General features: G+C 36.0%; 1 protein-coding gene across 1 annotated transcript; it reads right to left on the reverse strand.

Moving 5' to 3' along the window:
* Window positions 1-25,398: 25,398 nt before the first annotated feature.
* On the reverse strand, window positions 25,399-73,566 carry LOC131048420 (uncharacterized). Its single transcript, XM_057982376.2, has 3 exons — window positions 73,353-73,566; window positions 25,991-26,098; window positions 25,399-25,829 (listed from the first exon to the last, which is right to left on the reverse strand). The coding sequence occupies exons 1-3, from the start codon at window positions 73,416-73,418 to the stop codon at window positions 25,611-25,613; spliced, it is 393 nt and encodes a 130-aa protein (XP_057838359.2). The 5' UTR covers window positions 73,419-73,566; the 3' UTR covers window positions 25,399-25,610.
* Between the last annotated feature and the right edge of the window lie 47,667 nt (window positions 73,567-121,233).

Raw genomic sequence — 121,233 nt, forward strand, 5'->3', positions numbered from 1 at the left:
ATATTGAGGACAAAAACCCTAATCCATAATCAATTAGGATTGATGATGTCTGATTGACATGAAAAGATTGATCACGACCAAAGCTTGCAAGTCGTAGATGATGTTGACAAGACCTAATTGAAAATGCCAGAAATGCAATCGAAGAGGGAAGAAATGTTGGAGAATGACAAGATGTCGACAAATTATAAAGATCAAGTGCAAGACATAGAAGAAATATTAATAAGATGCGAAAACCCTAAAATAAGGTCACGTGGACATGTGAAAGTACGACGCTACAAGCATTAACCATTTTTAGATTCCTACAGAAATATTTATACCTTTTCTTCTCCTTCATTTTGAACCTTTGATGAACCAAGGAATGAGCCCCTTCCTCACTTGATTGGATTGGCTCTAGGATTAGGATGTGCATTTCTCTCCACTACAACAACAACAATGGTCTTGATGGATTGGAGGGATGATGGGTGAAATTGGCTAAGTGTGGGATGATTTTGGTAGAATAAGGGTGTTATGGATGATTCTAAAACCTATTTGGACAACATGAACTTGCACAAAGATGAGATGAATTGTGAAGGGAGGAGACTCCAATTTATAGATTAGAGGAGGTCCAAATGAAGGGCCAAGATTGATTTGGAATGGAGGGCTAGGATTGAAAGAAGGTGGGATAGGATTGAGAGGACAAGGTGTGAGGTTCAAGAGATTTTTTATAAAGGCATTTCTTGTCTCCACATCCCACAAGGTACAAGGGGAAGAGATCCCCAAGTACATTGGGAAGGAGAAAAGGAATATGAAATTCCTTGGGGAATGAGGAGAGGAATTAAAAATTCCAAGAATAAGAGATGTGGGGAGAATAAAGGAAGAATAAAGGAAACAAGGAATTAAAAATTCCTTGGGAAGAGAGGGCATAGGAATGTGCAAAGGATTTGAAATCCTTTGACATGACCAAAGTGGGTGCATTTAAGGTTTGGAAGGTGAGAGGGGAAAGCCATTTATGGAAAAAAATTGACTTGCTCCTAATCTTGGGGATTAGGAATGTGCAAAACGATTAAGAGGAGTCATTAGGTGTGCTAATGAGAGATTAGAATGCAAGTGGTAAAGTTAGGAGGATGTGACATGAGGAGAGAGAATGAGTGGAGGAATATAAAATTGAGGGATAATGATAAGCATGGTCATAGAGAAATTAATTAGGCTAAATGGAGATTAGAAAAAGTGATTTGTATGAATCACTTTAGTTAGGTTAATTAACTAAGTGAGATTAGAAGATATAATGATTATAAATGACTTTAGAAGAATGAGAAAATAATTAATTTATTGATAAATTAACTATTGGGCTATAGTGATCAAATTAATTTAATTTAATTCAATTAATTTTTAGAAAAACAAGGGAACAAGGATAGACATAATTAAATGAATTAATTATGTAGAAAGGCTCAAATTAATTAAATATTTAATTTAATTAATTTTAGACATCTACAATAGTGACAACTACCAAGTTAGGTTCTCTCATCTAAATTAGGGGCTTCCTTGGTGAAAATTGAAGTGTTAAGTGTGTGTGTGTGTGTGTTTTGCATTATTTTTAGTTATATGCAAGTATCTAAACTATCAAAAGAGTTAAACATGTATAAAATAGAGCATAGCAATAAAATTGGAGATTTGCAATCCACAAATCAATGTTTTGTAGGTAATTATGGATCATTTTGGTACCAAAGCTAGGTTAAATTCATGGGGAAACAAGTGGAAATAATTTGTATGATAGTGACAAGGTCTTTAGGTGAAGGAGATTTAGTCCCAAAGAACTTAGAGATTGTAGTTCATATCCTTTGAACTAAGAAAAAATAATGGATGACATTAATGAAAGAGTTGAAATCTCAGAAAGTCAAGTGGAACAAATAATGGAACACCAATAATGGATCACTCAATAATAAGAGTATAAGACCATAAAAAATTGTAAAATGAACCAAAAGGAGTCATCTTCCAATGCTCTAAGGGATCTCTAGCTAATAAATTTGACATTAGAGACTATGATGAAGAATGAGAAGAAAAACCATGAGTGCAAATGGGAAGAAAGAGAACCTAGAGTAAAATCTAAGTCAAATCCATATAAGGTTGAAAGAAAGGTTAAACGCTAAAATATTTGAAGCACAAATTATTGGAATACTCCATCATTATCTTCTCGTGGCCGATTTTTTATTGTTTTAAGGATATTTATTAGGAATTCGTTTTCAATCTATTTTAATTTTTTTTGCCCTAGTAATAGTTGATATATGGGATTAATATATTCATATATGTATAAATACTTGATATTTTCAACAAGGGAAGCAATGTGTCAAGTTCTTCCTAATAGAGTTGATAGAAGAGGAGAGAGAGATGAGTATATAGATAGGGAAAGATACTCAGAAGGGAGGAGTAAGAGGTATGTGGAGAAATACATAAAAGCTTCTATCATTTTTTAAAATTAGTTTAAAGTGAAATAAACTAAATTTGTGTCATTAGGTCTAGAGGCATTCTACAATGACAAGTGGTGAAGTGTAAAATGAGAGTATGTTAGTAAAAACATTGACATTTTATTTAAAATTTGAAAACTTTCACTAAAAAGATTTGTTTGAAATGGGACAAAATATTCTCCAATGTATTATCCACCCCAAGGTAGGAACAAACTATAATGTTTTTAAAATTGACTAAAGGCTAAAAGAAGTTGCAATCAAATTGAAAAAGTGAAATTATAAGAATTGAATAGCAAGGTTTAGATGTAAAAAATAATTCAAAATAAAATTGTTAACATTGGAAATATAATAAATTTTAATATTGTAGATATTTTCAATTTATTAAAAATTTAAATTATTTAGAAAATTGAATTTTAAAATTGAAAATAATAATATTTATTAAAAAATATTAAATAAGATGTTTTTTATAATTTATTATTAGAAGTTTAGAGTGTTTATATAAAATGTTGTGTAAATTTTTATCATGGAATTGTATATCACAGCTTATGATGTATCGTCAAGTTAAGAAAAACTTAAAATAAGATGCGAGTCATGCTCTTTTTAAAAAGAAATTTGAAGTTGCAAACAAAAATATATTAATATTATTAAAAAAAGGTTTAAAGAAAAAATTAATATTGTTATTTTTTCTTGTATTATTAGAATGCTAAAGAAATGAAATACAATACACATAAAATGTCATTACCCATACAATTTATTTGTTTACACATACTAGCAGAAGAGATTAAATATCACAAACATAATGAAAATTTGTTTTCATGAATACATGTGGCAATGCATGGTACTATATAACATTGCACCGTAATATCACTATTTCTAATTTGTATTTAATATATTTTATAGTTTTTTATATTAAAAGTAGAAAAACAAGGGTGCTGACCCAAAATACAATAGCCCAGGGCATGTATAGACAACTAGAAGACTAGTAGTAGCACATTAACAACACATTAATCACAAACTACGAAGAACAAGGGTGCAAACCCTTAACAACAACCCATAAGCAGTAGAGGATAACAAACCAAGATAACAACCTAGACCCAACTCAAGGAGGGGAAGAGACACTCAGGGCTTGGCAAGGAGGGGTTTAGGGGATGGGGGAGGACTTCCCCTTCCGCCTACAACAAAGCATTGTCTAGGCGATACTGTCATTAGGACCATCAAGAGATAGATCAATTGGGAGGGACCTCGCAGGGTTACAATCATTAACATCAACATAGTGTTGTTGCAGAGTAACAAGAGGCCACTACAAAACAACAACATGCTATTATAGAGGAACAACATTAGGAGACAAATTCATACGAGTAGAGAGGGGCTAGACAAGGGCAACCAAAGATGCATCTCCAAGGACAGAGGAAGTCGTCACAATGGTAGCATCAACAACTTTAGCAGTAGAAAGAGGCACCTCATCCTCATGAGAGGATTCAATAGAATCTGAATCAAAAGCATGGATAGTCAAATGATCATCTGTAGTGTCTTTCCATCAAGTAGCAACACCTCTATGTCACAAAATAGAGCAATATGAAGCTAAGTGACCCATAGAGAAGCATTTTCAAAAATGGAAGGGGAGGCCCTCATAATCCAACGGTTGTGTCCAAGGCCTATCCCCAACCATGAGAACCACATCCGCTAGGAGAGGCAAAGAGATGTCAATGTCAACTAAGATGCGAACAAAGGTGGACTGGCCAATAGAATATTTAGTATCATCCACCTTCAAGAAACAATCAATAGAGTTACCAATGGCCTCATAGCAAGAATGCTCCCAAAAATGGAGTAGAAGATTTAGAAGGTGAACCCAAATCAAACGCACATTAAGAGGTTTAGTAAGAGGGTTAAAGGAAGTTGTCCAAGGCTTAATAGAAAGGAAGTGAACTCCCCAAGTCCACAACTTTCCCAAAACCAAATCCCTATCAGCCAAAGAAGTAAATGAAGCAATGAAAAATCCTTAGCACAAGGAAAGAGCTCAATATTATGAGCAACCAAAGGCTTCCGAGAGTAACTCACCCGATGATGGAGTTCTGGTAATGAAGGCCAAAGCCCAGAGAATCTACACACCAGAGCAAGGCGTTGGAAAAACTCAATGTTATCCATAACGACATGTCCACAAACCACCATAGGGGAGGACTTGACACAAGGAAGAGGACGAACCCCCTTAGGGGGATGGGTAGTTGATCTAGCCACACGAGAAAATTTGTGCTTACCAACAAAGGAAGATCTAAGTGGGATGTTAGCACCCACATTAGGGCTACCATTATTAACATAATCCACAACAACTACACCCTTTGGAAGGGCATAGGGGGCAAGAGTAGCATCACCACTCTGAGTATCCGCAGGAGGATTTCCAACAAGTTAAGCACCCACAGAGGAGGCACCCGAACCAACCACAACCACAGACCAGGCATCCAAATCAACTACTACAATAGCAACAACACTAGCAGCACCACCCACAATGGCATGGGAAAGGGGAAGTGAGGTGCCAAGTGCAAACAAAGCATTTCAGCAGGGAGCAGCAAGTCGGTTCAAACCACGCCAAGCGGGAGAGACGTTAGTGGGGGACATCTTCTAGATTTTAACACAAAATCACTAATATGTTATAGTTATTATGTCATAGGTATTTACAATACATTATTTTGTGATTGTATTATTTAAAAATTAAAGCACAACTCTTAAGTAAATTAATATAGATATCTTAAATACATCTATCTAAAACAATGAGAAATATCAATTTATTTATTTAGCTAAAAAATTTATTGTAAAGATTTTAAGGTTTTCTAGTTAAAAAATTGTTTTATTATTTAATAATTTACTTGAATCGTTTTATTTTCCTTAATAAAATAACACAATTCTTAAATAATTCTCTAGTAAAATAAAATAATTCTATAATGATAACCTTGCATTTTTAAAATAAATGTGTTTAAGATTTTTATATAAGCTAAGATAGAACCTCTATTAAATGGTGACAACAAATTTGGTAGATTTATGTAACTAATATGATTAGATTTTTAAGAAATTACCTATAATATAAAAAACAAAAAAATGAGAATTAAATTCTATAACTACTAAATTCATTTTATTTAATTATTATCAACTAATACTAAAATAATTAAAACCATAACTAACAGTATTATTATCAATTTCACGGTGGATCTTGCCTGTCAATAAATTTTTAGGTGATGGGTATCCATAAAAAATACCATTCAAGTGTTGAAAAATTATTCAAAATATAACTAAATAAGAATTGAAAATATTTGTTTATAGTTTTTCTTCCACACAAATAGTAATTTTTTATGATAATTTTAATTCCATGCAAATTACACATTAATATTAATGTTAAATTGATGTAATTTCCTTAAACCTAATGTTACATGCTTTATATATTTTATTTGTTTTCAAAATCCCACACCTATTTACAAGCATTCGTTAATTGCATCCATTGTTTATGAATCTCTTCTAGATTTTTTCTGTATTTTTTTATGCTTTGTTTCCAACAACATTGCCTATATAAAAAAACCTTAATAACAAAAAATGGCATCTTCATGTTTACCTTCATCACTACAATACAAAAAAAATAAAAAATGTTTATCTTCAATGGAGTAGGCAAAATTTGACGATCGCAAGATAATACGACGAGATACCCACATACAGCTAAAACACACCAATAACATCAAACTTAAAATAATATAATCTAAATAGTCTGTATTAATAGTTAAAAGATTATTTTACTCTTCCCTCAATTTCGATTCTATTTCGTGACTGACATTCATATGGACATCATCTACTATGAAATCTTATTTTATGAATGGTGTTGATTAAAAACAAGATAAGATTATGATGTCATTGTTAATTTCTATAACCCAACAACAGATTAATTGCTCAATAAATTCACAGAAAGAACAATTTAAGTCAATCTGATTTATAACAACTAATACACTGGGTTTAACAAAATGATATGGGGAAAAACCTGCAAATGTTGAATCTTCTATTCAGCTTCTAGAGCAAACTTTCCTTTCGAATACAATCCTAGTTGCTACAATAATTTTACATATATACCCTTCTTGATGAAAACATCAATTATGCAAGAGAAGTGAAACTTTCATCACATGATACATCCTAAGAGAAACATTCCTTACACAACTCAGGATAGGAACTTTCCTTACATAATGCAAATTGGAACTTTCTTTACATGATGCAAGAGAAAAGAAACTTGTATCACATAACTCAGACTATCTGACACATAAAACTGCTCTTGGTGTTAACCTCACAACTCTAGGAAATATTATATTTACAAATTAGAAAACATTCTCTTATTGAACATTCAACACGAGCTATACTCAAGCAACTTCCACAACCACATCTTCTAAACTATAGAAACTTAACACTCCCTCTTAGTGACGAAGGCGATCTGCAAAACACATAGCTTATCCCTGAAGAATAGAAACTTGCTCTTCATCAAGGCCTTCATCAGAATGTCTTCTATCTGCTCATCTGTAGGAATGTACTGTAAGTTCACTATCCCCTTTTCCACACAATCTCTGATGAAGTGATACTTGATCTCAATATGCTTTGACTTATCATGAAACACTGGATTCTCAGATAGTTTGATACAACTTTGATTATCATAGTAAATGACTGTCAGATCTAGCTCCTAATCAAAGAGCCCAGCTAGAAGTTTCTGAAGCCAAATAGCCTCACATGTAGCCATATTGTTTGCCATATACTTGGACTCTGCAAAACTCAGTGCAACTAACTTCTATTTCCTATTGTACCAAGAAACTACTCTTGATCCCAAACTAATAAGACACCTTTAAGTGCTCTTCCTGTCAGTTGCACTGCTTGCCCAATTTGCGTCGATGAACCCCTTGAGCTCCACTCCATCCTATTGAATATACCTCAGCCCAAAATCAATTGTGCCTTGAAGATACCTCAAAACATGCTTTGCAGCTACCCAATGCACACGTTTAGGCTCCACCATAAACTGACTAAGTGAATTTACTACAAAACAAATGTCTGGCCTAGTGTTCACCAGACATATTAGAGAGCCTATCAACTGTCTGTACAAAGTTGGGTCCACTACCTTTGATTTAGAAGCATCAACCTTCTTCTAGTTGGCCACAAGTGGCGTGGACATGGGCTTACAATTTTCCATCCTAATATACTTCAAGATATCAATTGTATACTTCCCCTGTCCAAGGAATATTTCTCCCTCTTTCTACCACAACTCCAATCTTAAAAAGTAGTGCATCAAACCCCCAAGTCCTTAATCTCGAACTCTCCTACAAGATCTTGCTTGCAATGTGCTATGACCTCTTCTCACCCTGTAAGAAATAAGTCATCAACATATAACACCAATATGAGAAGCTTGCCCTTCACCTGAACATAGTACAGGTTTGTATCAGCATCACTCTTGGTGAAGCCCACACTCTCCAAGTAACCATCAATACAAGCATACCACACCCTGGGAGCCTTCTTGAGCCCATACGGTGCTCTCTTACACCTGCACACATGAGAATCCCTCCCATGCACTTCAAAACCCTCTGGTTGTTCTATGTAAATCTCTTCCTCAATCACTCCATTGAGAAAGGTTGTCTTCACATCCATCTGGTGAATCCTCCAACCCATTTGTGCTACTACAGAAATGATAGCCCTTATGGAGGAGTACCTAGCTATCAGACAAAAGTCTCGTCATAGTTGATCCCTTCCTTCTGAGAAAACCCCTTAGCCACAAATCTTGCTTTGAAATTTTCCACGCTACCATCTGTAGTATGCTTGATATTATACAACCATCTCGACCCTATCACTGACTTATTTTTTGGTCATGGCACTACCTCCCATACATTGTTCTTCATGATTGAAGAATACTCTTCCACCATGGCATCCCTCCAAACCTGATGCTAGAATGTCTCTTGAAAGCTGGAAGGCTCCACCTCAATCAATTCACTCATGAGCGTTTGGGAGCCTTTCTCTATCTAACCGGATCTTTAGGATCACCAACATACTCCTGGACCTCTCTCAATGTCTGCTCAGCTACCCTGTTTCACTTGCTCCCTATGATAGGAGTCCGAGGTTGAGAAATCCTCTGTTCTTATTCTTGATCAACTTGCTCGGCCTGCTTGTTCTATTCTCCAACTTGCATGACTGGAGTTTGAGGAGTTTGTGCAACCCCAACCTTCGGTTCCCGCTCCTCCTCATGAACCTCCATCAAGCTTCTAGACTTCTGAAGAGCCCTTTCCTCTTCAAACTTCACATCTCTACGAATAACTGTTTTCCTGAGGGAAGGAATGTAAACACGATAGACCTTAGAAGTTTCACTTTACCCAACTAGGATACCCTTTTCTATAGTTGGTTCTAACTTGGTTCTCTTCTCCATAGGAATATGACAATACACAAGGCATCCAAAGATGTGAATGTGTGCCAAATCTGGTTTCTTCCTAGTGAATGCCTCTTCTGGAGTCAATTTGCCCAACAATTTATGTGGGATCCTATTCTGCAGATACACGATTGTATTGCAAGCTTTTGTCCATAAAAACCAAGACAGATCCTCATCATGAAGCGTGGCCTTGGCTTATCCAACTATAGCCCTTATTTTTTGTTCAGCAACCCCATTCTACTAAGGGTTGTACGGAACTATCAACTCTTTCTTGATACCTTCCTGAGAACAAAAATATTTGAAGGCATTTGAGGTATACTCGCTTCCATTTTCAGATCTCAGTATCTTGATCTTCCTCCTTGTTTGGTTCTCTACAAGAGCCTTAAACTCTTTGAACCTACTGAAGACTTCATCTTTTTTCTTCATAAAATACATCCATGTATTCCTGGATAAATCATTAATGAAGGTAACATAATACTCGTACCCTTTCAAGGATGTTGTTGACATGGGCCCACATACATCTGTGTATGAGATCCAAAATCCCTTTGGATCTAGTGTAGTTGCTTGGAGAATTGGTCTTGGCGTATTTCCCAAGAGTGCAACCCTTGCACACCTCATGCTTTTCAAGCTTCATCTCAAGCAACCTCATCGTTATTTCCTTGAGCACATTAAGTGCTCCATAGTGAAGATGAGTCATCCCCCTATGCCACAATTATCCAAGCCCTCTACAGCTGCTCATCAATGCATGTGTTGGCTCAAACTATAACCGAAACAAGTTGTCATTTCTGACTCCAATCACTTTTTCTACCTTGGAGTTCTTTGGATGGATATAGACTTTGCCCTCTTCAAAGGTCACGATGTAACCCTTGTCTTATAAAGTGGAAACACAAATTGAATTATTTGTCATTCCAGGGGCATACAACACGTCCTCCATCAATAGAGGTTTTCCAGACTCCCTCTGAAACATGGTCGTGCCTACACCGGTTTCATGGTACTTGGCATTGTCTCCAAGCTCAATACAGAAATCCAACTTCTTCTCTTCCAATTTGGTGAAATATTCTCTGACTCGTCATGTATTAAGAAGCCCCACTATCAATATACCATACACTTTTGGCAATTGAACTTGAGATACAGGCAATGAGCAAAAAATCATTCAATCTACATTACAAATTTGTCCACCTTTGTTGTAGCAAAAACTTGTTTCTTTTGCTTGCCCTTGCTTTTTTTATTTGGGCATTGACTGGCGTAGTGACCCATTTGATGGCAACAAAAACATTTTATCTTACTCAGATCTTTCTTCTTCCCATCCTTGGAAGAAGACCCTTCAGTTTGCTCTTTATTGAATTTTTTCTTGCCCTTGCTTACAAGAGCAATATTTTCTTCATCTTCAACCTTCTTTTTCTGGTCTCCCCAATGAGAACTTTCACGGATCTCCTCCTAGACAAAATCATCCCAAAGCCTCGCCCAATTGGGTAGGCGATCTCTACCAACAACACACTTGACAAACACTTCCCACTACTTCGAGAATTCATTCAAGGCTATCCGCGTGAGCTCATCATTAACAATTGTCTCTCTAATAGTAGCTAATTCATCCTTGACTTGAGTCAATTTGGACAAGTAAGAGGTCACACTCTCACCCTTGGACATCTTGGTGTTATGCAACTTGTCCTTGAGCATCATCTTATGACTTTGATAGTCGCTCTGATAAAGTTTTGTGAGTGTATCCCACATTTCCGTGGTGATGTCTTTCCCAAATAGATGAGGAATCAAATGATCTTTTACCCCATCAAGGAAAATCCTCTAAGCTTTGGCCTCCTTGATTTCATGCGAATCTAGGCCAATAGGATCATTTAGTGGTGGAGTCACTTTTGTACTAGCAAAGGTTTGTGCAACCTATTCTCCTTGAGAACAGATGTAATCCAAACCTTCCAATGTAAAAAGTTAGACACACCCTCAAGCTTGTCCTCATATCGAACACTGGTTGCCATCGCAAGATTAAATCCATCAAAGAAATTGAAGACTGAAATCTGAAGAAATTTGTGTTACAAAAACTTGGCTTCGTATTCAAAGTTTAGTGCTCTGATACCATGTTAATTTCTATAGTGTAGCAACAGATTAATTGCTCAATAAATTCACAGAAAGAACAATTTAAGTCAATCTAATTTATAACAACTAATACAATAGGTTAATTAACAAAATGAATAGTAGAAGCAAATTCAAATGAAACCAAACACATGAACACAGATAACACCGCTATACCTAGGAAACCCCAATATGGGGAAAAACCTTTAAATGTTGAATCTTATATTCAGCTTCTAGAGAAAACTTTCCTTTCGAATACAATCCTAGTTGCTACAACAATTTTGCATATATAGCCTTGATGAAAACATCAATTATGCAAGAGAAGTGAAACTTTCCTCACATGACACATCCTAAGAGAAACATTTCGTACACAACTCGGGAAATGAACTTTCCTTACATAATGCAAACTGGAACTTTCCTTACATGATGCAAGAGAAAAGAGACTTGTCTCACATAACTCAAACTATCTCACACATAAAATTGCTCTTGGTGTTAACCTCGCAACTCTAGGAAATATTCTATTTACAAAACATAAAACATTCTCTTGTTGAACATTCAACATGAGCTGCACTTAAGCAACTTCCACAACCACACCTTCCGAACTATAGAACTTAACAATCATTGTACAGTGTTGAATTAAATGCATATTGCTTATGATGTTACTGTAAAGTTTTGAATTAAATGTATCAATTTGTGAATTTTGTTTGTAAAAATTGAATTTTTTACCCATTATTTTTTATATGAGCCAATGAAAACAAAGAAAAACGTTATTTTTATGATTATGTAAAATATAAAATAAATATGGACTATAGATTTTTTGCTAAGATTTTTAATACTTTGAAATGGTCGGTTGAATTAATGGAGAAAAAAAGATTCAATGAATGCAATAATTTTACCTTGGTAGGAATTAATAAATATGGCATTCTTATTGCACTGCATTCTTTTTTATATGGTATCCACTTCAAATCTTGGGCTTTGTGAGTTCTTTGATGTTATAAATTTGACCAATACATGTGTAGTGGAACATTGGCATTTCCATCACCTATGGTAGCATGAGATCTCCTGCATCACAAAGACCAAGGTGGTAATTTCATTGTTGGTATTCTGATAAAGATTGCTTATAAACGATATCCTAGTATTATGATATTGCATTGGTTATAATTATTTTTTTTGTATGTTGCTAATGTTGCTATTAATGTTACTGTCTTTGTTAATGGAAAAGGATTTGTAAGATGTAAATGGAGATTCAAAATAGAAACATTGTTGTTCCTTGATATGGTCATTTATAAATGTATTTATGTTTTTCATATTATTGTTTCTATAAGAACGTGACAAAGCATCAGGTTTTAGTATAGAAATATGTACCATGATCCAAACCTCAATACAAAATATCTTGATGAGGACGCCTTGACTCAATAATAATATACATATCTATAATTACTTAAGTGCATCAAGTTTTCATCTTTGATTATGTAATTATACCTCATTGGATCTTTGTGTGTTTATTTGGCTATTATGTAATGAGCATGTACACTTGATGTGTGCATTAAGTGTGTGAGTAAATGGTTAATTCTTCACCTGAATATCTAAGTTATTTTGTCAATAGTGGTTAAGCAGATATATCACTTTGCGCTAATGAGTCAATAGCCATTATCACACTCAATTGAGTATGAGATGAGCCCTATGTTTTCCACGAACTAGTTTCAAATCCAAATTGGTGGAGGTTGCAAATTTCATGTGTTGTAAGAACCTAGCAAATGCATGATTTTTAATGTGATTGTTTACTTTTTCACATGCATGTGTTTTCTCTTTTCAAAGATTAAATCTTAAGTGTGAATAGTGTGCATGATGCATTGGGAACCAAGAAGTTAAGAAAGAAAAGTTCAAGAGAAAACCGTTATTTATTATGTATTAGAAATGCTAATTGGACTACTGCAATTAGTTAATTATAATCAAAAATATATTTCTTTACTTGAAAAAGTTAAATTAATTAAATTTTAGAAAAGTAATTAAATAGTATTATTTTATTTATTGTTAGAAAAAAAATTTAACTTAGACATTTTAACTTATTTGCCTATGTTTTTGTGTGAAAATGAAATAAAGAAAAGAGCTAGGGCATTTTTATTTAAAGAAAAGGGCTCTCCTAAAATCCTTTACTAGAAAAATGGGAAATGGTGTGCATTGAGCTTGCCTAGGGTATTTGAGTAGGGTGTTTTCATTAGAAAGAGAATATTGAAAATTTCTTAGGTTGTGTGTATTGAACTTTATTAATTGTGAGAAATTGAAATAAATCATTATATGTGTAATTGTAATTGAGGTATTTCTCTCCCCCTCTTTAGTTTCTTGAGTCCATTTGAATTTTGATTTCCTTACTTATCCTTAAGGTAGCAATGGTTCCATTCTCAATTCAAAACATAGGTAGAAAGCTTCAAATTTAATTGTTTCCATAATGTTTTCTCATTATGAATTTAAAAAAACAAACCTTCAAAATATGAATTTTAATTTAAAGATTAGTTGCTCATAGTATTTGAATCTAAAGGATATCTTTTATTTATTTATATATCTAGCAAAAAAGAAAGCAAAAAATTAAGCTCTCATTAATAGAGGTTGAAGGTAAATTTATTTTAAGTAAAAAAAATTAGAAAATTTGGATTATGGAAATTATTTTGAATGAATTTAAATGTGAGACAAGAAGTCTCCTTAATGGATTTGATTTGGAAAAATTGGAAACCTTATTTTATGTTTACCCCAAAAAAATTATTTAAATTTGTGTCTTTTCCCAATAGTGTTTGATATGACACACCTAGGATTTGAGGCATGTAGCTAAAAAAGAGTGGCCCTAGATGTCATCCCAAGTCAAAAAAATTCTTAAAAGATACACCAAGTGTAAAATTTATTTAAAAAGTATAAATCAAAGAAAACATGGGGTGATAACATAAACCAAGATAGCTAGTGACAACATACTTAGAGCACTTGTCTATGATTAGTATGATTGGTAAGGAAACTTCATACCTAAGTAGGGTAGTGCATGTCATAGGAATACTCCTTTTGCATGATAATAGGTATACATCCTCAAGCCTACAAAGCCATCACTTCATGTTCTCAAGATGACACTCTTATACTTTTCTAGAATCTTAATCCTTAATGTCAATGAACTTGGTGTTCAACATGAGAACGATCTCTCTTCCATGCTTGTGATTGGATGAGACCATGTCAACACATGTTCATGTTTTTACAATATGTTTTATCGTTGGTCTGCATGTAATTGATGTTTATCATACTTGAAGATGCTTGAATTTTAATCATGAGCATGCTATGTGTTTTCTATAATTATGAATGCATCACTTGTTTTGATGTGAATGATAAAATTGATATTCTCGTTCATAGTTTTCTTGTGATCTATACTCCCTTGTTTTTTGTGAGTGTTGTGTTTGTGCCCAAGTGACTATCGTCTAGCATGGTGGGGTGGACCTAAGTGGACCATGTTAGGTGGCATGAAACCACCATTGGGAGAATAGAGATCTTGGAGGCCTTTTCTTTAGGAACTTTGATTGGTGTGTAAATTAGAGTTCTTTACTCCTTGTCATAGCCTTCTCAATTATGTTAATTCATAAAAAGTGTACATATATGAGGATAATTGACTCTTGCCATATAATTGTGGGAATTATTATTATATTATATATTTAATGGAATTTGTACATTTCATGGTAGTAAGTAGCCTCCAACTTGTTATTATGATATGAACCTAGTAATGACGTATTGTAACCTTGGTAAGTAATCTCTATAAACTTTGTAATTATGGCATGGTTGTGCTTTCATCTAATTGCTCATGTGTATTATGTCCTGCCTATGTTAGAATGAAACCTTAAAAGGGAATGGTTAATTACTATTGTCTAGTATTTTTCTCATCTCTCTTGTGAGGGTGTTGGCATGTTTGAAACCCATAATCGTAATAGTTGGGTATGTATAAATTGAAGAATGTTGTGTTATAGTATCATTTTTCTGGGTGGAAAACTTTATTTTATTGTGCTAATGGATGAAATTACACATTATTTCTTGAGTCTATCACATCCTTGTTGTCGAACAAGCTTGGATTTCCATAATTTAGTTTTCTCATGTTTTACGTATGCTTCCTTACTTGGGTTAAGGAGTTAGCATAGCCTTGTGCTATGTTTCTCGATATTTGAGTCCTTTTGGTGACTCTCATGTGGTCACTATGGTTCCCATAATCCCTACAACATTTTTCTCAAAAGAATTCAATAGCTTATAAATCAAGGAAGGTGTGCCCTGTTGAGTGTTGAACCTAAACCTATCAGTTTTTATTCGATGCCTTAGATTTGTTTTAACCCTTGAGTTATGGTATCATACTTGTGATAAGCATGATACTAGGGTGTTTTTTTGCCTTAGATTTTTTTATTGCACCTATGTTGGGATATCAAACATGGAAGGAGTTTGATACTAAAGAGTATTTCCTGCCTTGGTCTCTTTTGTGCTCTTGTCGAGGTATCAAACTTTGGAGAAGTCTAATACTAAGCCTTTGGATATTGGAATTTGGAGAAATATAATACCAACATTCACAAGTATCAAAGTTAGAAGAAGTTTGATACCATGGTTGCATATGCATTGGACTTTCGGTCTATTGTTGATTGGCGGTGTCGAACTCTCATGAAGTCAAATACTAAGGTATTAACCTTGAGAGAAACCCACTATTGAGGTAACAAACTTGGGGGCATCTTGAAACCTTTCAAGGGTTAGGACCTTTGCGTGACCTCTAATAAAAAATTCCAACCCTTTTTCCATGGTCCTTATGTTTTTCACATTCAAATGTCATTCTGGACATGGTTAGGTAGAGATCTTTAAAAGATGCCTCAAATGGTTTTTGGAGTCTTGAATCTTCCCCATGCCTCATGTTCAATGTCAACCATGGTTTTTTTAGTCTTTTTATTGTGTCACCATACTTGTACGCTAGGGTACATGTCAAGTATATCATCTCATGTTGTTACAACATCTTATGCACATATTAATGTTGATTTGTTTTCTTAAAGTCACTTTGTTTCCCAAAAAATATTATTGTTCCATTTTTTTTAATTAATGTCTTGGATGCATGGCTTGAGATGTTACTGTTGGCAATATGGAGGAATTGATTATGTGTTGCATTGATGTTTTGTCATTGATGTCAACACTAGTTGTTATGGTTGGTTATCGACATACAAGTTTTGGTTACCGGTAGAAGATCTTGTGTTACCGATAAGGGTTTAAGGTTTTACCAGCAAAGCTTTTACTGAGAATCTTTGACAGAATGCACAAGTGTTGTTGGTGCAGCTTCTAGATGGAATTCAGGATGCAGAAGGTGATCCTTGATCATGGCTTGATTCATTGGAGACGTCGCTTTGGCGTGGTGGACCCAGATTAGGTCTGGTGCCTATCTAGGTTACGGACAGGTATCATGTTAACATGTTCTCTACACGTTACCAGGATGATTTATGGATTGGTTAATGTTGTTTTGGTCTAAAGCCGACATGGCATATCATTGTAATAAGGATGTATGTAATGATCTTATTGTAATATCTTTTAGTTGGCCAACCTAATTGGTTTAGGCCTTAGAGTATGTATAAATTGATGTAATATCTCATTGTAGATCATAGGTATGGGAATGAAATATATGTTCGTGGTGGTGGAATGAAATATCATATGCAAAGGAGATTTGGTCGATCATAGGTGATCGAATTGGGTTTAAGTAAGAGGTCAAAGGCCTCTGGTATTGAGCTTAACCAGGACTGTAATCAAGCATGAAAGATGCTATCTCTGGAAGTTCATTCTTCTGGATTGTTGTCCAATTATCTTGAGGTGGTTATAACCTCTCTGTAGTCAGTGAGACTCCTTTGTAATGAGCAGTACGCTCTAGGCAGTGTGTCTTCCTACATGTGCAGGCCCCTCATTGTATCACATACTTTCTGCAGAAGTATCATATGATTGCGGGTAGTCTTCCCACTGTGGTTTTTCCCTTTACCGGGTTTTCCACATACAAATCATGGTGTTATGTGGTATGGTTGCATTGTGTTAATTCTCTGTTTCATTCTTAAGTTTTATTGCTTACCGGTATTTGTTTCTGCTATTCTGGTATTCAATGTTTATGTGCTCCGATTAAAGGTTATAAAGTGGTTTGATTAATATAATGTGTTGACAACTGATTCACCCCCCCTCTCAGTTGTCCATCGGTTATCCTAACAATTGGTATCAGAGCTTTGGTCCTCTTTTGCAGAAGCTTAACTGCTTGACGTAGATCCTATGGCAATTATTTTCAGAAGAGAAATCCCTAAGCTTGATGGAACAAATTATGGGATATAGAAAATCCAAATGGAGACTCATCTTAGATGTCTTGGCAAGGATATTTGGGAGATCACTAAGAAAGGATATACACCTTATGATCTTAGATCTGGCAATCCTGTTGCTGCAGACTTGAGCAAGAATATTGAAAATGATTGCAGAGCTAGAGAAGCCCTCTTGTGTGCACTCACTAATCAGAAAATCATGGGATTGACTGATAAATCATCGACAAAGGTTATGTGGGATAAATTGCAAACTTTGAATGAAGGTGATCCTACTGTCAAAATTGTTAAACTTGATGGTTATCGGGTAAGATATGAGAACTTGAAGATGAAAGATAATGATAGAATTGCTACATTTATGGAAAGAGTGAATGAGATTGTCATGGGAATTCAATGTTGTGGAGGATCTCTGAGTGAAGATGAAATAGTTTCCAAAGTCTTGAGAGCCCTTCCACCGGCTTACAAGATGAAGGCAACTGCAATTAATGAATTGAGAACAATGGCAAATACTTCAGTTAACAGAGACATTTTTTATTGGGAAATTATCTGTTTTTGAGCTTGAAGAATTTGGACCCTCTGGAGCTGCAATGTCTAAACCTGTTTTTCATGCATCATCATCCACTGACAAAAGTGATTGGAAAGCCCTATATGCAAAAGAATTGGAAGATATGAAGAAAGAGGATGAAGAATTTGAGCAACTTGAAACCTTACTTGCTAGAAGAGTACCTAAAGGACCGGCAGGAAGTAAGTATGAAGGAAAAACTAGATGTAAGTAGGAAGTAAGTAAGATTGGTCATTTTGCATCTAGATGTCCTGAAAGGAATGCAAGATTTGAAAAAAGAGTTAAGAAATCATTTAAGCTTAATCAAAACATTTATAGATTCAAGAAAAGAAAACAATGCTACATAGCAAATGAGGAAGGAGTAAGTGATGACTCTGAGGACGAACCGGCAGCAGACTCTGCTAGTGGATCTGGCAATGGAAAGAAATGGGTGTTCTATGTTTTAAAGGAAGATGAACCAGAACCGGCTATCAAGAATGAAGAAAAGGCCCTGGCAGCAAAAGTTGAAGACAAGGATGAATGGGTAATTGATAGTGGATGCTCATATCATATGACTGGAGATAAAAGAAAAATTTTGTCCCTGCAAGAATACAATGGCGGTCAAGTCAGATTTGGAGATGACAAAGCATGTATGTTCAAAGGTAAAGGTATTATTTCTCTGGATGGAAAGCATAATACTGATAATGTCTATTATGTAGAAGGTTGAAAGCATAATCTTTTAAGTGTTGGTCAATTGGTGGACAAGGGATTCCAACTTCAGTTTAAAGATAGAAAATACAAAATCATTAACAAAATTGGTTTGGAGATTGCAACCGGTACTCAGACTGGAGGTAATATCTTTCACTTGAACACTGGTAATAAAACATGTTTGATTGCTCATATTGATGAGAGTTGGTTATGGCATAAGAGGTTGTGTCATGTTAATTTTGATTGTATTGTTAAGATTAGTTCAACAAAGGCAGTTAGAGATATACCTAAGATTATAAAGCCTCATAATCTGATATGTAAGGAATGTCAATTGGGAAAGCAAGTTAGAACTTCTTTTAAGAGCGTACATGATCAATCTAATGATGTGCTTGATTTGATTCACACTTACTTATGTGGTCCAACAAGGACCAGAAGCTTTCAAGGTGATAGATACTTCATGCTGATAATTGATGATTATTCTAGAATGATGTGGGTGACTTTTCTAAGGGAGAAGTTTAAAGCCTTTGAGAAATTCAAGATCTTCAAAGCAAAGGTAGAAACAGAAATTGGATTGAAAATCAAATGTCTGATCAAGGCAATGAGTTCACTTCTCATGAATTTAACAGTTATTGTGAGACAAATGGAATTAGGAGACAATTATCTGCACCCTGGACTAGAACCATTTTGGATGCAGCAAGAACCATTATGATGGAATCCAAATTGCCTCACATCTACTGGAGAGAAGCAATGAGTACAACAGTCTACACATTCAACATAGTTCATATCAAAGGTGAAACCGGTAAGACCCCTTATGAATTATGGTTTGGACATACACCTACTGTTAAATATTTCAAAATTTTTGGAAGTAAATGTTATATCAAAAGGGATGATTCAATTGGGAAGTTTGATCCTAGATGTGATGAAGGGATATTTCTTGGATATTCAATTCAAAGCAAAGCATATAGATGTTATAACAAAAGATTGCAGAAAATTGTGGAGAGCACAAATGTGAAAGTGGATGAGCAACACACAAATCAATCTATATCATATAACAGGGAACCGACAGTGGAAATGATCATAAGTGAACCGACAATGACTCAACCGATACAAGACATTGAGACAATTACACCGACACAATCAGAAAATTCAACTGTGACTGATGATCAGAACAATGAACCTACAGTTTAGAAGACACCAAGGTATGTAAGGTTAAATCATTCTGAAGATCAAATCATTGGAGATAGGAACAAGGGAGTTATGACAAGAAGAAGACTGGCAAATGAAGAGGTATGTCTATTTCTCAAATTGAACCAACATCTGTTATTGAAGCTTGTAAAGATAAACATTGGTTAAAGGCTATGGAAGATGAATTAGATCAGATAGAGAAGAATGAGACTTGGACTTTAGTTCCCCAGCCTAAAAATAAGAATGTTATTGGAACTAAATGGGTTTTTAGAAATAAACTAAATGAGGATGGTCAAGTTGTAAGAAACAAGGCTAAACTGGTTTGTAAAAGATATTCCCAAATGGAAGGAATTGATTATGGTGAGACATTTGCACCTGTAGTTAGAAATGAAGTTGTTAGACTATTTCTTGCCTATGCAGCTTACAAGAACTATAAGGTCTATCAAATGGATGCTAATAGTGCATTTTCGAATGGTGAACTTGAGGAAGAAGTATACATTGAGCAACTTGATGGATTTTCACTGATAGATGACAAAGATATGGTTTGCAGGTTAAGGAAAGCTTTATATGGATTGAAACAAGCTCCTAGAGCTTGGTATGCAAGGTTGGATAAATATCTTTTGAAGCTTGGTTTTACTAAAGGTGGTGCTGACAGTAATTTATATTATAAGATCACTGATGATGATATTCTGATTATTGAAGTATTTGTTGATGATATCATTTTTAGAGGTGAAGATAAATTGTGTATGGAATTCTCTAATAATATGAAGAATGAATTTGAAATGTCCATGATTGGTGAGATGAGATTTTTCTTAAGTTTGCAGATTACTCAAACTGGCAAAGGCATCTTTATTTGTCAAACTAAGTATCTAAGGGAATTGTTGAAGAAGTTTGGTATGGATAATTCCAAACCGGTAAGTACTCCTATGGTGACAAGTGAGAAATTATCTATCAAAGACACATCTGCACCGGTAAATTCAGCAAGGTATAAGTCTATGATTGGTGGCTTGTTGTATCTAACTTAGACTAGACCGGATATTATGAATGCAATAAGTATTGTTTCAAGATATCAAAGTAATCCTAAAGAAAATCATGAATGTGCAGTAAAGAGGATATTTCGGTACTTGCAAGGAACAACAGAATATGGCTTATGGTATTCTAGAGATGATAACTTCACTTTATGTGCATATACAGATTCAGATTGGGTAGGAGATACTGATGACAGAAAGAGCACTTTTGGTGGAGATTTCTTTCTTGGAAATAATTGGTTTCATGGATCAACAAAAAGCAGTCATGCATTTCTTTATCTACTGCAGAAGCTGAATATGTTGCAGCAACAACTAATTGCACTCAAGTCTTGTGGATGAAGCAAATATTGAAGGATATCAAGGTAAATTGGATATCAAAGTAAATTGTAGTGAACTGGTAGTTATCTATTGTGAAACTCTACTGCTATTGACATATCTAAGAATCCGGTATTTCACTCTAAGACTAAGCACATATCAATAAAATATAACTTTCTGAATCACAAGGTGGGACAAAAGGAAGTCAAATTGGTTTATGTGAACACTAAAGAGCAAATTGCAGATATATTCACTAAACTGTTGTCTAAGGAATCATTTGAGTATTTGAGAGATAGGTTAGGGGTATCTACCCCTCCGGCAAAAACTTAATTGATGGAGTAGACCATCAGTCTGGTATGCATCATTAGCTTTATCCTTTGCTTCGGGTTGATGTAGTGGTGCTACTACTCAGGGGGAGTAGTCAGGTTTGAGATTCACAAAAATTTTAATATCTATATCATATCTTTGGCATTGATGTCAAAGGGGGAGAGTTATATGTGAAAAATTCAGATCAGTTTAGATTGGACTGCACTCCTCAGGGAGAGTTGCTAGGATTTTTCAGTTTTTCATTGTTATGTCTTCTATGAGAAATGTTTGGCACTTCTTGGCACTTAGATATTTTCTTTTCACATCTAGTGTTGCCATCAATGTCAAAAGGGGAGATTGTTGGCAATATGGAGGAATTGATTACGTGTTGCATTGATGTTTTGTCATTGATGTCAACACTAACTGTTATGGTTGGTTACCGGCAAACAGGTTTTGGTTACCGGTAGAAGATCTTGTGTTACCGATAAGGGTTTAAGGTTTTCCCGATAGAGCTTTTACTGAGAATCTTTGACAGAATGCATACGTGGTGTTGGAAGGCTTTCTAGATGGACTTCAGGATGCAGAAGGTGATCCTTGATAATGGCTCGACTGATTGGAGACATCGCTTTGGCATGGTGGACCCAGATTAGGTCTGGTGCCTATCTAGACTATGGACCGGTATCATGTTAACATGTTCTCTACACGTTATCGGGATGATTTATGGATTGGTTAATGTTGTTTTGGTCTAAAGCCGACATGGCATATCATTGTAATATTGATGTATGTAATGATCTTATTGTAATATCTTTTAGGTGGCCGACCTAATTGGTTTAGGCCTTAGGGTTTGTATAAATTGATGTAAGATCTCATTGTAGATCATAGGTATGGGAATGAAATATATGCTCGTGGTCGTGGAATGAAATGTCATATGCGAAGGAGATTTGGTCGATCATAGGTGATCGGATTGGGTTTAAGTAAGAGGTCAAAGGCTCCTGGTATTGAGCTTAACCAGGACTGTAATCAAGCATGAAAGATGCTATCTCTGGCAGTTCATTCTTCTGGATTGTTGTCCAATTATCTTGAGGTGGTTATAACCTCTCTGTAGTCAGTGAGACTCCTTTGTAATGAGCAGTACGCTCTAGACAGTGTGTCTTCCTACATGTGCAGGCCCCTCATTGTATCACATACTTTCTGCAGAAGTATCATATGATTGCGGGTAGTCTTCCCACCGTGGTTTTTCCCTTTACCGGGTTTTCCACATACAAATCATGGTGTTATGTGGTATGGTTGTATTGTGTTAATTCTCTGTTTCATTCTTAAGTTTTATTGCTTACCGGTATTTGTTTCTGCTATTCTGGTATTCAATGTTTATGTGCTCCGATTAAAGGTTATAAAGTGGTTTGATTAATATAATCTGTTGACAACTGATTCACCATTTGATCAATATGAGAACCATTTGTTTGAACTTATGCAATATGTGAACTTAGTTATGGATGATTGGATGTTAGTTCATTATTTTGTGAGAGGCTTGAATTCTCAAATTAGTGGTGGCGTTTCAGTATTTGAGCTGAATATCTTGGAGGTTATTATGGAGAAGGATAGGTTGATCAAGGAGAATTTGGCCAAGGGTTTTGGTGGTTCGATTGAAGTTCATATATTAGTTTTAGCTTTGTTAGGTTCAAGTGTATGAGATTCTCAACCTCAAATCACAAGAATTTTGAGGCATCGTCTAATGTGGATCTGAGAGTTCCAACTCTTTCTATTGTTTGTAATTGTTTTAAGTAGCTTGACTGCAATTGTACCTCATTCCTTTGGTGTATAGCTTTTTTGTTGTTTTCAGCTAGTTTGGGTCATGTCTTCCCTTATAGCAGATATTATAAAGGGTCAAGACCCTCATTTTCCCAACTTTTCTAATTAAAAAAATAATACAATAATGTAATAGTTTGTAAAACATATCTTATAATATTATTTTAATAATCCCCCCTTATTATATTATTTTCTTGAGAATTTAAATCAAGAAGGTTTAGAAAGCTTTGAACAAACTTCATGATAGGATGAGATTGGTAAATATGTCAACACATAGCTCTTTAATTGTAATAACATTGGAGTTAAATATTATGTTGTTTGATATGCTCGTAGATGTAGTGACTTTGAACCTACGCTCGTGAAAAATAGATTATGTACAAGCTTTAACACTCCTTGATTGTTACAAAAAAGAATTATAGGTTATGCCTTGGGTACGCCATTCCTATCAAGATGCAACATAATTGTACCGATTCATAGTTAACTCAACCTTTGGCATGATATTCTACATTTGTAGAACATACAAGAGCGGTTTTCTTTTTACAACCCCATGATATGCAATCAGTTCCTAAATAGTAAACAAAGCTTGAAGTAGACTTTATATCATCCAAAGATGCTACATAATTCACATTCGTGTATCCTTGCAAAGAAAAATATTCATTCTATTTATATTCCATGCCATACTCCATTGTTCCATAGATGTATCTCAAATTTTACCTTTTTTTCCAATCTAAAACCTAAGGCTTTTCCACAAACATCTAAAGATAGCAAACAACATAGTTGATATCTATCTTAGTATAAGTAAAGTAAATGAAACACCAAACCGACAATAAAGAGTAGCAATCACTTGAGCAATCCTATCTCCATTGGCATAAACATGTGCTCACACTCTTATCTTGAATTTCTCAACTAATGCCTTGGCATATTTTCTCTAAGATAGAAAACCTAATTCTTCTTTTACCGCACTACATGTCCAAAACAATAATACAAGAGTCTAAGATTTGTCATGTTGAAAGATCATTTGAGATAAGGCTTTTCCACAAACATCAAAAGATAGCAAACAACATAGTTGATATCTAGCTTAGTATAAGTAAAGTAAATGAAACAGCCAACCAACAATAAAGAGTAGCAATCACTTGAGCAATCCTATCTCCATTGGCATAAACATGGGTTCACAATCCTATCTTGAATTTCTCAACTAATGCCTTGGCATCTTTTCTCTAAGATAGAAAATCTAATTCTTCTTTTACCACACAACAAGTCCAAAACAATAATACAAGAGTCTAAGATTTGTCATGTTGAAAGATCATTTGAGATCATTCTTAGTTGGTGTGATCATCTATTGGGAACTCCTAGTGATGACCAAATCATTGACATATAGTATCAAAATCACCCCAAACTTAGATGACCAGATCTTCTATGCCAAATAATAGTCGATGAATTTGTATTGACTGCAAGGATCTTGTCTTCATGGGTGACATTAACCAACCGAAACATTTTATCAACGCCCAAGACATGAGCAACTTCATTATTGTGATATGACAAGATACCATGATAACGATCCAGTATAAATACTGCCACATACAGCCACAACCCACATGTATAGGCAGGGTAATTGCCCAATGTTGAACTTGGAATACCCTAAAGATCTATGTCTGGTAGTCAGTTTACAAGCATTTCTGTGGTCCACAGTTTACCCTAATTATTTAGAAACTTGGTCAAAACTTAAGCCACTAATAAAAGTTAATTAAGGTTTCCAGATATCTTATATCTTTACAAAAGTATTTCCATATAGAAAATTAGTCTTTGAATTGCTTCTAAAATCCTAAAACATGGTAAAATGTTGACAATAGTTGATGCCATGGGACATACAAGTTACATTAGACTAGTGCCAAACTAGAAAACTTTTTTATAGCTTTAGTTAATGTAAAAATAATAATATAATGGAAAAAAGAACAGCATATCAGATGAAAAACAATTATCAAAGATAATGTTTTGCACAATTTCAAGCAATACAATGTTTTGCTTCAAAACCTCGTAATTGATTTATTTATAAGCATCTGGAGCTGAAATCCTGTTATTCCTTCTTCAAATGGCAGTTGATCAAATTATGTTAAAAAATAATCATCACCCATGTTATCAGTAGCACATAAAAGCACAGAATGGGCTGCTATGGTCAGATAAGCTTTTAATCGCACACGTTCTAATGAAGTTAGATTTCACAAGCCAACTAGGCTAGTAAGGAAAAATTGTGAAATTTATTCTATCTACAAAAGAATACAATTTCATTCTATCAAACTAGACGCACCAATTGTTATTCAGTTTCCAAAGGTATAAGGCATAGCCACACTGAGTAGGTAAAACCCATTTAAGTTTTAAATAAAGACAGGTGATACATTATAAAATAAATCTTGTGATTTCCAGATAGAAATTACAGATGTACCTTCGCACTTAAGACTGCTTCTTAATAATGTCATGTTCCTCAGCAACAACAGAAGCTGCTAATGCTCTGCGTTCATCGGCAGTAGCAGTGATGACAGGCATCCATAAATCTGCAGTTCCACTTAAAAGGCTCTGCACCTCACGATCTGCTTCAGATGATGATGATAACAGTTCATCAACAGAATCTAATTTAGCTGATATCTTGTCCAATTCTTTTGCTATTTCAACCTACACAATTCACAATATATATATATATATATGGTTACATAATATATAGAAAAATAATAAAACTTTATTAAAGAGAAAAAGTTGTACTAGAAACTGGCTTCTATGGAAGCTCCAATATAATCTGAAGCACAGAATTAAACTAGGAAAAAAACACAGCTTACCTCATCTGGTTGCTTTGACGGTGTTGAAGGCACTTTGGTAGTTTCCAGAACAAGAGCCTTAATTTTTGACCTCAATTCAGTCTCTGGTTGATTACTTTCAGCCTCTACCTGTGTGCAACAATCAAATGTAATTCAACAGTATACAACACCGTTTTGCAAACACTATCTTTCACCATTTACCATAATTATTAATAACATTACCAGTCATATTCACAAACAAAATCATGCTCACAAAATGGTAACCTGTCCCAAGAAAAACAACATTATGTCTCTAAGATTTCAAAAAAATTATATTGTCTCATTCTTATACAGTTTAAGGACAACCTGGTAATGGCTATTGGAAGCATTTCTCCAAAGCTTATGATTGACGAGATTGTGGTTGCTCTTCTCTCAAAGGAGATGGGGCAGAAAGCTACTAAATCCACCAAGGAAGAATTGATTGTTTGTGGACGGTGAAGAAAAGGACAAGAAGAAGGACAAAATAAGGGGCAAAAGCAGATCTAATTCTTGTAGGAATCTATGCCTACTGGTAAGTCCAAAGTCAAATGTTCTAACTACAACAAGATGAGTCTTTTCGGAAGAGATTGCAAAAAAGACAAAAGGAAAAAAGAAAACGTTGAATCTTATAATGATTCCAATTCTAAATCATCTCAAGAGGATGCAGGAGATGCCTTTGTTGCAACCTTGGCCATGCATGCATGTGAAGATGCATGAACAACTCCCCATTGGAGTGATTTTTCAAACTACAAGAGTTTTGATGGTGGGAAGGTCTACCTCAGTGACAACTCTTACCTCAACATTGTTAGTAATGGAAAAGTTAAGATTCAATTCTCTAATGGAACGATCAAGGGTATTATTTGCGCCCTACACAATCCCTCGTTTGGCACGAAACCTGTCATCTATCAATAAAACAAATTTGCAGGTGTGCAGGTTGTCTTTTTTCTTGATGCTAGTACTTACATATAGTGCAATAATTATTATCTATGTGCAACGACAAGATATGTAGAATCTACACCTATAACACTGGAACCTACAGCAAAGAGATGCCTTGTTTCCACTTCTAATGATCATCATTTCGGGTACTGTTGACGTGTATTTTATACACCATCATACACAGAATAAAATACCAATAGGCATCTTATCCTCTCTTGAGAAAATAGTCTCTAACTGCTGAAGATTCGCGTAAAGGATCAGTTAGGAAGACTCCAAGGTTCTGTTAGTAGGGTCTCTACGTGTGGACAAGCTTCCAACGGTATGATGTGATTTGCTGTTTCCTTCAAGGGGTCTTACGCATTCTGAAAGTTCAAGATTTTACTAAACTAAAGAAACTTTTCAAAAAATAACAAAAGAGTAGGGTTTGAAAGAGGTCTAATCTAGCCTAACCCTAAGGATGACTTCGTATGGCCAAGACTTGGCAAGATTCAACCAACTTCAATTTTGCCATAAGATAACAACTCAATTGAAATCGATGCGATCTTCTAAGGTAACAAAATGATATTCAATACATCAAAGATCAAAGACACTACCACGAAGGTACATATCCAAGATACAATAATGATTGAAGATTAAGGGACTCAAAGTATTCTCCAGTCGACCACGCAAGGCGTTCCTACAATCAGCAAGAAGCTAGTGGTTTGGATTACGAATCCTACCAAAGATCAAGTCTCACACAATGTCCTTCAAATTAACACACTACTTTGATTGAGCATGATTCAAGTAGATTAAACAACCATGAAGATAACCAAGAAAGTTGCAACAAAACACCATAACTTCAATATTTTATTGATTTCCAAGTCATCATGTACAACAATTGCTTGAATTCCTCTCTTCAAAACTCAATCTTGCTACAAAATAAAATTGCTTCTAACTTCTAATCTCTTAGCTATCTCTCTTCTCTATTACATCAACTATTGACTATTAACTATTACCAAATGAAATGAAAAATGGGGGTATAAATAGCATCCCCAATTACAATGAAAGGTCCAGATCGAAAGTAGATCAACGGACAAGATCATGACACCTAAACCCTAATTAGGGTTTGTTACAAAATGGCCTCCTTTTACTGAACAATATTAAATACATAGCCAAATATTAAATTTGGCACAAAAACCTAGGAGACATAAACCAATGACAAATAAGATGCCATGTCATCTATAACAACCTTTCATCTAGAATCTTATTCCCTTTCCAATATTCTTTTTTAGCATATGCAATGAATCTTGTCACGATTCCTTCGATTTCTGCAATTGGAATCTCGGGAAGATTCTTCATACTCTCTTCTAAGTGAATGACCTGATCGAATGCATCTAGAAGAGTTGCGTCCCAAGTAGATTCAAGTTCCTTTATTCTTTCAATCAGGAGCATGGTGGCAAACATTTGATCATATTGCTCATCTGTAACATTTGCGTCCTTGCAAAAGATGACCTTGATTCTATCCTCCAATTCCTGCATATCCACATCTGTCTCGACCTCGATCCTTCTGCCAAGAATGGTACAAAGTACCTCAAATACTCTGTCCTGGATCGGATTGATCACCTCCTCAACTTGGCCACATCTAACACTAATGTCCTCGAAGAAAACACTCTTCATATGGAGCAAGGTTGACCACTGAAACAAACTGTGAGATTCTCCATCCAAGATCTTCTCTTGCGCTAAAACTTTCCTTGATGTGTGTCTAATTACCTTCAAGACAGGAATGATGACATCTTTGGTATGGGCAAATGCAGCTACTGTTATCATCAAATTGTGGATTATCTCAAGAACTTGGATAGCTTGATGAATAGTCTTCATCATCCTTGTTACAAATTCTATGGCCACTGTATGAGATCTATCCATCCAATTACTTGTACGTTGGACCATGTTCCTGAATCTTTCTGCCTCATTGATTGATTGAAGTGGAAGTGCTTGCACTGGTGATCTAGCTGGATCCTGACGTCCCAAAGGTTCATTGATGTGACTGAAATATGTCCTCCATGCACCGACCTCTCTCTCAAGCTTTCTGTTCTTCTCCATTTCTTCTCTAAGCTTGTCTTTCAATGCCTCAAATGAATCGGTGGCATCATCTAAAGTCTGCTCTGCTGTAGATGGTCCTAGCTCAAATGTCTGTACATCATATTCTTCTGCTAGGATCTCACCTTCATATTTGTCTACTGTCGGTGTAGCTATCTGCAATTTCCTGGATCCAGTCTCATCTCGAATCATCTTGGACATCTTGGTAGCCTTCCTCTTTTCTGCTACTTCGTGGGAATGTCCAACAAGGCTCTCTAAATCAATTGCATTGTCCTCGTCCTCAACTACGATCACCTTGGTTAATCTTTCCTTCAACCAATCTGGGATAATCGATCTTGTTTCTTGAACTTGAATCTCTTTATGCACTATTTCTTCTTGTCTGGGAGGAGATGTCATTTCATTGTCCTCTTTATCTTCATCTAAATCATAATCTTGGAGAGATCCATCTGGTGACCCTTGTTGTGCCTGTCCTTCCTCTTGCCTATCGTTCTGCACCATAGACTCCATGGAATCTTCCACTTGAATTGTTCTCTTCTCTGGTCTAGAAGATGTACCGGATGATCTATCTCTGTTAGCCTCTTGTTTCTTCTTGGATGATTCTCTCTTTCCTCTTCGAACCTCTTGAATGGAGATTGCCCTCACTGGCACATCGAAGGTTTCCTTCACCTGAATTTCTAGGATTAGGATTGCCTTCACTCACACTAGCTCCACCTTCGGCTGGTTTCTCTTCCAAAGTGAAAGTGATAGCTATGCCTTGTTCTCTCAACTTCTGATGTTGTATGTCAACCCATCTGCGAGTACAAGACAAGACTGGTGCCATCAAAGTATCTAAATCCACGACCTCGGGCTCATTCCAATCTAACCTTATTGTTTTGCTTTCTCGATCATAGGAAGACTGGATATGTCTGCCACTGTCCTGAGCTTGGTCGGCCACTCTGTAAATCCTGCATTTCCTGATGAAATCCAAAGGCAATCTCGAATGCATTTTCCGTTTCACTTCAAGATCATCTAAGAGATTCATCATAAAATCTTCTATTTGGTACTCATGCCTAAACTTTCTGCCGACTGTCTCCTCTAAATGTCCATGTGGATCAAAGCTTTCTCTCAAAGCAAAAGATGGAAAAGAATACAAGGCTAACTCCTTCTCTGCGTCATCCATGGCTAAAGCATTAGGACATACCTCAACTGAATTACCCAAAATGATAGGTACTGGAACTCCATTCTGATGTCTGTGTCTGAATGCCTTTACATATGCTGCCAACTGTCTCGTTACTTCAAGTAACACAATTCTGTCTGTCAGATATCTCGGCAACATGTATGGAGGTAAAGGACATCCATGCACTCTAATATAAGTGAACTTGGGAAACTGAATGAACCAAGCACCGTACCTCTTTATGAATTCCTGTGCATCCTGAGATAATCTGTTGTGAATTCCACCTTGCAACGTCCTTGTGATGTGCATCGTGAAGGTATCATTAACTAGCTTGTAGTTGCTCCCTGGCGGATGATGCAAGTAGGCATAGGAATCACAAGCTCTGACCTCGCTGGGTCCTCTTCCAATCACTCCTCTGTGAGGTAGTCCTGTGTACTCAACACTCCTGATCAAGGCATAAATGACGTATGAACTCATGTGGAAGGACTTAGTAGCCTTGAGTCTCCTCAACTGTACGTCCAAGCAATGGCTAATCATCCTAGCCCAATGTATCGTACCTTTCCCTTGAACAATCACCTGGATGAAGTAGAACATCCACTTCTCAAAATAGAAGGCATGAGGGGCTCCTGTAACTCGGTTGAGCATGGTAATCAAATCTCTGTACTCCTCCTGGAAATCAATCCTGTGCGGTGTGTTCGGGACCTTGCTCAAATGGGGACGACTCTTGAGTAACCAGTTCTTATTGATTATGCTTAGACAAGCATCTGGATCATCTTCGTACATTGATATGGCTCCTTCTATACTCTTGTATATCATGTCCCTGTGCTCTGGAAGATGGAAAGCTTCACTTATAGCTTCCTCTGAAAGGTACGCCAAAGTGTTTCCCTCATTGGACACAATCGTTCTGGACTGTGGATCATAGTGACGAGCACACTCGATCATCAACTCATAGCACTGAACAGCTGGAGGAAAGCCGGCCGCCTTAAGGATGCCACTCTCGATTATTCTCCGGGCGACAGGTGATGGCTTGCCAATGTAAGGGACCTCTCGAAACTTCTTCGTGCTGAAGTTACCCAAGTTTGTATCTCCAATGTTGCTCCACTTCGACACGATCTTGGTCTCCACTTCTTCGGTCTTTTGATCTTCTTTCATGAGAGTTGAACGACTGGTGGATGCTCCCGCCTTCAGGGTCGCCATACCTACACAACATTTCATTATGAGAAGCTAGATTTTGCAATAAATAACATAGATTAGAGAATAAATTTTAGGAAACTTCATGATAAGTCTTTGAGTTATCATTTCCTAAAATAAAACGATTGAGCTAGGAATTCAAAATTCAAAATTTCAAAATTCAAAAAAATTTAGACTATGACGATTAACGAATAAAACAATAAAACCAAATCGCCATACCTCAAAACGAGAGCTAACTCTAGAATGCAAAATAAAAAGGATTCGCCTAGGCAAAATTGACGTATAAATAGTCTTCAACGCAATCTCTCCTTTTAAAATATCAATTTCGCCACCTTTTGAGTCTTTGACGTGATCTTCAAAGCAACGTTCCTCTTATCAAGTTCGCCACCCTTCAAGTTTTTTGACGTGATCTCCAATGGATTTGACAAGCTCGCACAAATGGAAACCTCAAGTTCGCACCTCCTTGCTTGGAATGAAATTCGCTCCACCTTGGATATCAATTCGCACTTTCCTTTGATCGCATATGAGATGAAAATGATAATGTGAAAATAATGATTTTCACCTCCCCTTTATAGCGCTCACCTCTTACCACCATATAGGCCGACTTTGGTAAAATAAAGCAATTTTTAAACGATTTTTTAATAAGTAATAAAGGCCGACCTCCATATCTTAGCGCTCTTTTGATTTTTTAATTAATAATTAATTAAATGCCTTTGTTTTTAAATTATCAAATTCGATTTTTTAAAGGCAAAATAATTAATAAATGTTAAGCGCAACATTTAAATGCTAATTTATTGAATTTCAAAAATTATCGATTTAGCAATTAAAATAAATTCAAAAAACATTTGTTTTGGGCGCCAAAATTTGAAAATGAAATATACATACCTCATCGCCCTGGTCCCTGACTGAGGGACAGGAGCGATCCATCAATTTGGTCTTAATCTTTGCATTTTTGACGTCCAAAGTCTTCATCTCCACGTTCGAATCGATATTTTAGCTGGGTCCTTCGAGTTTGATTGACTTGTTTGTGCGAAGGAATATCTTTAAATGTGATATCGCCTTGGTCCCTTGGAGAGGGACAGGAGCGATCCTTGTCTTCTAGCTTGAAATTCATCGTTTTTGATTCTAACTCTCCGTTCATTGCCTTCCAAATGGCGTTTTAGACCTTGTGCAATTTTATTTTGCTATGATCTTCGAAGGATAACATGTGTCTTGGCAAATATCGCCCTGGTCCCTTGGAGAGGGACAAGAGCGATCCTCATAATTTCTCCTTGACCTGGCATCTTTAATTTCTAATCTTCATTGTAGGGCGAATAATAACATTGTTTGTTCATTCCATGCTTGTTCCACTTGATTTTTGCAAGGCATTTAGACTTTAGAAAGATTATCGCCCTTGTCCCTTGGAGAGGGACAGGAGCGATCTGGAAGCTCTAGTCCAAATGTGTGATCTTTCAACCTTGATTCTTCGTTCATTGCCTCTTGAAGGACGTCCTTAATCTCACATGCACTTGCCTTGACATGCATTTAAAGGATCATAAGTGTTTTAATGAAATCGCCTTGGTCCTTGTCCAAAGGACAGGAGCGATATGAGTTCCTTGCACAAATTGGTAACACTTTGACGTTCAAAACTCTTGCATATCATCTTCAAAAGACACCTTATACCTTGTGTGATCTCGAAAAACTTTGGCTTGACATGAATTTGAAGGAAAATGAAGAATCCCAAGCAAATCGCCCTGGTCCCTTGGAGAGGGACAGGAGCGATATAGCTTCTGTGTTCAATTTGAGGATCTTTTAACGTTTGAAGTCTTTGTATATCACCTTCTAATCATGCCTTGGACCTCATACGACCTTGCAAAACCTTGACCTTACGTGATTTTTGAGGGATTTGGCTAATATAATAAACATCGCTCTGGTCCCTTGGAGAGGGACAGGAGCGATCCTTGTGTCCTTGGTCAAATTTGCGAACTTTGATCTCGGTTCTTTGTTCATCACGTTCCATATAGCATCTTTGACGTTGCCTATCCTTGCCTGATGGAGATGTCTTAAAATGTCCTCACCACCTTGTTCTTCGCCTTGGAGTGTCCTGAACTTGGAGGAACGGCAATATAACCATTATATCGCCCTGGTCCCTTGGAGAGGGACAGGAGCGATCTTGCTCTTGTAGGCTCCACATCACATTGCTAACCTCTAAAATTATCTTCAACGGATTCGCAACATTCCATTCCATTCATCCATGCCTTGGGTTTGATTGTAACTTAGCAAGAAATTTGTCTTAGACAAAAATCGCTCTGGTCCCTTCCTGAGGGACAGGAGCGAACTTGGCATTTGAGGTCCCTTGTTGACATTTGGTAATCTTCAATTTATCTTCAATGAGTTCATTTCACCCTGTTTCTTGCCTTCAAACTTATAACTTGCTTGATTTTCGTCCAGAACATGCCCTATGAAGAATATCGCTCTGGTCCCTTGGAGAAGGACAGGAGCTATAATGTACTTCGCCCTGGTCCCTGACTGAGGGACAGGAGCGATTTTGGCATTCTGGACCATTTTTCTTCATGTTTGCTCTTCAAGTTATATTCATTTGATAAAACATCTCCCCTTGGACCTCTTCAAATCGTCAAGTTGTCAAAATCCTGCCAGGACAAAGCAATATTTGATTTGTAGCTCCGGTCCTTCACTGAGGGACAGGAGCGATTTTACTCCTGGAGGCATTTCCGTGTTCGTGAAAATCTTCAATTTATATTCAACGGAAAGATCACGCCTTTCTTCATCACTTCCAACTCGAAATTCATCTTGACCCTGCAGGAATAGTAAGATATTTGAAAACGAGCTCCGGTCCTTCACTGAGGGACAGGAGCGATTTTGCTCCTACAGGCCAAAATATCATGATTCTACAAGTTTTATCACTTCACAAGGCGAAAACAAATCATTTCCAATGCCCAGGATCAAAAATCAAAAAAGTCAAAATTTGGTCAAAATTGCTCAATTGGACAAAAATTCACATTTCATCTTCAACACTTAGACAAATTTAAGCTCTGCACTCAAAAATTCCAATTTGAAAATAGACCATTCTGGCGAATTCATTGCATTCAAAATTTGCATCCTAGAAAAGGAAGCTCAAAAGCTCTCAAAACTGACTGGATCTTGGCCTAAAAAGACGGTAATTAAAACCCTAAGGCTTGACCCTAAATCCAGAAAATTGACAATCTAACAAAATCCTAAAACGAAAGCGAAAAACGAGCGAAAAACGAGCAAAAAGAGGGGGTCCCCATTTGCAATGGGGCAATGTGTGAAATGGTCACAACCGGTACCTATGCACACTCTTACCTCAAAAGTAAGTTACCACTGAGAAGACTGTGTTATGGCACTAACACATGAACCATATTAGTGAGAAGGGTATATGGACCTTGAAAGATAAAAATCTTGTAGCAAGGCTTGTTGATTGTTCTCGAGTTTGATTTTTCTGAACATTACATGTATGGACAGAAAAATCATGTTTGGCTTTACTCTAGTTCTCATGTATCCTATGGGATTTTAAAACTTATTCATTATAATGTATTTGGTCCTATAGATGTTCTTCTTTAACAAGATCCCTATATTATGTTTCATTGAGTGATGATTTTTCTAGGAAAACATGGGTTTATTTTTGTAGGAGCAAATCTGAGGTCTTTGGTCAATTTAGTGAGTTTACAGCTCTCGTGGAGAACCAAACTGATAAAAAGATCAAGGCATTGAAAACTGATAATGGAGGAGAATTCTGTTTGAAAAATTTTAACAAATTTTGTAAAGACAACAACATAGAAAGGTATAAGAGAACACCATACACTCCTCACAGAATGGAGTTGCAGAAAGAATGAACAAGACATTAATAGAGAAGACTAAGAGTGTGCTTAAAGGGTCTAGATTGGAGCAAAGGCAGTTAGTACTACATGTTACCTGATTAAGGAGTCTCCTACATTAGTGCTTGTTAAGAAAACCCTCAAGGAGGTTTGAACAAATAAAAAGCTCACTTCAACATCTGAATTTTTAATTGCAAAGCATATACTCATGTGCCTAAGGAAAAGCATCCGAAGTTAGATAATAGGGCTATAAAATGTATCTTCATTGGCTAAGGGTACAAATTTTAAAATCCTATGACCAAGACAATTCTATATAGTTGGAATGTGATCTTTAGATGGATCAGATTTTCCCCTACAATTGAGCAGTCAAAGTAGGTTATTAAGTTAGTTGTGTAGCTAACGCCAAAGACCAAGATGGCTACACCAAATGATGATGGACCTAATGAAGAGGCAAGCTTAAAGAGTTCAAAAGAGGAAGAACTTCCACCTCAACTTGTGATGAGATCCACTAGAAAAAGGATGCAACCAAAGAGGTGTATCCTGCCTGATTTTAGATGCATTTTTGTTTTGATTATGAGCACTGACGAACCTCAAAAAGTGAGAGAGGCCATGGAGATGGATGAGAATGAGTTCTAGAGATTGGCCATGGATGGGGAGATGGATGCATTGAAAAAAGAATGAGACAAGGGACTTGGTTTAGTTGCTATAAGGAAACCTTATTGGGTGTAGTGGTCTTCAAAAAATAGGTTTAGTTTGGATGGTAGCATTGAGAAGTACAAGGTGAGGTTGGTTGCAAAAGAGATTCCTAAGTTGACAAGATAGACTTTCGTGAGATTTTTTCTCCAATTGCTGAGTTGACATCTCTTAAGCTTTTGTTATCTGTTGTAATAGCTTTTGATTTAGAAATAGAACAAATGGATGTGAAAACAAAGTTCCTCCATGATGACTTGAGGAAGAAATTTACATGTTGCAACTAGAGCACTCTGTTGTAAAAGCTTTATGCATGGTTTTACATGAAGGACTTGGGGGAGGCTAAATACATCTTGGATATGGAGATCAAATGAGATAGAGAAAACAAAAAGATTTCGCTGAGCCAAGATAAGCATGTTAAATCTCTATTATAGCATTTCAATATAGCAAATGGCAAACCAACAGATATTCCTATTTCTATGGAGACTAAATTAGCAAATCAGCAATGTCAATCAGAACTCTGTCTACACCAATTGAGATGAAATATATGTCTTCTGTTCCTTATGCGAACATAGTTGGTAGTTTAATGTATGCTATGGTTTTCACCAAATGAGACAATGGCCAAATAGTGGAAGTCTTGAGCCGTTTCATGGCTAATCCTAGTGGAGATCAATAGGTTGCAATAAAGGTCTTCAAATATTTGCGAGGTATTTCCATGTATTCTTTATGTTATCAGGGAGAGGTGTCTCGGAGGACCTGCAACAATCAATGGATATTCAAAGATATGTGGAATCTAATTGGGAAGGAAATGGCAATGGTAGTAAATCTACCGGTAGTTGTGTCTTTAGCCTGTTTGGTGGTGCTATTACTTGGAGAGTGGGTTATGATGAAGTTATAATAGCTTATGATAGGTGTAAGAGAATCTACTAAGAAGATAGTGGACTCCTTTGGAACTTGTCATTGAAATTTGGGCCCATGTTTTGGGCATCATTTCTGAGTCATGGTTTTGGCCCATGGTTTGTGATTTACTGCTCATGTTTTCATGGCCTATTTATGCGATGCTTGAGATTGAGGTTTCATAGTGTACATGCAGGTACCATTATGCTACCAAAACTCTCCTGATTTGCTAATGATTTCTCCTGTGAAGGCTTGAGTCTAGAAGTTGTGGCTATTGTTATTAGGAATACAACTGATTTGAGTTTGGAAACTAAGTTTTTTCCTAAAAAGGTTTGCCCAAGATACATCATTCTGCAACAAATTTATTGTGTCTATATTCTTTCATGTGATTGTTTGATTGTACTTTCTATACATGTCTCCTCATAGATTTGTGTAGAAAGTGTTTTCACAATCTTAGCTTCTTTTCACATAGCATATGATATAATATCTGAAATGATTATTTCCAATCGTACTACATCACATTTGGTATCTTTGCATCACAATCTTGAGGGCACATTTCACAATGACATGGTAGTTCCATGGGGTCATTAATTTCAATGATACATTTTCCAAGCATATTATATGCACCCGATGGGTATGATCATATTAATTAGATATTCTCATTTTTCCTTATAACTGCTTGCAATATTTTGTGTTTTTTCTTTCTTTTATTAGCTTTATGTCTATGTTTCCATTTTCCTAGATAACATATGGATGACACAAAGAAGCTTTTAGTGGAGCATGCTAACACAAGTGACTTTGGCTATGTGTTATGTTGTTCATGCCAGTCCTTCCTTGCATCTCCTTACAATTTGGCATAGTTGCTAGGAGACCCATCTCCTACTTCCTAAGACGTGTCTTGGAGTAGAGACAGACGTCCCCAAAAATGTTCCAACGCACAAGGTTCTTCTCGTAGCCATCTCCGAAGTCTCCCAACCAAAAAATTAACGTCTCCCGCAAGAAAACTTAGGGCATAAGGTGTTGTAAAAAACTTCGATTCTTATCATCTATCATCACTCTTGCAAAATCACCATTACTCATCTATTATTAATGAAAAAGATAGCCATTATAGTCTTTTGATCAATCTACTCAATTGCCTCTCCAGAAAGTCTCATCAATGATGTACAATTCATTTTCTTGTAGTGTCATAATTTACTAACCGTTGTTCTTTTTTAGAGGTCACCAAAATGGTAATAAGAGATCTCTACATAACATCAATTCAACTATTGGATATAATAGAAGCCACTGAGTATCTCCAGCCTTCTCAAATATCTTATATGGACACATCAATGCAAACCTTCTCCATTCTCAAAAGAACAAGACAAAATTTCTCATAACTAGGCATCCACTATCCTTTGGCATGTGTATTAGCATCAAACTATCAATATTTTTGAATTTCAATATGTAATGATAATCTAATATGAAATTTGTTATGTGAGTTTTGAACTCTTTGACACAATGACATTTGTCATTTTTGTATTTAGACTTTGACGTTAATGTTAAATTTTACCATTGTTCTTTTTTTCAAAGTTCTATGTCATGATATTTTCTAGAAATTATTAAATTATTAAAGAAATTGGCATCTCCAAGTACCTCCATCTCCTATTTTTTAAAATTAGTTGTACTAATACTGGTACCAGGCTTTGGAGTCTCCAAGTACCCCCATCTCCTAGTAACCTTGCGATTTGGCCATTTCATTTATGCATTGGTTTGTTGTCAATCTCCTATAATCATTGACCTTTTATATTACGCTTTATGCTTTTTCCCCCACTTGGAGGGCATCCTCGTTGTGATTGTTATGTGCTTCCTTTAGTTCCTATGTTAGATGCTTATCCATGTTCTAATGCTCCTTGTTTAGCTCCTATGCTTTCCTATATTTCTACATTCCTTGCTTGGTTCCTATATGTTTCATTGTTACCATGTTTTCTACAAATGATTCCACATGTTCCTAGTTGTGTTCCTTTGTTTTCCCATATCTATAATATGTACCTTTCTTATATCCTTTGATTTTATGTTTATGATCCCTGCCATGCTTATATGCTACTATTATTTGTCTTATGATTCCACATGTTCCCAATTGTCTTCCTATGTTTTACCATGCTTATGATATTTAATTTGCTCATCTCTTACATTTTCTAGTATGTATATGATTTTTTATCTATCGTTTATGGATACTGTTGTTTGTCTTCATTGGAAACAACAATGGGGGCATCTTGCCTTTTTCCATGCTATATACACTTTCATGATCACATCTTCCTTATGTCCTTTACATTGTTATCTTATGATGATACCTCTTAGTTTTAATTGCTTTTAGCATATTGTTTTCTCCTTTACCCCAATTCCTTGCATTCTTTGTATGCAACCAATTGGGGGTAGGGTCAATATATGTCACTAACATTTCCTTTGTGAGTAATTGTGTAGTGACAAGCTCATTATCATTCCCACCTTGCAGGGAGCTTTTATTAAACTGTTTGTAGGGTTAAAATCTTCCTTTAGAGTCCTCTGGCATCTTATCCACTTGATTGTTGTCCTTTCTACATAGCTAGAGCTTTTATCACTTTCAATTATAAGCAAACTCTCTTGTCATTATCCTTTCACTTTTACTAATTTCATACATACTTGCTTTTAGCAAGTTGCATTTCTATTCATTTTTAAATGCTTGAAAAATGCTACTCAATACATGTGTTTTTCTGTTGTTCAAGTTACTATGGAACACTCATTGTGAAAAGAATTTAAGAATGGTATGTTACTTTACACAAATTTGTATCCTTGATGTAAAAAATGTCCAACTTCAATGTTGATGGCTTGTTTTACTTTGGCATGCATCCACCTAGTAGTTTGCATGCACATCAAAGTGGGTGTAAAACATAATGGTGAAAACTGCATCGCCATGCCCTTTTCCCTTATGTTTTGGGCCTACTCTAATTAGAGTGTCCTTAAATGAATTAAGAAATGTACAAGTGCCCTAGTCTTGCATGAGTTCAACTCATAAGATTCCCATCTCCTGATCCAATTAACATTCATCCCCAAATATTTAATCTTGATCACCTTGGATCAAATCTGCAGGTGCAAACTAAAGAGCACTCACAACAACCTTTTACTTTTCAAAACTTGATTAGTCACAAATGCATTACTTCAAAACTTAATCATCCACAACAGTGACATAAATGTAAGATCAAGCAATTAAGAACACAAGAACACAAGATTTACGTGGAAACCCTTGCAGGAGAAAACCACAGCAAAATATTGCTTATATTGGAAACTTCTTGCAATCTTCGTAGGCACCAACCTATAAGTAACACCAATCCCCTTAAGATGATTCGTAGGTGCCAACCCAGTAGAGACACCAAACACTACAACTGAGCACCAACTCAGCAAGAGACACCAATCTCTTTTGATGAAAGGCGCCAACCTCTACAGGCAAGAATCAGGTCTTCTCAATTCTGCTACAAATCTGCCTTAAATAGCTGCTCCAAATATCTTCAAGATCTGCCTTAACTCACTCAAATATCTGCTTAAAATATATCAACAAACCTGCAATATCTCTGCTCAAGATCTTGCAATAATTCTCCTTCAAAACCTGCTCTCAGGTCTGCATTAATTCACCTTCAAAGTCTGCTCTTAGGTCTGCAATAATTCATCTTCAAGGTCTGCCCTTAAGTCTACAATAATTTATCTTCAAAGTCTGCCCTTAGGTCTGCAATAATTCTTCTACAAATCGCCTCCAAAAATCTGCTATTTTTGCTTGACAAAATCTCCTTAATCACTGCAATTTTATTTCCTCTTCAGGTCTGCTCTTAGCTCTCCTTTATATCTGATCTTTATGTCTCATAAATCTGCTCCAATTCTCCCTCAAAGGTCTTCTCTTAATCTGAAAGATATTCAATGACTTCTTGCATTCTAACCTGCTAAAGATCCTCAATATATACATGCTCAAACGGTTACATCCACCCTCAAACCAAGTCGGCCAAGGTATTTTATTTTATTTTAATTTAAATTACTTCCTAAGAAAATGGGTACCCATATCATGGAGGTTGGCCCACTAAATATAATTTATTTTATTTTCATTTTAACATACGAAATAGGCACTTAAGCATGAGGTCTGCCCCTAGCAGAAATGAATTTATTTAACTTTATGCAAGTTGGCCAGCATAGATTTAATAGTCTTGGGTGCCAATAAGCAGGTTGGCCAGCATATAAACTTAAGCTTTAGACTTGTGTCAGCATATGCTTAAACTTTTGCCTTTGAATCACCTTGAAATTGTTGGAATAAATTAATATTTACTCTATGCTTAAGTTTACTTAGGCATTAATAATTTTGTTGTTCGGAAAACATTATTTAATATTTCCTAAGTGCATTGATATTTGTAGTGGTGTAGTTGGTGTTTACCTACTCTCTACATACTCTCATTTGTGATTGAGACACATGTCATTATCTTGTGTTCTCTCACCCCTAGCCTTTTGCTTTATAAGCAAGGCTCATGTAGATTGTTTAGCACTCCTATACATTCATTTTTCTGGTGAAATATTTTATACTCTCCCCACGAAGGTTATATTGCTGGTTGTGGTCCTGGCAGTGGAGTCTTTTCTCCAATAAAAATAATGCAATTTAATATATTTAAATTGCCTTCTTTGCTAAACAATATCTTGATGATAGTATTTACCAATCAAAAAAAAAAAATCTCGATGATAATGCACGATCTAACTCAGTCCTTTGACATCAATGACAATAATTTCCAACACAGACTCGATCTAAGTCAAGTTAATAGTAACAAATCTAAATCCTGAACTTCTAAAATTCAAATTTAAGGTAATCTTGTTTGCTCCTCCTATTAGCTGTCTTGAGCCAATCTAGTGCATATTTGTGTTGATGTGTGTCCTTGGTTATTAGATTTAAAGGCATTTATTCATTCATTTGAAATCATTTCGGAGATCATCTAGGAGTGTGCTAGGGTTACTCAAAGGAATTGTCATCGAGCAGTTATGAAATCATCACAGCAAACTATTAGAGCATTACATTAGCACGCATCATCTCAGGTCCATGCATGCTTGCTTTTTTTCTTCAATCTTTCACTTAGAGCCATAAAGCCAATCCAAGTAGGGGTCTAACTAAAGAGAACATGCCTATCACAATTCAACAAATTTCCAAAGGTGTTTTCAAACACTATTAGTCCTTCACATAGATTCAGATATCACAAAAAAAAGAAGATGAATCGTGAATTCCAATAATCCACGATTTTGCGAGATCATTTTTTTGGATTAAAAGCTCAAGTCCACACACTACTTTAGTTCTACAAGAGCATGGATCTAAAGCAGATAGATCAGTGCACAATCACTTAATAGCTTTCAGGGAAACCACCTAAGCAAGCCCTCAAAATTCAATGTTGGGGTGATTCAATTCCTATCATCTTTAGCATTACTTTCTCATCTCCAAGATCTAACTATGTATTACAAGTTAATTTATTTAATTTTTTAATTTTAGTATTTGTTGTTTCCCGCCCCAACTCATAATCCTAGGTCAAATTTGTTTATCATTGTGTCCTAATTAAATAAATCCTCAAAAAATCACCAGTTGAAACAATTTTTCCCCCAAAAATTCTTGATAACAATGTTCAACGACTTTTAAAGGTTTAAATTGCCCACGAAATGCATTTACTATCCACAAACCTATTATGATACCCTAACCACACAAATCACTATTTAATTGGGTTTTTTCATTGACTTTTAGCACAAAACTGAGTGCTAGCTGCTGGGACGTGGTTCACCATCAAAGATTTGCCATATTTCATAAACTTGTTGAGGCTAATTGCAAGTAGGCACCTTTCAATAGACATATATTTTTAATAGATGTTAAAGACATTAAAATGGAGACACATTCTTTGGTATGCTTTTACATTTGATGTTAAAGCCATTAACATAGAATGGTTAAGAGATGTACCTTTTTTTTCTCAAAATTCCACACTATTGTCATTTGCCTTAGGCTCATAGTAATGCTTTCCATGTATATAAATCCAACGACACAATTTAGTGGGAAATAGTAGACAACATCATAAACACTAAGGCTTCTATTTGATTTTTTTAACCTATTAGAACCCTATAAAAGTACTTGCCAAAAGTAAATATAGAAAGCCAAACTAAACTAAAATGAAGCTCTATTGGCTTGATATCAACCTAAAGAAGTTTGTATATTCTTGTGATCCTGACTATTCAAAAGAATTTTAACATTTCAATTGTCAACAATAATACCAAGGTGGTTGTTTAGATTATCAAGGTTAGGTTGGGACAAATTTCCTTTTTAGATGCTAACAAAGTGTGATAATTTAGAGCTTCAATTTGACGCTGCCCATCAAGTGTTAATGACAAGCAGGTAGGGTAGTGACAATTTTATAATCAAATGGGAAGCAACAGTATATACATAACAGTACATAGACATTGACAATTGTATAATTAAATGGGAGGTAGAAGTATATACATAACAATATATAGACATTGACAATTGTATAATCAAATGGGAAGCAAAAGTATATACATAATAGTATATAGACATTGTAGAACTGGAAGCAAAATAGTTCCTATCAAAAAGATAAAAATCAGCTTGAAGTGCTGAAGAAAATGAATTGTAGCAATATTTTATATCAAAATGAAGGATCATTTGGTTATATTTAAATTTATCATATATTGTACAAGCAGAATGCTTTGTTAATTGATGAAATGCATTGCTTAAATGCATGCCCTACATTGTTAGGGAACTATATTCCATTTAGGCTCATCATATACATGGAGGTTCAAAAGGCTCAAGGAGTACAATAGCTATACATGAATGCTCTAGACATATAGTATGGAATTCCATTATGTTCAATGGGTATCAGGCAAACTAATGCAAGGCTTGAAAGAAGTCATGCCCTAGGCTTGTGGGCTTATCTTAATCCCTCCCGAAGTAGGCCTCATATTTTTTTTCTCTTTAACGATCTAGATAGATTTCAGCACCAATTGTCCCATTGAAAGGGAATGTTCGTCATGCTTTGATTTTTCAGTGAAACTTGTACCCATTATCTCTCAAATTCTCAACTCAAAGTCCAATGTTTTTAAGTCCATCATCCACTTATATGCAAAATCAAGGAAAAGAATAATAATAGCTAAAACTGTAATGTCCCCTTTCTAGCATTCATAGCATAATATTATCGTTAGCCTATTTCCCCATGGCCTCGTAGGCTAACCAGAGCATTAAAGGGAGTTAGAGGCCATTTGGCCTAGACAGTTTCAAATGCAGGTCTTTCTGAGGGGTTTTAAGGCAGTTTTGGGCATACTTACTATTTATAGTAAGTCATTCTGGACATGGTTGGACATCCAATAGCAATGACATGTTGATGGTAATTAATTAAAATCGACAAGAAGATTTATTTATCTATCATTGATATGATTTATTGTGCATTAATAAAGCTATTTTATAAAGTTAAATTTAAATATTTAACTTTATTAATGCAAAGACTATAATTTGTGGGAAATATTTAAATAAAAGAGTCCCCTTTATTTTATAATACATTGGAGACATAAGTTACATATAGGGAGTTATGTTTTATCCCACATTGACAAAACGAAGGAATGGGCTCTTAAGAGAACATTATAAAAGAGATGGAAGAGCTCCTATTTAGCATGCTTGGATATGATTAATATTATGTTGTTGGATTTCTTGGAAATCTGATTTATTGGGCTTCGAGGACGAAATTCCTCTTCGTCAGCATTCTCTTCGCTATTGGAAAACACAGTCAGGAGGATTATGGGGTGTTTTCATCCTATGAAAATTTGCCAAGATCTAGAGTTCAATTGATAGCACAATAGAGAGACAAAATAGATTGATAAGAATAAACTGTATTCTAATCAAGATGCAAAATACTGATCAACTAGATCATCAAAAGTTATTGTTACATACAATGTAGATGAGCCTACTTATAAAGGCAAGACTAAGAGACAAGAGAGCACACATTGATGACATGTGGCTCAATGAGATGCAAGGGTCGGTAGGGGTAGGTAGAAGAAATAGTAAAATATTCCACATGAGGTGGATCACCAACTGAAGGTGGAATTATCACTCCACAATAAGTGGATATGATAGAGTAATAACAAGATCACACCATAAAAGGTGGAAATTCTCCTACATACACACTCCCAATGTATCACATCTCCCTAGGTGTCTCATATACAAATTACTATGATATGCATGTACCTAAGTAAACTTAAGTCTAATTATATCCAAGATGAATAAATAATTACACTAACACCCCCCCCCCCCCACCCTTAAGTGCAACTTAGGGGAATGCAACTAAGCAATGCAAGATGGGTCCCGGCTACAAGGCCATGTTAGGTACCCATGTACAAATGCAAATGCACACAAACCAATGCAATCTCTCACAAACGGAGAAAGAGAGAAAAACCACATGGGAAAGAACTCCCCCCCAAAAGAGAGATGAAGAAGAGAGACCATGAAGCCCCCCCTCAATGTAAAATCTCCTGCAAAGATGGTCCAATGATGTTGACCATTATACCTTCCCATAAAGAAGAAAGTTAGCCAATGCTGCACCAATAATGTCAGAGTGTGACAAAACCAAGTACCAATGTCGATGACGATGAATCACTCGCTGCAACAAAATGAAGATCAAGCATGGAGACAACCTGCTTTAAGCATCAACTGAATACTCGTAAATAGCAGAAATATTGGTACAATCAAAGTCTCACGGGAGCCATGCACAAATATGTACAATCTAAGTCTCAACTGGAGCCATGCACCAAGTCTCACAAGATATTCCTAATCTACGTGTACAAGAGGATTACATCAAATGTCATGAAAAACAAGATACAAAGAGGCGTGGCACTTTATGATAGTGCGTTACAACATAGCTCATGCAAGAGCATACAACATGATCAAATATGTGCAAAGCTGGAAACATGAAAATGATGCCACCAAAAAGATGTCGTATTGAATACTGCAGATGAAGATGCCTTCGATAGGGATGTCGCCAAGAGATATAAAGGAGCAACTGACCCCCCCTTGACTGCCAGTTGGAAGCGCTGCAAGATAGGTATGAAGGTGTCCAAGAAAAAAATAGTGTTTCCATTTTTGCTTATTAAATAACAGTTTTTGTTTTTAAAAGATTTAAAAAATCTCATTAAAAACAATTATTAAAAACCATGAAAAAAAAAACTTTATTAAAAACCAATAAAGAAAAAATACAAACATGATTTTTTTTAATTTTTCAACTTTTAAAAAAACTATTGAAAAAGGCGTAAGTGATTTTTTTAAAAAAATTTCAAATATTTAAAAAAACTTGTTAAAAGTTTTATTAAAAATTATAATTAAAAAAACATTATTAAAAAAAATTTAAAGCCCCTGCGGGATCCGCAGAGCATCCTGCATCACCCGCAGGTACCCTACGTAGCAGGGCCTACGGGTGGCCGCAAGGCTTACGGGGAGCCACAGGTACCTGTGAACTACACGGCCTGGGGGCCCCGGAATAAATGCCCCCCCTCCCCAAAAAAAAAAAATTCGATTTTTAAATAAATAACGCCCCCACCCCCCTAAACAAATTTAATAAATTCAATTAAATTTTATATTTATTTTTCTGAAAAATTTAATAAAAATAGAAAATAATAATTTAAAAAAAAAAAAAATCAGACATGTACCTGCAAATCCGTACGGTGGTCAGGGAGGGGAAACTTTTTCAACTCGGGGTAACGGAGGCCGATTTCGACGAATTGACAATCGATCTTGGGGTTTTTGGGCCTTCTGAGCGCAATGGCGATGAGGGATTTGGCCAAAAATGCTCCAAAATTGCAGATCGCTGTCGGGACAAGTCACCACCCTCCACCTTCAAACGGCTCTAGATTTGGTCTCGGATGTTAGATTTGGACGAAACAAAAGGCGATTTTGACTTTCTCGAACCTCCTCAATCCAATGGTGACCTCAGATTTGACCCAACAAGCTCCAATAATAACTTGCAATAGAAAGCTCCAAAACACAAAACCCTAAATTTCTCTCAATTGGCAAACCAATGGCTCTAATTACCATGTGAGAATTTGCCCAGATCTAGAGTCCAATTGATAGCACAATAGAGAGACAAAATAGATTGATAAGAATAAACTGTATTCTAATCAAGATGCAAAATACTGATCAACTGGATCATCAAAAGTTATTGTTACATACAATATAGATGAGTCTGTTTATAAAGGCAAGGCTAAGAGACAAGAGAGCACACAATGATGACATGTGGCTCAATGAGATGCAAGGGTAGGTAGGCATAGGTAGGAGCAATAGTAAAATATTCCACATTAGGTGGATCACCCACTGAACGTGGAATTATCACTCCACAATAAGTGGATATGATAGAGTAATAACAAGATCACACCATAAAAGGTGGAAATTCTCCTACATACACACTCCCAATGTAGCACATCTCCCTAGGTATCTCATATACAAACTACTATGATATGCATGTACCTAAGTAAACTTAAGTAAAGTGTAATTATATCCAAGATTAATAAATAATTGCACCAACACATCCAAGGAACACAGTGGGCTTCATTGGCGAGTTTGTATACAGTTTTTACAAGGGTTTGAAGTGCAGATCAAACGTTGGTACCTTTTGCTACAATACCCGTGAATAGTGTTTTGCTACAGTAGCCATGAATAGTGATTTCTCTACAATAGCCGTGATTAGTGATTTCGATACAATAGCCGTGAATAGTGATTTTGATACAGTACCTGTGAATAGTGAAATTGCTACAGTACCACTAAGATTCAGAGTTATATGAGGTTGGGGATTGAAGGGAATTAAGAGTCGCACTTGTTGTTGTGCGTTGGCTTTGTGGAGTTTGATATGTTCCTGTTATGCCTCAATTCCCAGGTCTGAAATCACTTTAAAAATCTATCATATATGTTTGGAATCTGCTCTTGAAATATCAATAATAAAAAATCTGATTATTGGAGGATTGAATGCTGCTACTTAGTGAGTTATTTGTATGCTTTCTTGCAAATTGTTATATTCCATTTTGCATTATTATATCATGAATGGCATGTGAGAAGTTCAAACAAACAAATCAGAAAAAATACAAACACTGAACCTTCATACAACAGTTGGGTACTTTCAAAAAAAATATTTGGGGCATCCATTACAAAAACTATGGCTCAAAAAGTTGCTCTCTTCTTTTGTACTAGCAGGTTTTTATTATCTAATGGAAAAGTATTTAACACTCCCTTTATTGTTTTACAAACCTACAAAAATAGTTATCAATGAAAACATTCCAATATAATTTATGGTCTTTTGAGATGTAAGATTCTCTTTCAAAAGCATTTTCTATTACTCTATCTTGAGCTATTTAATTCAAAACCTATTAAGTTGAACTTTGCAATTGCTTCCTTTTTCATATAATTTCCCTTTCACACTCTTAATATAGTTCTCTTTCACATTATTCTAGAAATTGCAAGTACTATTAAATCACAATTATGAACCAATTGACACCCATTTTGTAGTTTATGATGTTTGCTCAGCAAAGGAAAACTATCTTTTTAATGACTTTCTTGACCCTGAGGATTTTGAGATCCTGGAGGCCAACTTGGATAGTCATATGGTTGAACGAGTTAGGAAAGGCTCCAAACTAAGAGCTATTAAATCACAAATATGAACCAATTGACACCCGTTTTGTAGTTTATGATGTTTTCTCAGCAAAGGAAAACTATCTTTTTAATGACTTCCTTGAACTTGAGGATTTTGAGATCTTGGAGGCCAACTTGGATAGTCATATGGTTGAACGAGTTAGGAGAGGCTCCGAACTAAGAGCTACATCATCAGGACCTAAAGCCCTCTAGCATAGCTCTATTTGTAGTAGCAAGAGTCATTGGCTACATTTGATTTTTTGAAACTTTGTACTTAGTTTATAGGTTGAGTTTGTACAAACTATATTGTAATTGAAATTTTGTCAATTGTAACGATCTAGTTATTATTTATGCATTACGAAGCATGCTTTGTACAATGTAATGTAATCAATGATATGAATATAAACAACAAAATCCTATTTTCTACAATTCATGGGTTAGAAAGCGATCTGAATGTAATCAACTCTAGTCTCTATTTTATTTGCTCCCAATATCTCTATGCTGTGGAAATGCCCTTAAATTTTTTTTTAAAAAGTAGTTTTGTCTTTTTTCTACTTTTTTTTTAAAAACAGAATTTTTCCCAATTTTTTCAAAAAATCTTATACTTTTGGTTTGCCATTTTTTTCCTCCCAACGTTTTTTGCTGCTCTAGAATAATTTATGTAAATGGTGTTTTTCTCATCACATGAACACAAGTTTTATAAAGAATTACGCATTTGCTATTTTAAAAAAAATAATAATAATTTTAAATATTTTCACATTTTTAGGTGACAAAGCCTTTAGTCAAGGTTATGCTTCTGGTGGATGTAGATGACCTACTAATGGTTTATCTCTATAAGGCCAGGATAGGGACAAATAAGCCATTTTGCATTGCTATGGTGGTAGCAAAAGAAACTATGAAATCATTTGGCACGTCATTGATCATAGATAGAAACTAACTCCACTAGCCAATACAGACTTTGGCTTACTAAACCCATAATTTTAATTTCCTAATACATTTTAGGGTTGATGAGGAGATTGTAGCAAGCCGTATATCATGCATAGAGAGGATGAAAATAGACAAAGACATTAAAGAAAAAACTCTAAATGAGTAAGAGGCCTACATGGGTGCAAAGAGAGGCTTTTCTATCACTTGAAGTCATTTGAAGGAGTGAAAACCAACAGCCACGTAAAAAAACAATTCTTTGATTTTTAGCTTACTAATAGAAAATTGAAGTTTTGAGTTTTAAACATTTACTTAATGATTTATTTTTTGAAATGTTTTATTTACAGATTTGTGGTGAAAGATTTATGGTTAAGAAATTTTCAAAAGCTAGCTATTCATGGTCTGTCCCAACTCTAGAAGAGAGCACTAATAGAGAATATTTGAGAGCATTCACTACAAGAAGAGAAGTAGGCTATCCTAAAAGCAACCCAATGATGTTGTTTTTGTCTAGTACAACCTTTGCCTTTGAACCAAAAAGGTCAAATGTCCTTCTCATGATGTCATCAACTAAGATGGCAGCAATCCATTTGCAAATTGGACTACCAAATAAACAAAAATCATTTAACTGATGAAAATCTTGTTGAATTGGAGAAATAAGTAGTAGTGGCAGAGGCATTGGAGGAAGACATACTTGAGCTTGAGGAATCATTCACTCCTCATGATTATTCTGATTTAACTTCTAGTTTGAGGCTCAAAAGTACTAGTGCTAGGAAGAGGAAGATGATGTAGATTGTATTTCACTATTTTATTGACAAATTTTAAAAGCAAAGTGAATATCATAATAATTTTATAGTAACTTGTTTATACTTTGAATCATTGAAATCTTAAATTTTGTGCATTTGAGGCTCATATGACCTATTTAATCAGAATAATCAGAATAGACTTATGTGTTCTCTCAATTCATTAATTATTTTTTGTGTGTGTGTGCTTACGTCTTTTTTGTCAACTATGCTAAGGCCAATGCACAAAAGAACTTTAAGATTGCAAGGTACATGTGATTTCAGTAATCTACGATTCTGCAGAGACCAAGAAACCAATTCCAATGTTGTTGCATCATTTCATATTCTTATTCTGATGGTGGAGTAGATGTAAGTGAGAATACAAATTAGTTTTTATATGTTCAAGATGTAAAAAGGAGAAGATTAAAATTGACAAGGTAGTGGTTATGTTTTATATTTGAGCCATATTTAAGAACAGAAAAGAGTTGTTCCATTTTGATTGTTAATGAGGTTTCACTTGGATAATAGAATTCATTCCTTTCATAAATATTTGGTGTTGGATTATTAGGCGGTTGAGTAAACTGGAAATGCAGAAGAGATAAGGCCCAAGTGGTTTTTAATCTTTGTTCCGCTTTCTCTCTCTTCTGTGTGGGGTGAGAGGAAAAGAGATATGTGTGAGAAGCAAGGGTGGGGAATTATATTCTTCTCTTCCACTCCCTTTGAAATGATAATTCGATGTTGTAATTAATTGAGAGGAATACTCCTTATATAGAAAATTACAAGACGATCTTTCCATAACGGAAACGATCAAGAACAAAAACGCGAAAGATAGAAAGGAGACTTGCTAAAAGTAACTAGAGACGAAAGACACAAATGGAAGTTTCTAAATACTAACTAAATGACTAAGATGACTATTATATCAATATTGCAATATTATTTTAATACCCTCCCTTAATGTCATTCTACTAACTACCTACAGAAGATGTGACATAATTTGCAGGTCATTTGACCACAAATGCATAGAAGGCTGCCCCTTTTTCCTTAGAATGCTCTACGACATGAGCCTGTTGTTGAGACCCTCCCTCAATGATCCTTATCAACCAACCGCTTTCTGCAAAACTTCTTCGTATGACCAAGTTTACCACAATCCTTCCAACATGATCTTGGGTAACAAAGCCATCCCTCCCTTTATCGAGAGACACCGAAATCAGCTTCTCAAAACTCACGCAAAAAATCCATCATGATTTGTTTTGGAAAAAAATAAAAAAACCAAAAAAACAACACCCTTCACGATTTTTTGTGGAAAAAATCAGAAAACCCTCTAGTAGAGAAAGAACCCACGATTTTTGTGTGAAAAATCATGCAAAAACCAAAGAAACCACAATTTTTGAAGAGAAAATCGTGCAAAACCCTCAATGATTTTTTGTGGAGAAAACTTAGAAAACCCATCCACGATTTTTGAGGCGAAAATCATATAAAACCCCTTAAACTGTTCAAACACTTTGCTCGCAGCCATCACGAGTAGTAAACGGAAATAAAAACTCCTTGATTTTTGTGGAAAAAATCAAACAAAACCCTTCTATGATTTTTTTCACACAAAAAATCAGGAAACCCACGAATATTTTACTAAAAATATTTGCCAAAAAAAACCTAAGCTTTGATACCATGAAATGATAATTTGATGTTGGAATTAATTAAGGAAAGGAATACTCCTTATATAGAAAATTACAAAACGATCCTTCCATAACGAAAACGATCGAGAATAGAAACACATAAGATAGAAAGGAAACTTCCTAAAACTAACTAAAGACGATAGACATAAATGGAAGTTTATAAATACTAACTAAATGACTAAGATGACAATTTTATCAATATTACAATATTATTTTAATATCCCTTTCTGTCTTCTTTCAGCTTCTCTGACTGGAAAGGACTGCTTGGTGAGGAATTACAAGTGAAATTTGTGAAATAATTTTTTTAATGAAGCTAATTGAGGGCTTATTTCATAGTTTGATAACAATGACAGCAGCTGCTTCTATTATTTTGTTCCAGATAGAAACTTCTAAATGAAATAGGAATGACAGATAAGAATGAGTGCGAAGTCTGAGACTATATAAGTTTTGAAAGATACCTTTTTGTTAGGAAAGAGAGTTCTCACGGTCACAGTTGACTGGAAACAGATATGGTATTGGTCCTATTGGTTATGGATATGATATCAAATACAGATACAGCAAATTTTTAAGATCCCTTGACAAGATACAGTTATATACAGCAATTATAAATATGATATCAAATACAGATACAGAAAATTTTTAAGATCCCTTGACAAGATACAGTTATATACAGCAATTATAAAAATATAAATATATTCAATTATTTATACATCTGAGGTACAAAACATACACACACACACAAACATCAATTTTCCTCCCTGCTTTCTCTGGCACAAATGCATCAATGGACCTCTGGCCATATCCTTCTGTGAGATCTCATCAGGAATTGTATGGTTTCTTCTATATCTACAGTACACATCGATTGCTTGGGCTATCAAAATGGCAAACCATCTCTTGGTTTGAATTGTATCTGCTCCTGCATCTCGGAGGATGCTTCCTCCAAGCTCCCAGACTCGTCAATGTGGATTTGACAGAGATGGAGATGGCTATCAAAAACGCTGTTGATGCTACTGCTTTCCTGGGCATCCACATCCACAATGGCTGACTGTAGGAGCCATTTTTGACAAATTGGGTACTGGTTGTGGGCAAGAAGCATCAGGCCAAACTGGCTGCGAATCATTTTATCGACATCCATTTCAGGGGGGCAGCAATACAGGTGATTTCTAATTTCAACAAGTCTGGTTCCATTGGTGGTGCCTTTGACGTTACTACCCATCAGACGAGCAAGGAATCAAGAAAAGCTGTGAATTTATTCCAAGACAGGCTAGTCCAATATAATCTAGAAACACTCAACTTCTTTTTGGACCATCATGATTCCCTCCTTTGTCCACAATAGGTGAGAGGGTCTCTGAATTGGCTTCAGATCTCCATTTCTTGATACATTATAGGCCTAGAGATGGGAATGCACCATCTTCTGTAATGTAATCTTTTGCCCCTCTTCAGAGGCACTGTCATATTCTAGACTATGTTAATTTATAGGAGCTGCCCCGTTGGCAGCATCTTGTGAAAAATATATATACATACATTTCAATTTTTATATTTTCGTTTATAATAGTTATGTTGTTATATATTGTTTTGTCTTAAGTGATTTAAATATAGGTATATGTATAACTGTTTGTATGTGTGTGTGCAAGCAATTTTTTTATGTTTCTTTTTTGGCAAATTTTGAATGTCTTTTCTTAAACTGTAAACTGGATACAGCACCAGACGTATCAGATACAGCACAAATATAAGTTCATATATGGATACAGTATCATGTCCTATTTGGGAGCATCACATCTGTATCCAGTATCTGATACACAAATTTCTTTATCAAGACCTAGGATGGGAAGTATCCAGTAACTCTTTGGCAATAGCTTTCCTGCTTGCTAGTGTGACACTGTTTATGACATTTTTTAAATCCATAAATGCATTTGAAGAGGACAGGGAGATAGTGAATTGATAGGTTGTATGGAGAGATGAATGTTCCTGACATAGGAGAGAGACAAAAAGAGTTTTCCTTTCTGCTATTTCTTATCTGGATGTTTTACTTAAGAGTGTGTGAGATTGTGATGAAAAGAGAGGATTGCTGTTTGTAACTTACGGTAGTTGGCACTCCTGTATTTTTCATTTATGCCATGTCTTGGTCTATATTGTAAGAGAATAGGAATGATGACTATATTACCACTGTTTGGTTCGATAGATGAGAGGAAAGTGTGCTTTTTCAGCCCCTCGTGCTCTCACCTTTTGACAGGATGGTCGGGAGATCATGGAGTCCAACTTTGTAAAGACCCCACATCTGGAACTGCACTTTTCTAAACACAACATAATTATTTATAAATTCAATAAGTATCTTTCACTTCTACTGCTTGTTCTAGGTCTGATGTGCTTGCTAAGTTTAATGCTAAAACACAGAAATTGCAATGATAGAAGAGGAGAAATAAATACAGAGATAGACAGCCTTCTTGTTAGCAACAGTAGTAACACTCCAAAATATTCATGACAGCGAAATCCTGTGACTGGGCAACAGGCAACTTTTTGCACAGGTTGTTGTCTGCATTTCCCCACGGAACTTCAAACGAAAGGATTTGGGGCCATCATACTTGTTCTCGAGGCCAGGGGAGACTCGATCCCCTGATTGCCACCTGATTTGTTTAGATGCCTGACCGACGCCACTGTGAAGGGCGGAGGTCAGCGAGTGTAATCGCTGCATTATCCTCTGTAGTCGCCTTTCGATCTGGAAGAGATCTTAAATCTGCAATTGTTTCTGATTAAAGTTCCCTTGAGAGCACAGGATCTACCTTCAAGTGGTTAGGCTCTATAGAAGGAACCCGCTCTGATACCATGTTGATTTTAAGGTAGTGCTCGTTAACCACAGGCAAACATCAGATCTGTTGCCTTCCCAACCATAGACAATAAGCTCTTATCGTCACCCCCGAGCACGCTACATAAATTTTTCACCATCAATTGATTGCTTGTACATGAATTCGATCTGCTTGATTATGATCGAACTTGTTGTCTGATCTCCGTTCCAAAGAGGGAAGACCACGTCCATACATATCCGTCGAAAGGAGATATCCAAGAGTCCGCTCTCATCAAGGAGGTACGACCTTCATGAAGCATCACATACCTTCAAATGAAGGGTGGCGGACTTTAACCAAAAGTCGGCCCCTTTGAAACAAATCCGATAAGTCAAACTCGATAATGTATGTTTAATCATTAAACCTGATAATGCATATGTGACTTAATAAAGATATTAAAGGATTAATATAAGTTGATAGATTCATCAAATGTGTAAGGCCAATAGGCCATTCACACATTTGACCTTGGTGAGTCGCCCTGTAGGATTTCTACCGACGCTATATCATCAACAATAAAGACCACGAACAGTTGTAGACTCCAATTCAACAATGGTAGGGCAAATACAGCTTAAGCACTTGTTCCTTCCACTGTCTTGTAATGCTTTGTGACTTTTGTCCTTCAATTTGATTATTCAGCCCTGTGTATTCCACACCAGAATTTGTCTTGACCAATGAAGATCTCTTTCTACGCCTGAGAATGGAAACCCGTATGCGAGTATCAGCCACAATAATCCTTCAAGAGGACTCATGGTAGTGTTGGTGTACGTTTTATCATATACCGAACATTAGAATAAGATACCCAAAGGTATTCTATCCTCTCCTGAAAAATCACTGCTGATTCCAAGGTCTATATGTGTGAACAAGTGACTTTAGTGGGATAGCTACTTGGGTAGTGTATGCTGAAAATTTCAAGGGGGACTTACGTTTACGAATGTCTTTCAAGCTTTTGGACTTAGATAGATTTATCAATTTCAAGCTCTCTCTTTTTTTTTGGATTTTCTGGGATTTAAACTTTCAAAAAAGGGAAAAGGGGATAGGGTTAAGAAAGTTGATCTAAACCTATGAATTTTGGAGACGGTATTAACTGGGTGTTCTCGGGAAACCGTACTTTGCTTCACCACACTAAGGGCAACTACACAAAGCGGGTGCAATCTTCAATGGGTTGTGCTTATGATCGAAGTTTTGGCATACACGGGGGATAGGCTCAGACTAACTTTGCACAGTGAAATAGAAATCATCCATTCACCAAAAGTATGAGTGGAGATACACCATTAATTAATACTTATCAAATCCTTCATTCAACTCTAACAACTTTGAAAGCAAATCTAAATTAACTTCTAATTAATGTGTTGGGGAAATTGAAATCATGCTAATCACTCAAATAATAGAGATTACAAAGCCTTAAGAGAAAGCGCACATGCAATGTATCATTTGAAAAAATGACCTTCACGCAACAATATATCAAAAACCTCACTCTCCAAATGAGAGGAGGTAGCCTTATATAGTTTTTCAGAAAACAATGAACGACCGAGATCAAACAGTTATCAAGGGCCCAAATTGAAAGTTATTTGGGTTTCTCAAAACTCTATCAGTTAGAATAGACAAAAGAGTAACATGTGGCATAGTTGCTATTATCACTGAGGTGAGTGTCCAGTTTCTCCTTTTGCAAATTCAATGTATCTGGAAACAATGAGTTGAACCTCTTCCATAGTGACACTTGGCAAATTACTAATCTAGAAGTTGATGATGTCCACATCATCAATACACGTGGCGAGGATGCATTCCCACTCAACTGCCTAGGCAAGAAAGTTTTCGTCAATGAAGAGAAAACTTGCAATTCTTGAGAGATTCCCCTTATCAATCATCCCCGAGACTTCGAAAAAGCTCGACTGAATTCTGGCTCTCAGGTTCTCTGCCTGCAGATGTTTTGCTCGCATACCCTCCCTTTGCCAAATTTCTAATGCCACATGAAACACTTTTCTTAAAATTTCTCCAACATATTTCTCAATTTCAGAACACTTAGTCTCAAATTTCTTCAGGACCTCAATCTTGGTGACCAAGGCACAATACCAAGTGTTAAAATCATACTTATCCCCAACCTAGAGGACACCTGCATCTATCAAGTCTTGCTTTGACAGACCTTGGATAATCCTCAATTGTGGAAGTATTTTGTCTTGGATTTCCTCAATATCTTCCCAATTTGCAGCTAAGTCCTGAATTTTGTTGATCAATGAATAAGCCGACTCATGTGTTGATACCAACTTTTCCACAAGTATGTCAACACGTGCCGAAACATCTGAGGTCCATTCCTTAACTTGCTTGAATGTGACCTTCATGTCCTCATAATCTTTCATCGACTCCTGCGGAAGAGGCTGCGGAGGGGTAACTGGTATATCATGATTAAGTGGCTTAGCTAGATTGAGAACATATTTTCTCCATTGTTGATTCTCTTCCTCAACCTTCCTTCTTTTTTCCTTTTCCATGGCTAGTCTTGCCTTGACAGCGTTGCAAGAATCATCAAAATCTTGGATCTCTTGGGTCTGAGTAGGCTTACTCAAACCCATAGTGATGATTTTATAATCCTCAGGAGTGATGTTATCCCGAGTTTTGCCTTCTTTGGGTACAACTACCTGCATTGGGCTGAATCATGCGCTATCTCTTTGAATTAAAGAGAATCTCTTGGCTAGTTTGGGTTGTTTTACTTCAACCGGTTTACTCACCATAGCCAGGAATGTTGTTGTGTTCTCCTCTGAAAGAGCTTCCTTAGGAGCCTTAGCCTTCATTCTTTCCCTCAGCCAATCTAGAATGGTTGATTGCTCCATAGTATCTTTATCAAATCCACCATCTAATTTTCCAAGTCCAGTAACTATACCATCAAGGAAAACCTCTGGAGGCTCAGATTCTTCAACCTCTGTAGCTCTAGTAAAAACTAGTTCCTTGGTTGGATTTTGGACAGCCTCTCTCATTATCTCTTCATTCGAAGGAGAAGGCACTCTTACTTCATTATCCTCCATATCTGTGTCCATCTCCTGTTCTTCAATTGTATTATGGTCAGGCACAGCAGATGCGGCACTCAAGGTCGAATGACCTTCATTTGATTCACGTCTTTCCCCAATAATTTTCTCTCCCTTGGCCTTTCCAGAATTTTCAGCAGGTTCTTTTCTCTTTCGGGACCCAACACTTTCTAGATTCCAAGCATTGCCTGAAGAAATACCATGGTTGGAAGACATAGAGTCATCCATTCCCATCAAATCATAAGTCAAAGCAACACCTTTGGACTTTAGCTGCTTTGTATTCTCAAAGGTCCACCACTTGAAGTATTCAACCACTGTCTTCATAAGGTCTGCCAAATCTTATCTTTCCCCGTCTGCCCAATCAATCAAGGCAAGTGGCTCATTTTTTATCTTCTCGAAACCCGGTTGTTCAAGTTCAGGACTGTCTTCTACTTGATCAGCGACCCTGAATAATTATGTTGCTCTCACCATGCTTAGGGGAATTCTCGACCAAAATCTTCTTCTGATTTTGAAACTATCGGTTGCATTAGCCCAATAATCCTCCAAATCAGTTCTGTGTTTAAATACAATCCCTTCTACCTTTTTCATCTTACGGAACGGATCAAAATTCCTTCTTGCCCTGTATTGGTAGAAGGGATACCATGCCAACTCTTTTTCAGCAATGGCAGCAGCTTGCGATGATGGACATGTTTCCAATCCATTTCCAATAGTGAGAGAAGATGTTCCTGCCTTCTTCTGCTTCTCTCTTTGAACCGTCATGAAGCTCTCCAGTTGCCTCACACCTTCCAGCAGCACAACTCGGTTGGTGAGATAAATTGGGAGCTTGTAGGGAGATCCAGAAAATCCCTAAATTTTGATATAGGTGAATTTTGGGTATTGGATATACCAATATCAAAATCTGCTTATGAGGTCTTTTGACTCTTGAGAAAGTCTTTGATGTAATCCACCTTGCAGTGTTCACATGATATGCATCAAAAATGCATCATTCACCTTCTTGAAATGTAATTTTTCTTCCATATGCAGTTGGGGGTAACAATCGTAAACAAGAAACTGATTCTCCTTGTTTCCCACCTCTCCTCTGCAGGTGAGGCCTCTGTATTTATAAGTTCTAGCAAGGGAATAGAACAAATATGAACTCATGTAGAAGATTTTATCTCCCTACAAATTTCTCAACTGGCTGTCCAAGTTTTGCTTATTATCTGAGCCCAGTCAATCATCTTGACTCCATTCATTATCTCATTTATGAAGTAATACATCCAAGGCTCAAATGGAGCGCCTTGGGGATTACCCATTATTCGGTTCAAAAGGACAATCATGTCTCCAATATCTTCTTTAAAATATCCCCTCACCAAGTTCTTCTTTGATAGCTTAGAGGCACCCTTTCTTGGTTTGTCCAGCCATGAATGATTGATGGTGGCCTCATACTCCTCCATGTGGTCTTGATACATTTGATTGGCCTCATCCTTGGTCACATATACAGCATTATGATATTCTGGAATTCTAAAGGCTTCCCTTATGGCTACATCACTTATATTGGCCAACACTCTTCCGTTCGGTGCCATAACATCTCTACTGTCAGGGTTATAGTGCCTAGCACACTCAACTACCAACTCCATGCACTGCATGGTAGGGAGAAAGCCGACAGCATGCACGATGCCACTCATCGTCTTACATGTCGTCACAATAGGCACAAGGTTGTCCAAGTTGAACATCCTCTTCTTGAACTCCCTTAGATTGATATGTCCGAGGTTGATATCATTGACATTCTTCCATTTTGAGTTCATCCTTGATTCAGGAGGTGCGTCTTTGTCAACTTGGAATTTCATTTTGACCGTAAAGTCTCCAAAATCTACAAACAGACAATTGAAACTTAAGTTTTATAATCAAGATTTTGATTAAAATTTTGGAGCTTTGGTGACTAAGAAACTTGTAGTTTTCACTTTATTCTCACACTTAGTCATAAATTTGGGTTTTCCACACTCGAATATTCTGAAAAATTTGTGGAAATCTCACACTTAGAAGATTTTGGAATCTGATTTCACCTCTAAAACCCAGATTTTGATTAGAAAACTTCACTCAAACTTGTTTCAAAAGATGGAAGATGTTAGAATTTGCCAACAAAAATGAAATTTCACCTCCAACCAACTGAGAAGAATGAGAAGAACGGATAGAAAGAACTCAGAATCAGATTGAAAAACTCAGAAAACTAGATAAATTTGCTCCCTATCAATCTGATTCCTTCGAAATCTGCATGTGATGCTGAAGGAGAAGGTTGGAAATACATGCCAACACTCAAAACTTTATCAGAATTACGCCCAACCTGCCAAAATGTCTTCAAACCTGCAAGATAACTTCTTCAACCTGCTCTTAATACTCAAAAGTTCAAACTCTCTTGTGTGTTGAAATGAAAACGAGAATGGACTATTTGTATTTAGAGTTGGAATTTGTAATTAGAAACACGCGATTGCCTTCCAAATCTGTTTCCATTCTCATTTCAGTCTTATCTGCTTTTGAAGAAAGTTTCTATTTTCATTTATAGTTGCATAGTCATCATCCTTGAGTTTGAATTCTTCCAAATGCAAGTTTCTATTTTGAATTCTAGTCTCAAAATCGACTCAATCTGCAAGATTCATCTCACAAGAAACTTTCTATTTTCAATTCTAAGTTCGAATTCTCCAAGATCTTGCTGAAATCACTCAGAATATTCTATTTTTTAAACTTGGTCAGCAATCTTTGACTTGTCTTGACCTCCATTATGAGCAGGGCAGACTTTGTTGAGTTTGTCTCGTCATTAACCATCTTGGGTGGACATTTTCATACTTAGGAGTATAAGGCGGACTTTGTAGCATTTACGAATCTCTTTCTTCCTAAGGCGGACTTTACCTGATGTGTGCACCTCATATGTCTACCACCTAGGGTGGATAATAGGGCGGACTTTATCATCTTGTGCACCTCAAAACCTTTCTATCTAAGGCGGACTTTGGAGGGGTTGATTATACTTTGCCTTGGACTCACCCCTAGGGTGGACTTTGAGAAACTTGAAAAAAAAACTTAAACTTTCATTATAAGAAAGACTTTACTTGATCCATGATCTTAGGAGGGCAGACTTTTTGCTTCCTCCAAACACTTAGAAACTTCCTTCAACTCTGTCAAGCTGGAATTTTTCATACTTAGGCACCCTTTCTCATCACCTTGGGCGGACTTTCTTGCCTCCTTGGACCTCCTTCATGGGCGGAGTTGCTTGGGCAGACTTTGAGAAGGTTTTGGAAACCTTGGAGGGCGGACTTTTCATGTTCACACACCACTTTGCTTGGGCAGACTTTTTGGAGCTTGAGGTACCATTGCACTTGCATCTTGGGCAGACTTTGTGAGTCTCCCTCTTGACTATGGCGGACATTTTTGGAATCTCCTTTTCATCATGGGCGGACTTTTGAGGAACATAATACTTTACTTCACCTTGCAGATTGGGCGGACTTCTATGTTAACTTTGCAACGCTTCCTAGGGCGGACTTTGAGAAGGTCATGACCAAGCTTCCCTTCCATGAGAGCAGACTTTTTGAGTTCCTAACATAACATTCACCACCAAACATGATTAGCCAAACTTAGAGAAATACTCAAAATTTAATAACTTCTTCAATTTTAGCCAGATTAACATGATATTTGAAATCCATACTCAAGTAACCCATCTGAAGCGCCATGACCCCTAAAAAGTAGGAACTTAGCTTTTTGGGTTAAAAATCCCTAAAAAATAGGGAAAACTTTCTAAAAATAGCCATCCCGAGGATCGAGCTAAAAATGTCAAAAACTAAACTTCCTAAAAAATAGGAAAAAGCAAAAAAGCAAACTTTCCAAAATAGAAAGTTGTTTGAATTCATTCAAATCAATTGCGTTCTTCGTCCTTTGGCATTTTTGGGCACTTTGATGGTGTCTAGACTCTATGATCACTTGGTTTGCAAAAACTGACTTTCAATCCTTAAGACTCAAACCGTTCAAAACCAGACCAAATTGAGCAAAACAGAAGCAGAAGGCCACGGGATACTAACAAAAACCCTAGAAAACAGGAAAGGAGAGGGTCCCCATTCTCAATGGGGTGATGTGTGAAAAAGGTCACAACAGGTAGCAAGGCTGAAGCAATCTCTATAGCTCACGCGGGAGTAATGATACCTTGACAAATATTATAATTCCTAATCCCTTAGCTCCACCTAAATTACTTCTCTTTCGGCAAAGCCTCTAAATAATCATATTGATGTCGTTGATGGAATTGCCAAACATTAGAACTAATAAAGCCTTCGGTGATTTAATAAAAAAGGAGTCGCCGATTGACCAAAGCCACAAATCTTACTACTAAAACCTTAATATTTTCCCCCTATTTGAATCGACTTCCTTTCAATAGCCATGACAAATATAATTCATCAGAATCAGGCCCCACAACAAGATACAATAGCACCATCAAATATTGAATAAGCCTGACTATAATGAAAACCGCAAATATTAACCACAGCCCCAATATTATTTGCAAATCAGCAAAGATAAAACATTCAACTCTTTATCATATCGGATTCATTTATTTGTGTGGCACCTCAAGTTTGCACATATCTTTATTTTTGCAAGAAACCCTTACAAATTTGTCTCCAATGGAGAGTTCACAAATTTGGTCCAGCTGTGAACTCCGTCACGAATCCACTCCCAAGAAGAGTCATGTTAGAGTAATCTTTTATTAGCTAATAATTATTTATTTAATTATTAGTCTATTATACTCTATGCTTAAGCTAAACTTAGGAATCTTATAATTCTTTAGGGTTTTCACCTTTAGGGTTTTGAGTATCCTCTTATAAGGATTCTCTCTTTGCATTTTTCATAACAACTATAATTATTGAATTGCATTCTTGTTGCACAATCAATATGACTCCTCTTTTCTGGATCTTTGAATTCTGGCCTCCATAGCTTTTTTGCTTCTCTCCTTCTGTGACAGGTTTGCATGCAGGTGATCTTTGGGAGCTGTAGAGTTGATTTTTCCTCAACTCCAATAAGTCATGTTTTCGTCCAACCTATTGTGGCGTTTTCACACATCACCCCATTGCAAATGGGGACCCCCACTTTTTTTGCTTTGCTTAGTGTTTAGCTTGGTAAGTCTAAAGTTGTTAGCCCTTGGTTGTGAGAGGGGATGTGTTTAAGGTTGAGGTTATGTCAAAATTGCAAAGTTGCTAAGATTTGAAATGGTATGAATTAGGGTTTTGGATTGGCATAGGTCAAAATAAGAAAAGAGTCATCAAAATTCCTTTCAAGGATGTGTTAGGAAATGTATTGTTTCTTTAAAGGTCATCTAGTTGTCTAGTTTGCTTAGGTAGTTTCTATTTCTGGGTTTAGTTCACGATTGTTTCTTTTAGAAACATCGTCTTTGTAAATCTATATAAAGAGACTTTGTCTCCATTGTTTAATATAAAATCAAATTATCATTACATTTGGCAATTTTTTTAATTAAAATTCGTAAGCTTTCTCCCTGGAATTTATTCCAGAAATTTTTTAATCTTTTCTTTTATGAAAAAAAACGTTTGTAATTTCGAGGGTTTTTTGAAGTTGAAAAATCGCGGATTTGTTTTTCTTCTTCCCGCGACCTGTCTTTTGCGTCGGCTGTTCGTAGTCTTTGCGCGTGACACCTCTGTGGTTGTTTTTTGGTGCACGAGTTTCTAAAGCCCGCGATTTTATTTTTTCATGTCATACGACTGTTGTTTTCAACGGCGGATTTTCGAGGGCACGTTTTCACATCCATTTTTCTACAAAAATCGCAAGTTTATTTCGTGTTTTCAGGGCGTGATCTGCATCTTTTCTGCTCGATTTTTTGCTTGACGGCAGCATTTTGCGATTACTCTGCATGAGTGCCGGGTGTTTTTTGTTGCAGGATCACGTTTACTTGTGCAACAGATTTGTGATTTTCTGTGTTTCTTTTTTTTATGGCCCGCGTTGGTATTTGGTGCGATTTTCATTGGGTTTTATGTTTGCGATCTGTCTACCAATCATGGCTTTGTCTACACCGCCTAGGGTTTGTGCCAACAGCACCATTTTTTGTTCCGAAATTTTTTTGCAAGCAACAAAGATTTTCTGCAATGTTTGAGGGTTTCAAAGAGTTTATGGGGTTTTTTAATTTTTGTCCCTTAAAAAAATTAATTCATGGGTCTATATTTTCGTCCTTAAAAAATATGTGGGTTTTAATAATTTTTTCCACAAAAATTATTCATGGGTTTTAATAATTTTGGAGGGTTTTATAATTTGTCCATAAAAAAAACAATTGAGGATTTTGTGCAATTTTTTGCCCTAAAAATCATTTTGTAGAAGGGTTTTACCGTTTTTCCTAATAAAAGAAGTTTTGTATTCTGATCCGTGTCTTGGATTTCTATTTTTTTTTGTCTGTGGGTTTTGATTGATTTTTCACCTCAAAAATCGTGTTTGTTTCGTAATTCGCGATGTTCGCGTGGGATTCTAGGTTTTGCATGATTTTGTCCTCAAAAATCATGGGTTTATAGGTGTTCCTGTCTTAGAGTTTTTACCCTTTTTTCCAAAAAAACGATGTTTTGTAAACTTCAATTTCAAGGCTTGACGTTTTTTCCTCAAAAATCGTGGCTTCTTACGGTCTATTTTGGGATGCCGTGCTCATCTACAAAAGTTTGTTGAGGGTTTGCTAATTTTTCCTCAAAATCATGGTTTCAATTTCATCTTCATCTCGGTGTCTCTGGCTATAGGGAGTGATACCTTTGTTACCCAACATCAGGTTGGACGATTTGTGATGATTTGTGGAGATATCCAGAAGTTCTGAAGATTCTGGGAGGAGGGTCAGTGGCAAGCTCATGTCATAGATTGTTCTCAGAAGAAGGGGGCAGCCTTCTCTATTTTTCTCTCAATTGGTAGAATAATGACCATTAAGGGAAGGTGTTAGAATAATGTATTGTTTCTTTAATGGTCATCTAGTTGTCTAGTTTGCTAAGGTAGTTTCTATTTATGGGTTTAGTTCACGATTGTTTCTTTAAGAAACATCGTCTTTGTAAATCTATATAAGGAGACTTCGTCTCCATTGTTTAATATAACATCGAATTATCATTATAGGATGGATAAATTGTGAAGTATCATAGCATAGGTCAAATTAGGGTTTTGAGATGAAAAATAGACTTAGGCATGGGTTTGCTCAGAAGATTGATTTTGATGAGTGTTTGCTTAGCAAGTTCAAGTTTGTGCAAATGAGGGCAAAAATACCGATTTGATTGAGGTACGAATGAACCTTGAAATGCCAATTTGATTGAGGTGCGAATAACCCTTGAAATGCCAATTTGATTGAGGTACGAATGAACCTTAAAATGCCAATTTGATTAAGGTACGAATGAACCTTGAAATTGTGATTTGATTGCGGTACGAATGAACCTTGAAATGATGATTTGATTGAGGTACAAAGGAACCTTGAAATGCCGATTTGATTGAGGTATGTGTAGACACATAAAAATTTCCATTAAATATCCTCTTATTTAATCTCAATTTTCCAATCATTATCAAGTGGATCCATATAATATAAAATTATTATTCACCATCATCTCACAATATTCATTTTTCATTATTCCATTATTCTTCTATATATCATAATATTCATATTATATCATATATTAAATAAATCCATTTTATAACATTATTATTTATTAAATCCATTTCTCAATCCATCCCCTATTTATCGTTTTTCATATCCATCTATTACATCCACCTAATCAATATGGGATAAACATTTACATTTTCACAACCAACCTTTTATCCCACATTCGTCTTACAACCTGGATCCCCCCTGAGGACATTTATAAATACCTTGCTCCCCCTCATTTCTAAGCCTAGAAAGTTAATCCATTGTTTGCATCTTTTGAGATCTTTCATGCATTCTTGCATTTTTCTTTCTTGATCAAATCTCACATATTTTGTTTATCTTACATTTATCTTCCATAGCTTCAAATCATTCTTCAAATCTCCATTCACCATAGCCTCTCATGCACAATACTCTGAGAGAAAAATCTTAAAAACACAAGATCTTAGTTGATAGGAGGGCAATGAAGGCAAATTCATGTTAATGCATGTTGTGTTTTGTTTAATTTGGCTTTGCATAGTTTCTCTTGCAGGTACTTCATTGTTTGATGTTGAATCAACTAGATCTTCTCTCATAAGATCTCAGGCTAGATTTTTGCATCTACAGTACGAATGAACCTTGAAATGCCAATTTGATCGAGGTATGAACGACCTTGCAAAAGCCGCCAACATCAGATTTGAATTTGACAAAGAGAAGAGGTACGAAGGAAAACAAAAATTCCGATCCGCTTTGATAGAGCAAAGTAATTTAATTTTGATCGCACAAATCAATTCAGTACAAATGAACTCCAAATGGCTGACTTAGCAAGGAAGATTTTGTTCAAGCAAAAATGAAAAATTCTTTTCACCAAATCAACTAGGTACAAATGAACCTTGAAATACCGCCACTTCAAGTTTAGATTTGACAATGAAAGTGGCATGGAATAAACCTTGAAATGCTGCCACTTCAAGTTTAGATTTGAAAAAATGAAACTAGTATGAACAAAATGCAAAATGAACTTGGTATGAATGAACCTTGAAATGCTGCCACTTCAAGTTTAGATTTGACAAAATGAAAGTGGTACGAATGAAATACAAAATGACTTTGGTACGAATGAAAGGCAAAATACCGATTTGCTTAGGAGAGATAAAGTGATTAATATTTGATCAAATCAAAATCAAATTGTGCAAATGAAGATGCAAATACCGATTGGATAATGCAAATGCAAAACAAAGGATGAATGCCGACTAGTTTTGTGCAATTGGAAGCACGAATGCCGACCTCCCTTGAACATCAAATTAAAACAGTATTGGTGGAGATGCAAGTCGGCTAATACTAAGGAAGTGCCCAGCAAATAAAACATTTTTGAAATGATGCAAATTGGCCATATAGGGAAAGGACACATCCTTTCATCAAGCGCTTATAAATAAAGATGCTTTCAAATTCATTTAGTCATCATTCCGAGCAATCAAACAATTTCAAATCGGATCTGCACTTCCAGACAGCGAATTTCATTAAGGCAGCGATTTTGCATTTAACATTTGATCATTGCATTTGATAAAAATATATGTAAAGGAGGCATTTTTTATCAGACCAGTGCTTCTTCATCCCAAGGAACAATAATTTCTTGATCAAGGAAGGCGATTTTGGAAGACAAATTGAGAAGAAGACATTTTTATCCATTTTGAAAGAAATCAGGGCAGAATTTCATGAAAATTCACTTAGCATCAGACCTGAAAATAATTTGGAAATCAGAGATGCAAACCTAATTCACAAATCAGACCTGAGATAGTCATTTCCAGGATTAGTAATAACTGAGCAAGGGCTGATATATATATATATATATATATATATACTTTAGAGGTTTTTCAAGTATTGCTCCTCATTCATAATTATTCTTTAAGATGTTTTCCTTGTTCTTGCAGGTCTGGTACAATGTAGAGGAGTCAAGGTTTCAAAAGCATGGAAGAAGATTCAAAACATACAAAGATGAAGGACTTAGGTTTGACAACAAGACAACATCAAGATCAAGGTTCACACTACCAGGAGGTGATGAGAAATCAAGAATACCACAATATGAAGCCAAGAACGACACCAAGGAATGACAAGATTAAGATCATGAATAAGGGAAGATCAACCATCATCATCACATTGAGTAAATTGAATAATGTTGAGTATCAAGAGATATTGTTCAAACACTTTGTGTTGATCTATCAAGTCTATAGGCAAACCAAGGTATCATCCTAGTCACCACTCAACCAACCAAGAGATTCTACATCAGCATGTCCAGATACAATGCACCTGACTCGTCTTATGGAGACACAAACTTTGAGGTACCTACCCTCATATTCTATTGGTTCACATTCAATATTGAACCTAAATGTAATTTTCTCATTGGCCAAAGGGAGTTGTAATCTTGACCATTGATTGTGAATCAATTTGAGCCATTGAATTGTATTGAGAGCACTATAAAAGGCTCAAATATCTCATTTGTAAAAGGTTAATAACAGTAGAACAAGAGTATAGTAATAGATAATAGTTCATAGATAACAATCAATAGTTAGCAATTAGAGTAGAGGGTAGATTAGGAGAAGGCAAAGATTGTTGCCAAGACTTTGTTGTAAAGAGCAGATGATTTCATTGAAGCTATGGTGGATTTAATGTTTTGTTTCAACAAGTTGCATGGTCTCTACTTCTCAATGCATTTTCATATTGTTTAGATGAATGAAAGAACTTTGTGCATGACCAATGGTGAAAATCATATATCCATACCACTAGCAATTTGTTGATTGTAAGTTTGCCTTGTGTGGTCAACTGGAATCTTTAAATGAGCTTAACTTCAATTGCTATTCACACTTTGATATATGCATTGCCTTGATGGTATCCTTGTTGTTGATAGTGATTAGAACATCACGTGCTAACCTTAGGAGATCACACTAAGATTTGTGGAGTTGTTGCTTTGCATGTCAAAGCAACGCTTAGTTGAGTTTCACCAAAGATTGTATCGTTCCTACATTATTAGGATTAGAATTCCAAAACCCTATCTCTTTTGCCATTTTATTTTCAAAGTAGTCAAATGATCTAAGTTCCAACAACATCTAAACGTTCAACATTCAAGTATTCAACGTAAGTCCCCTTGGATTACCAGCAATCACATCACAACCATTGAATTATCCATAAGTCATGACCTGACAGTAGAAACCTTGGAGTCCCCTCGATTGATCATCTAATTCAGCATCCGAGGAGATTTTGATCAAGAAAGGATAGAATACCTTTGGTATTTTATTTTGTGTTCGATTGTACTAAAAAACACATCAACACAACCCTTATGTCAACTCCTAGAGGTTTTCATCTCCAAAAATCATAAACCGTTTCATCAAATCAAAAGCATGCCTTACAACTCCCAGCAAGCCTCCTTATAAAGACCTCTAGGAACTTTCTAGAAGATAAGGCCGACATGAGCATTGGAAATCTTTATTTAATAAAGTGACATTATAATATTTTATTGTTTATTTAATTAAATTAATTAATATTAAGTCATCATTGGATATTTTATTTATTTCTGACAGCTTAATAAAAATCAATTTAATTAATTGTCACTTTAAAAATTGGGAACATGACAAACTTCTGCCTGGTTCAACCTTCTTTTTAGCTTGGTGGATATTGCTTTATTTGATCTTGCTGGTATAAAGTGCTAGATCATTGGCCTCTTGATAACTTACACATTCAACAATCATTGCCCTAGAGTGGTGATGTAAGTATCACCTGGTTCTTGGCACCTTGCCAACTTTTTGAGTTAAGGGTCTCTTAACCTAATGCAGGACCATCCCCGAAAACCATTTATACTACATGTTTTCCTTCACCAAGCTGTTGACTCATCAAGACATTCAGCAGGGGAGAAGTATTGAATATTTATGGAGCCCTATAAATTTATTAAACCTTTGGCTCCATTTGTTTATGAAGCAGCTCAATATTTGTCAAATCCATCTGATCAATAGTCTTCCATGCATTTGAAGTGAAGACATGGCCTTGATCATATAAAGCTTGGAAATGGCACTAGCGCAATTGATACATAGTGAATCAACATTTTTTTTTTGTGTGTGTGCAAGGATTTAAAGGATCTTGAACTCTTTTAATCACAATCATTTAATAGTAACCCATACCATTGAGTTTAACTTTGATCGTAGTCTTTCAGGTGTTCAGTGATAAGCTATCAAAAACAAGAGATCCTATTGTCATAAAGCGGCATAATTAAATGCATTGTAATCAATGGTATTTTTCGCCATTTGTAAATTCTAAGGACTAGGGAAATGCTTTTTTCCACTGAAAATACTTATGGATTGTCAATCAAGACTCAGATCTATTGACTGGCAGGCAGATTACATCATAAAAGGCTTTTCTTCCTTTTTCATTTTTTAAGGAATCGGCACTGTTGGATTTCAACAATGATCTTGTGTGAAGTTTAAAAGTGCAATTATATCTTGGAACCTTTGTATTACCAATGGGTGACACGTGGCACATGTCCAAGGGAGGTCCTTTAACACATGGAGGTGAAGGAAACCTTTGGAGAGTCTCTGTTCAATAGACCATGTATGTGCATTTTTTTGCCTGAGAGATCTTGAAGACAATTGATACAATTTCGATTAATGGCAGTTAGAGGATAATGTGGCTCAAAGTCAACACAAGACTTTAATATAGAAAAAAAAAGTCTCTTTTGGCAGTTAACTGTAATGGCCAAGCTTATTACCTTTAATGTTAAATCTTGTTAACCATTAATCAGTCTTGATCAAAAATTTGTAAAGTTAACTGCATTAGCGGATAAACACCTCTGTTTCACAGGGACACATCTCTGAGAAATTTCAGCCATCTCTATTCTGAGGACATTTTTGGGGACACAGAGATGGCTCGAAAACATCCCCTATAAAATTAATTATGAAAAAGTTTTGGAAATTTCAAAGAAACAATAGGGATAGCTAACCACCTTCAATGATTTAAAAATTTAATTGCATTCAACGATAAAATCTTATGTTCCACAGGGCCACATTGGAAACACAACCTAATAAAAGTTTGGGAAATGTTTGACGGTAGGGTACACCTAGGCATCCCCTAACCCTCCTTGTCATGGTCATCTGCCTCCTGCCATCCCCTAACATTTCCTTTAAGTTTCTGTAGATATCCCCTGACCATCCCAGGGATGGCCAGCTATCCTCTACAGACCAGCCAAGGAAAAGCCATAAACTTAAACACACTCATACATACAAAAATAAGAAAAAGTTGGTCTCCCACCACCCTACCAAACCACCAGAATTTGCTGCTCTCCATAACTCAATTCAATTGCATTCACAATACAGATTATATAGATATCATTTTAATATCTTATTATAAATTTCATCTGTTTATACTTGGTGTTATCTCTGAGAGTGTATAAATATTTTAGCAGTTTATAACTGTTTTCATATAATCATGTATGTATGTAGGAGATGTGGGCAGAAAATCTCACTTCTGTGCATGCACAGAAAACAACATGTAGCTTATTTTTCTCTTATGTGATGAATTGTTATGGATTATTTCATGTTTTGAGTTTCTTTCTCATGACAAGTTCCTGGTTTTAAACAGTGCCCACATTGAAATGACTCATTACATTAATACATACAATTTTCATTTTACAGAAAATAACCTATTACTTAAACTGCATTTTTCCTAACAGTAAAATGGCAAATACTCTTTGATGTTGCAAATGACAGTCCAATGTTTACCTAGCCAATAGTTTAGCCTCCACAAGTTTGCTTGTTTTCTAGTACCACCTATTTGAAATCAGCCTTACTCAGTTTTGAATCCATTATGGTTATATAATGAGAGTCAATGAGACATAGCAGCTGTAGATCTAGTTGCTAACTTGCTATATTGTTTATCAGATTTTATAGATTTTGTAGTTGTAGCCTTTTGGCCTTTTGTTGTATATGCACATTGAGCTCTAATGTTATGTAAGTATGGTTCTACAATGTGTATGGCAAACGCCTTATAATCAAACAATTGAAATTCTCTTATATTTTTTTATAATTTTCCCTATATTTTTTATTGCTGTCCGCAAAAGAAAGGCTTCCATCCCACAAACACATCATTGCATCCCCTACCATCTCTGTCCTGGAAACTCCATGGAACATAGACAAAATATTAAAAACTAAATAAAGCTTTAAAATATTAAGGGCAACCAAAGCAATTTGTCAGCCAGCAAATACAGAGGGAAATCAACAGCATTGATTTCTTCAATCTTGAGATAATTTGATGAGATTTTGAACATACACACACACAGTCGAAGCTGAAAAGGACATCTGAAGTGTTGGATTGAAATTGATATGTTGTAGCTAAAGCGTTGGATAAAAGCTGACATGTTGCAGACAATGTATGAGGACTTGATGCATTATAGAATTTGTAGAATGATGTGTTTCAGAGGCTACAATGTTTTGTAAAGGCTTCTGAACTAATTTTATGACCTTCCTTGCCTCCCATCAGGAAGGTTTCTTTCATGAAACTTTGGATGAGATTAAATAGAGAAAAGAAAACAGTGAATGAGGTATGGTAAGCAGCATAACAAGGCCAGATAAGATACAGAACTGTGATCGGAATTTTCGTTTTAATAGAGTTTCTATATTCCACGAAGGACCATGCAAGCCAATTGGCGATGTAATTTCAGTTGAATTAAGTAGACATGTGAAAGTTTCTTCCTCAGGACCTGTGTTATATCTATTCTTGGAAATTAATAAATTAAAGCTTGTTCCTGAGTTGAATTGTGCTTCATTTTGTGTCTCTGTGATCTGGTGTTGGCCGTGTGGTTAATAGTTGTCCATTTGAACCTTGAACATGCAATCATAACCCTAGATACCTTAGCAAAAAGATGAAAAATATCCCAGGATCTTTAAGAGATATATCATATTGCTAATGTTGAATTGTATTATCCAGAGATACTTTACCTTAATTATTTTGCAGTATTGGCACTAGCGAAAATGCCCTCTAATTTGTCTTTCATTATCATTAAAGCTTGTCATAATTTCTTTCTAGAATTCTTAAGCAATGGAGAGCCACTCCAAACCAAATAACCTTCACTAACTATTTTAAATCAACAAAAGCAAAAACTGAATTAGGTATGCATGTACTTCTCTGCGATTAAAAAATAAATATGTTGGTAAAGACAAACTCTTAAGATAATGCAAGCTTATCCTGAACAGACTTGCTTAACAGATTAAACACAAAGAAGAGAATGCACAGATCAATGCGCAACTGAATCTAGGGTTCTTGCCTAATTTTTTCTAAGTTCAAACAAGCCCGAACCTTGCCTTAATAAGTGAAAAACACATATAACTCATGCAATTCATTAGAGATATGGGTTAGTGCCGAGTAGCCCTAAGATGAATAAACTCTAGTGTTTCCTCTTCAACATGCATAAATCGTTGACCAAACGAGGTAGGTTTGGGTGCTAAACCACCAGGGTTTTCATAATGGATCACTAAGTGCAAAACCCCGGGAGGCACGTTAGGTGTTCAAACTGCAAAAATTGCTGCACTGCGTCCAGAATTAAATATGCTGGACTGCAACGTACAAGCCGGATGCAAGTTCTGGACGAATTTGACAGAAGAGTCATCCCTGTTCGTGGCGTCTAAGCCCAAGGTTAAGCAACACAGGAAGGAAATATACTCCAAAAAAAGAACAATCAATCCTTGGACCATACTGTGTGGGTTTCTCAATACGAACGAAGAAATACCATTTCTTCACATCTCAATAGAGGGATTCCAAAGAATAATTAAGAAACATAATCATTTCAACAGCCTAATACCATCAACCTCCTTTCATGAAAAACCAAGAATGTGATTCAAAAGCTCAAATCCATTCCAGTATTAGGCAAATCTCATTTCAGAATTTTGTTCTCTTCAATTGGAATTTAACTAGATGAAAAATCGATCCTTACCCATTCAACTCATTCGAGTGCAGAGAGAACAGTGGATCAAATATTAAAAGCCAGATGGAAAATGTTGTGAAAATTGGTTTTAAAAAAATTACTTGCACATTAGCAGTAACAATTACCCGATCGATGAGATCACTGAGAAATTGAAATAGGTGCGCATTTGCATCTTCTGCTTTGGCTGCCATGGCTACCAGTCTAGCCTTTTACGACACCTCAAGGGGGAGGACTAAAATTGGATTGGTATTCCTCTGTATTTGGAAGAGGTCTAGTTCCCAACTAGCAATTTTAAGATTACAACATGATACATGAGAAAATGGACCATTAATTTGCTCGGTGAAAATACTAATAGGATATGGAACATTAATAAGTGTTCAAATATTAATGGGGAAATAAAATAGAGAGAAAATTTGAGAACTTTAAAGGGGAAATAAAATAGAGAGAAAATTTGAGAACTTTAAAGTAAATTGGATAGAAGAATGAATATTGTGTTCATGAGTATCAAAGAATTTATTTTTTTATGGAAACAAGATAAAATGGTATATAAAAGAGTTGAAATTAAAGAGATGATAATGTAGTTGATTGTTTAATTGAAAACTATTGAAAACTAGATTATATCATTTAAATTAAAGGTGGATAGATGGAATATATTTTAAGGAAAAATAAAAAATTAGAATAGGTATGACGAAGACAATATGGTACTTCATTATAGAATGTGTAATCTTTAGTGATATATATATATAAAGTATGAACATAATTTGAAAGTAGACAATCTAATTGTCTTATTTGAGGGAGAAGGGCTTGGCAAAACTAGAAGCCTTTTTATCAAGATTCAAAACAGAAGGGTTTTGACATCAAAAAAAAATTGAAAATGGCATAGGGTTGTAATTCTTGGTCCCATTAAAATGCATGGTCTAGTGGACATTATTAAAATATTTTGATGAGGTTCATTTATGTCTCATTTATCTCACATCATAATATTTTTTTATATCATAATGACCACTTTTATGCTCTATTTTCGTATCATATCTTTTTACTGCTTCGACTACATATGGTTGAATCAAAATATGATATATTTAATTAAGTGTTTAGGTTAATAAAAGAAAAGGAATATTTGATTATTATTAGTAATATTTGTTGCCATCATGTAGTTACAGTTATTGTTACTAATAGCTCTTGTAGTAGCATCAATGTCAAGAAAGGAAGTCTTAAGTGTGGATGCAACATGAACAATATAGACTCATTTTTTGTTGAACACGCCTAGATGTTGAGAGCGGGGGGTGGGGTAAATCGGCATTAACTAAAACTTATACATCCATTAACCATTTAAACATTAACACGAATCTACAAAAGAAAAAAATAGAAGCAAAGCATGCACCACACAAGAACACCAAGAGTTTTACATGGAAAACCCAATGAGGAAAAAACCACGGTGAGAGTTAACTTACACTATGTGAAACAATTATTACAATGTTTTTTTAGGGATCATTGCCCAAGGAAGCTTACTTCTCCCTGAAAGGACTTGCAAAGCAAGATACAATGAAACAAGCACCTACTAAAGAGACTCATTGTTTGGTAGTAGGATACATGAAAATTATAATGAAAACATTAACATGAATTACTATAGAAGAAGCATATGACATATGTTGATGTTGCAGTCCTCTTTGTAGCATAGTTACACCATCAAATTGACTTTGCACACTTCATACTCAACTATTACATCACCAGCATATTCAACACCCTCAGTCTTTTCACAAACAATCTATCCCTCCTTATATATCCTTCACAACACCTCAAAAATATCAATTAAGTCAGCTCCAAAAGGATCTTGCAAATGAAACATGTGATACAATATAAGTGTTAGCATTTTATTATATGTTATCATTGATGTCAAATCCTATGGTCTGGATTAGGTCCAAATGTGGTATGTTGAGCAACAGTGCTTGTATGAGATGGTGTTGAGAATTTGAGGGTTTCTCAGATTTCCCAAATGATTTGGCTTTTTGGCAGATGTGTTGCTAGTGTTATTTAGTGTTATTTTTGGGTCCAGATTGGTCTAGAAGTCAAGATTTTTGGGTTCAGAGGTAGAAGTTGTGTAACGGCAGTTGATAGCGTGCATATCATTTTTTGGGTCCGGCTTTAGCGATGTTAGTAGCATGTTGTTGTGTTCGATAAGGAACGTTGTGTTTTGGTCCACTTCTCATTCCTTCCCACCATCAGAATGTTTAGTGGTAACTATAGGAGTTGAGAAATACAACCCCATAGGAGCCTGAAGATCTTCTGCAAGCCGAATAACCTGTTACAAGGAGAAGCAATGAAGCAAAATCTGAAGAACATACAAAACACAGAGAATATGCTCAAAAAGAGAGAGCTCAATATTCACAAAAATATGTAATGTGATTCTTACAATGAAAAGAAAGAACTCAACCTTTAATAGGTCAAGAAACCCTAAAAAGGGAAAACCTAGGTTTGCACATAATAATTAATTAAAATAATTAATTATATGCACCTAAAGTTAGCTTAAGTGTAAAAGAGATAAAGGGAACTTAAATAATTAAACAAAGAATGTTTAATTAATCAAGTAAATACCCGAATACTCTAACACCCCCCCTTAAGCTAGACTTAGGGAGAAGCTAAAACCTAGAATAGCTACTGAAAGCAATAAAGATGGGTCCCGGCAACAAGGCCTGATCAGGTACCCAAATACAATGAAATCTCTATGAAACGGAGACAAAGGAGAAAACCCAATGGGAAAAAACTCCTCTCCAAAAAGAGATAAAAGAACACCACTGAAGCATGAAGAGCATGCAAACTCTGTCGAAGAATAACTGCTGATCTGAAGAACATCCATTGAACTAGAACATAACTAGGTAGAGAAGACTGTAATCTGCATGAGTGCCCTCAAATGACACTACTCGAATCAGGAGGCAAACAAGGTAAAACAACTGAAATCGAAGATACAGATGGCATGAGAAACCAAAGCCTGAAGAGTTGATCAATCGAACCACGGAAGCATTAGAACCAACAGGATAAACCTCCCCATAATGCGGAAGTGGGAGAGGGACAAGAACACTAAAAAGGATAGCCAAAAAACCAACTGCATGACGAAGAACCAAGAACACCAAAGGTGCTGAGACACATCATCATGAGGTGAATGTCGTGGAAGGAACACTCACTTGACAAAGGAAGATGGCAAACAAAGGCAAACATCAACCCCCTCATGGCACTTGATCAACAGTGCATGTACAACAAGACACAAGATATGCAAGATTCCAAGTAAACAATGCATGATGGCACTTTATCTTAGTGCGTTTGCATAATTACAAGCTACAATGATAAGACGATTGGAAATAGAAATGAGAATCAAAACAGAGACACCCTACTCAGAAAAGAGATCTCAGGACCTGAAACAACCACGATATCCACCAGAGTGCTGAAAAGCAAAAAATTGAATAAAATATGCATGGAGCAGAATCTGAAAAAAAAACTCATATTTCTGGAAATTACACAGAACACGCTTTCCGAAAATATAAAGTTTTCAAAAAACGGAGGTCGGATGCTCATTCTACTTCTCCCGGAGTGCAAAAAAGAGACCTCACTTTGACTGTAAAAAAAACACAATCAAACAGAAAAATTGGAAAAAATTACCAACACCATGAGGTCGGCCTCGGAACCAGCTTTCCAACGCCTATTCGTTCTCAAAAAAATGACTCTGTATGCCCAAGATAGGGCCAAAAAACCAACCCCCCCCTTGAAAAAGCCAAAAAAGGGGGTCTGGTTGCTTGTTGGTGGTCCGGTGGCCAGTGGGTGGCGCACTGGTGGCGGCTAGGCGGAGATCTGGTGGCGGGACAACGGGCGGGTGGTGGCTCGGTGGCAAAGCAGTGGCCGGCCGAAAAAAAGGGCCGGGGAGCCAGAGCAGCGGTCGGGGACTGAGCGGCGGGGGCCAAGGCGGAGGCCGCAGGCTGAGCGGCGAGCTGGGGCCACAGGCAGGCGACAACGGAGGTGCAGGGAGGTTTCCAGCAGCGGGGGCCGCAGGGAGGTCGGAGGTGAGAGCAGGGCCAGCGGAGCGGAGAGGCACGCAGCCGGAAGGCCAAGCTGCCAGGAAGAGCATGGTCGGCGGGGACCAAAGACCGGGCCGGCGGGGGCCAAAGAAACAGCGGCGACAGCCAGAGAAGGACGGAGGGGCCGCAGGGGCCGGACTGACAGGTCTGTTAGTCCGGTACCCTGTGGTACCCACAAAAAAATGTGCCCCAAAAAAAAAAAAATTTACCTCCCTTTTTTTTTCACTTTTTTGAAAGAAATATTTTTTAAAAGCAAATTTCGGCCTGCATGCCGTAAAAAGGCAAATTTTTATTTTTTTTGAAATTTTTTCTCGATCTGCGTGCCAAGGCCGTATGGCCTGGATCTGAGAAAAAAAATGCTCCCAGAGGCTCAGGAACCAAAATAGGTCAAATTTTATATGACCATAGGGGTTTTCGGGCCTTCTGAGCACAATGGTGAGGTCCGATTAGGCCCAAAGTGCTCAGAAAAAAATCTCAAACCCTAGGTACATAAAAAAATCCTGAAACCCCAGATCTGCTTCCAAAGCAAAAATTCTCAAAACAAGAACAGGCAGCTGCAGATCCGAAGCTCTGATACCATATAGGAGTTGAGAAATACAACCCCACAGGAGCCTGAAGATCTTCTGCAAGCCGAATAACCTGTTACAAGGAGAAGCAATGAAGCAAAATCTGAAGAACATACAAAACACAGAGAATATGCTCAAAAAGAGAGAGCTCAATATTCACAAAAATATGTAATGTGATTCTTACAATGAAAAGAAAGAACTCAACCTTTAATAGGTCAAGAAACCCTAAAAAGGGAAAACCTAGGTTTGCACATAATAATTAATTATATGCACCTAAAGTTAGCTTAAGTGTAAAAGAGATAAAGGGAACTTAAATAATTAAACAAAGAATGTTTAATTAATCAAGTAAATACCCGAATACTCTAACAGTAACCTATTCTGGATCTTTGTCTAAGTTGACATTGAAGACTATGTTTTTTTGGAGACAGTATATAGGAGTATAATCTGGATGAGTTGTAGTGTGGCTTTTTGTATTAAATACATGCGGGATTGAAAGAATCTAGTTGTTGTGTGAGTGTAGTGTTGCAGATTGTTAACAGAAGTAGCTCCGACAGTGTAGACTGTGTTTTTTAGTGGTGGATTCTCTTTATCTTTCTTTCTTTTGCAGTGAGCCCTCCGATAGTGAGCCTTTTTGGGCAGTGAGCTCACCTACAATGTGCATCTTGGCAGTGAGATATCCTTTGTAAAAATCACCTTAATCAGTGTTTATATATTGAAAATTAAAATTCTCTATGGTTTTTCCCTTCTTGGGTTTTCCACTTAAATTATGGTGTTTCTTGTGTTAGATCTGTTATGTGCATATGTTTTCATACTTTATCTATTTTGATTAATTATGTTAATTATTATGGATCTATAAATGAATGTTTAAAGAAAAAATTATTGTCAACTGATTCACCCCCCCCTCCACCCTCTCAGTTTCTCAGTTATTCAACAGTAAGTTGGCTTCAAACACATGTATCATAAATGAAATTAGGTTGTGAATCAACCCAAGACATAGTTGAACCCTAAACATGTCAACACATCCTTCAAAGCTAGTACGATAAATCAAGATCAACCGCAAATGAAGGAACTCAATATGTTGGCCTAAACAATAACCACATTGTCAAAATTGTTATTTGTTTACCTTTACACCATTAGGGAGACACCAAAAATATGTGGACCAAAATGAAAGAAGTGCAAACCATCTACAACATCTCTATAACATGTTACAAGCTAAGGTTGTCGTTGCACCAAAAGATCAACCTATCAATGCCCGATACAACCACTAGATTTATAGAATCCACAAGAGGCTGTTAAACCATGTCACGAATCCCCGTGAGGGATGCTGGCCCACTGCCAACAATCCCCCTCCCAGCATCACTCACCACGGCCTACATGATCTGAAACTGTGGCCAAGCTTTGACACCACTTGTTACAAGTTAGGGTTATCATTGCACCAAAAGATCGACCTATCAATGCCCGATACAACCACTAGACTTATAGAATCCACAGGAGGTTTTTAAATCATGTCGTGAATCCCCATGAGGGATGTTGACCCACTACCAACATAACCATCTCCAAAAGAGATCAATCATCAAGTGCTAGCACAAGTGGAATAAACCCACTGAACTAATGAAAATAGGGCAAAATGGTTTAATCGATACACTTCAACACAATGAATATTTCACTACGGTACACAAAGACATCTGTAACTTATATCATTGAACCCTTATACCATTTAGAACATGTTCCCAAGTCTGCACAAGCATACCAATCACAGTGGAGGATGTGGAGCATTCTAGTGAGCAATTAAGACACATTAAACTGTTAAATTGTAATCTAGAGAACAAACGCTTATAACTCTTACTATACAAATGTGTATGACTTGAAATCCAAGAGGTAGTTCCTTGCACACTACTAAACTTAACTCCAAAACTACATAACCAAATCATGCAATGCAATAGAATGCAGACCAAAAAACTAACTGATAGGCTTAGGAAAATACATTGTTAATACCTTAAACAAAGTTTCTAGTCAAACAAGTAAGTCCAGAAGCATAGAAAACCTTCATCTAAATCCTAGAAACATAGAGAAATCAATCAAGATGATTGCATTCCTCGCCCAAGGTATAAAACATATGTAACAATGTGTTACCATATCTGGACTGATATTCTACCATGGATGCTACCGATTTCGAATTGTCTTAAATCATGTTGATCATGTCAAAATCTAAGTCAAGCCATCTCTTTCAAATGTCAAACCATCTCTCTCAAATGTCTCATCACACATCATTTGTTAGCCTCTTCAACTTCATTAATGACCTCAAGTTGACATTGATGACAACACATATTACCAACATTTTCAACAAATTTTAACTGTGGTTGATAGTCAATTTCTGAGTTAAAAAAATTATACCAAGTCTCTAAAATTTAAATTATTGTTTATACACTTATCTTTTCTCATTAATAATTTAATACTCTTAAGAATAATTTTTGAATTATTGTATTTTAATATAGTCCTCTAATTCTATTGTATTAGAATTATATTCTTATGAATCTATTTTAAAACATAAATAGTTTTATATATTTAAATAATTAATTAATTAATTACATCTAATCTGCTAGGTTTATGCTCTGTTTTAGCACACTTACCATTCAATCCAATATATATTTCTTCTTATTTTATTCTCTGACTCAACCATTATTATATTTTCTTAATTTGAGAGTCAAATAGGTTGAGAATGTATTATGTCTTCTACAAGATAAAGTGAAAGGCTTCATGTAAACAGTGAATAGGATAGCATTCATTCAATTATGAAAGTGGCATTGAGATTAAGAAAAATATATTTAATATAATCTTTTTTTTTATTGATGAGTGTTATCCAAAGGGAGATAGCTCCCATACGTCATAGACCCGAAACATACAAATAACAGACACAATGACAGATACAAAAGCCCACAAATAACAGACACAATGACAGATACAAATGCCCACAAATGACAAACACAAATGACCATTTAATCAGTCAGGTATTGGAGATTAACAACTAGGTGTTCTCCAATCTCGGTTACTTTGACAACAACAGCAACCGAGAGCCAATTGTCTCTCGACTCCAAAATTATGTGAAAGGGGGCAAAGTTCCCATTTATGACTCCAAATCGATATACCTCCCAGGTGTTTTCAATGAAGATTTTCCTCCTCTCCTTCTCATCCTTTGCCTGCTCGACCTCTTCATTCTCTGAGTCAAAATCATCTTTCGTGTTTGAGGAAATGTAGTAGGTGTGATTGAAATAAATGTCGAGAACACTCACCCACTTGTCTGTTTTCATATTCAAAACATCATTCGCTATGGCCTGCCCATCAACTCGTCGGACAAACCCATCAATATTTTGTATGCAAACTTCCTTGGAATCTAGAATGTTCATCATAGGGTAGATTATGGCTTCCTATACGAAGCCATCACACCAATGGCGTCCACCACCTAAAATGGTGTTTACCATTCTCCACACAGCCTACCATCCTCTTTCATCAGTATGGAATAGATGCCTGCACTGCACTTGAAAGGTTTCATCCCTGCATAAGCAACTTAACCCAAAATGATGCACCATTTTGGATCCTATAATTAGCCTCAAGTTCACATATCCCCTCATTCCCCTCGGTCCCATTTATACATAAGAGAATCCATGTCGTGAAAGATTTTTTTGGGAAGGAAGTGACATATCTTCCCATACTTGCCAATTAGTAGTCCTATTTTATATGTTGGAGATCTTTTGGGATTCCCCTAATCTTCCTCGATCTCAATTCTCTGTCTTTGAACTTCTTGTTTGTGGTCATAGGTTTTATCATGCCTCATTTTCTATTTTTTAAATTGGCATGTTGCGATTTTGAGGTACTTGGCTTGCAATTTTATTCCTTATGTGCCTCGTGAATCCAGCGGTCGTCATTTGGTTATTTCAATCCTGTTTTAACCTACACTTGTCTTGCTTTTCTAGCTCATGACTTCTATATCACTCCTTATTATTTTGCCCAATCCTCCCTATGATATTCATATATGATAGCCTCTTCACCTCTTTTTAACTCAACCTCTCTGTTTGCCAAATAAACAGTATCATTATTTGCTTCCCGATAGATATGCCTTGCTTTGTATTCTAGGATTTGCTTTAACAATTCCATTACAAATTCCAGACTCTTCTTTAGTTTCTAGTTTTGGATTTTGTCATTTTTTATCGCATTAATTATTATTTGTGAGTATCCTTCAATATCTAATGGGAAGATTCCCTGCCTTAAACAGAATCTTAAGCCTCTCTCAAGAGTCGTGAATCCAGCCTCATTATTACTTGTGATACCTAAATATTTGTAAATACCAATAACCATATTGCCTCTGTAGTCTCTGATCATGCAACCATATCCTACTTCTCCCAGGTTCCCTTTGGCCACGCCATCAAAATTCATCTTGAAATATCCTAATTCTAGAGCAATCCATCTGGCATTCCTCCTTTTATTCTATTTTGGATTGATAATTATGTTGGGGGGAATTAATGAACCCCATTTTACTTGTATGTCCTTGTCCTAACATGAAATGTATTCAGTTCTCTTGTTGTATGCCTTAGTGTTGGCCAATTCTGAAATGCTCGATTTAATCTTTTTAGTTACTCTTCTCGTACTAAGTTCATTCCCTTCAAATATTCTTCTATTATGCTCCTTCCATATTTTCCATACTACGAGAGATGGAATGATTGTCCATAGTGATCCCCAAAGTGATTTTTGCTTTATTGATGACCATCTCCTTATAAAGTTCAAAAAGTCTTCATTAGTTGTAGTGCTCTAGTCCAGATTTGAGTGTACCCAATTCTAGTAGTCCCTAGCAAAGGGGCATTCATAAAGTAGGTGGCAAGTGGTTTCCTCAAACCTCTTGCACAAGACACATATTCTTGGCTTGTGTATTCCATATGTTTTTAATATTTCTCCAGTCAGTATTCTACCATGGATAGTAGTCCACAAAAATGCCCCAGCTTTGGGTGCTACCATTTTGTCCTAGCATAACGTTGTGGGCCATTCACATCTTTCTTGTTCTATTGTTTGTAGTTGGTGCCCCAAATTTACCTTGTATTCCCCTGAGCAAGTTGCACACCATATTATTTCATCCTCCTCTCTATTTAGTGTGATTCTCCTTTGCCTCAGAATCTCAAATATTCTTCTTTAATTGTCCATATTCATGCATCTTGCTTTGATCTCCTTCCATTCATAGATTCCACTCCTCAATGGCTTCTCTTCTAGGTAGTTATCCACATGTTCACCGTAAATTCTCTCCATATCTTCAATCCAATCATGATCTTCGAAGCTTTCTTTGATGCCTTCGTACCCATTCCACGAATCATGCCAAAATTTTGCTTTTCTCCCATTTCCAATTTTCCAAGTTAGATGATTGGTGATCACATGTCTACACTCTTTCACGAATTTCCAAACTGTGGAACCATTTCTATTGGTGTTTATCGACAAGATTCTTGAAGGATCCTCATTATCCAAATATTTCTTCTACATGATACGACACCATAATTTACTCGGATTCCTACACATCTTCCATACCAAATTGGCTTCGAGTGCAATGTTCTGTAATTCCATTTTTCTCAGGCCAACCCCCCCACTTTCCTTCGACTTGCACGCTATGTCCCAGTTCAATAGTGGGATATTTTTTATTTCTTTGGCCCCTTCCCACAAGAAATTTTGTAGGAAGCTCTCCAACGTAGAGATTGCTTTGGCTGACAATTTGAAACACGACATTGCATATATCGTGGCAGAGAGAACTAACTTGATTAGATGAATTCTACCCAGGAGTGCAAGTCACTTGTTTTTCCCTAACTTTATTTTTTACTTGTATTTTGTGATGAGCTCCTTCCATAGTTCTAGTCTGGAGGCTCCGGTGAACATGAGAACCCCAAGATATTTGGAGGGAAGTGTGTCAATCTTCCGCCCGAGTTTTTGGGAAATCTAATTCTGCATTGTTTTCTTTGTGTTAAAAAAGAAAATATTTGTTTTCCCATCGTTAATCTTCAACCCAACGGCGTTGGCATAGGTATTTTTCATGACATTAGCCTCTCGTAGAGTCACATGTCCAAATAGTGTTGTGTTGTCAACAAACTGGGAGCGGGTTATTGGATCTAAGTCTTCATGAATCACTAATCCTTTCCATATTTTTTATTCCCTCATTTTGTGAATGTATCTTCTTAATGCTTCTGCCATTAGAACGAAAAGTGGGGGAGAAATGGGATCCCCCTATCTCAAACCATTTTTACTACCAAAAAAAACCAAAGAGAGCACCATTTACAGCCACAGAGAAATGTGCAGAACTTATGCATAGCTTATGTTAGAGTAAAGGTTTTAATTTAATCATGTTGATTAAATTACCTTTATTCCTCTCTTAAGATTTCACTTTAGTTTGCATTTGTGACATTTAATAATTATATTAATTATTAAATGTCTACCTATTAGGGTTTCTTTTAGGGTTGCACAATATCCTTTTATAAGGATTCATCATTGTAATTTATCTCTCTTTTGGATGAATACATTTTTCAGCTTTCAGAGCACCCTTGCTTGTTTGTCTCCATCTCTTCTTTCTGTGACAGGTTATTTGCATGCAGGTGATCTTCGGGGTTTGTGAAGTTGGCTTTCTCAACTTCTACATGGTATCAGAGCTCCAGACCTGCTGCTTCCTGTTCGTCTTCTGAAGAATTTGGAGCTACGAGGGTTAGATCTGATTTTCCGGTTTTGGTTGCATCAGATCTGTGTGTCTTCTGTTTTTTATTTTGGAATAGGGGTATTTTTTTTTCGGTGCACTTTGAGCCCAAACGGACCTCATCGTTGAGCTCGTAGCGCCCCAAAACCCCTATTTCCATATAAAATTCATCCGATTTGGACACAGTTGCACCAGAAGGCAAATTTTTTTAATGCCCTAAGGCCGTACGACCCCAGGGCACGCAGACCGAGGCAAATCAAAAAAAAAAAAACGCTGTTTGTGTTTAACGGCGGGCGCAGCCAGTTTAAAACGCAGCGCCGCCCAGCGGCCACTGCTCGGCCGCCGCCGTCGGCGGTCACCACCGGTCGCGGCCAGGCAGCTCCCGCCACGCCGCAGGCGACGCCCGCAGCCACCGCGCCCCCCGCGCCCAGCCCGCGCCTTGCCCACGTGCCACCGCCGCCGCCCCCTGCGCCCGCCCCTGGTCGCCCAGAGGACCAGGGGCTTATTTTTTTTAAGCCCTTGAGGGCTTAAAGGGCCTATTTGGGCTCTTTTGGAGCAGTTTTACTAAATCGGGTATAACTCGAGCATTTTAGCTCGGATTTTCGAATGAAAATAGGCGTTGGAAAGCTGGTTCCGAGCCCGATCTAAAAGATGAAGATCTTTTTTTCTGATTTTGCCGTTTTACAGTGTTTTTTGCCAGTCAAAGTCAAAACAAGTTTTTTGCACTCCAGGAGCCATATCTTTTGCATACGGACTCCGTTTTTCACAAACGAATAGGCGTTGGAAAGGGGTTTCTGTGCTCTTTCCAGATCTATCATTTATTTTTTCAGAATCTACACCAGGTACATTTTATTCAGTACTTTGTGTTTTCACACATCTGTCACTTACTTGGACGTTTCAGACTTGGAAATGATTTGTTTGCATGGGATGGCTTTATTTGATCTGCTTTATCAGTATTAAAGTCATTTAGTCTCAGATTTGTTAATTTGAAGAGTTATCATGGGTTTTTCTACTCACCCTTCAGTTGTATTTCTAGAACGGGGTAATTATGAGTCATGGGCAACGGGCATACTTACACACTGTAGGTGGCTTAATATTTTGCCTTATTTGTATGATCTCATACCTGAACCAGCAACTTTAGAGAGAACACTAGCTTGGGATATCATTAGAAATCACATAGTAGGAATTATTTTGTCTAGTGTTGATTCTGACACTGTGTGGGCTATATCGGGCATTGATTGTCCTCACTCACTTTGGACACGTCTTTGGGAGATCTATGGAGACCCCAGTCTTTCTCCATTCCCAAAGGATCCTGCTTCAGATTGTCTTGTACCCATTGGTTGGAGAGATAACACACCTTTTGATCATGATACTTTAAAGGAACTTCAATATTTAGACACCCTTACATATTCCGATGAATCAGAGGATTGTCTCACAGTTCCTACTCTTCAGACTGAGATTATACATGTATCAACATCATCTCTTTTTGTTCTTGATCAGTTTGATATTGCCTCTTCTTTGGCTCCTATTGATTCAGCTAAGCAGGACATCACACATCTTTCAGACATGGCTACTTGGGATTCTTATCTTGCAGGCATTTCATCTTTGTTTGTAGAGTCCTATATTGCAGACTTGGAGGATTACTTTGAGGATTTTCAGCTCCTCTTTGTTGACAGCCATCTTCCAGCTGTTAGCCCACCATCATCTGTGCATTCAGAGGTTGCAATTTTTGAGTCTTCAGTTCAGTTTGGATTTGACATCTTTTGTTTCAGTTCAGACAGAGGGATTCTTCAGCATCCTATTATGGCACACATCTTGAGACAGATTGATTCTTCTCTCTTCACAGGGTTTCTTCATCTTCGTCCTTTGGATCCATTTCTTCCCAAGGGGAGGAATATTATATGTCGCTTCAGGATCTCTTTCTGGCTTCTACCTCAGGCATCCATATGTGCGATAGGAGTTTCTTCATTGTGGGGGGGGCTTCTAGCCTCTTTCTTTTTCTCCTATGGAGACCATTGTATATGTACTTATATGATAGGAGTTGTCTATGGGGGGTATCATGTTATCCACCTCCTATCTTTCTGTTATTAGTGCATTTATTTCTTTCATCTCTTTTTGGAGTAGAGTTTTTCCCATGAGGTTTTCTCTATTTCTCCACTTTACAGAGATTTGGTTGTAATTGGGTACCTGATCAGGCCTTGTTGCCGGGACCCAAGTTTACTTTCTTGCATTGTAGTTACCTTTGCTTTCTTGCACATGTTTGTAACTGCACTTTTGCTCATCTTAAGGGGGGGTGTTAGAGTAAAGGTTTTAATTTAATCATGTTGATTAAATTACCTTTATTCCTCTCTTAAGATTTCACTTTAGTTTGCATTTGTGACATTTAATAATTATATTAATTATTAAATGTCTACCTATTAGGGTTTCTTTTAGGGTTGCACAATATCCTTTTATAAGGATTCATCATTGTAATTTATCTCTCTTTTGGATGAATACATTTTTCAGCTTTCAGAGCACCCTTGCTTGTTTGTCTCCATCTCTTCTTTCTGTGACAGGTTATTTGCATGCAGGTGATCTTCGGGGTTTGTGAAGTTGGCTTTCTCAACTTCTACAGCTTAGTCAGGTGAATCCAATCCTTCCCAAATCCAAATTTTTCCAATACCATGAGAAGGAATTCCCATCACACTTTATCATAAGCCTTTGATATATCTAGCTTAACCACCATTGCCTTCTTTCATTCAGTGATAATTAAGTTTAAGGATTCAACTGTGAGTATGATGTTGTCAGCAATTTCCCTTCCAGGGGTGAAGCCATTATGTTCCTTAGAGATGACCTTTGGCAAAAGCATTTTAAGTCTATTTGTGAAAGCCTTGGTGATTACTTTGTAAGTGTTGCATAGTGCATTTGGGCAAAAATCTCTTAAAGATTTAGCATCAGCTTTCTTTGGAATGATGACCAGGACCCTATTATTCAGTTCCTTCACAAATTAAATTTTCTTATGGGATTTCTCAATCACCTTCCAAATATCTCCTTTCATGAAATCCCAACAAGTTTGATAGAATCTAGCTAGGAAGTCATCCGGTCCTGGAGCTTTGTCTGAATGAAGACCAAATATTGCAGTCCAGATTTCCTCTTCAGAGAAAGGGGCCATCAACATCATATTGTCCTTGGTGACGATGAGTTGGGGATTTGCTTCCAATAATTCCTCACAGTTCCTTGCAAGTTCATTATTTGTCGAGTTAAGGATGCCTGAGAAGTAGTTAATCGCAACCTACCCTATGTTGCCTCTGTCTTGCATTCTTTTGTCACCTTCACATACTATTTCACTTATTTGATTGAACGCCATCCTTTATTTGACTGAGGAGTGAAAGTACTTAATGTTCCTGTCCCCCTCTTTTATCCAAAGTTCCCTAGCCTTATCCCTCCTATAAATTTCCTCTCTGGCAAGAATTTATACTAATTTCCCCTTTAATTTGTTGTCCTCCATATATTCTTCTCTGTTCATACCTTCCTCAATGATTTTCTTGTTCAAAGCTCCTAATTCCCCTTCCACCCTTTCCTTCTCTTCAAATATGTTTTTGAAAACTTCTTTATTCCAAAATTTTAATTTATTTTTTATGTAAATAAGTTTTCTTGAAAAACAAAAGTTGGGCGTACCTTTAATGTGCTCGCAGTCCTTCCCCCAACCTTCAATGATTTCCTTTAGAGATTTTTCCCGCCACCACATGTTCTAGAATTTGAAATATCCACTGCCCCATTGGATTTTAGAACCAATTTCAAGTAGTATAAGAAAATGATCTAATAGACAATACGAAAGAGTCCTGACTATAATTGGTATACCATCCATTTTCCAACTTGAACCAGCCAAATATCTATCCAAAATTTCAGCAATATTTGTGAAGCCTAATCTTCTATTTGTCCATGTGAACCACCCTTTTGATGGTATGCAGTCAACTGACTCTATCTTCTGAACAAATTTTCTAAAATCCAACATGTCCCTACTAATTTTGCTGGTGCCTCCTTTCTTTTCTGATAGGTCCATAATTGCATTGAAGTCCCCACCAATGATGAAATTTTTAGCACCACATTACAAGATTTGTTGGCTTAGATCCTTCCACAATTTAACTTTTTCTTATGTTTGAGTGGGGCCATAGATATTCCATAATAGGAAGGTGGTAGCATTTAGCTTACTCTGAATGGGACATGAGATCCAGTTCTTGTTTTTATTGACACCAATAACATTAATGGTGTTTGGGTTTCATAAAATTCCTAATCCTCCTGATAGACCTTCCGTAGCTTGAAAAGTGTCTATCCAATTCCTACAATGGTTGAAAAATTTATCTCCTTCTACTATGCTACATTTTGTCTCTTGAAACAATACTATATAGCAAGATGTTTTTTCCAGATGGCGCTTCACCATCTGATGTTTGTCAAGGGCCACTAGACCCCTGATATTCTAGCTGAGGATCTTCATTGTTTTCCAAGGGAGCTGTGAGCCCCCTTGGTACTTTTCCTTCTAACAAATTCGATAACACTCATTAGTCCTTTCTCAAGAGCCTCCTCCTCTGTTTTTTGTTTGTTTGTTTTCCTCCCTACATTTCCTTTGTCATTCCTTTGCTCAACCACCACAGATTGTTTGATGCATTTGGTGTCAAAGATGTCAAGTTCATCTTCCTCCTCTTCCTCCTATGTTTCCCAAACCTCCTCTGGCTCTTGAGCAATTTCCATATCCATGTTATTGGTAATGCATTTTCCTTTTACTTTAGGCTATTTGTGCTCCTACGAGTGTATGCCATCGTCTGACTGTGTGCCTCTATCTTCCAATGATTGTAGTCCAGGTTGTGATTTCACTCTAGACATTTCAATCACCATAACATCGTTTTTTGATTGGACTCCTTGATTTGCTTGGTCGGTTCCTATCGGGTCGTTTTGCTTTTCACCTTTTGTGTTTTTGGGCCTCCAAACATCCTTGCATTGCATGGGCCTTCTACATTGTTTTGTGGGTTGATTTTGCCTCCCGCATTTCAGATAATAATATTTTTCCTCCTTGATTTCAATTGTTTGTGTCCAATCACATCTATGGGCTCTCAATCGAATTTCTAGAGGAATCATCCTTACTACTGCTATTTGAAACCTTGCATATAGGTAAGAGTCCCCTCATGCAATTTTTCTATCGATATCAATTAGGGTTCCTAAAGATCTCCCAATTTTTTATAGGGCTTCTTCTGTCCATTACTCCATAGGCAAATTGTTTAGGTGGATCCACACTAGTTTTTCATATGGAGAGGTTTTTGTTGGATTGAAATTCCTATGCCACTTTTGAATGTACAACGGGGCTAAATCCATATACCAAACTCCACCTTGCAAAATTTTTTATCTTTCTTCTTCCGAGGTGAAAATTACTATGAAAAAACCTCACGGGAGGAATTTCGTGATTTGGGGGGTTTTCCAGGTTTCCTCGATCCAATTGCATACTTTCTTCCTATCAACCCTTGGACCAATGAACCGGCAAATTATTGTGAGGTCCTTCAAAAATTCTAAGTCTTCTTCAATTTCCTTAGTGACATCAATGGTAAGAAAGCTCACACTAGCCTTGATGCCCTTGCAACATGCCTCAGCCTCCTTTTCGCCCTAGGCGCTACCTTGCATTTTTTCGCTCACTCTGCCTTTCATCGCCATATCCATTGTTACGTAATTGTTTAATATATTTCTTAATAATAAGAGAAATATTCATATACTTAATATATTCTTAGTTTAATATAGTATGTGAGTTTAAATATGAAAACTTTGGACTCAAATTCACTTTAGGAAAGAATATTCCCAATGTCATTAGTCTTAGGTTTCAGATAAATTCATAAAATATTATTTGTTGAGGTTTATTTTACAAAGTTTTTTCTTCTCGCTTCTTAATATTATTTCTAATATTCTTTTGCTTTTAAATATTATTCTATTCCTCTAATCTTGTTCTTGCGCATTCTTTTTGGTCCTCTTCTAACCCATTCTTTTGTCACTTATATTTTGTCTTTCACAACTTATTATTGTCTTTTTAGTTTATCTTTATTTTTCTTCTTTCTTCTTTATATGTCTCTTGGTGATTTCAATTTATTTTGAATATTTAGTTAGTTTCTCTCAATAATTGTAGACTTTATAAGGTTCTATCTACACTCCATTTCTTCGATTTTTCTTCTTCATGATGATGGATCACTAAGCGTGATTTGAAACTTTGATTAAAAAAACACATAGTTTAATCCAAAAATTATTATTCTATAATTATAAGTAAGTTAATAAATCTTTTCTTTTGTACTAGAGTTTCAATATTAGTCATCTATATATGATTGATGATGTTTGCAATGTTCTAACCCACTCACGACTCTTGTAACAACCTGAATAATTTTTGTAGCAACCTTTAGTCATTATTTATAGTCCCTATAACAATGTTTAAAATTATTATATCAACTTTTGATTTTTCTAGAATAGTTGCATTTCATTTTACTCATCTCACTATCTATAGTCCTTGTATAGGTAGCCACTACCCCTTTTGTAAGTTTATGTCTTAGATTGACAAAAGGATCAAACTAATTTTATTTCTTAAATATAAAATTTATTGCATAATCTACCTCAACTTTTACCTATCAAATTTTGTGTTGTTACTAGGGAAAGGCATTAAAGGTTGATTAGGTTAGTGGGTTAAGTTAGGACAAGTGTGTTATGAACAAATCTTATGCAAATATTGACATTGTTGAGGTGACTAATCATAATTTGAGTTGTTTTAATTCACATAGATGCATTATTAGAGTTTGTAATGATAAGGATAGATTTATTATTAAAAAAGTATTATCAGTAGTGGTTCAAGTACATATATTAAAAAATTATTAGTTATGTATCAATGTCACATGTCGTGAATTGGTAGATAAGAAGTAAGATAAATTTTAATTGAAAAATCATCAAAGAATGAGCGGAAAAGAATATAAAAATATAAAACAAGTTTTTTTGGGACAATCCAAACACATAAATTTACAAAGGAAATGATTTAAAAGAATTTAAGGGCCACAAAATAAGGAAAGTGTGCTTAGTGTTAGGAGATCTACCCCTCAACCCTTTCCTATATCATGACAAGGAGAACATATAGGAAAATACCTCAATACCTTGCAAGTGGCACTACACCTTGCCAAGGGTTGACGCCCACAAATCCATACTTTCAAATTAAAAAACCATAGAAGAAATTGGTGGGAGCATATATTATAATACATATTTCACCACTAGTCTCCATAGGTCTCTCAGGTTCTCCACAATCAACAAAAGAAAGATATCAAGGAACCTTCATGTCATCACCAAAGAATAATGAACAACACATGACCAAAAACATAAGGATCATCATGCCTCCAACCAAAAATCAAATCCAATATCATGTGAATATGAACATATAGGAAGAAGAACAAGACTGAAGGGAGAACCTACTATAACAACCGAAAAAGAGGGGGAATATCAAGAGAGAGATCCTACAAGCAACCACTAACTCTAGATCAATCACAAACGAACTCCAATTATAAGCACAATGAAGGAAGCAATACAAAATTCAACAAAGAGTAATGAAATAAACATAAATAAATTAAGAAAACCATGCGTTGAACATGATGCTTGTGCTTCCATTACTCTCCTTGTTGTTAGAAATTTGTTATGTTGGCATTGATGCCAAACTTAGTGGTTCAAATGGAGTATGTGGCCAGAAAATGATCTTGTATTGTTGCAAATTTCTCTATTTGATGTTGTTGTTGAGTTTCTAGTGTTGAAATTGAGTTTGTGTTGTTGTTGTTAATTTTGTGTTGGTGGAGTCTATCTATAGTTTTAGTTGTGGCAAGTTTAATATACAAGAAAGAGTATGTGATGCCCCAGTGGTAGAACATTTTTGCATGGTGAAGATTATGTATTTTTGGCTTGTGAATGGTAGAAGTTTATTGTTGTTATTTTCTAACGGTGAGGACATCTGTTAGACTTGTTCAAAAAAATGCTTGGTGGACTCCGGATTTATAGAATCTTGTGTTGTGGTTCGATGGACATGTTTATTTGGTTCGTGTAGTATTTTAGTTCAATTATTTGGCGGTGTTTTTGTTCCACAAGTGAGTTATGTTGGTTTATACTTGGTATATTAAGTTGTGACATGTTTTTCAATGTGTTTATTGGATTATATTGACTGGATCATCCTTTTTTGGTCTGAATGTGCGTTAAAGGTTAGGTTAGAACATTGTTATGGGGCTCACCATGGTGTGTAGAGATCTATGCTAGGTATTTTATATTGGAAGATGTTTTTGGCCAACTGGTTGTTGAGTTTTATTGTTTATCTATACATTACATTTGGTTCCAACTTTGGACAATGTGTTAGCATGTGTGGCTCATTGGATTCAACTTGGAATGATGTATTGTGATGAATTTGAGTGCCCTCTTTCTCCTTGAGTGGACTACTTTGGGTATTTTTAGTCTGAGTGGCTAATTTTGTGCAATATTGTTTATTCTATCTGTGGCCAACCCTCTACTAAGTTTTTTGATGATCTAAATTGTATTTAAGAAGTACATATGTATGTTGTGCATGGGATAGAGTGTTAATTAATATGAAGTGAATGTGAATGATGTGCAAGCAGATTTGATACTACAATGTTCTAAGATAGTGGTGGATGTCAAATGTGTTTTCCATGATGTTGATCGCTTGACACAAAGGTTCAAGGATAATTTCATGATTAGGAGATTCTTCTCATAACAACATTGCTATTCATTTTGTTGTTGAAAGATAGTGGGTCTCTTGGCAATTTTTTGTATCTTGTCAGGTGAAGCAGTGTGGGCCTCAGTTGTGAAAGTCCATGTATCTTGCCCTAAGATAAAGCACCTTAGACTTGCAAGTCCATCAGGTGCATGATGCTCCTTGGCAATGAGCCTAAAACATTGTAATCAATTTTATCTATATTGTGGGCATGACTCTCACCATTATTTTTCCTTGTTGGGTTTTCCATATAAATCTAGTGCTCATGTATTGATGGTTGATGTCTTTTAATATTGGTGTAGATTTGTTAAATTTTGTTTATAATTTGTTTGATCAATTTTAGAAGATTCAGACTGATTCACCCCTCCCCTCACAGTCCTATCATGGGTTCAGCACTCCTTCTTCATGCTATGTGGGATGGCTCTCAGTATCGTAGTACAATTCCTACAATGATATCATGAGAATTCAAAGATTGTGGTTGATCTTGACTAAAAATGATGTTGAATTCATAGATTTATGAAATTTGAGTCGACGATCAAGATTGATTTAACAACAAAAATATTGATGGTGGAGATTTGTCGAGACAAGTTGGTTGTCAGATGATCATTTAATGTGACTAAATTGAGTTAACTCATTTGATTGACTTAATTTGTGGATAGATGAGCTAGTAAGAAAAAGTGATTTCGAAAAAGGGGGATTAATTGACTAGTTAGGAAAAGGTGATTGATGAGGCCGAGGACAAGTCAGTATGGAACTGAGAGTTAGTGGTGGTTAGCCATTTTTGACATGTGATGTAGGAGAATGGATGAAATTAGCATTTCAATTAATTTGGAGAAAATTGGTTTTCAAAATGTGAGAAATTAAATTAAATTAATTAAGAAATTTATTTAATTAAGAGAACTTTATTAGCTAATCAAATAATTTGGAATAACTATTTAACTACAAGAAAATAAAGGAAATTGAATTAATTAAATAATAAATATTATTTAATTAAAGTAAATAAAGAGGATTAATTAAATAATAGGTGTTAGAGGAAAATTAGCTAATTAAATAATTTAAATTATGGAGATGGAGGGAAATTTGAATTTTGAATTTGAAATGGAAGAATAATGTTAATCTAGAAGAGCAAAGTTAAATTAATTAAATAATAAATTATTTAATCAGTAAAGAGGAATAATTAGTAAAATTAGTGTTTGCACGTGCGAGACAATTTTAGGTGTCTACATTTTTTCCCTCTTTAAGATAATATGATTTTGAGCATTTTTTCAAAGAAAAATCAATAAAATTATGTCCCAGTATGCCTTACTGATGATTGGGTAATTGGTACCCCGTCGGGAAATTGGGTGAAAAATCCTTAATTGAAAGTAAATTTGATGACAATGTGATCAAGAATCCAAAAGCATGCTATGCTAAGAAAAAAAAGTTCGTAGGGTCAACTTCTGTGGTTAGAAGGTAAAAGAGATCATGACCAATTCATTAGGCAACCCTAATTAAGGGAAATTTGGCCTATAAATAGGAGATTAAGGATTCATTTGGTTCATGTGTGCATTATAAGCTTGGAAGATTTGGAGAGAGCAGATAGCCCTTGAGTGACTGTTGCAAAGTTATGGTAGGCATCAGGCGAGAGTTCCATCATGTGAGTGGATTTGAACCTTCATACGTAGTGGGGTAAGTAGTTGAGCCTAAGTTCTTGTTTTGACATATTCATGGCATGTTTTTAAATAGGGTCCAAGAAGTCCAAGAATTAAGCGCACAACATACAGGTGTGTGCTTTACATACGTTTGAGTCTTTTGCCACATTTGACGATAGAATATCATATTTAATATATGTCACATTTTCTATAAGTGTGTCACACATGATGAATGTGTGCCACATTTGCCTATTAGACTAGATGTGAGCTAACTATGTCACAATTGATGCTTGAGTTGCACAATTGATTGTAAAGCTTCTCGTTTAATTTAAGTGTTGCGAATTTGCATTTAAATTTACTTCATTTGCTTTGTATGCTTCAAAATGAAATGTCTACTAGAAAAACAATGTCCACTAATAGGTTAATTAGAGTTATAGAGTTGTCATACCCTAACACAATGTATGTTGTGGACATAATTGATCTTTCTTGTCTTAGGCACTCATGAGAGTAGGCCTAAGTGTCTATCCCTATGAAATCAACTAGATGACCTCGACCAAGAGTATTTGCATGCACTTGGACTCTATCATGTTTGATTTATGTCTAAGATTAGGGAAAACCAAGGTTTGATTACTACACTTGTCGATCAATGGCACTCAAAGACATGTTCATTTCACTTGCCAACTGGAGAGGCTTGTGACTCTTAGGGATGTTTGGTGCATCCTTTGGATCCTGATACATGGTGAGAAGGTAACTTATGAGCGTCACCTAGGTATTATAACTCTATGCAGATTGTTCGAGTGCAATGAGGTTGACTTGGGCATTGATGACCATCACTAAAGTTGGTGAGGCATGATGATGGATATGTTTGATAGGTATACAATTGTTCTTATTTCCCTTGTTGCTGGTAAATATTAGCTCTCAATAAACCCAAACATGGATTTCAAGTAGGATGAAGATGTGTGCAAGAGAGCATGATTTTTTTTTGGCAGGGTGTATGCTTGGGGATTGTGTATTGGCCATGCTCTATTATCAGCTACACATAATATCGTACATGGGGGCTCAATCTCTCATGTGTGGCATCACACTATTATAAGTGTAGACATGGGATCGCATTGCCATGTGTTGATCGGTTGTTGACAAGCTCTAGAGCTAGGATTGATGTATGTTTACATCTATGTTAGGGTTGTACAATGATACATGGGTCATGCATTGTATTAGCAACATGAGTTGGACATCTTTTAACACTTTGTTTGGAGGTCATACAAGGATTGTGCAAGATGGGATGTTGACACACAACATCTCCCTTATTGTTGACAACAAAGGTACTTGATTGATCGCACAACTTAGTGACAAAGGATCATTGATGTCTAATTATTAGGTAGGGTCCTCAAACAATTTGGTGTACAACATGATGTTCTTGATGGGATTGCATATTTTTCTTAGATGATATGGGAGGTTCTAAGGTGGAGGATTCAAAGGAGGAGTTTTAGGATGATAGCTCTAGCGATGGTGATTCATATGATTCCAATTCAGAGGGTATTGATTTTGATGATTCTAGTTTTGACAGGGATGGTGGAGATGAGGGTGATGTCGAGATGTAGGATTTTTTTGTGGGGAGGAATGTGGAGGATATCCCCAATCTAAAATCATTGAGGGCACAAGTTCAAACCCATAGAGGTCTTATTGTGAAGTTATGGGGACAGGTGACTAACTTGGAGGCAAGGAAAGCAACATACAAGGATACATGGATTGAGGAGTAGAGCCTGGGTAGCAACGAGGGATGGGCTTATTGCAAATAGGGATGCTATCATTGGTAGGGCACAACAAGTTGAAGATACCTACCAGAGGCTCATTGTTGGCATACAAGATCTCAATGTTAGAGGTATGACCAATCAACTAGTGGAGGTCAAGGTGGATATTGCCTATTAGAGATACCATTAAGAGAGTTTTGTGCTTGATAATTAGAGGGCACCAAGCTACATAGCCAACCAATCACAGAGTCGTACATGGTCTAAGACCACTACCAACAACAAAGGTGTCATGGGTCTTCCACTGATACCACCTAGGCCACCACTTCTAGGGTAGGGAGGAGCAGGTAATTCCATTAGAGGATAGGTTAGGCTATCGGATTCAGAAGGCTAAGAGAGCACCAATTGATTATTTTATTATAGACACTTGTATATTTGACTGAGCCTATAAGTTCTACTTCCTTTGACAAACATTTTGATTTGTACTATGACACATTTTGATTTGTACTCTAATAGATTATTCTATGTTATGATGCTCATTATGTGATGGATGTATTATGATGTATGTAGACACCTAAAAATGTCTCATTGATCATGTACTAATTATTCCTCTAATTGATTAAATAATCTTTATTATTTAATTAATTTAATTAATCTCTTTCTTCTAATTTCATATTTCCTCACCATCTTACTAATTATTCTATTTTCCTATTCTATCCTCATTTAATCATTTTCTAAATATTAATTAAATATTTATTATTTTATTAATTCTAATTAATTCCCCAATTTAAATAATCTTTATTATTTAAATAAATTGCTAATTATTCAATTTCTATCTCTAATCATCTTATCATTCAACCCTCTAAATATTAATTAAATATTTATTATTTAATTAATTGTGATTTAATCCTTTAATTTAAATAATCTTTATTATTTAATTAAATTCCATTTCTAAATAATTAAATAGTTTCTTTAAATTATTTAATTAGCTAATTAATTCTTCAATTCCAAATCCCCAAATTCTAATTTCGTTGAATTTCATATTCTTCTAATTTCTTCCAAATTCAATTACATGTGCATGATTTCAAAAACCAAATTGAAAATCAAAGTCAAGTTCTAAATATATTCAAATGCTAAATTGAATTAATAAATTCAATTATTTGAATTAAAATCTCATGCAAAGATTAAATTAAAAATGTAAATCTAAATGCAAGCACATGCTAAATTAATTAATTAATTAAATCATTTATCTCTCCAACTTATATTTTCATCTTTCAGTTAGCTTTTTCTAAATTAAGCTCTCTATGTCATCTTCTTTATTTCCACCAATCATTCTTTTTCTTCCTTCAGTCAGCTTTTTCTCAGTCAGTTGACTCAATTAATCTATTCAATCTATTGAGTTCCACTCCTAAAATCAGCAGTTCGACTATAAATTTTCATTTGAGCTCACCTGAGTTCACACCTCTTGATCAATTTGTTCCACCTTTCAATCAATCTTCTCCAATTTTCTATAAATTGAGCATCCAATCTCCATTTTCAACGATCACGAACTTTAAATCTTTGTGTCACTTGCAGGTTACCAGCGCAATATCTGAGAGCCATCATACCATGAAGAGGAGAAGAGCAATGGAAGTTCTACGCAGTCACAGAATAGGGAGTTTTTATTAATTTGATTTATAATTCCTATTTCTTAATTGTGTTATTCCATTGTATTGTTTGTTAAATTCTGATTAGGATAGGGATTCATGATTTCCCTTGTTTCTAATTGATTACTTTGTTAATAGAAGATGAATTTTGCATCCCACATTTTGGGGAACGAATCTTGGTACCTTCCAACAACCTCCTAGTTATGCAACCACGAATCCTTTTGTGGGACATACACAAACACAAGGTATACCTTTGACACAAACAGATATTCTGACACAACAAATACAAAATTTGCAACAACAAATGACAACCATGCAAACTGGTAACGATAAAAAGAGCTACACAATGCAGGACCTACGTCCTTATCCATTCGATCACACATTATACATGCCACCTTTCCCACAACATTTTGAAACGCCCAAATTTGATAGATATCAAGGGAAGGGTGATCCTAGAGATCATATCAGAGAATTTTTTATGACATGTATAGAAGTTGCCTCAGAAGATACTTATCTAATGAGACTATTTCCTAAAAGTCTGGGAGGTCCGGCTTTAGAGTGGTTTTCACATTTACCACCAACCATCACCTCATGGGGAGAATTAGCTGAACAATTTATAGCAAACTTCTCGCACAACATTGACACCTCGGTTACTTTGATGGAATTATGTGCCGCTAAACAATACGAGAATGAAACATTTGCATCCTTCATACAACGATGGAGAGCTCTCTATAGGAGGTGCAAGACAGTTATCCCAGAAATAGAGCAAGTGGATATGTTTACAGAAAATTTGATTCCTAAGATTAAATATCCGATACAAATGCAATGTCTAACCACATTCAAAAAAATCACAGAAAAGGCTCTCAAATGTGAGAAGGGATTAGTAGAACAAGGTCTTATTAAGTATGGCAACACCAACAACAATGACAAATCTAAGTTTTGGTCGAAAAACAAAAATGTGACCAATGAGGGTATTGTAGATGCCAGAATGATAAACAAAACTCAACCCGTTTTATATTTGGGAATGAGTTAGTCAACAAATCCACATACAGGAATACACAACATCAACAAATGTAAATGCTACGCAAAACACGAACACAAGATACCCTAGGGTAAACGCTCCAAGAAGAAATTACACACCTTTAGGACAACCAATTGAGTCAGCACTCAAAAAGTTAATACAGACAAACATGATCACTTTACCTAAAGTAAGAGTGTATGAACCAGGTCCTTTCAAACCCACATGGTAGAATGATAATGATTTCTGCGATTATTATAGGACTAAAGGTCACAAAATGGCAAGTTGCTACAAATTGAAAAACTTGGTCCAAGATATGATAGACCAAGGGGACATCACAATTGATACCGATAAGACCTCAACAAACACAAATCATAGGATTTTTAAGGATCCTTTTGTTAAGCATGACAAGGGAAAAGCTACCACATCAGGTACCCAAGACAATACGACTAACTACACAAAGGTCTCATACGACTATACTATTCATGCCATTAGCTCAGGAGATACAACAAACAATGATTCACAAGAAACATCTGATCAAGAGGACCAATATCAATATACTCATAGAGATGATCACCAAATTTGCATCATATCTGAAGCACCAAAGTATGATGATGATACGAATCTTTGTCTCAGAGACTGGGGACATGATCAACCATCTCACTGAGGTTGGTTTGAAGATGATCTCATTGGACATATTATGGATGTCAAACATACACATCAAGACTATGAAGAGGGATTTAACATAAATCTTGATAAAATAGCCTATGATACAAATGATACAATTGCTACAATCACAATTACTCCCAGAGACAGAGACTGTGCAGTGGTTACTCGCAGGTCAAAGGTAACTTTACAAGGGATACCACAAAATCAACCACCAGCAGTAGGGACTTACACTGTAGTTGAGCAACTTAAGAAAACTCCGGCACAGATATCATTATTTGAACTATTGCGTATTTCACCCAATCACAAAGCTATACTGGACAAAGCACTTCAAGATTCAGTAGTGGACAAAGATATAGATGAAAATGCCTTCCAGTCTATGGTAGGAAATCTGACACAAGGCACACGTATTGCATTCACAAAACAAGATATTCCTAGTGATAAATTGCTTCATAATGACCCACTACATCTGGAAGCTTACATTCATAAGAAAAGAATCAGAAGAGTACTCATAGATGGGGGAGCCGGTCTAAACATTTGTACTTTAAAGCTGGTCAAAGCACTGGGATATTCTAAACTTCACATTGATTCTTCCAAAAGGATAAATATCAAGGCTTACGATGACGAAGAACGTCCATCTAAAGGCATTGTAACATTACCTGTACAAGTAGGACCAATAACAACAGAGGTCGCTTTTCAAGTCTTGGATAGAGAACTAGGATATAACATGTTATTGGGCCACCCATGGATCCACACCATGCAAGTAGTACCATCCACATTTCATCAGTGTGTCAAATTCCCATACAATGGTATTGAAATCACCATAAAGGGCGATCCAAATCCATTCCAACATTGCAATTATCTAAAAGACAATGTGGATAATCAGATACCTATCAATCAGGTTGCACCTCTCACTACACAGCTGGAAGCATTAAAGATCACAGAAATAAAAAAAGATATGCCTACAACGTCCTCCTTAAAAATAAAGGATATGGGTTGTGGAGAATACTCTATTGCAAATACTTTAAGTGGGAAACAGTTGTCTCTTTCTCCTAAGTCCTTTGGGAAACCTCACACTATAGTGCAAAAGTGAGACAAAGGAAAAGAAATTGTCAGATACATAGATTCATGCTCTTTCATTAGATGGGGTGACTTACAAGAAGAATCCCTGAACGAAGATGTTAACCATTGGATATATAGAGAAGAAGATCATATGACAATACCTAGAATACACACATATCAGTATGGAAATGGATTCAAAACACTCCAAAGACATGGATATGATGGTACCACAGGCCTGGGGTTATAGAAACAAGGAAGACTAGAAATTGTTGTTCCTAATGATAATCTAGGGAATCAAGGATTGGGATACAAGCATGTACAACATATTACCGAAGCAAGACAACGTACTCTTGATATACTAAATCGACCAAGCAAAACAATAGATTACATATCATATAGGAATTTGTCCACACAGGTGCTTCCATCTTCATCTCAAATGAGTAATCAGGTACATACATCACCGAGTGCAGAATCAGATGGGGAAGACATGAGACAACTCTTGCAAGAACCTGTACCACTAAGTTACAAAATGATGTAGTTGTTGACACAACAGTATAGGCTAATGTGGCAACAGATGCAGGATTACCCCCACCACCTGAATCCCACCCATGGTTATTGTCACTACTTCTACCACGAGAAGCAACTCAGGCTCAACCTAACGAAACAGATGAAGAAAGATTGCAAAGGCTTATACTAGGCTTAAGAAGGGTCACTAATGTGCAAAGAAAACCAGTCAATCTACAATAGAATCAGGGATAGGAACAAGAACAAATAAGTGATGATAGCTCATATGATGAAACATATATTGAAAGTGAGACAGACTCTCATGATTATGAATTCTTATCACTCCATGATTCTAGCCCACCAGAAAGTGTAATATTAAGGAATCAAATAAGGCTTGTACAGGATGAAGATACACAAAGCTAGTCAAACAATCAAGTCTTCATGTTATCCGAGTCTACTAAAGAAGGGAGTAATGATTTACCCCTAGTACATTCACACTTCATTGATGGGGGGCAAGAAGGAAAACCAGCGCTAGATTGGTTTGAAAATGATGAAGCAATTTTAGAATTTCTAGGAGTCAGAGAGGGATTTCCGCAAGGTGATCATAAAGCAGGGTTTGCTATAGACCTAAATAGAATGATATACTTTGGAGAAGAAAGTACTTCTCCAATAGAAGATAAGGATCAAACCACCCATAATGACAAAAGTGACTTGGGTAATCTTCCTATGGAAAGAGAAAGTTCAACATTACTTATAGAGGAAACAAAAGAAGTAAACATAGCAGAAGGGGAGGTTGTACATAACATCCATCTGGCAAAATCATTGAGCAAAGAAGAAAAAGATAGATTCATTCATTTTTTCAAGCAACGACCTATCAAATTTGCTTGGTCCTATTCAGACATGCCGAGCTTAGACTCTGAATTAGTATTGCATCACTTACCATTGATACGAGGAGTTAACCTTACAAGCAAAAATTGAGAAATATGCATCCAAGTATTGCATTACTGGTTAAAATAGAACTACAAAAGTTGGTGGATGTAGGTTTTATTAGACCTATCGACTACGCGGAATGGATATCCAACCTGGTACTTGTGACTAGGCTCATAGGAGGCATAATAATCTGTACTGATTTTTGAGATCTAAATAAAGCTTGTCCTAAGGATGACTTCCCGCTACCCAATATCGACATGATAGTTGACCTAACAGCTGGAAACAAGATGCTATCCTTAATGGATGGTTTTCCAAGATACAACCAAATTAAAATTGGACCAGAAGATCAACATAAAATGATGTTTACATGCCCATGGGGAACGTACTGCTGGAATGTGATGCCATTTGGTCTTAAAAACGCCGGAGCAACATACCAAAGAGCCATGACAATGTTGTTTCATGACATGATTTATAACATAATGGAAGATTACGTGGATGAAATATTGGCTAAATCACAAACCAGGGAAAGTCACCTTGTAGTTCTTACACAGATATTTGATCGGTTGGAATAGTATAATGTCAGATTAAACCCAAAGAAATGTGTGTTTGGAGTAACAACAGGTAAACTATTAGGGTTTATAGTATCAAACAGAGGAATTGAAATAGACCCTGCCAAGGTCAAGGCAATCATTGATATTCAACGTCTGTCAACACTTAAACAACTCAGAGGGTTACAAGGAATATTGCAATCCATAAGGAGATTCATAGCACAATTGGTAGATAAGTGTCACCCATTCCAGCATTTACTCAGGAAAGGAGTTACTTTTAAATGGACAGAACAATGCCAGGAAGCTTTCCAAGCTCTGAAAGATTATCTTTTGAACACACTAGTGTTAATATCTCCTACTCTAGGACAACCTCTATTGTTATACATATCAGCAACGAACTCAACTCGAGGAGCTCTATTGGCACAACATGACAAAAATGGAAAAGAAAGAGCCATTTACTATATAAGTAGGACTCTGATCAGCTATGAGCTTAATTATACCCCCATAGAGCAAGCATGCTTAGCAGTAATCTTTGCATCACAAAAGCTCAGACATTACATGTTGAGTCATAAGGTACAACTCATTGCACGCTTTGACCCACTCAAGTATCTATTGAGCAAAGCAACATTGACCGGGCGATTGGCTAAGTGGGTTATGATCTTGAGCGAGTTTGATATAGAATACATAGATAGAAAAGCCATCAAAGGACAAATCATAGCAGATCAATTAGCAGAGGCTCCTATATAGGACAGTCATCCATTGTTGATAGACTTTCCAGATGAATCCATGTTTACATTAACTACCTCAGTAATGTGGAAATTATACTTTGATGGGTCATTTACAAATCACGGATCTGGAGCAGGCCTTCTCTTCATTACTCCTCAAGGGGATATTATACCTAAGTCATTTAGGATCAATTTCCCATGCACCAACAATATGGCTGAATATGAAGCTCTCCTCATAGGGCTTCGTACAACTGTACAATGGAAAATACAAGAGTTACAGGTCTATGGTGATTCGTAGTTGATTGTAAACCAGGTCAATGATGATTACAATATGAAGGATGACAAACTCATGCCTTATAAGAAGTTGGTCAAAGATTACAAGGAGCACTTCAACAAAATTACCTTTGAACAAATCCCAAGAATACAAAACAAGGCAGCAGATAAGAATACAAAACAAGGCAGCAGATGCAATGGCAACCATAGGATCTCTTCTGAATATGCCTGCTAACGAAACTCAGTTTGAGTTTATCATATAACAGTTAATGCTACCTGCATATGAGACTCCCTTATCAGACTATGTATGTGCAATTGTGGGTCCAGAATCACCTTGGTACAATGAAATATATACATATTTACACACCCAATACATTTCATCGGATCTGTCCAGAATTTAAAAGAAGACCTTTATTCGTCAGGCATCTAGATACACCATTATAGTTGATACTTTGTATAGAAAGGGTTTCGATGGAACTCTTCTCCGATGTCTGGATGAGAATGAAGTACATCTTGCTTTAAAAGAAGTCCATGATGGAATCTATGGGGCTCACCAAAGTGGTCCACCATTGTCAAAGAAATTGGTGAGAGCGGGGTATTACTGGCCAACAATGGAAAAAGATGCTTACAAGTATGTACAAAAGTGTAAACAATGCCAAAAGTATGGAGACCTTATTCATGCACTAGCACAAGATCTTCAACCCATCACATCATCATGGCCATTTTCACATTGGGGATTAGATCTAGTGGGTAAAATAAACCCTACTTCTAATTGGGCATAAGTTTATCTTGACAACCACTTAATACTTTACTAAGTGGGTTGAGGCGATTACTTTAACATACACCACTGGAAAGCAGATAGCAAAATTCATGCTCAACTACATTATATATAGATACGAAATTCCAATGTGCTTTGTTACAGATAACAAGCGTCCATTTAAAAATCAGGAAGTGAAAGAGTTGTGTGACAAATTCCACATAAAACAGAGATTTGCCACGCCATATTATCCACAAAGTAATGGGCAAGCAGAGGCTAAAAATAAAACAATATTGAAAATTCTTAAGAAAGTAGTTACTGACACAGGACGGGACTGGCATCTCCAGTTAAATCCCGCTCTTTGGGCCTACAAAATAGGAGTACACACACCTATAGGAGCAAAACCATATTCCTTAGTCTATGGGACAGAAGCGATACTCCCCATTGAAAATGAAATACCGTCTCTAAGAGTCTCCTTACAGAACATTGTATCAGAGGAAGACTACAGGGTAGCAAGGTTACAAGAACTCGAAACCCTTGATGAAAAAAGACAAACAACGTTTAACCATCTACAAGGATATCAAAATAGACTGAGACAAAGTTATAATAAATGGGTTCACCCACGAACTTTTCAAGTGGGAGATCTAGTACTTAAATAGAATCAAAGGAACCTAGCGGAACGAGAAAGGCTAGGGAAATTCGAACCTAACTGTTTAGGTCCTTTCATTATAACAAGGGTCATAGACAATGGAGCCTATAATTTGGCTACCATGGAGGGAGATCCAATCTCTGACCCTATGAACAACATGCACCTTAAGCGATATTATACGTAAGGGCTGTTTAGATTAGGTTTTATTTTCTGCATTGCATATCATATCATTTAAAACACAACATTACATGTAGTTTCTTTTTTAGATGCATCGCATTCTTAAACTTTCCACATTTTCATATAGAAGCATCAATAAAATAAGGCAACTGTTCAAGTTTATCGTCTGTTTGCATCTAAGGAAAACAAGGGTCATCTCCTTTCTTAGATATTCAGACATGAAGTCTTTGATGTTCTAAGGTCATTCATTCTCAACATTACCTTGTGATGACGCTTTACTTATGGTTGGGTAGCAATTTCACTATTTCAGACTTGTTAACCCACAATCTATCAATTGCGATATCTCACACATTAAGAAGATCTCTAATTCATTCTAGACACCTAGTTGATCATATGACTAGTGAAAAATCTAAAGTTCTACTTCAGCGCTATTGTAATTGTCACACCCAAGTAGGTTTCATTACTTACAAGTCAAGGCAAAAAAAAGAAAAGAGCTATGCCAAATATCCATCTCAAGGCAAAAGAGCAATGATATATAACTGAAATATCATGTATACAAATGCGATAAAAATCTTGACTATGGGAACATGCAAGTAACTCCATCAGGGCTATGAACGCCTACTGACAATGGAGCAATATTTGAGAAATTACAGTCTATAACCTCGTCGGAGCTCTCAAGGCTTGTTGGCAACGACGCTCTATTCGGGATGCTTTTGAAGTTAGAAAAATCATGTAGCTAGTCATATAAGATGCTAAGGATCTTTAGTGAACACAAGAGTAGTAATTGACGCATTTGCACACACATGGGCAAAATAAGATCAAAGTTTCAAGAACCAATGGGGAAGTTTTCCGCGTCTCCATTTATAAATCCTAGTCACTAAGTGTGTTGAGATGAATGTTTTGAAGGGCCTTAGAAATCGATTGACCGCTTATCTATGAAATGTTTTACACCTCCATTTCAATTGGTGTATTCAAATGCAAAAACAAACATAGTCAATGTTGTTCGAATAGGAAATGCATCTTCATCCTGCACGTTGCATTCACAAAGGTCATGTCAAAAATTTATTTGTCTCCACATACATTCTATAGATCATCATGTCATACAAGTCTGCACACTGGGGGCATAACTGAAAAAATCCTAAAAATAAGATAAAGTCCACAAAAAATCCAAAAAATTGTATAAAGTCCTGAAAAAACCAAAAAATTGTATAAAGTCCTGAAAAAAACCAAAAACATCCATATAATGTCTTGAAAAAAAAACCGAAAATGTCCATATAATGTCTTGAAAAAATAACAAAAACATCCATATAATGTATTGAAAAAAATACCAAAAACATCCATATAATGTCTTGAAAAAATCAACCAAAAACATTCAAATATGATCCTAAAAAAATCAACCAAAAAAACATCTGCAAAATGTCCTGAAAAAAATCATTCAAAAACATTCAAGTATCGATCCACATAATCCAAAAACATCGAAAAAGCTCTTGGAAAAGAACTAAAAATCGAAAATCAATCAATCAAAAAACTTGCAATAAAATGTCTTGTGAGAAACAAATACCCTAGCAGATATCTAGCAAACACTTCACACGAAGTTAACAAAGGATGCGACTATCCAGTCAAACATCTGCAATCAACTAATCAAATTGTCTTATCAATCGTATCATATCCATATCTTGTCTTAAACAGAAGGGGATACACTCGAAATCAGACAAGTCAGTCTTAAACGGGGTCTGCAACTTTCTGAGATCAGACATTATCAACCATCACATCAAACAACTGAGAACGAAGGCATAAGGTCAATATAGCTGCTAAATTTTGTCTGGGTCGGTCTTTATCTTTTATCATTTGGCGACAGATATTGTTCCTATGCTACTCAAGGATGTCCACAAGTGACTAGAGGAGCTTTGATGGGCATTATCTTTTCCTTTGTTTGCTATTTGTGGTGTGAACCGATGAAATTCTAGGGAAATTGCTCTAGTGGGTGTCTGTGATAAGAGCCTTCACATCAAGGTGAAATCACCACACATACCTCGACCCCTAACGCAATTCCCAGAATGGAGGGTTCACTCCTTGTCTGCTACATGTTTGTTTATTCAATGAGATATCTTTACATCTTGGTTCCTTATACCCTGATGTGCTAAAGCTTCATTGTTCAATAATAAGGCTCAGTGATGAATATATATTGATGCAATAAAATATGTGACATAGGTTCGTGATTCATTCAAATTCTTTCTTATTCTCATCTCAATTGCTTATTCATAGTTTGTTGATTTCTAATCTTCCGTCTAAATCGCATTCTTTCTAACATTCTTTCTATCATCAATTTTTCTCTATCAATCTGACTAACATTTCTTCAAGATGTAGCTGAGTTAAAATTGGTTCAACCATTATCATACAAAAAAAATTCATTATAGATTCATATGCATTCATTATAGAGTCACATGCATTCATTATAGAGTTCATTTGCATTTCATCATTATAGAGTTCATTTACATGCATTATAGAGTCATTTGCATTCATTTACATCATTACTACATACATGTACTACCATTGCATTTAGAATCATATAGAATTAAAATAGATATGCATCATAAAACTCATAACATCATATAAACATACATAGATCATTACCAAAACCCGCATGGCATATATATATATATATATATATATATATAACCCAAAAATGATAATGTGTGTGAATACAATAAATAAGCCCGAAGGCTCAAAAAACATGATCAACCAACACTGCCTCTGTCAGCAGGTGGATCCTATCCACTAGATCCTGCCCCAGGATGTCGAGGTGGTCCCATAACACCACCACCACTAGTCAGTCATGAAGTAGATCTACTCGATCTCCTCCCCATATATGCACTAAAGCTAGGCTCTCTCTGACCCTCAGGGACCACTCTCTCATATGCCTGTCGATAATAAATAGACTCTTGTGCATCAGTGAAATACCTATCTGCCTGGTCATGCGCATCTGTGCCTGCTCTAAAAAGTTGATCGAAGGCATCCATAGTAATCTGACATCTTTGCACTACCTCATCTCTCTCCCTCTGGAGACGATCTCGCTTGATATCTCGTCTGGTGACCTCACCCTCCAAAATTTGAACCCACGCTCTGAGAGTCTCCAGCTCATTATCAACCTGTCCTCTCCCATCCTCAGCACTAGGCACATCCTCCAGCTCCGGCATATCATCATCATCATCTCCATCCTCGCTGCTCGATGAATCAGAAGAATCATCTCTATCCTCACTACTAATAGACTCGGTGTCCCCACCAATGTCTACATCCTCATCTCCCTCATCTCCACCACCTCCTCCCTCATCTCCACCATCTCATCCCTCAGCTCCACCCTCTCCTCCTCCTCCAGCTCTCTCCCCCGCGTCTATCCTCAACCGCTGTCTAGGATGGCGAATTTGTTGTGCTATAATTGGAACAACAGGATCAGTCAAAGGCACTGGCCTGTGCCTAGAGAACCACACATCGTACTCCGTTGTTGTCCCAGGATTCGCTCCACCTCTACCCCAACCCCAGAGTAATGGCTGCAGAGAATTGAACTCAGCAGAAGCAACATGTGGCAGTATGCACACACCCCAATCAGATACCTCTTGCGATACATGAGCAAAATAGGCAGTAACCACAGGTGTCACCTGTACCTCACCGAATTGTCTGAGAACCCACCCTGGAAGATACATCTCAATAATCCGTTGGGTCTCAAAGGTCCTCCCAATAAGATATCTCTGCTGTCGGCAGAAAGACAAATGCACTACATCATCAGGCCAACTGGGGCAATCTAAGTAAGGTCTCCAAATAAAATGTTGCAATATGTCAAACTGATGTCTCCAATATAAGGTGTTCCCCGAACCCCTGTGTATGATACCTGTTGTATACCTGAAAGCATAAGGCTCACCAGGCTACAAGTCTACATGAATGACAAACCTAGAAATAGAAATGTGCTCCCATGCCCATGTCTGAAGCAAAGTAACACCACAACTGATAGAACGGTATCCCAAATAGACTATACCATGCATCTGATAGTATAACATGGCTAGAAGACAAGGACCCCAGGCATATAGTCGACGATGCACAATCATATCATGGAGCACTCTGCCCCATCCAACTGGAAACCCATGACTTCGTCTGTCAGGTATTAGTAAACCATGGACAACACTGCATAATACAATAGTCAGGTCATCATAGTCTAATCGGGCCCAAGGGATGTCATAACGGCCACTGATCTGCAAATCCTGAATCTCACACTCAAAAAGTGCACATAGTCCAGCAATGCCATCATCATGGTCATATATAACTCTCTCACCATGAATGGGAATATGCAGTATACGCCATACATCCTCTAGCGTAATGGATGTCTCACTAGTCGGAAGATGAAATGAACAAGTCTCAGAATGCCACCGCTCTATCAAAGCTATAATCATGGCCCTATTGGCCATAAACTCTGGCAAATGTAAAACATGGCATAGACCAAGTTGTCGGATATGCTCAATCTCCTCATCTGGTAAGTCAGCTCGAAGATCAAGTCCACTAGGTTTGCTCTGTCGACAGGATAACACTCCAATGTTCTCCCACAATGAGAAAATGATCAAAATATCAGATATCGGATCCCGAAAAACTTAAAAAATTTTCAAATGCATGACAAAAAATTACATATACAACGAATGCGGGACAATTATGACTTATGCGGTACAAATAAGACTCTTGTGTAATGATTAAAGCTAATGCGTAATGAAAAGGGCACATGCGTAATGATTAATATTTATGCGTAATGATATACATGAATGCGGCATGATAACACTAATGCATAACACTTAGGGCGCATGCGTAGCATTTACAACATTTGCGGTACACTTAACACTAATGCGTGAAATTCGACAAGCGATTGCATAACAAATAGCAAAAATTGATCATGGAATTTTTTTGAAAAACATACATAAAACAGGCATATATCGGGAAAAAAATTGGATAAATACCATGCTGCTAGTCCCAGGAGGTCTCTAATATGAACGTACTCGGTCAAACAGGTGCAATCGAGCTCTATAACCAGCCATGATGATCAAATACCTAGAAAAACACACAAATTGCAGAGAAAACCAAGAATTACCAAAGTGCAAATGAGCAAATGAAAACCTAAAAATCTCTATTTATAGCTCAAAATTAGGGTTTTTTGACACCTCGACGCCCGTGGTCCCCGCCAGGTTCAAACACCTCATAGCCTACTCAAACGATCTCGAAATCACACGAAATTCCACACGCTTGCTCATTACACTGGTATTGAAAACATGGTCTCAATTTTGGAAATTTCCGACCACCTTTTCCAAGGGGGCATATTTACACTATACAACAGTACCAAGGCATACTGAGACATTTTTCGTTTTCTTTGAAACAATGTTGTTCCGACTTTGTCTCAAAGAGGGGCAAATGTAGACACCTAAAAATGTCTCATTGATCATGTACTAATTATTCCTCTAATTGATTAAATAATCTTTATTATTTAATTAATTTAATTAATCTATTTCTTCTAATTTCATAATTCCTCATCATCTTACTAATTATTCTATTTTCCGATTCTATGATCATTTAATCATTTTCTAAATATTAATTAAATATTTATTATTTAATTAATTTCCCAATTTAAATAATCTTTATTATTTAAATAAATTGCTAATTATTCAATTTCTATCTCTAATCATCTAATCATTCAACCCTCTTCTAAATATTAATTATATATTTATTATTTAATTAATTGTGATTTAATCCTTTAATTTAAATAATCTTTATTATTTAATTAAATTCCATTTCTAAATAATTAAATAGTTTCTTTAAATTATTTAATTAGCTAATTAATTCTTCAATTCCAAATCCCCAAATTCTAATTTCGTTGAATTTTGTATTCTTCTAATTTCTTCCAAATTCAATTACATGTGCATGATTTCAAAAACCAAATTGAAAATCAAAGTCAAGTTCTAAATATATTCAAATGCTAAATTGAATTAATAAATTCAATTATTTGAATTAAAATCTCATGCAAAGATTAAATTAAAAATGTAAATCTAAATGCAAGCACATGCTAAATTAATTAATTAAATCAATCAATTAATTAAATCATTTATCTCTCCAACTTCTATTTCCATCTTTAAGTTAGCTTTTTCTAAATTAAGCTCTCTGTGTCATCTTCTTTATTTCCACCAATCATTCTTTTTCTTCCTTTAGTTAGCTTTTTCTCAGTCAGTTGACTCAATTAATCTATTCAATCTATTGAGTTCCACTCCTACAATCAGCAGTTCAACTATCAATTTTCATTTGAGCTCACCTGAGTTCACACCTCTTGATCAATCTGTTCCACCTTTCAATCAATCTTCTCCAATTTTCTATAAATTGAGCATCCAATCTCCATTTTCAACGATCACGAACTTTAAATCTTTGTGTCACTTGCAGGTTACCAGCGCAATATCTGAGAGCCATCATACCACGAAGAGGAGAAGAGCAATGGAAGTTCTACGCAGTCACGGAATAGGGAGTTTTTATTAATTTGATTTATAATTCCTATTTATTAATTGTGTTATTCCATTGTATTGTTTGTTAAATTCTGATTAGGATAGGGATTCGTGATTTCCCTTGTTTCTAATTAATTGCTTTATTAATAGAAGATGAATTTTGCATCCCACAATGTACACATGTTATATGTACCTTCTATTTGATGTTCTATGGGATAATGTATGTATGTATTATGATGCTTATGCATTTCTTTATGATGGTTTTCTTGTTGAACACACAAGTAGATTGAGAGGGGGGTGAATTAGTATGAATCTCTAACACAACTTTATTTTTGATCTATTAAAATTCAAACCACAACTAACATATTACTTTAATGAAATAATGAAAGTACAAAACATAATCAACTCATGAACACTAGATTTACATGGAAAACCCAAGAAGGAAAAAACCAAGGTGAGAATCACACCCACAATATAGACATGAATGATTATAACAATTAGGCCATAGGCTAGGGAGCTCACTACTTTGGACTTTTTATCCAAGGCACACTACCTTAGGACAAGATACAAAGAGTTTCCAAGAGACACACATTGTTTGATAGGAATAGCTAAACTAAAAAATGAATAGGATCTCCTGGTCATGGAATTAACCTTGAACCATTGTATCAAGCGTCCAATATTATGGCAAATACATCTAATCTCAAACTCTGTTACTAAACATTGTCAAAGATCTTCTCAACTAACTTCCACACAACTTTTCCATCAAATTTGTTTGTGTATCATTCACATCTACATCACATCATTTCAAACACATCTTACTCTTTTGCACATATCAACACATATATTTACTCATCCTTATATACAAGTATATAAAATTACATAAACTAGGCCATGAAGACTAATAATATCCAATGCGATCCACTCTAGGAGAAAGAGAGGACCTAAAAACAACACCACACATCTTTCTAAGTTAATTCTAATGAGCCACATACCCTAACACATCTTCCAAAGCTAGTTCCAAATAAAACATGTAGATAAACAATAAAACTCAACAACCAATCGACCCAAATGCATATTCCAATGCAAAGTACCTAATGCGGATCTCCACACACCATGGTGAGACCAAAAAATATATTCTAAGGCATGATCCAAACAAGATAATCCATCTGAGCAATACTGAGAGGGGGGTTAAATCAGTTTGAATCTTAAAACATTGATCTATCAAACTTTAAGCAACATTTAACTATTCTACATCAATAGTAAAAATATCAACCATCAACACATGAACATGAGATATACTAAGAAAACGCAACAAGGAAAAATCTTAGTGAGAATCACACTCATAATATAAATAAAATTATTTATAATGTTTTAGGTTCACTGCTAAGGAGCAATCTGCACTTGATGGACTTGCAGGCTAAGGTGCATAACCTTAGGGAAAGATACAATGACTTGCACAACTCAAAATCATTGCTTTAAGGCAAGATATAGAGAGTTGTCAAGAGACTCATTGTCTTCTGGCAATAGAAAGAATAGGAGAATGAAAATGAAAAGAATCTATTGATCATGAAATTATCCTTGAACCAGTGTGTCAAACAACCAATATCATGGAAAACACATTTAACATCAACCACTATCTTAAAGCACTGTCACATTGAATATATCATCATCAAAGCTCTTCACAAACTGACTTTCGCACATTTGTAATACCAAAACTGCTTGCACATTATTCACATCAATTCATAGTTCTTATGTTACTCAACTCATACATCCACACTCCTTAAATATAAGTGAGATCACCAAAAACCTAGTTGAGGGTTAGCCATAAGTAGAGTATACAATATTACATAGAATAGGTCACCCAGACCAAAAACAGTCAATGTGGTCCACTCCAAGAGATATAGGGGACCCAAATCTATCACAACACATCCTTCTAATTCAAATCCAATGAAATACACATGTTAACACATCCTCCAAAGTTAGCACCAAACATAACGTGTAGATAAACAGTAAAACTCAACAACCAGTCAACCCAAACATCTTCCAATGCAAATTACTTAATGCGGATCTCCAAAAACCATAGTAAGTCTCATAACAATATTCTAATTCAACCTCTAATGCATATCTGGATCAAAATGTATGACCAAACAAGATAATCCAATCAAGCACGTTGAAAACATAACACAACTGAACATACCAAGCACAAACTAATACAACTCACTTACAGAGTAGAAATACCACGAGAGAATTGAATTGGAATACTGCATGAACCAAATAAACATGTCCTCAAAAAATTTCAACACTTGAATTCACATATCCAAAAGTCATCAAGCATATTCTAAATTAATCTAACAGACACTCTTACTTTAGAAAGAAATAACAACAAATCTCATCATTCGAGTAATTAGAGGGCCTATAAACTTTTTAGTACACTACTCACAAAACATTAACATTATATCCAAATCCGCACACCATAGTCTTCACAATCCGAAGGAATATAGAATATTCTTTTATTTGGACATCAAATACTTTTTCCTAACATCAATAGTAAAAACATCGACCATCAACACATGAACACCAGATATACGTGGAAAACCCAATAGGGAAAAACCACAGTGATAATCACACTCACAATATAAATAATTTTTTTTGTAATATTTTAGGCTCTCTGCTAAGGAGCAATATGCACTTGATGGACTTTCAAGGCTAAGGTGAACAACCTTATAGAAAGATACAATGACTTGCACAATTAAAACTTACTGCTTCAAGGCAAGATACAAAGAGATGCCAAGAGACTCACTTGTTACCTATTTTTACCTCAAGGCCAAAAATAGTTTTTATTTTTTAAAAGAGTTCTACCCTTAATAAAATTTATGAGGAGTTTTAAAATGTTAAAGGGAGTTAGAGTTCACTTTAAAATCCTTTGGTCTTTATTGCTAAAATGATGAGAATATTAGATAAAATTCTTTATTTGTCATCAAAGGGAGGCTTTAAAGAAAGCAACAAAAACCTTATTCCATGTAGGAGAGTCAAGTTTAAGTCTCCATAGCAAAAGAGGGAAATAAAAAAGAGTTTAAAAGCATGAAGTCTTATATTTATTTTAGGGTTTCTTTGTGTTATGAGGAGTTTTCTTCCAGTTCTCATTTTTTCTCCGTGATTATGGAGTTTCATACAAAGAGCTTCTTGAAAACTATCTCAAAAGCTCAACAAAGCCTCATGGTTTGATCATGCAAGACATTCTTTCATATGAAGAATAGTTACAAAGTTTCAAACAATAGTTAAAGGTTTCAAAGAGGAGCACTCATTCATATTATACAAGCAAGACTGCATGTATCTATTGGCAAAATGGTCATCTATCCACTCGAGATTCATGACAAGGGACTAATCACCTCCTGTGCGATCCATATCTCTATAGTTTGTATCAGGAGTTGATAGATCGATCTTTTGACGCAATGACAAACTAGGCAATAAATAGTATCAGAGTGTTGGGTCACAAGTTCAAATCCCCTCACATAATGCTGAGGGGGAGATTGTTGGCAAAATGGTCAGTGCTCCCCTCGGGATTCATGACAAGGGACTAACTGCCTCCCTTGTGATCCATATCTCTACAGTTTGTATCAAGCATTGATAGATCGGTCTTTTGACACAATGGCAAACTGGGCCAATAGTATCATGGGTGTGTATTAATCCTACCCTTATTTGATGAATGTATGCATAGGCGTGGTGAGATATTGAATGATTTGTAGCTACATGGAATCTTTTCCATTATTTGTTGATATGGAGTTGCACTTTGTTTTAGCTATTTGTTTTAAGATAAAGTCTTAAAGGGTATTTATAGAAGCCAATGATGAAACCCTATGTAGAAGATATTGTTAATAAATAGGAAAGATCAAACTTAGCTTAGCAGTCATAACCCATGGAAAATAATCACATTGATTATCTTAAGCACATAGAAGCCATAGTTGTGTTTTAGTCATATTTAGAAAAATACAAACAGAGTTTTTGTGATTTTTTGATAAAAATTAGAAAAAAATAAAATGGAAAAACCTAGTAAATTTTGTGCCAACCTAGTTTGTAGTTTCTTATGAATCTGCACCAGTCCAAAAGAGTCCAAATAAAGAAGACTTTTGCAGTCATCTTTTGTCATTCAAGAACAACAATGCTAAGAATCAACAAAGGAAGGTTTAATGAAGAATACAATACATAAAGATCATAGTCCCAAATCATAAAGATAAGAATAATAATAGTCTCATAGAGACTAGTCACAAAGAAAGTCATACAAAGTAGTTATAATAGTAGAAATATCACTTTGTAAGAACTTCAAAATGAACAAAATTCTCAGAGCAGTCATAATGCTAAAAATAAGGATAAAGATATCCCCTTAATGCTAGTGTAGAAGGTTGAGGTTAGAGCCCATCAATCAAATACAACAATGGCAATGAAAAGACTTCGTGGGACAGTGGCAAGGGTTTGCAACAAAGGAAATATTTATGTTATGAAAGGGCTTCACAGGTTTTAAAGACAATAGCAACATCATCGGATCTAGAGATCAAACACCAAGATCAAGCCATGGCTGCAACACAAAAACAATGAGACACCATCAAATATTTGTAGTGTCCTAAAATTGTACCCTTTGTAATTTTGATCGCATTTGGGGCCCTCACCTTAGTGTTCTTATCCCTATGCTTAATTAGGACTTGTTTATGCTTGTACTATGCAATAATGGCCTTTATATCACATTCCACCTTGATAGGACCCTTAACACTAGCTCAAATATGGGGTAGGACTAGGACATGGTGCCCTGGTCCTCACTAGGACCATGGCACCACGCCATGGTCCTCCCTAATTGGGCCCTAATTTAAACCCTTTTCCCTATGTCAAATTTGAGCTGGAAATATTTCTTCTTGTCAACCTATGTTGGAAAGTTAACATGATTTTCTGACAAACAAGTATATAAGGAGGCTTTCCCCTCTCATTTTGCATATAGGTGAATAATAAGGAGACTTACATTCAAGCAATCAAGCAATCAAGCACTCAAGTATTGAAGCATTCATCATCAAGCAATTTTAGAGGTCTTCAAGGTTGCATATTCTTCATCTATCCATTGTGTCCAAGCAACTTTACATCATTCCTATACAAGCATGTGTGTGTGATTAGGGTTTTGTCATGTTCATGTCATTTCATACAACATATGTGATTACATTCAAGAAGCAAAAAATGATTATCATTCATTGTAGATTTGAGGTATATCTTTCCACTATTTATTTCAGTATTTGCAGCATTTCATTCAAGGTTTATTCCTCAACCGGGGTTTGACTTAGGCAAACCCCTATCCCCAACCTATTTTCCTTTCTTTCTATGTGTAGGAAACATGTACAGAGTTGTGATCTTCAGAATAAGCTTCATTTACAGAGACAAATCAATCCTCCTTTGATGTGCGAAAAGTGTAGAGGACCAGAGAGACCACCACCATAGTCCCGATATTTCAAGATCTCTTTTGAAGAACAGATCCAACTCAACTTACATTGATCAGTTGAAAGTGCCCAATTTGATCCCGCATCTGTAGCTTACTGTTTACATGTTTTTACCTTCATTTTTAAGCACTATACCTAATTTCAACAATTCAACTCACAAAAGAGAGGTTCCTTAATTCAATCCAATTAGTATAGTCCCTATCACCCTTCATTTGGGATTGGATCTATTGGATTAATCCATCTTTTGAATGTAATGACAAATTAGTGGTTTTCATCTCTCTAATGGTGGAAACCCTAATTTTTCATGATTACAATATTAAAGACCATTTCAAAGAAATCAAGGATAGCTACAACAATAAATAATAGGATCATTGTAACCTCATACAAAAGATTAATCTGTGAAGATAGATTGAAGAAACAAAAAGGGTAAATGGTTGATAATATGATATTCCCAGAGATAATAAAGGCATCTAAAGAGCAGTAATTGCAACACAAAGGCCACAAATAATCATAGAAGCCCTCAGGAGCCAAATGAAAGTTATATAAAAGAAATAAATAGCAACACTCTTAAAAAAGATCATAGATTAAAGGCATACATAGTCACTTACATGAGCCAAATAAGCAACCATAGAAGCAAAAGAACAATGTTGAAGTCAAAAGCAATAAAGACTGTCAAAAATAGTGATTACAGTGAGAAGAAACTGAAGCAATGCAAAAGGGGCACAAGGCACAAACACAAGTTCAAATGTTAGTAGATTAATTACAACCAAAATGAAATACAGATGAACTTAAAAACCTTAAGATGCATATCAAGAGAGACATAAAGCACACAATAAAGAGAATACATAAACGAAAAAGGGAAAGAAAAACCCACAAGATGCTCGTCAAAATGCTCATAGATGTTCCTCCCTTGTTCTTCTCCTGTCCAAGTCCCACATGAGTGTAGCTCTTAGCTTTTAGCACTATCCATGGATGTCACATGAAGATTCAAGATGGTTGTAAAAATGAAAACAAATGCTTATGCAAGTGTAAATGAATTACTATGAGAAAGCTCCTAATTAGTCTATGTAAATCTTAGTATAATAACAATACAAATGCTTCTTAATGCTCTCTAAAATGACTATAAGTTTGATGCACAAAAGACTTCTGATCCTAAAAATGAAGAATAAGAGCTCTATTATAGGGTAAATAGGGAAATGGATGGTCAAGATTGAGTGAGCTTGTGAAGGGCTAGGATTGATGGGTTTGTGATCCATGTGATGGATTTCAAACCAATCCCATGATGACAAGTGTCAACATGAGATGGCTTGAGAGGAGAGGGAAGAAGCATTAAATGCTTGAGATGACATGAAGGCTACCCTAGGAGGGTTTGGTTAGGCTTGAGTTTAGTGAATAAAGCTTTTATCCAATGAATAATGCCTTTATCCAATGGATAAACTCTTGTGCAAGAGTTAACGGGGATAACCATGGTCAAAGCAATGAATGCTTGAAGAGACCCATGAGTTAAATGAGGGTTGAGTTAGAGGAAAATCCTCTAACCATGTGGGTGAGTTGAGTTGACCATTAATGGTTATGTAAGAGCCATAAATGGTTTGGAAGACTTTGGGGGTTAACTTGTTGAAGAATAAAAAGCCTTTAATGCATTTCAAATACTTTGGAGGCTTTGAGAAGTGACTTATCTTTTCTTAGGAATGTGACAATAACTAGGAGATGAATTAGACTAAATTGGAATGGATTAGAAGAATCTAGAAGGGGTTTAAGAGGCAAGTGGGTTTGGTGGCTGAGAGAAAATAGGATTTTATTTAGAAATAAAATCTATTTATTGGTGCAACTTGCATTTGTAGGAGAATGCAAGTGGGAGGGTTTTAGAGATTTAAATAAATATTTAAATGAGAAAAGGGGGTTAATTTAAACAAATATGCTTTATTCATTTAATTAATTGTTAGAGTATGGTTTAATGAATTAATTTAAATAAATTGAATAATTTATTTAACTAATAGAAGAAGAGGTTTAAGATGAATTAATTAAATATTAATTCAATTAATTGTCGATTGATGGTTTAAATAATCAAATAAATACTAAATATTCATTTAATTAAGTGGACAAATTTATGTGTCTTCAAAGAAAGAAAGATAGGTATGAGAAATATGCCCCAGAAATGTTAATTTATTGGGTGGTATGTCCCCTCGAGAGATGGGCCAAAAAATTTCAAAAAATCGGGCGATCTCTCAAAAAAGAGAAAGAAGTTGGGGGGAGGTAGAATAGAAGAAATTAGAAATAATGGTGAAAGAATGGGAGAAGACAGAGTGCATATGGAGAAACGGCAAGCCTCAAAAGTACACAGGGGATATGGTGCGAATGTAGTGTTTGTGCTTTTTATTGATACTATATAATTGATCAAAATTGTTTGGACAATCTGGTGCAATTGGTTGAATTGCCCTGATTGAGTCAAAGCGTGACAATTGATGTCAGTTGTTCGCTTGGACAAGATAAAGTGTGAGTAAGTGATTCAAATTGACCTGATGAGACTTAGACAATTGATGTAATTGCCTGATGAAGTCAAGTTATCTGAAGCAAAATACTCGTTGAGACTTAGACAATTGATGTAATTGTTTGTTTTGATTGTGTTTGATTGGTTGATCAATTGATAATGTTTGCGTTGTAGGTTGTTTGTGGCATTTTCTAGACTTAGCGTACCTATTGAGACTAGGCAATTGATGTAAATACTTATTGTGGTCTAGGATTGCCATAATTGATTACCTATTGAGACTCGAAGATACTTGATCAAAAAGTATATGTTGATAGTCTAGGTGTGCGCGAGTCGATGTACCTGTGTAGACAAAGTAACTTGCTTTTCTTATAGGATGACTTAGGATAGGGAGGGTGAGGTGGGTGATTCAATGTTAGATAGAAGGTATGGAGGACTTAGGACTCATTCCTGTGGAAGAGGATTAAAATAAAGTATCCATTGTCATGACTATGTATGAATGATATGCAATGATATGGATGTATGGATGGATGGATGGATGGAATGCAACAAAATGCAATATAAATAGATGAGATGAAATGATGACCCATGGCTTATTCACAATGTTTAATTTTCATCATCGAGAATGGTAGTATCGATCTTGGCCGAGGTAGCAGAAACCAAGGTTGAGCGTTTCATTTGTAAGCAAACATCATAGACAAGGAAAGTTCCCCTCCATTCTAGTTAAGGTATACGCTATAGTTAGTAAGCCATAGTGATCCATGATTGTTTTTTTGCATAGGATCGCGTAGCTTAGTGAACTTTCCATGTAGACACCATTAGTATATACCCCAGAACTTCATTGGAACAATCCATAGACAACAAACAAAGAAAAAGATATCAGGAACCATCCCGACTACTTTAATCACTTGTGGATATCCTGGAGTAGCGTAGGAACCTGATATAAACAAAATAAAAAAATTGACCAAGTACTTATTAGCCAAATAAAATTTTCTTGTCAAAGAAAATGTTACCATGTCTTGTTTATGGGGAAGGATGCATCCTTTTGAATACATTGTGTGCAGATGTTTTGATTGGTTGGTTGATTTGATAGGTGGT

The sequence above is a fragment of the Cryptomeria japonica genome, chromosome 8, assembly GCF_030272615.1.
Source record: "Cryptomeria japonica chromosome 8, Sugi_1.0, whole genome shotgun sequence".
NCBI lineage: Eukaryota > Viridiplantae > Streptophyta > Pinopsida > Cupressales > Cupressaceae > Cryptomeria > Cryptomeria japonica.

Bases quoted from the DNA above. Each gene is read 5' to 3' on its own strand.
- LOC131048420 (XM_057982376.2), bottom strand. From the start codon at position 73,418: ATGGCAGCCAAAGCAGAAGATGCAAATGCGCACCTATTTCAATTTCTC. The intron at 26,099-73,352 runs GTAATTGTTACT...TGTTGCACACAG, and splicing joins TCAGTGATCTCATCGATCGG to GTAGAGGCTGAAAGTAATCA. The intron at 25,830-25,990 runs GTAAGCTGTGTT...TGAATTGTGTAG, and splicing joins CGTCAAAGCAACCAGATGAG to GTTGAAATAGCAAAAGAATT.